This window comes from Anabas testudineus, chromosome 1 (assembly GCF_900324465.2).
Source record: "Anabas testudineus chromosome 1, fAnaTes1.2, whole genome shotgun sequence".
NCBI lineage: Eukaryota > Metazoa > Chordata > Actinopteri > Anabantiformes > Anabantidae > Anabas > Anabas testudineus.
Window position 1 is genome coordinate 15,245,575 of NC_046610.1, and position 119,916 is coordinate 15,365,490.

A 119,916-nucleotide genomic window follows, 5' to 3' on the forward strand; every position below is an offset into this window, starting at 1 on the left:
AGAACAACCACTGTTGAATCATTAAAATGAGAATTATATAAATTTTGATTTGGCCTCTGTAAAATATCCCCTGGGCTTGTATGAATGCACACATTTTTCACAAATATTACCAAAAATACAATAACATCATGTCATTTTATGGGTGTTATTTAAGGTTTTTTGGCACAAATTCATCACCTCAGTGAACAGTAAAATATCCTCCGCTGACAAGATGCTTGCAATCAAAATATCACTGTTCTAACCATAATCTACTGGCAGGATCAGTGGTAATTAATAATATTCAATGTACAAGCACAGACCACTTTAGCACTTCACTAGCAGGTTAAGTCCTTTGGCACCACGTACAGTGCAATAAGATCCAACATGCTGTATGAGTGCAGGCAACACGAAACAAACAAACACTGTCTAAACCTAAAAGATCATCACTGTTAAGACCTGCAACAAACCTCTGGAAGCCAACAGCTGGAAGGAAAGCTGAATTAAGCTGTTTACACTAAACACACACATAAATACGTATTCATAAATCAACTCTATATACTGTATGTGCTTCTCCTTAGAACAAAAACAAACAAATCAACTTTTATTTGGTTTACAGACAGAAAAAAAAAAAAGGAACAAAACAGCTGCATGGGACAACAGTTGCACAGATTCCTCCGCAACCCGCATCTATACAATAATATTAGAACATGGACGACAGCAATTAAAAACACAATAGTAAATGAGCAATGTAAAATGCAAGCTATGACTGTGTTACACAACATTGGCATTATATAGAAAGAGACGGGATGGTTTGGCAGAAAGGGGTTTTAAAAACATGATGGAAAAATTACAAGAGGACTCATTTTTCCAAAAGCTGCTCCACACTGCTTTTGCTTTTGTTTTTCATTTTGCAGTACGGAGGTGTCAACAGTATCTTCCATAAAACTATAAACCTAACCTAAATATCCCTACTTAACCCTAGTATCTATACAAATCTATACACCACAACACAACGCAGACCAGGCCAGTGGCACTAACAGGTTTTCCTGGTTTACGGCTAATCTAGTATGATCATTTGAAATGATGTTTCACTTTTCTTTCATCTGGATACAACATTTTCATTCATTTTGATCCAGACCGCCTATTGCTTCACTGTTAAGTCACTTCCACTTTGCTTGCATGGTTGCTGCACTCCACTAAAGAGTTGACAGACTGAATACATAGAAAAAGACCATAGTAGCCAAAAGCTGACTAATGAGACATGTACTGTATGCATTAATCTGACATCTTACATGGTGTACTGTAAACAATCCTGAATGTAAATGGCATCGGATAGTCCCACAGATGGAACAAGAAGAGGAGTTCTGTGCAATGTGTGAGTCGACAAACATGATTTTGGCTTCTAACTGTAATGATGGAAATAGACAAGAAAACAGCCCCCAGATGGAAAATGTTGGAATTTACACTGAGTCATGTGTCTTGTAAGTTCCTGATAATTTAAGCCTTGTGTTTAGGTAGTCCTTCTAGGTAGGAAAAATAGTCTTCACAGCATGAGTGTGTGTCTGTGTGCATGTGGGTATGTTCATGTAAACAGATATACATGTGTAAGTGTATGTTTTGTGCCTGGCTGTCTCCTGACATCAAAATTTGGCACCACACAGGACTCTCTACATCTCGTGGGACAGGGCTTCATGCTGGGCTGCCACCCCGTTGGCTTGTGGGGCGCCGGGCTGCTCCTCGGGCTGACCGTTGGTCTTTGACTGAAGGGCAAGATGGTCAGATGGGAGAGAGGCGAAATGGGCGTTGGATTCATTTAACCGGCGGACGCGATAAGTCTCGTAGTGGATGCTGCCTGCGATGTCCTTGATGTTCTGCATGTGTGTCCTGAAAGAAAGAAGGCAATATTACAACACTAGCAGCTTATCAAGTGCCTGCAAAAACATTTACTGAAGGAAAATATATATGGACTTTGATAACCACTGTTATCACTGAGCTTACAGTTGTGATATAGACTCAGACTCTTGTACTAACAAGCAACTTCAGTGTCAAAACACAGTGTAAAACCTGAGTATAGGATGTCTTTTGTCTAGGGAAGTGCTCAAACCTTTGAAAAGAATTTAATTTGTATTGATTTCAACGGTAGAGTGAAGCTCAATAGAGTCTGAGCACTGCTTTCAATTCATTTCACCAACTCCACAAGATAAAGTAGGTGGTTTCTCACCGAGTATGTGACTCAGTCCCTAACAGGGGTTTTAATAAGTCCAGATAAAATAAACTAAACTCTATAGTGCAAGGGAAACTCACCTGATGAGGAGGTCTCGCAGGTAGGCAAACTCACAGTGTGCAATATTCTCAACTGCACAGAGAAAGAAAAAAGGAAAAAGACATTATTTAAAGTGCATAACTTGACAAGACAGTCATCAAAAGAACATTACAGGGAAAGATACCTGGCAAAGATGTAAACTGTAACTAAATATCATGCCTCCAAAAACCTTTTGTTTCAGCTCACATGCTGTTCTTAAATGCACCACAAGATGGCAGTGTTGCCCATAAGTCAACTCAAGGGCATCCTCTAGCATGACATCTCCAGCAATTTACTTAAGCCGAGATAACAGAATCCTCCACTTTCCAGTAATTTAATACATCTCAGCTCTCTCCTATACCGGAGAACTCTAAGTGAGATGTTTCAACAAACTCCCCGTGACAAGCTGCTGGTGCCTTTAGTAGGTTTAACACATGTTTGAATTATAGATTATGTCAGAAGTGCAAATGAAAAGAAGAAAAAAAAAAAAAAGGAGGCCGCTATTTATGTAAAGCTTTGAAATCCTGGGGCAGGAAATTAAAATCTCTTTGAAAGGAGACGAGTGGAATAACTGCTGGTTCTGAGAGCGCTGATTAGTGGCATCAAGGGAACATGCCACTAACTGGTGAGGAGCTGCACTGCCGGTATCTTCACTCTCTACTTCTGGGGAAGCTCGAGTTCCATAAATAAAGCCGAATATATACATTTAAATGCATGTCTACTCTACCCGTTTTGCTCTCTCTGTCTTTAATTGTCCTCTTAACCCCTGAAAATAAACTGTTTCCTCTCTGCTTGTGAAATGCAAAGACTTCACTGCTGGCTTCTCCTCTGAGGCCTAATTTATGATGCTGGTGCCGACAAGTCCAGCAGCTCAGCAGCTTCCTCTCTCCTCCTTTTCCTTGTTCCCTCTCTCCTGCCACTTGGCTTTACTAGAATGGAGACATTGTTCTTTTAGCCGGACAAGATGCCATTTGTCCGGTAGTCTGTGTACTTCACTTCTCTCACCCTGCAGCTCTGTGGAGGTAATTTCATAAAGCTTGTTGAAAGGGTAACAGTTCAGACTCAAAAACTAAAAAGGTGCATGTTACTAGAAATGACATATTTAACAGTTAGAGTAACAGCCTTTCTACAATTTTCTAATTGTTGTTGAGTAATTGAGTTTTAGAAGCCCAATTAAACTCTGAGAAAAGTTTCAAAGCAGTGAGCACCTTGATATGTTTGCAGTCATAGTCGTGGGTCAGATAAGGACACTCGCTTGCTAAGAGTCTCCTTGGTACCGCAGGCCAACAAATGTAAACTGTATCAAACATACTGCGTGTGTGTGTGTGTGTGTGAGAGAGAGAGAGAGAGAGAGAGAGAGAGAGACGCAGACACAGGAAGTCCCTGTAAATGTCTTCCTCCCGTCTCATACGTCTCCCTAGTTACGGACTCAGAGAGACGTGTATAAACAAATGCCCTGTAGTCAAACAACAGACGGTTAAACCAGCTGGGCAGATTTTAAAGTTGCAGTTTGTAACTTTCCACATTACAAAATAGAGCATTGTCTGACGTTTTACTTCCCTGCTGCTGATCTCACTTTGTGCGATGCCATTAATTGAGCAAGTACCATGCGTGTGATTATATTATCCATCATTGTCCATCGTGTTTCATATGGACATTATAATCTATCATTAGGCTAATCAGTAATAACTCTAAAAAACAAGTGGAGTTCAGCTTTCACTAATGCTGGCAGAGGCAGCTACACATAAATGTGAGTGTGTAAGTGTGTTTTGTGTTTTATGGATTACCCTCTATGGTGCCCCATTTTGTTTTTCTTCCCAGAATCCTCTTCCCGTTCACCTGGTACTCCTGGTCACTGCCCACCACAGCAAAAGGGATCATCTCCTGTTGAGTGCACACGTGTGAATAAAAGGGTTATTTTCAGGTCACGCTTGATTGTTTGTAATTTGCAATCAATGTTTTTGTGGCAACTATTTCAACATATCTAACTGAGGTTTACATATGAAAATGCTAAATAATTGTGCTTTAAAACTTGAACCGACTGAACTTACCCTGATTTTGTCATTGATTATCCTATCGTCAGCGTCCTCGTCAAACTCTTTCTGAGGGTAAACATCAATCCCATTGGCTCGCAACTCTTCTCTGATCTGCACACAGCGATACACGATAACACACACGTGTCATTGAATGACATTGAATTAATGTATCTAAAAAAAACAAGTTATCAGACTTGCAGTACAACATTATATTTTCCCAGTCAACATGAATGTTTCCATAATGAGAACTGAGGAAGGGACTAAATAAAGGGTTTTCAGATTAGCTATTACAAACAGTCAGGTCTAAGTCATCCATCATGTCGCCAACCCAGCACTCAGGTCAACCAGGGACTTTAACACACAAATGCACTAAATGCCACATACAGATACTGTGTTTACGTTTGGGCCATATAATTTAATAGAAACTGATCTAATTCACTAGAGAACCCAAGTAAACAGTTAGATGTGTTATACTGGCTGCGGCTGACATTAAATGCTCCTAATATCCTTCACACGGAGGAGTTAACATGGAGGTTAACCACTCTAGGAAAAGACATTACATCCAGACAGAGGTATGGTTTATAAGCACAGCCACCCCAAGTCTATGTCTTTATAATGACTGAATCGCAGGCACAGATGCAGAAAAGCAGACGGACAAGATTCAGGGAGAAATGTCCTTTTAATGAATGACTGTTCACTCCCACAATTACTACTCTGACAATTTCCACTTGGTCCTTGATCAAACATTTCATTGTTTATCCTTGAAAGCTTTCTCAGGGTTACATTATAGCATGCAAACCATGTGAAATTCTGCAAAAAAGCCACATCAACAGATGGTTAGAGTAATGCCACCAGGCGCACACAGCTGGACACACTGAGGCCGAACATTTAATAAAAAAAAAAAAATCCTTCTTTTTCTGTTTGCATGTCAAGTTGTAGAAGGGGAATCGGGGAAAAAACATTTGGCACAAGAGGCTTCTTGTCAATAATCTTCAAGGTCATACGGAGCATGTGCAGCCAACCAAAACAATCCAGTTACAAGGCCCTGCAGCTTCCTTTCCCTGCCAGGACCAGGTCCTACCCTGCTTTGTTCCTATTGGACAGTGTTACAAGCATCAGGGGGGAAATGGTAGCCAAAAATTTCCCCTGTGCGTCCAACTCTCTAAAACGAATAAAGCAGCAGTTTCCATCTTCTTGGAAAGAGAAACGGAGACAGCAAACAGCGGAGAAAGACAGGTGGCTGTCTGCTCTCTGTGGACTGAGGAGTATCCAACAGAAACACACAGAACAAGAGGTGCACCAGACACCATTGGAGACTGTAGCCGGGTGGAGCAGGAATCTGTTGTAGCTGGGAAAGCCATGATAAGGAGGAGGCAGCTGTGAGGTAACAGTGGAGCATTATCAGCACGAGCAGTCTCATACTATGTTAGTTTGCAACAGTCACAAACCAAGTGAGAGCAAAAGAGATGGACCAGCAAGGGGCTGGAGGGGCCTACTGCTAAGAGAAATGTCCACCGTCTTAGTGTAGTGTGTTGGCATGCGAGCACTCCTTACAAACTACAGCTCAGGCTGATGAGAATTTCATAGTTTAAATGCATTTTTCCAACTCCTCCAACTCTGGTCTTTTTCCAATCGACGTTTTCTCGTGTGCTGCACAGTCGAGGCCTCGGAGGTCGCCACTGCGACTTCTACGGTCACCCAGCAATTCACTGGTAATGAAGGGCCACCCTGCTCAGCTGGCAACTGAGCAGAGGCTCCCCTTCTAAAAAAGAGCAAGGAGACCAGGAGTCGTGGAACGTTTCTCAGTAAATAATAGCTTCAAATAAACTGTTTTTAAATGTTTCCGTCTGGACAGAACACAACTGTTGCCGTTATGATGATGCAGTATTTCCCAGGATGGGTGCACTGTGGGTTTGAACAGGTGGCTTTTGTTTGTGGTGCCTGGCAGCTCCTCACATGTTACCAACCTGTGGGTCTGGATATGCATGTACTTGTGTTTGTGAGGGAAACCCACTGACAGTATTTAAAGCTTCCTCTAATTATCTGCTACAGGTTATTGCAGGTGTGGTGGCACGACAATGTAACCAAATATATGACAGATTAACCACAGTCACATGTAAAAAAAAAAAACTGTTCACGCACGCTCACACGATATTCTCGGACACGTGTAAAAACACACAGGTCCACAATTACACTCTCACACACTCCTCTCACCGTCTGTTTAAAGTAGTCCCTCTCCTCTAGGGTGAGCGTGTCGGCTTTGGCGATGACGGGCACGATGTTCACCACCTTACTGAGACGTCTCATGAACTCCACATCCAGAGGCCTCAAGCTGGATGAAAGACAGACAGAGTGCAACGTCAACACACGCATGTGTACCTGCTTAAAGTGTTTGTTGGATGCTTGAGTCTTGGGCTGCAGAAGGAGCTGCAATCACAAACAGGATTATTGCTGACACAGATACCAGGAAATAAACTCTCTTAATTCATGAGTTAAACAAAAACTGCACGGTGCTGCATCCTACTTGGACATATTATTTGCATTTTTTCTCTTTTGTCATTTCTTCTACACTAAGTCACAGCGTTGAATTCTTAAGACAGGTAATAAAAGACAACCACCAGCAGAGGGCAGTCATGGTCTTTTCCATCACCACCAGTCCACCCTGGTTTCTTGTACTGACATTTACAGTCACAACAGTATAATTTCTTTCTCATACTCACTTAAAGTATATGTTCCTGTTACCCCCACCTAGGTGTGATTTCAGTATACTGTGGAGCTTGCACATTAAATCAGTTTATATCTCCTCATTTGCTGCTACCATGGTGTTTTCAAGTAAGGTTTTCACTTTTCTTCTGTAACAGCCTCATGATTGCTCCAGGTAAAGCAATAATTACCACTGCTGCTGTACTGTACTGTCTCAACTTTGCCTCTAGTTGCTCCTTTACTTAGACTTCCCTCATGCTGTCTGCTCTGCCCTCCAATTAGACTCTGGTTCAAAGACACAGGGGCAGCTGGAGGAGAGGCCTGGCTCACTCTCTGCAGTGACTGACGGGCATAGCACCATGAGGATTGGATGAAACACTGGGGAGCATGTGTTATGCAGAATGACACAGAAAAAGCACCGTATTCCATGCATTCAACCAGAGATGGAGTGTAGTGTAATATGTTTATAGGTATTATTTAATGCTGAGGATGTAAAATATCAGTGCAGGAAGGAAGGATAGAAAAACACACTGAACAAAAGAGAAACAGACCAGAGGTTGATTATCTCTGTGTGACAGTCGATCAAATCCAGCATAAAGGGTGTAACTGCATACATAAACTGTATATGTACAGAAGCCAGAATGTACAAATAGCCACATGTGCTGCATCACATGCATTACTGAGCATACATTCACATGTCCATGTGTGCACATGTATTCTTGCACAATAACATGCATGTGCGCATGCATGCACAATTTATGTGCCTTATATGCCTACAAACACTCAGAGGCTGTCCTACTTATGTGGACGAAAAAAAAAAAAAAAAACAGCAGTCGTGTTTATATAAACTGGCAACAATAACCTCTGTGTGGAGTGAGCAACCTACCACAGTGTACAAAGCTTTGCCATCTTTCTTTTTGGTAATAGATCAGAGACCAGCCCGGAGTTGAGAGTCAAAATGAACCCTTCTTTTTCTCATGGAGATGTTAAATGAGCTAACACCAAGACTACCCAGAGGGAAAATAGTGCGGCTGACTCTGCCATTATCATAAATGGCTGCTGATGCAAAGGCTGCGTTCTGCTTTACTGAGCACTGTTCATCTATCTGAAACCACAGAAGCATCCTAAAAGCAATTTGCTGACATGCAAATTACATTAGAGTCTCCATAAATACAAACTGCTGTTTGAGATGCTCAAGAGAAAGAAAGAAAGAAAGAAAGAAAAACAGCGCATCTCAAATGAGAGAGGCCTTAAAGAGCTACTAGTGAAGTTCAGTCATCGTTTTCCTGCCTCATTCTTGGACTGTGGACACATGGCGGAGGAGGCGTCCAGAGGCTTTGGCACCATGTCTGTGTAATTGGTAACAGGCCCCAAGTTAAAACTGCAAATCTGTTACTGTGTTAAATAAAAAAAAGGCTAAATAAGCAAAAAAGAGAATAATAGAGTAGAGGTTTTAGATTTGTTCCAGCTCTTCCATGAACCAGGCTACTAGTTCAGCACAAACATGGCTTCTAAAATGTTGTTTTTTTTTTTGCATAGTAATGGGATCGACTGTAGGTCCGCATGTTGCCCTCAGTCTTGGTATGTGACCATATGCACACATGCATGCTTGCAAACGGTCCTTTTAACTATATTCATGTTCACGTCTGGTCACAATGTCAGCCCGGCAGATGTCCCCTTTGTTCTCCCGCTTACAGCTCTCTGGTTGGCTGTAAGGAAGACACCACTTCCTGACAGATGTTTGCATTGTTGTTCAAAATGAGTGTGTGTTTTCATGTTTCGCGTTTCATGTGCACATGAGTGTGTGTGTGTGTGTGTGCCTGTGTAGAGTGATACTTTAGGGACAATGCTTGAGGATATAGCTACTGAGAGAGAGAGAAGATTCGTAATGAAAGAAAGAGCCAAGTGGTTTGGGTGTTGTCGAACTGGCTGAACTGTGCAGCTGTATGCAAGATGATACACACATACATTCAGGACATCCACATAAGTGTAGCTGTTCAAGTATTAGCATGCCCACTGCCCACTTGAGTCCACTTCCTGCACTGCTTTACACGAACAGGGGTACACACACACACACACACACACACACACACACACACACACACACACACACAGACAGACATTCTCTATAGCAGCAGCTGTGGTGACATGAGCAGATGATGAGGGGGTCTGTCAAACAGCGGGAAACACAGAGACGCACATGTCATCCCTGACTCTTAGAGTTTAAGTGGCCAACTGTTGAGTTAGTGGTGCACAGCAATATGAAGCAGCCAGTGGATGGAGCTGTCACTGAGGTACAGCGTGTGGTCCGGTGGTTGGCGAATCAGTGTGTGTGTGTGTCTGTGTGTGTGTGTGCACTTTCATTCATTTGTGTGTAGTACGCCCCCCCCCCCCATGAAGAGGTCTCCATCAACCACACTGTTTGTCTGCATGCGTCCTCTTTGACCCTCAGTGCACACGAGGACACAGCACTCATGACAGTCAACAGTTAAATTGAACAAAGCATGGAGTCAGCTGGACAAAATGACCCCAGTCACTGACAAAACAGAGAGAAATGTGGTCTGTATTATTTTGGCATTAGTGAAGTGCAGCCAAAGCAAATTTCATGTGAGCGAAACAAACCGCTTACATTTAGTGATTTAGTCATTTGGCAGATGCCTTTATCCAAAGCGACTTCCACCTGGTGGTCTATAACAAAAGACGCATACTATGCCAACACACTGAGAGGACACTTTAGGCATTGTTTGGATTCTGTAAAGTATTTCTTAATTGAATTTCCCCCAGGCAAACCTTGCGCAAAATGACTGAACTGGTATTGTTGCAACATGAGCGACTGAGGTCTGGTAGCGTTACTAAGGCCAATGTTTTTCGGTTTGTGTTCTAGTCTCGCACTGGTACACGCGCTCATTCAAATTTGCTAGTTCCTCAACGATGTCATGTTAGATTGTACCGCAAATATCCACACGGATTCCCATCTAAAAAGTGGCAAACGTGTTCCAGATGGATAAGAAGATGTGCTCAGTCAATAAACACATCCAGAACGCTGAAGCAGCAGTTTTCCCTTATTCGATTTCATCAAACCGTTTAGATGAAGGAGTTGGTAAATTACAGCGTGTTAAACGTGCTGAGATCACATTTGTCATACATTGTAATGGTAACTATGGTCAGGGGGGTCATTGTGGGGGTGCATTAGTGCACACCGAGTGGACTTTAAAGTCCCTTTAATGCTGAAAATGTACACAGGTCTTGGAGCAACACATGCTGCCTTCCAGCCAACGCCTTTTTCAGGTAAGTGTTGCTGGCATCAAATTCAAAATGAGCAAATATTTTACAAAAAGCAAATGTCTACGTACTATTTCCATTTTTGCCTATAACTGGATTCTATTTTGTATATTTCCTACTCAAGCTAAGTCATCGTCTACATCCTGATAGGACTTTTCTGACTCTCTCACCGTCTCTCTGCTGTGAGAACTGTCGAGTCCAATTTCTTTGTGAAATCTGACTCTTCAACTGATACTTTAGTGTCTCTGAGGAGAGAATGAGTTCCACATGTGGTCACTATAGAGGGAGAGAGAGAAAAAAAAAGAGCTGGAGAAGGACGCGGTTAAAGAGCTGTGGAAAGACAATAGGTCAAGAGAAAGATTGCCAGAGGGCCTGATTCATCTCTGCAGCAGTGGGAGGAACCGATGGGATGGGGGAACAAAAAAAGTGGGGCACTTAGTCCCAAGGATGCACGTCTCTTTGATGTGTTATCTTACCAGTGGCCTGTAGGAGGTATGAAGTATATGCAGCAGTGCACCCTAGAGTCTGGGATCCTCTTCTTCCTGTTGATGTTGATTTCCTCCTGCAGGTAGACTTCATACTGGTCATTGATGAACTTCATAATGGGCTGCCAGCTGACAAACGAAACGAAATTCAGGCATGATACGGAAACTTAGCCATTAATCAAACTCTCAATCTGTCTAATGACAGATTATTTACATTAGGTTCAGTGGCCATGTTGTTAAAAAGCTGCTGAGTATTAAGAACATGAATTTCAACAGCATGAAAATTGAGAAAATGAAAATAAATGAAATTTAAAAAAGCAAACTTCCATGTTTTTGATGAAACCGACATTTGGCTTTGTTTATCTTGTGAAAATATTAACAGTAACTTCACTAACATCCCCCGAGGACTTGAGAATATGTGCTGTTTCTTCAGCTCACCAGTTTTCATTGTTGATCTGGTCCCCAAAGCCGGGAGTGTCGATTACAGTCAGCTTCATCCTCACTCCTTTCTCCTCAATATCTAGACAAAGAAAACTTATTTAATGTCAGTTTTATTTTTGGATACTCACACAGAGAGGGGAAAAACGAACGATCAGTAGTACAACACAGCGGCAGGAAACACATTTTGTATGTTAGTAATACTGTAACCGCTGAGGCTGTAGGCCACTGAATGAGAGCAGGGGTTACCGTGACTGATGGACTTGATCTCGATGGTCTTGGGGATCTTCTCCTCTGGGTTGGGCTGAACTGACTTACGGCTCACTTTGGATTTGAACAGGGTGTTCATGAGAGTGGACTTCCCTAGGCCACTTTGACCTGATCATAGAAAGACACACACGGCAGAAAAGGTACACAGTCACTACTGATTTCAACTTCAGTCACAAGGGCAAAGTTGAGTGTCCTTGTTACACAAAGCTTGAGATGAATGTGTTCTGGTTGCATATTTTCACTTCACACAAGCTTGTATTGTGGAGTGGAGAATCAGAGTAAATATAAATCCGACATTAAACATGATGTGGCCACAAGACAAGGACCTTATTCAGTTCAGTTTCTTTTAGAGTTTTCTCACCAAAAACAGTGAGACTGAATATGCACATGACATCATTGCTGATGTATGGACAGTGTAGTGAGTGAGCGAGTGTGTGTGTGTGTGTGGTGATAGATCATGCGCATAGCAAGACAGCTGCAGGGTCAGACGAGCAAGCTGAGGAGGCTAAGAGGACAGATGTATTGTACAGACCACACACACACAAGAAAAGTCTACTTCTGTGAACGAAATATTGAAAAGCATTCAACAATTTTATGATATATCACTGCTCCCAAAACCACCAGGGGGAAGAATTCCCTTGCACCACATATCTACATCGTGCTCTTACTGTAAATGGCTGCACATGTTTTTGAAAAACTGTAAAATGAACGTGGTGGAGAGAGGTGGTGAAGCGCCTCGGGTCCAGTTAAGTCATTTTTCTCCTTTGTTTCCGACAAAGCAGTTTCGACTAACGACACCCCAACTAACTAGGCTAGTTGGAACAGATATATGCGTTGTATTAGGTTGTTAGAACATTTTATATAATTATTATATGCGGAATATTATTTGTTATTTGATATTTCTTGCATGAATAGGTCGCACACACACATATATACATACACACACAGACACACACACACACGCAAACGCAACACCCACACCCTCTGTTCACAGTCCCTACGGTCGTCCACCGTGGCATGTGGAGTGTTGCCAAGCTGCCAGAGCTCAGGGCGACTTTTTCACCAGTCTTGCTCTATTTGCCATCTTCTCAGTCTCATGCATTCACCCACACTCACGCACAAAACTCCCTGGCTGTCCTCTGTGCATGGTGCAAATCAGAAAGGTCAGCTGGCTGAGGGCAGGGATTAGGCAAATGCATCTCATAGAGGAGGCAACAAGGGACAAGGCCAAGACCACACATGTTCTAACCTTTCACGTCTTCACTGGCCATCCAAGTGACAACTCCGATGGAAAGAAACTTTTTTCGAATGGCTTTCATTTTTCAAACTAAGCCAAAAAGCTTCGGACACTGCTCTCAGGATTTCAGGGATTAAGTGCAGGCGAGCACTGGTTTTACAGTCACATCAGATTTGACACCACCGAGGTGTTAGATAAATATTTAGCAACAAGAACTCGAGATGTTGTTACAGTGCAGTGTAGCAACTCCCCGAAATCAAAAATCACGTCATGCAGGTTCCCAACTCATCGCCGCTCTTCAGGGTTGTAAAACTTTTATTGTATTCACCGACAGCCTACACAGTGTGAGTGTTATTTCACAACAGAGTGTTATATATCATCTCACGTCAGGTTTCATTTATGCTCGAGGTGACGCAGCACTACAAGCGGATACATGTCGGCGTAAAACAGAATCGAGCACTTTGCCTGTAACAATAATGAAAACTGAGATGCACATCTGAGATTGGGATTGTTTCAGTGAAGCACTTTACTTTGTTTGTTCTCAGATAAACACTCACTGCGTCATACTGCACTGTCAGACTATTCTCAGTAAAACATGTAGAAATCTATCCGTCTTTCGATGGCCAGTATCAGCCCATATGAAACAAATCCACATTCATCATCATGGTGGGATTCCTCCTTTGAGCTGTCCTGACATGTCATCTACTGTGGGTACAAAACATGACCCTGCAGGGCTGAAATCAAGCTGACTGCCGTCTACAGTAGCGAGCAACACGCTAAGGCAAAACCAAAACATAAACACCAAGGTGTCTCAGTGTGTGGGGAATCACATTTTCTCTGTGCAAAACGTCTGTAGGTTTCTTACAATTATCAATGTGTCTGTCTGCATGCACGCATGGACACAGGTGCATTCACGGATTCGTTCGTGAGCATGTGTGTGTGTGTGTGTGTGTGCAGACAGACTTGATAGTGGCACCTAATTGGCAGTGAGCTGCAGCTCTCAGAGGAGGCGAGTGCTCCCTCTGGAGTGTGTGCTTCAGCTTGTCGGAGTAATCGCCATCATTATGCCACTTTCCCAGCCTGACAGCCTCCTTTTATCCACTCAAGGGCTTGTGCGTGTGTTTGTTTGTTACGTCGTGGACACACAAAGGAAAGCGCTTGTTGAGGAAGGCACCATGCCGGCTGACTCTTAACAAAACAACAACTGAAGGACAGCCGAACACATGCAGCGTTCTTCTTTGGTTTTCAGTGTCCAAGGACAGCCAATGAGAAGTTTGGGTTGTATACAGTGCAGCCATTCTTTTGTCGTGTTTCTGATGCCTAAACTGAAGATGTTTATAACTTATAACATCTGATCTTTTATTGCAGCGTTCTAAACTGAGAGTATTGAGTCAATGACTCATGTGAACATAGGACATCTGTAATCAATTACAGCCTCACGTCCTCGTGGTCACACGTGTGCCAGTTTAGATTTTAGGAGGAGTTTTACCTCTTTTTAGTGTGTTGACCACCTTTTCTCATAAGAATTATGTATGTGGCTAATGCAAAGTTTAGTATTGGCCATTTATGATTTTGGTGTGGTTTTAGACAGACAACATGAACTTTATGTCATCATGGTTTAAGTAACACCACAAATGCTTTCACTGCAGATGTTTGTATGTGTGTAAGAGACTCACCCACGACCATGATGTTGAACTCGAAGCCCTGCTTCATGGCCTTCCTCCTCATCTGCTCCAGGATGGCATCAATGCCCACATAGCTGAAGTCAGTGCCAGGGGTCTTCTCCCCCTTACCTTGAGGGTTTGGATGGTGGGGCTTTGTGGACTCAGACATGTTGCTGTGGCTCAGATTGACCTCTGACCCTGAAGGACAATTAAAATAGGAGAAGTTAGTTTAGTGTGATGTTCTTTGTATTACTTTCAGGTTCAAAATACATACACAAAAGCAAACGAGTCGAAGTCAAACTGAGAAACCGGTCAATATAATCGTAGAACAAATAAGGAAGTGACTTCTGCATGTGTCAGTAGTCAAATGCAGGTGAAAGCTTATTAACGGCAGACGACACCAAGTTCTGTGTGAAATTGAATTGAAAGTTCATAAGAAATGCAGATCGGAGCAGCTCATTTCCTGTGTGAAACAGGATACTGGACCACTCACATTGAAAGGTCACAATTTGTCATTTACACCTTCTGCCGAACAGCCAGCTTGTGCCATTAGAGAGACATGTGAACACAAGCAAGAAATGTAACAAGATAAACTTTACCCCAATCACCCGATAAATAATTATTCTTAATTTTTTCCAGCAATCCTCACTCCACTGTGCATAACCACTGCACTAGAAAACTAACCAGTAAATCACATTAAAAGGTTCACATCAGCTGTCGTGTATTAGCACAACAGTTAACAACACCTTCTGACTTCTCAGAAATAACTGATGTGGAAGTCGCAACCTAAGTGACAAAGTACACCGACAGCTCTAGGTTAATATTAGAAAATGGACAAACATTAATGAGTGAAGTTGCTGCCAACTAAAAATCACAACTTACCTCACTTTAAGGAGGGATAAACTGCTAGAAGGCAAAGAATGTGTGCAAAGGCACTGCAGCAACACCCATTAACAAACAGCTCAGCTCTGCTAGTGTGTGCGTGCAGCAGCTTCACAGTCTCAGTGTAGGAGGAGACAACATTTCCTGTGCTGTAACAGAAATCTATGGTAGTGTCTTGTGAGGTTAGCAGTCACAGACAACATGAACCACAGGCACACCTGAAGAGACAATCTTCCTGTTTTGATGTATCTGGGTGAGAAACTTGCAGATCGATACCATGTAATAGTCATAGTTAAGGTTTTTGTTTTTCTGAGTCTACATATTAAATGTGAGTATTCTCAATAGATGTTTTTTATAAAGTATTTGTAACACGTTTTTGCAATAGTGTGATTGTTGTGTTATATGAATATTCATGATGTCTACAAAGCAACAGAATATTTCCTGATATAAAGTCTTCCGCTCTGAATTGGATGATGGAAAACATCCTCTCTGGCTGTGCAACGGTTGTCCTCTGAATAGTGTCGCCTGTCTCTGTAGGCAGCTACACACACAAAACAGAAACACATGTAATATCTTTGAATTCGATTCCTTTTTCCCCTCTTCCATGTGAAACCAAATAGCTACAATTTTGGACAACATGTTTAAGGAAGAGCTGCACCACACCTTCAACAAAAGCATTAGTCTCCCCAACCTTCCAGTCCCAGTATTGATGATTGTACACGTATATATTTTATATATATATATATATATATATATAAAATATAATATAATATAATGGAGTTGTTAAGATTTAGCCAAGCCACGTGTACAATATATATATATATATATATATATATATATATATATATATATATATATATATATATATATATATATTTTATATATATTATTATTATTATGGGAAAAAAGGAAACACCTACCCCGACGTGGCAGTCATCATTGTGGAAAATGTTCAATATAGGTGGTTACATTCTTGCACCATATGTTATAAAAGTAAAACAAATATTGTAAAATTCACGAGGACAGCTCCTATAATGTGAACACTCTGCGAGTATCCACTTACCGCTGGCTAAAACTGATTTAATGCTGCACTGCTGCCCTAAAGAAACCCGACACAGAACTGCCGCATCATTGGAAGTAATATAATAATCCTAAGGTATTTGGATCAATTCATCTTCAGCATGTGAGACGTGTTTGCCAATGCTAGCATGCTGTCATAAAGCATCGTTTGACTAACCCGGCACTGAACCTCTGAGCCCGATTGCATCAGTGGCCCTTTGAATGACAGAATGCAGATTAGCTCTAATAACATATTCCAGGTTGGCAGCCAAACTGCCTACCGGGCAGCATGACCATGCCAGCCCTGGGCCATCTGCTCACTTACAAGGCTGCTCTCCAAGAATAGAACAGTCGCACTGTAGAAGAGGCAAATACACAGGCCCAGTAACAAGAACGGGCAAACGTGTGACGCGTGAACAAATGCAACAAAAACAAATAAAAAAAAGCAAGAACCAACACGAGAGCCAGGACAGTTGAGAACGTTTGCCATCCTGGCAGTCGCCGCTTCTCCTTCGCCGTGATGTTCCACAAAGAAAGCGTTAATAACACTTCTGGATGACTTATCTCCACACAAATGAAAAGAGACATGCAGCATGACTCAAATCACGGCTCAGTGGCTGCAGACGTTGAAACCACATCGTTCTCGAACAACACAGGCCCAACGGATGCATGAAAATAGAACAATTTATCACACATGTGATTCTTCACTAAAATAAAAATTCTTTGAAGGGCGGCGTTTTCTTTAACTGAAGCCAAACAAAGCCACTGCAAGATAGAGGTGGTGCACAGTTCATTCAAATGAAAAATATGTGAAACTGACCTTTGCAGGGCACGGAGCAGGTGCATCAATGAATCCAAACTGATCCTTCAGTGAGAAAACATATCAAAATATTTGGCCTGCCTCTTATCTCTCCCTCTATCAATGCATCAACTGCTTTTAATAAGCTACAACCAGATGTTCTGAGTGAAGGTAACTTGCAAAAGCAGCACTTAAAGATTGATTTGAAAGCTTTGGTTAATGAATGGAGATGAGCTCGGGCTTTCTGCTTGCATGAATGGACAGATCCCATCAAAGAGACGACTCTGGTATTTCATCTTCAAATGAGGGCACTTAGATGAAAGGGGATTGTTTCGAGTCAAGTAACTGGCATTTATATTTGCACATTTGTAGATGGTATTGTGCAGTAAATCGGACAAAAAAATACTTTATCTCAGTATGAGCATTTGCCCTTGGGTTCCTGCTGCATGTTTTATCAGCATTATGGAAGACGTTTGGCTTCCTGTTTGTTACAGAGGGCTTCACAGCAGACAAAACCACAGCGTTTGCATCCGCATTAGATCTTCTTGCAGCTTAAAGGGCTACTCCACCAACTTCAGAAATTTTAATTTATATACCTCTCAGCGTATGGTAACAATTGCATAATGACTCCGCATATTTCCTCTGGCGCTGAAAGGAGCCTTGTCATGTCTGAGGAAAGAACCTTGATTATGTCACAGTGGTGTCAGCAGGGTTACTAAGTGCAAACCAGGACTAAGGAGTTGGGAAGATATGGACATTTACCAGGCAGGGAGAGGATCACAAGAGAAATTCCAAGTTGCAGGACAAAGTGCAGGAACACTGTAGGAATCTTTTTGAAGAATAACCCACAATCTGGAAGAGTCAAGATACCTCTGATGGGTTTTGCTGCTTCAGTCAGAGGGCATTTTACAAGCTTGTGAATGCCTTCACAGTCTTTAAGTGAAAGCACTCAATAGATTTCTTGGAAAGCATTATGGTAGAATTTATTGTTGTTAATCCTGAGCGCCAGCGGAGCAGAGTGGAGACCAGAAAACACTAAACTGCTTTCAGGCAGCATGCTTGACAAAAGTCGTACATCATGTTGATATTTCAGAAGGCGTGCAACATGCAAACATATACCAGTAACCTTTGTCCTGCACCATCAAGACCACAGCCGATCCCATATTGTGACATGTAATCTGACCCTTGTGGAAAACTGACAAGCTGTTTCCTTTCGATCAGATACAATCCTAAGATTCACTGTAACAGAGAATCCCCTTCCCACTCTGCATTCACACATAACTCAACACTCCCCTCTCAAGCCTTTCATTAAAATCCCATCAGGGAGTCACATCCAACCCAACATTTAATATTTCCCAAGTGAAACTTGAATGTGCCAATGCCAGAAACAAAGCCTTCATTGTCTTTTTGAGAAGCATCCAAAAAAACCCAAAGACATTCTGTTTCCATCGATCCACAATTGCCACATCGCTGCTTTTCAATCCTGCTCTACATTATGTGAGAATGTAGATGTTTGTTTGGTTATTGTTTGACTCCAACCTGTGTCCTAACAATGTCAGTAAATCTCTTGCAGAAAGGGAAAGAAAACGGGGAGTAAAAGACACAAAGAAATCTGTAAAATAATTCTTGGCATGCATGAAAGCATGGCATCCCAAGGAGGGAATTTCTTAAATAGTGTGGTTCATGTCTGACCCCGTTCTTCAACAACTGCTCTATGTGGGATGTTTTTATAATTGACTATAATTTGTTTTCACTTCTAGATTTTCAACAGTGGATCTCACAGATTTTCCCACCATTAAAGTTGTAAGGTTTTAATATGCTTTCTAGACTCGTGCTGATTGTTCACCCCTATAATGTCTCAACACTCCTGCAGCTGTCCTGAGGATACAGTTGCAAAGGAATCATCAAGACATCAACAGTTAAAGCATCTTTCCTCAAGCTCTCGGCAGAAGACACATACAGTTTGTTTTACATATCAAATCATGAAGATTTGTGTTAATAGCTGATTTTGTGATTGTTATAAAGTTAACTTTTACTTTAATAATTTCTCCTCGATAAATGCAACTAGGTGTTAATGGCGGAAACAAGGCACTTGATTTTCCTGCTTCACTGACTTTAGTTTGTCTGAGCATAGGTTGAAAGCTGTGCAACACGTTCCTTAGGAAAATGCAGTGAAAAGAAGGTATCATATCTGTTCTTCTACTTACACACTGTGACTGACGGCTCTTAAACACCGTCTGCTCTTTGAAAGCACCACTGTGTTTTTGAATCTTAGTTCACATGAGTTGAAACCCCCTGGATCTCTGGATTTCTGTCCTGGTGCAGTTCATGTGCATTTATGTCTTTCCAGAGACCAGAGATTACATTTCCACTGGCCCTTTGTTGGCTCCCTCTAAAGAGGAAGGGATCATAAAGTTTTATGCTTTCTAGAAGAGGTAAATGATGAGTCCAGGAAGAAGAAGGCAGCGAGAGCTGACTGACAGTAATAAGTGTATGACATGAATAAAGGATTAACATATGTGCCATTTAATATCATCTCAAAATGTTATGGAACAATTTTAATAGTAGCCAAAATAATGTCAAATCTTGACATCTTAAAAACTGAAATCTGTCATTTATAAACATTTTAATTTCTCTTTCCCATGGAGTGGGACAAATTGTGGTCAGGCGCATTATGTTTTCTTTAACTATCCTTGTGTTGCATCAGTGGAAAATAATTGATTATAAAATTTTTAGAAAGGCACACAGGGATATATGCTGCTACTATTTATACTGCATGTACAAGTGAATGAAGCTAGTTTCAGGACCTCTGCAGGGGTGGGGGAATCTCCTGGTTCCCCAGTCAGGTCTTCTCCCTGTCCCTCAGGGACACTGGTGAAAAATGAAGGATGAATGCAGCCATACAGAGTAGAACACATACAACAAGTGACTAGGGTCACATTTCACCAAAGCATACAGCCAGGACCATGTTTGAGCTTCTACACTGTACTAAGCTTAAGGTGTGAGTATTAAAGTCTTCAAAAAGTAAAGGGGTCTCATTACTGGCAGTTGCAGCTACGGTATGTATGTTTTCAAAGAAACATGAGAAACTATTCAGTCATTCATGATAAAATGACCACAGCTCACTCGGCTGATGCTCGAGTTCTGTTGGAAAAATATAACTAGAAGACATGTTTGTGGTAGGCAGCGGCAGAGTGAGGTCCACACAGGGGAACTCAAGAAATAGAAATGCTTGTCATGTACATCCAAGCAGAAATCCCTCTTCTCAACCAGTCATCTGTACTTTGAAACCAGGAACCAAGGAACACGCGGATTAAAAGTCAGGATATTACAAATATCTGTCATAAGAGGATGAGGCTCGAAGATGGGCACAGTTGACACACAGGCATCAGCACTTCAGAGAAGATCTGAAGAATGCCGCTCACCCACTTCATCCATCAGTCTTGTCACTTGTGTCGGCCCACTGAGAATGTAACCCTTGGTCGAACAAGGAGTAAAGCAGATGGTGTTACGCTGTGTTGAAATACAACTGTCTGCATGGGAACTTCTGGTAGTCTAGTTAATGACCTGTCCCGAAACATCTCAATGACTGGAAGGAAGAGAAGAGACAGTGAGAAAGAGCTGAGCATAGAAGGTCAGGGAGGTAAAGAGCACAGACAGGAAGAGACGGGATGAGAGAGAAGCAACAAGCTGAAAAACACAACAAGAGTGGATATGGCTTGGATCAATAGCTATAATGAAAGATGAGAAAGCAAAGTCCAACACAGCAGGGATGTCATTGTGGTGCTGACTAGCATGGTGAGACTCTACTGTTCTGGGCAGGTCTCAGTTCTGTAGGCTAACTCACCACAGACGTAGCTCGAAGCCCAAACATTTCTGAGAAAGATGGAAGGAGAACTAGGAGGGTCCAGCCACAGACCCATCCACAGCTGCAGTAAGGGGAACTGGTACAGGGTTAGGGAACAGAGCTCATGATGCAGTAAATCACAACCACCAAGTATGAAGTGGAAAAGAAGACTGGCTGCTTTGAATATTTCAATGATAGATGTTGTGTAGTTCTTAATGAGAGGAAATGAGAGCTGACGTCTGCACTGAAGATGGTTCTTTATGAGTCACAGTTAGCTGCACATAATGTGCAGGTTACTGCAAATAAGGGTGTCTTATTAGATCGCCGTTTTACTTTTCTATACGTTTGGAGATGTATGATTATAATCACACCGAGGAGGATAAATATAGTTCAATTGTTCAAGTAGTAAGAATAAAATCAAAGTCTCTTTGTTACTTGTTAATTCTATACTAATCATAACAATAAATCCAAGTGTAAGAGTAAACAAACCAAACTGTTGCATATATGGAAGATGTTGATTTCTAATGACCTGTGCAAGATCATTTGTAGAGGTCACAAAGAGCGAATTCTGTTATTTTCTATTTATCCAATAGAAAGTCGTCGTATCCCATAATGCTTTGAGACATGTTGCTGCTATTGCGCTGTAGAAGAAATCACCTCAAACTGGTAAAATCCGCCCTCCACCACTCACTTGTTGGAAGGTCTACAACCTGTCACCTCTGACAGGACGTGGCATGCCTGACTTCCTCCAGTTAGTGACTTTCATGTAGAACAGAAAACATCCTCTCTGTTGGCAGACGGAGTGATGCACTGTGCAAGATGTCTCATAACCTACATACTGCACTTTACAAAAAAGACTGAAAACTATACAGTGCTGACGATGAAACCGCTGACGGAAATGAAATGATTTACTATTCACTTGTTAGAACAGGAAATGAAGGAGAAGACAGGAGTCCGTTTAAGACTCTACTGTATACACATGGTTACAACTATAAATAGGAGCTGTAATGTGGGAAAGAATAATTTCAGTCTGTTGGGTTGTTTACTGTAAAACATGTTCATGCCTCCTTTTGCTCTCAGCTCTGCGCCTTTAGGGCAAATTCTTTGGTCATAAAATAGGTCGGAAAGTTGAACATAATGGAAACAACACATTACATCTAGGGTTGAATTTACCTTTGAATGATGTTTGAATTATTTGCATGCACCTGCAACAATTTATCTCTTCCACAAAACTAGTTTTATGATATCAGGCATTTAATTACAGCAAGAAAGCCCTTCAGTAGGAATTTATTCCATGCTGCCGGCCCTAAACAAACCTAACGAAGTGTTAAACTCTGGTGATTGAATAACTTATTATCAACACGCTAATCTGATTAACAACATGCAAACAATGGATGAGTGGCTTTAACTGGTGCATATTGTATTAATGTTCTATGTAAATGAGATATGAGTTTACATTAAGTATTGTGTGTTAAGCTCCAGCAGATTGAACCAGCAAGCTAACAACTGTGATGAACAACTGTATGATTTCTTTTTTAATACTGCTCCGTTGGTATAGCAATGCTCCTACAGTGATTTAAAGACAGCACCCAACTTCCTTTTATTCATGCAGTCATTAACGTGCTAGGTCAAATGCATCACTTTTCTTATCAAATACAATGGCGGCTATGTGCAAACGAGGATATCAGATCATTTCTGATAAGGCCTCTACAGGACTAAACTGCAAATGAAGCAGAAAGTAACACCCACTGTGAAAATAGTGAGGAGAAATCTGCAACATCATGAGGTGTAACATCCAACAGAGTAACCATTCAAAGTAGTGCAAACATGGTAAAAGTCCACCATGTGACGCACTGAGAGGATAACTGATGAGGTTTTCTTGGCCTAGGGCACATAATTAAAAATAAATGACTAACTGCAATTTAATTTGTAGCCTCAATAGAGAGTAAGAAGAGTAAAGAGAGGTGTTTTTACTATTCCCTGCAGCAGAGCAAAAACTCGAGAATGAAAATAAGGTCTGCTCAACGTCAAAACACACATTGAAACTGGCAGCAAACTCTCTCCAGAGCAGACACAAGGGTTTGTCAAAGTTAAATAATGTCAAAGCAGCTTAGGTCCATCGGTGCTCGGTTAATCCACGGCACTGGATTGAAGTCAACCTGGAAAACCCGACGAGCGCAGAGGGCGAAAGAGCCAAACGTGACGAGAGAGAGACACCTCAGAAGTTCGAGTCAGAGTACTAACGGCTGTCCCAGTGGGGCAGCACTCTGTGCCATCCTGGCAGATTGATTAGCCATGCATACTGGAGAGCTGACACAATGGGAGGGAAAGGCAGAAAAAAGGACATGGGGAGGAGGAGAGTGTGTGAAGAAAGAGGGGGGGGGGAGTGGTAATGCTGACCCCCTCCAAACTCTCCCTGATGGCTGAACAATGGGAGTGGGAGAGGAGAGAAAAATAAAAGAAATTTAAAAAGTACAAGAGCTGCTCACTACATTCAGTTGGTGACTGATCTGCTGTTTGAAACATGCTCGCTCACTTCCCCACCTTCACAAACTGTATTTTCCCCACAGCACACACAAGACACATGGTAAACTAACTTTGACACCAACAGCCTCAAAGCACCACCACCTCCCCCCAACCCACTCTTTCTCTCTCTCTCTCTCTCTCTCTCTCTCTCTCTGTGTGTGTGTCTCTGTGTCTCTTGAACCTAACGCTGCCACTTTCCCTCTCCCCTCAAATCACTCACAGCCCCGGCAACACGACAGAAAAGCGCACGTACAAGTCGACGACTCACCGGACCCTTGCCTCTCCTTCTCTTCTCTCTCTTCCTCTCTCAATCACAGCTCCAGCTGGTGAGGGTGGGCTGCTCCTGCTGCCGCGGCCACGCCCCCATCACGGTCATGTGACCGCCATCCCAAGTGGCTGGGGAGGCATTTGACAGCCACACCCCTCATTCAGAGAAAGCGAATGCTGAACATAGTGGATGGGACAGGGGCCATCCCACACTGAAAAAGTTGTGTGTGTGTGTGTGTAGTTTCATTAGAATAAAAGACAGTAAAAATATTCCTTATGCCACTTTACTTTCCTCTGCTTGTGTGTTACTCTACATCAAATGAAAACACACAGTCGGCTTTAAGTGGTGCCCGATGGGTCGATTTTGCTCCAATGTCAGATTAGCTGCTTCCTCCTATTTCTAGACTTTGTACTAAAAATAAAAGCCCTAATATAAAGGCTGAGTGAATCAAGCTGCACTGAAGCCCGTTCTGGCTCAGAAACAGATGAAACTGGCTCCAAAACCCAAATGTTCTGTGGAAATCTGTGTCGCTGTGGTGTACTTCCTGTCTCTCAGTTCGCCCACAACAAAGAGATTCACGTTTAACTAGCTCGGTGCAAAATACGAATGCGGCCGACGTGAAGCAATGCGCAGCCAGTGCAGTGTGTTCTGCGAGAAGAGATCTTCTAAGATGAAAGGATTATAAAATGGATTCGAGTTTGACTGACTGGAACAAGAGGGAGGTGATTCATTTGTTCCTCCGTTGGCTCGACTTTTTCCATCAGCGTGAAGAGTGAAGGCCTGAGAGAGGTTTTCACAACATTCAGCACAAATGCTTCCTTCCAGTGAAAGCTGAATCACAGAATTGGCTGCGCTTTTGTTGCGAATGTAAATCTGCAGAAGCACAAATAGAGATCATCTGTGCTGCATGCTACTGGAACGTGATCATCGTAAAGGTTTCCTGCTGATGAGACACATTTTACTGTCACTTCACTTCCTCGGTTCGGTTCCTATCACTACTCAAAGTTGCCAGTATTTTATCAGCTGATATTTGAATTGACAGTATCATTGCACAGCAGTCAAGACTAGCTGGACTGTCTCTGTGCAAATTCTTTTCAAATTTTTGTGGTCAGAATCCTAAATATGTCACAAGTCTATTTGCCTGGGCAGAAATTCAGACACACTCCCCACATATATCTCATTTTATGAGAGAGACTCTTTTCCATATAGCTGTCACTAAACAATAAACAGCACGATCGGTCAGTATGAATCCCATGACCCAGCAATGTCAGACGTTGCCATTTCTTCCTGTGGGATCTAAAGATCAAAGTCTGCTGTATGAGCCTAATTTTATTAGTCCTGCAGAGAGCCTAAAAAAGCAGCTTCGAGCAAAACATTTATAAATCACATCAATTGGAATCCACTTGGTGATTAAGTGCCCAAAGATGTATGCAAAGATAATGTATGTTTGTGTGTGTGTAATGGACAATCCACCATACAGTTTCCTGTTTACATTTAATCTAGAATAATAGGCGCATTTTACAACAGAATAGCCTAAATGAAGGAGCTTTCCTTCATTATTCTATCTTCAGAAACACAGCGGCCATTCTGGCACAAAACACTCAAACAGCATCAAATCACGTCAGCTGGAGGAGTGAACTGAAGAATGACTGGGATGATGACTGGTCTGCAGTGAACCCCTTCGGGGAGCTATGCGATAGGCCCAGGGGTCAGGGCTTATTGCTGGAGGTCACCCAATCAGGGCAGAGCACATGTGGAGCTGGTTAAGAGAGTCACCTCCATGACTCAGCGGACCAAGTGACACATAGTGACACATCCTGCCTGAGAGAAGCTGGCATCTGAAGGACCTGAAGGCAGAGAGCAAACAGAAAGGAGAACGGGACAGAGGAGGCAAAGAGAAACGAGGCAATGAGGTAGAGGGGGGAGGGGCAGGGGTCGGGGGGGTGTGTTGGCTGAACGAGTCATGAGCAAGAGGGAGGATGGGAAAGAGGAAGAACATCTGGCTTGGCCTGGATATCTAGGGAAGATAGCAGAGTCTGCTGGAGACTTCCTGTTGTGTTTTTGTGCTGTGGTTACTCTGCTCCCCTGTGGTGCACACGGAGACAACATGTGTGACGAGTGAAGACGGTTTATCTCAACGCTCGAACTCAACCTCCCCCCTCTGAACATACATTAACAGTACAGATGGTTTGTCTGTTGATATATATCTGAGCTGTTTCACATGTTGACAGGAAAATACTTCTCTCCTCCTTCACTCCTTCATTGCTCAGGTTTTGGATTCTGTAACTCAGGCATATGTCTGACAGCAAAGTAAAAACTCTCTGGTGTTTTTTTTTTATACCGATGACCTCAAAGAAGATAAACTGAACAGATCTTGTGGTTTTAACATTTGTTCGTGAGCAAGTACCTTTCCAAATGGTGTCTTTCCCACCACCGCTTTTCCAGCTGGACTGCTTGATATTAAAAGCTATTGCCAAGGCCAAGGCAAAGGAGAGAAAGAGAAACATGTGCTCCAATGGATCCATTTTTTTATAAAGAGAACCACAACAACACATGAGCAAGAGGTTGTTTGTTCAACCCGTGAAAAAGAAACAAAAGTTGTAAATGAGGAATGAGGAGATAAAGAATCAAGCAGCATCTTGGGATGTTTCTGTGAAGCCGTTTTCCCACATCCCCATCTGAAGAGAGAGAATACATCATCGCTTCGAAGTGATTGGCCTTAATGGAAACCAGCCATCTTTCCTGCCTCTGCAGAACGGTGATCCTAAACAGCCGAGCTCTCCCACACACACAAAAGACAACTGAAGTGATACTCACAAAGGTTTTCCAGGCTGTGGTTGTATATCTCACTGCAAGTAGAAGCCATTTCTCAGTTTCTCCCCAAAAGGATTTTACAAGAAAAATCAACTCTGATGAGGCAATAGTTCTCAGCGTCTAAGGTTGCTCTATGTGGCCTCTGCTGTAACGAGATGAACACGAGCTCACTCTGCTTCCCGATGACCACACGCTCTCTGTATCCGTTCCGGACTCGAAGCCTTCCCTGTTGAACAATAAACACAGCAACTCCAGGGGATCGGCCTTCTGGGGAATCCCTGGCCCCCTCGCTGGATCTGCGGGGCTGAAGGATGACTCAACTCCAAAAATGAAGAGAGAGACGGAAGGAGCTCTGTGATTAAACTGTTTTTTGCGGCCTGCTGCATGTCTTCCAGAAACATCTAACCAAGTTATGATGCTAATTATCTATAATAGAAACCTTCCATGTGCAGAGACAAGGAGGCAAAGAGAGACGGAGTGGGAATTTCATGAACCATGTGGTGTCACATTGAAAATGTGAAAGACGCACTTCAGTTCACAGCTGAATAGAGTGAATTTAGTTTTGCCAGTGTGTTAACACAGAGCAATTCATCTGAAACAAATAGGCCTTTTCCCCCTAAATCTTCAGCCGTGTGCGCCTCAACCATCTGCCTTCCTCTCCTCCCGTCTGATGTTGACGTCTGCCGTCTGCTGCAGCATCACAAAGCACTTCACACCATCAAGGCTGGAGCTGAGAGTTCACCCAGAGCTCCTCCGAGCTCTGCTGCAAAGACATTTAACAGATGATACTGTGCTTTGAAGAAATTTGCCTGTAAACCACAAAGCTGTGTTTATATTCCGGTAATCCCTAAATCATCACTGCAAAGTTCACTTACGGCTTAAGAGCCAGTTCTAAATCACTACTGTTTTTCAGTCCTTTTAAAGTCTGTGCCAATTAGCAACGACTTGAATATCCTCAAAGGTTCACTAATAGCTGCATGTACATTTAAAACTAAGGCACCAATCACTTGCTTACAGTTACTCAGCAGCACATCTGCACAATCTGAAACATGAATTGAGCGTATAGAAGAGTTACTGTAAATGCTGTTTCCAGTAGCATGCAGTATGCGCACTGTGCTTAACCCCTCTACTGAAATAGAAATAAGGGTTTTATAAGTACAGTCTCACATGCACAGAAGTGACAGACAGGAAGCAGTGTAAATAAAAGCTACGGCACTTTATCACAGTCTAGTGAACCATTTAGTTTTTGGAACGTGTCCAAATTTTACATATGTCCACAGCCAGTTACATTTTACGAGCACGTTGGAGAGATTGTTGTGCATCCGTGGTTTTATTTTGTATTCACTGTTGGTACTGTACAAAGCAGACTATGTGTGTTTTCTGTATGCTGCAAGCTGGCAAAGAAGCTTTAATACAAAAAAGATTTATGATTAGCTTTTACTGCCGGACAGTTGCCACAGGCTTTATCTCTGTTTGTATAATAAGCCTGTAGCACGTCATTGATCTGTGACACAAGTCTAAATAACCTGGGAGAAAGAGAGGTAATGGAGGAAATGAAGGAATAATCGAGATGCTGTGACTGTACACCAGATTTATCAAAACGCTAAGTGGCACAAAACTGCTGCATCATCATAAAGTAGGACACACGCTCCACTGCATAAGCAGTTGTAGTTGGTGGAACGTCAGGGACGAGGCTGCAGCCTCTCATTGGCTATTTCCTACACATGCTGGCTTCAGACAGACACGCTACCACACACATGAATCCCTCTGCCCCCTCATTCTCTCTTATCTACTCATTTCAGCAGATGGCAGGACTGTGGCGCAAATGGCCACCTGTCTGTCCACGCACACACACACACACACACACACACACACACACACACACACACACACACACACACACACACACACACACAGAAGAAAGTATTGTTTTCTTTTTCAGTACATCCTCTATCAGCGCACAAGTGGGCCAAACATCATTAGCAGAGAATGTAGAAAAAAATAAAAAACACACTGTCCTCTCATGAACCTCTGTTCTTCATTAAAACCACTCTGCTGCCTTCCAGATGGTGCAATGGAGCAAGACACTTTCAACCAATGTAGACACCTGATTTTTAAAAAATGAACACATCAAAAGTCCACAGTGAACAAGAAGAAAGCTTCAGATGTAGGATTACAAGTCTATATGATGTAGCGATGATATGTGCGCTCCTCCCAGGTCAGCTATGTTTGAAAAGAGCATGACTCACACTGGCATGGGGGTTTTCTTTCCATTTCAAGGACATGCCTCTGGCTTTATTTCTGTATTTCCATGACCGAGATAAGAGAAATGATTTTTCCATCAGTTTCTTGGACAAAAGAACCGCAGCAGAGTCTCATATCTGGAGAAACAAGAGGGAGCATTCAGCCGGAGACGGAGCAAATTAATGAAAGATAATGTCAACTGCGACTAAACATTATCTTGGTTGGCTTCATCGCCCTCTGATGGACCGTATCCTACTATTTGTCATTTATCTAATTGCGATGATGGAAAAGGGTTGATAAGGGCAGTTTGTGTGTGTACTTAAAGTCAAGCCCTCTTGGTTATACTCCCTGTGGAGGACAGCGTGTGGCCAGAGGAAGTGGGAACATGTGTGTTGGAACACGTATGTGCGTTTACATGTGCGTAAAGTTGAAACATGTGAATCTGTGAGCCAGCTTGACAGTATACCGGAGAAAGTGATAGGAGAGCGGGCGTTTACTGCAGTTGTGGGATTTGGCAAGATGACTAAAAAGGACAAAGGTCTTCCTGCAGTGGTGGGAAACTTCTTTAACCCTTGACTTCCCCCAGATGCTCAATGTAAACTCCAACTTCCGAAAGCCTTATCTGGGGGAGAGGACAACCGTGTGTGTGTGTGTGTGTGTGTGTGTGTCCATTTATCTGGGGCAGGAGGGCTGTCCCTTTCCCCTTTCTCTCAGCTCCTCCTCCTTCCTTTTCCAATGTGAGATGTTCATTAAAAAAAGGAAATCCTTTTTTGTTGTCTTAGTGTCAGCTCACTTCAAAGAGCCGTGCACTGTTTTGAATGAGCATCTTCTGCTAGTGATATAGTGCAGCGCTAAAGATGTTCATCAGATGTGCACAGGAAACGGTCACGCCAATGTAGTCTAGGCGTCTGACCCTGGAGATGTGTGGAGATGTTTTATCAAGCTCAGTCCACAGGAAGATAACACATCTATATGTCATCATAGTTTATTTTTATTTTTAAGGTTTAATAAAGAGAGAATGCAGTTTTAATGGACCTACTAGAAAGTCTCCATGACTATCAAGATTTTACCTGTCACACACTGCCTCCTGGTGGCTTGTTAAGGCAGCACACACACACACACACACACACACACACACACACACACACACACACACACACACACACACACACACACACACAGTCTAAAAAATGTAATTACAATATTCAAACTAACGCAAAGTGACACTTGTCACTCTTATTACTGTGGGGCAGTTTGGAAAAAGACGGACGCAAAAGTCTAGAGGCTGACTGACTTCAAGTGAGCAGGACTTTACTTTATTTGACAGCAAAGACACTTAGATTAAAAAAAAAAAGCCATACATACAATTTTAGTTTAGTATTTCTAAGTGATAGAAGTTAAACTCTGTGTATCAATCACATCCTGTCCATTCTGGTAACATAGTTGTGAAATGCTCTTTGAGCAAGTTAAGTTCCACGTGATCTCGTGTATATTTAAGACCTAAAACAGAGAACAAGACTAGATGTTTTAGTTGAGATTATGATCTTAATACAATTAAGTAAATCACACAAAAGCGTTAAGTTTAAACCCAACTTCAAAGCTGAAGCTCAATAAATGTTATGACTACATTATTGAGAACAGAAAGTGTCCTAAATGATCGTAATCCTTTTATCATTTTTTTAAAATTGGGCAGACAAAAAAGGACAGAGCTAAAGATAAAAGTGATATTAAAGCCCTGCGTTCAAAACCTTATCACACTACAGTATGAATATTGCCCCCGCCGCACATGCAACTTCCCAGTGATGTTGTCAGCAGCAGTTCCTCGTCAAAAGCATGCAGCCAAGGTCTCCCTCTCTTTTTCGCTGGGTAATTAGCCGACAGGTCACACTGAGTAATGGTGTGGGATCAGTGTAGAGTAATTACACTGGGAGAGGACTGACCTCAGTTATGCCTTCTCCCTGAGGCTAAGTATGGCTGTGTTTGTGTGTCCGTGTGTGTGTGTGTTGATAGAATGGAGACAACAGAAGTCAAACAAAAATTTCAGATGAAGAAAATGTGTCGGTGTGTGTGTGTCCCTCGCTGACCTACAGACGTGCAGAGACAAATCACCTACTGCGCTTTACTGGCCCCTCCCCTCCACTTTCAGAGGTCAACCCAAATAAAAGACAAATGGTTCCACTTGCTAATGACTACACCTCAATTAGGTAAAACAAATGTATGACAAAATGATCTGTTTATTCAGGGGACGTAGGGATAAATTCTGCAAGTTCAGCACGCAGCATCTGCCAGCCGGAAATGAAGATATCTCTTTTGTTCTTAACCATAACAAGGGGAAGACAAATCACAATGGCCCCGCATGGAGTGGTTCCTCAGTAACACCCTCTAAATACACATTTCTGAACTGTGGCTGAAAGCAGCTCTATTTATACCATTGATTTCCTGTCCAATTTCTGCGTTCACCTGATTCAGTTCAGTTTCAGGACAAAACCATCTCACTTGTTTGAACATGGTTTTTCCTTTTTATCACAATAAAACACTAAAGGAGTCATTAAATGAGGTTCTTGGATGTGACCCCAGCGATAACCTACCAATTAGCATCGTCCCAGTGATAACGGCGCTATTTATTTTCAGCCTCTCTATCTAATGAACTCTCCAGAGTCTAGTTACTGCAAAAGTAAGGACGTCTATCTTTGGTGTTAAAATAAAAGCAATATCTCTGTGTCCACGCTCCAATATACCAATGTCACAAAGGACACAAGCCCATTATTTGTCCCTTGTCCCTACTAGATTTCTGCGAGTAACAGTGCTGACATAAAGTACGTTTTCTTAATTTAAAGACCACAGGTGGTCTCTACACTCTTCTGTGTAAAGACCCTGCAGATAGACAGAGCTCTTGCTGCAGTGTTTGATGGATTGATGAACAGCAGACCTGCCTGTCAAAGATAACGTTCCTCATCTGTCTGAGCACACAGAAGCAGTCCAGATATCAATCACAACGAGTCTAGTGTCCGTAGCCTGAAGTCAAGCTGGTGGTCAAGTTTTTCTTTAACATCGCTTAACACATTCATTGAATGTCAGAGCATGAAGCTTTTTTACTTGCTTCCAGTACGTGAAGCTGTATGAGACTTAAATTGAGTGAAATCTTAGATTTTTTAAAGCCTTTACATTATAGCAAATGGAAATTTGAAATGTCTTGTGCGTCATTTTATACATATTTCTCAGCAATTCATTTTGACATATTTATTATCTTTGGAAGTCTTGTGGCTCAACTTCAGGGGAATAAAGTGGAATAAATTTAGGAAGTGCTTGTCTATACCCTATGTTTATAATGATGGATATCTGAAAAGTATACGATTGATTTAAGGGGGGATTACACAGTGAGGTCACTGAGGGCTTCTCATGCTGTGAACAATGTGGACTGTTGAATGTAAATGTAAAAATAATGTGGCTGTGTGACCTCCACTGACGTCAGACACCCAAAAACGACCAACTGCTGACAAGCTGCACGTCGTGACAGTCTCTGAGTTTCCCACGTAACAACCCAGTGTACCTCACTCCCTGTGATGCTTAGATCAAAGTGCTGAAGGATACTGGCTAGGAAGCTGACTGACTCTGATCACATGACCTATGAGAGAGGAAGTGCACGGCAGTGAGGTCACACAGCAAGGGAAACAATCACCATGACAGAACACGGAAGGAACCAATGTGTGTGTGCGCAAAAACGATGTGTGCTGTCATTTCCTCCTGGAAAAAAAAAACAACAGGCAAGAAAGAACCTTCCGTTATAGACTGAAACACACAGAAGAACATTTTTACAAATCAGGCCTTGGATACGTTACATTAATCTCATATATGTGTCTGGTGTACTATTATAAGTGTTGTTCGGTCTTGGAGCAGATCTGGGTGGGCTCTCAGAAGAAGTCACCCTTCATTTAAACTCTATTAGGGCCTCTCCCTATGGACAAATAAATAATCTTCAATGATTATAATATTCTAAAAGTGAGTCATTTACAAATATAACACACAAACACAGACTAGAAAGTTAGACTCAAACGCAGCGGAAACATTATGGCTTTTCTAACACACACAGACGGACACTGGAGCAGTGTTTAAAAATACTGTTGCTAATGTAACTACGTCTGATGAATGACAAAATGCAGTGCAAACCAGGAACATGTCAAATCAAATGGCATAAACCAACAGGAAAACAGCCCTGTTGCGTTTCATCAAGGGCTAATCACAAATACCTGATGATGTGGTAGATCCCACTCACAGCTTTCTATTTTAACTGTGGTTTTGTGGCGATGCGAGCTAGTAGTCGTTTAATTTCTCGCTCATAGGGACGCCCTATATTCAGAAAGTTGTTGTTGCAGTTTTTAAATTTTATACATTGACCTAAAAAAAGCAACTGCACTAGTTACTGTGCTGGTAAAATGACAGCGACAACATACCTGGGAAACCTTAAAATATTACATTACGCTTTCTCCAGGAAATGAATGTCTGTCAGTTTAAAAACCTCCCACAGTGAGGAATGGTTTATCTCAGGCATTTCCTACAGTATATTACATTGCCTTAGTGAACACAAACACACTGTAACTCCAGTACAGTATGTTTCTTCACATAATGTCCCAAACTGCATCATAGCAACTCAACTGCATATGGTTTCACTGTGACTGTAACACTAATTACTATTTGACTGCCATAGTGCTGTTCTTGCGCTGCCAAGGTTAGGCTTTCATCACATAATCTTGGCTCCAATGGTGCATTAAGAGCAGACAAGGATCACCACAAACACAGACAGACAGTCTGCTCCTTCTCCTGACAGACAGGACTCCAAGGACATGGTTACTTGTATTACCGACAAACATACAGACAACACATGAATCAAACTATCTGGTCCTGTGACTGTTTCTCAGTAAGAGATCTGATACTTGGGTTAGTCTGTTAGCTCAGCATGAGTGTAGAGAGAGCAGGGAGATTAACGGGAGAAGAAAAAATGAGTTTAAGAGCCTATTAGACTTTCTTAAATCTCCTTCTTTCTGATAATAGTATGACACCAAACCAGCAAGTATATGTTAAAGCACACGCATGAGTTAAAGAGCTAAATCACAGCACAAAAGTTAAAACAGTAATTTACTGTATTCCCTGACTGAGGTTTTACACACAGTGTCCGTGAGTCAGAGTCTACGTGAGAACAAAAGGAAGCGTTGTATGAACAAATTAGAGCAGTTCCAACCGTGAGTATCTCAGAAAGTATGCAACTCGATAGCACTTGTAACAAACAAGGGTCGGTGTGGAGATCTTTGGTAGAAACGAACTAGAACTAGTGCATGTGTGCCCAAATAATGCTAAACTGCATTATGTTGCCTCGACAGTAACGGTAAATCATTATTTCTTGATCATTTCTCGTATTGGAACATTTTGTTTCTCTTTGATTTTTCATAAATAAACCAAACGCAGCTGTCAAGTGGACAAAATTCATATATGGGTTTATAAATGTGTATTTGGCATAATAACTGGTTTCGTTTTAACTACATTTGAACAGACTAACAATTAGCCTAAAGCACATTGTACCACTAATAATAGTGGTAATTCAATTAGATGTCAGTTTTTACAGAGATTTGTATTGAATATTCAATTAGTAGTTTTATTTTCTGAAGATGTTGTGTTGAAGAGACAGAGTAACAACTGGGTGGTGATGATTTCCAGCTTTATCCACCATGACTGAGCACACAAGTGAACCAACAAGAAATCATGTCACCAGAAAGGAAAACCGCTGATTACCACTTTAGGCTTCTCAGAAAAACATAGCATTTCACAATAGTTTTCCGTGTGTGTGAGTAGTGCGAGTGTCAGTGTCAGCAGGGGGGATGACTTATTAAAGTGGACTTACTGTCAGGGTTGGGAGATTTGCGTCCGGCATGGCTAGGCGAGGAGCAGCGAAAGGTGGTGACAATGGTGTTGTGGTGAGGGTTTGGATGGTGTGGGTGGTGCACTGCTGGGTGGTGGCCATTGTTCTCTGGAGGAGCTTTGGTGATGCTGATTTCCGGTTTACGCACGTCCCCAGGACTAGGGGGCTCAAACCTGCGTGTGTGATTCTGCTCAGGGATGCGGCTGGTCCCGTTGTTGTTACTACTGCCCTCGTTGCGGCGTATCAGCGGGGAGTCAGTAGGAGTCTTGGCAAAAGTGACCTCCCTCTTGTGGCTCATCTCGGGGGTCTTGGAGTGGCCCAGAACTTCAGGGCGCTTCAGGGCACTGTTTGCCACTAAGCGTGTGGAAGCAGGACTGGTGATGTTCTCCACCTGCTTGCTGGAAGAAGATGAGATGTCAATGGAAAGTTCGGAGCGGCGCGACACGGGCTCAGGGGTCCTGGAGCCTCCTCCACCCATGATGGAGCGGGGTTGGGTATAGTTGAGGTTGTTGTTGTTGGTGGCGGCAGCGGAGGCGGTGCCCAGATCACGGTAGTAGATGCTGGTAGGAGACATGGCGTTACGGTGGGGGGAGTTGGTTGTCCGGCGGGAACCAGGGGAAGAGTGAGATGAGGTGTCGACATCCTCCACCTCGAATGACCTCTTCAGAGCTGCATGAGGGGGACAAATACAACATCTCAGTCATATTACTGATTATTTAGTGAGTTTTTAGTTATTCTTCTGGGAAACTTTACAACATTTTCTGACATTTTCTTTTAAACATCAAAAATCTGTTAACTGAGAAAGTAATGAGACGGTGATGGTGGATCATCTCATAATGAACATCTTAAAAGACTAAACAGTGGTGGCAGAGGACCACCAGCAGTACAACTGTGCAAATGCATATTTAAATGTACCACTACCTGTACCAAGTATCATCAGCAAAATGTACATAAAATATTTAAAGTTGCAGTACTGGTTCTGCAAAATAATGAGAACTTATTAATTGATATTATAAATAAATGACACAATTAGGTTTTTGATCCTGCTGTATCAATACATATGTATTCTGCTTTTCACATCTCTCTGAAGCATTGAGTCTGTTTTCTATTTGGACCTTGAGAAGTTATTTAAATGAAACCTTCTGAGCCGTTCGAAGGTGCAATCAATCTTATGTTGAACTGCTAACAACTCACACATACTGTATCTCATTTGTGACTTTTGTTTGAGTGATCTCAAGCCAAAAAGGTTTGGAACCCCTGATTTAATCCATGACAGTGTAATGCATTTTTAGAAAAGTATAACATCATCCTGGGTTGTTTTATGGAAAATCTTAAAGTACAGTACCTGAGTACTTTCCCACACTACACTACATACTGAAAACACACTGACTTGCTGTTAAATTGTTTGACCAAAATGATTTGGTCCCAGACCATTTATAGTTCAAGATTACTGTTTATGGGAAGTAGGAACAATATCATAAAATACTCATCAAAAAGGTCATGCCAATTAATTGAGCAGTAAACAGTAAGTTAATTGTTTTTGTAAAACTAAAACAAATGTGAACAGCATCCAAGTATTGAAGTGCTTGAGGTTTGGCGGTAGAGTGGCTGCAGCAGCAATCATGGTGGCAACACAAAAGATGCATGCTACAGCTATTACATCATACCAATTAGAGCATCACCAGCAGTTTTTCACTGCGGTGTATATCATCTTTAAGGCAATTCATACATTGTTTTGTCATGACTTGAACTACAATATTAAATTTCCCTTGTTTTGCCTTTGAAAGGATGTTTCACTAAAATGCACACAATCAGCCGATAATCTTTGCCTGTTAAGCATTTAGGCAAAAAAGTCTCTGTGTTTTTAAACAACATTAGAAAAAGAAGAAAGAAAGAGGCACATCCTTCCCCTCGGTTAGTCTTGACGTGCTCAAATGGCTGCGCCGTCCAAGATGAAGATACTGAAGGACGGATTCACCCCCTGGGAAGAGTGCACTGGCTCAAAGTCAACTTGAATTGAACTTCTCTAATGGAGTTGCTGTGCCAAGCCAGTGGCCAGGAGCTGGTATCATAACGACACACTAGTTCAGACCAGTCCACTCACGCACACCCTTAAGAACATCCCCCGTTTCCAACAATCAAAAACTAATTTTCCCTATGTAGTTCTATTCAAAGTGCTTGTAAAAACACGAGAGCGTTCATTACGAGAATATATGTGTGTTTATTTTTAAGCCACTACACCAACACAGAGAATCGTGCCCCGGCCCCGCTGTTGTCTGTTTAAATCTAGAACTGTGTTTGGGGATGCAGAGCTCAGCACAATCACTTCAAAGCTTCAAAGTCTCCCCACACACATCAGACAGCGGCACTAATCTAATTTACAGCCACAAGCTGCTTCATTCCTACATTTGGGGCCATTTGATACAATTTACCCCCCCCTTAAAAAAAATCTCGGCTGCAGATGACCTCTCGTATTAGTCAGACACAACAGGGGTGATCTTGTTCACCACAGGTATAAATGGATTTGTACTCTAATCTACTGTCTTGGAGTTTGTGGTGATTTGTGTTTGACTCCATCTACACCGTTTCTCTAGACTTTAAAGCACAATTATCTTTCATTTCCGGCATTCTTGCACTGCAGAAGACTAGTTTTATAAATGTTGCAATTTTAGTGGCTCATTATGCATGAAAACCAAGAAAGACCAGTAAACCAATAAGCAGACAAAGGGTTTAATAAACCGCCACGTCAACAGTGATACTTTCTATGGTAAAGTTGGTGCACTCAGTAAGGCAGCATAAACAGCTTAAAATGTAATGTATGATAGATACACGTACAATATATATATTTATATATACTTGAGTTTTATGGTTGCTGAGAGGGAGTTCAATGCTGTGGCTACTTTAAAATCTGGCCAGAGAATAAGTTGGTGTGCCAAAATGGGACTTCAGACTTCACAAGGACTTTAAGATGGTGTTGTGAAGCGATTTGTCTTAACCTCCTCTGAGACCAGTATGGGAAACAATATACACTCTTGCCACTGGCCGTAGACTATTGTCACATTTTGGAAGAGCTGTAAATGTGAGAATTACAGCTGAACACGAGAGGATTCACAATCCATACTCAGATTTTGTCAAAATAAAAGAACTGGACCAAGATGCTGTTCTGCCAGTGACCTGTGAAGTAATCTTAAATAAGTATTTCTGTTCTTGGCTGCCTTGTGATTATACACCCTCAGGCACGAGACCAGGGCAGACGACTTGAGTGCTTTCCTCTCTAGCTGGTTGTATTTAGAGATTGTGCAGTCAAGCTTGCATAATGTAAAACCAGGAGTGAATTTAAATCTTCTTGTGCATTTGTGTTATCTGAAAATACAGAGAATGGAAAAATGCATTCAAGGCATTTTTCACTTAGATAACTCAGCTCTCATATATCACACTCCTCCCTACAGTCTCCCAGTGTTTTCTTTTTTATTGTTTGTGTGGTCAGTAGCTGTTAATTCTTGTTTTCTTGTTCAGCTAAAGCAAACGTGGACATACATGAAGGATCAGAGGATACTCCTTGAATATCATTAGTGCAGGATCATGGAGCAATAGGAGTGGTATTTGTGCAGTGTGGGACTGACAGATGGATGAAGCAGTATCGTTCCCACTGAAACAGCATTCCCAGACTATGAGCTGGAAATGAGAGGTCCAGTCTACCTCAGAGGAAGCTCATTAACAACAGCCAGGAGTCTCGTCTTCCCATGTCCCTCCACTACCTATCGCTGCCCAGCGTGCAGTATCTCATGGTGTCTGGCATGGAGAACTATATCTGGATTATTGGTGCAGCAAAAACAACGACGGAGGCGGCTGACCTTATTTTACTGGTCATATGAATTAATACAGGTATCAGTCCATGCTGCCTCTGTGTCATCACTTGCTCGTCAAGGACATCCCATCTCCAACTGATGAACGTAAACATTCAGTATCATCTCAGCCCAGTTGCACTAATAAGAGTTAGTCAGTTAAAGGGTGGAAAACAAACAAAGAGACTGAAATAAAAAGGAAGAAAAAGGTGGAAAAAGAAGCTGCAGCATGAGGAATGGTCACATTAAAACAGGTCAGGACAAGACAAAGATCATTCATGACCAATAGTAAGTGTATATCAGCTAGTTAATTAGTAAATAAACCTCAATACTAAATAACCTAACTCCTTTCAATATATAACACTTGCAGGAAAATGAAGGAATAGTGCATTCTGAACTCCCAGACTTTTAATTTTAAACAGATGGGATAAGTGTTTGTCTTAACAGAAAAATAACAGAGTAAATAAGAGCAGATCAGAAAACAGGACGTTTTCTAACTAGTAACACGGGAAGTTAAGAAAAAGAATAAAACAAAATACAGTAATGTACAACAATAAACTACACCAGCAATTTAAGAAATAAAGGATGTACTTTAGCGTGCATGGCCTTGAGCTACTTTATCAGCATTGTAATTCTAGTCTCAGGCAGTAAGTCAAGACAGTTACTCCCTGTCAGCTGCTGGTTATATAAAACCATTTTACACGTCTGATCTCAGTAGCCACAGAGTACAAGTCACTGTGGTCAGACCAGGAATAACGTGACCAAACCTCCTATCCGACAAGACAAGGCCAAACAACAAATGATACAATTTCAAACTATGGTATTTACTTGGTCAGATGAAACTTTAATGCTACACTGTCAAACACACACTTCCTCTTACTGCCCACCGATGGTGTCAGGTTTGCTAATACTGAGCAGCAGCAGCGAAGCTTACTGCTTCAAATTTACTGCGTGGTTCCCTTCTGGTCTGGCCAACACACTGTGTCCAGCACAAAGGAATTCTGGGAGTCGTATAGATGTTTGGTAAAGATGGAAGACACGATAGCTGAATGAAGTCGGTTTGTGCAATAATGGGGACGTTTGAAAAAGAGATCTGAACCCTAATCAAGCCGAACCAAGAGGCAATTTTACCTGTGACTAAACACACACACACACACACACACACACACACACACACACACACACACACTGGAAAGTCATTCAGGCCACTGATAAATTACTGGCCTAGGGCTTGCTTCAGGCTCCTCAGGCCTCAACTTTTCACAGGTAAAGTCTTGTTCTGTTCCTTTGATGAGCTGTTGGTTAATTTACATCAGTGGCTAGTGAAGGTATAAAGACGGTGGCTGCATACCACTTCACACCTCTAAACCTACGTTGTTTTGACTTTCAGTAAAGCCCTGAAAGAAAAGGAGAGAGTGGAGGCCCTTGTGGTTGGCAAAATGGACTGATACAAAAAAATAATAAGTAAATAACACATGCAACTAATTGGAGCTCAGTGACCTCAAGGAACAAACCTTTCAGACAGAGCACGTTTAACTGTATGAATCATGCACCCTGACACAACAACAACATTCAGCCAAAACTAAAATCATTAAAAACAAGGCAGGACTCTGAAACTGCCAGTAAATGAGTGAGCAGGGAACATAATGATGCAAAGAATGCGTCCGCAACCTCTGGGCACTTATTGTGTATGTGCACCTTTACTGTCTGTGTGGCCTCTCCCCTAAAAAACAAGTTTCTATATAACTCATTTACTACAGCAAATATGTTTATGTGGGGGTAAACTTTCAGTCAGATTATGTTTCATATAACCATAATGAGATTATAAAGTATGTAAAGGGCAAGTTGCAAATACATTTACATTGAACGTACAAATAAGACTTTCCCAGACGATGTGGTTTTTTTCTGCCAGAGTAACTTCAAGTTTGTTGTTTGTTGTTTGATTACAGTGTTATTAAATGATTTTATGGTTATGTTAAGACACTCGCAGCGCTTGGTTAAGGCTAAGGAAAGATTGTGGTCTGGCCTAATACAAAAAAAAAATTAACAGTGACTTCAGACACAAACGTGTTTATTTACTTTTAAACAAAACCATAATCTTTCCCTAACCTTAACCAAAGTGCTTCCCAAAAACCTGACCACATATATATTTGTGGTTGCACTTTAGTTTTAAAACAACCAACCTCATTTTTAGGCAATGAGGTCGATGTAGTTTACAATATGTGATGAAGGCACAATAAACAAAGACAGACTGACACGTCTAACAAATCATATAATCAAATGGCCTGTACGCATGACAATCATATACAGTACATACACATATCTAGTTGTTTTCATACTAGCAATTCCTTCCATGCTTTTTCTGACACCTGTGGTTTCATATAACTGTCTTAGAAAACAGGACCATGGAGAACTGTTAAGAAAGTGTTTTATTTTCTCCACTCAAACCAACTTAATAGCACACTGGTCTCTCTGCCAGGTTTACAAAATGGTACCACACACAAGCACTCTATCAATTTCAATGTTAATTTCCTCTCTGTGTCCACATGCCACGGAGCAACATGGTACCTTTAAGCATATAATCAGTCCAAATACCTTGGACTGAACACTAAGTTTAGGTTGGCAAACACAGCAAGAGTCTGCGTCCCACTCTACAAGACCTTACTGAATAATGAATAAGGGCAAATTGTCAGCTTATTCTCTGATCAGCCACTACATTAAACCCTACCTGGACTTCATAACACCCCTGTAAGGTGTCACCAGCATATCCCTAAAGTTCTGTAAGGTTTGAGGCACAGTCCCCAGGCATCAGATCTGGGGATTTTGGAGCCTAAGGCAACCATTTCTGAACATTTTGCACTGTGTCAGGGTGTATTATGCTGCTGAAAAAGCTCACTGCCATCGGGGAAGACTATTGTCACAAAGGGGTGTTCTTGGTGTGACAGTCCAGTCGTGTTTAGATAGGTATTATGTATCGCAGCAGAATGTTGCCCAGAGCATCACGCTGCCTTTGCCAGCTGGCCTTCTTTCCATTGAATATCTTATTGCCATATCATTCCTAGGTACACACACACCTGGGAACTAACATCATGCAAAAGAAAACATTATTTATCAGGCCAGGCCACCTTCTTCCATCGTTTCATCACTCAGTTCTTACACTCGCATGCCCATTATTGGTACTTTTGGGAATTCTGATAAGTCCGTGCCATAACAGCCCCATACTCAGTAAACTGTGGTAAACTATGACATTGGTGCTAAAGTAGCTTCGTTGTAGTCTTAGACTGTGGGATCTTTTTGTACATTTTCATCACTGCAAAAACCAGAAACATAATGCTGGACCTTGTCATCAAGCTGTCACGATTTGGCCGTTGTCAAAGTCGCTCAGATCTTTATGATTGCTCGCATTTTTCCTGCGTCCAACACATCAACTTCAAAAACTGTCTGTTCACCTGCCATTTAATATAGTCCACCCCTTGACAAATGTCATTGTAACAAAACAATAAATATCATTCACTTGTTAGTTGTTTAATGTTGTGGCTTATCAGTGTAGGGGACTTTTTCTAGAAAATATTGCTGTTTTTGTGTAAAGTCTCTGTAGTAGTTTCTACCATTCATTTTCCATAGTACATAGGCATTAGCACATCTTCAGTGTTCTCTCCACTTGACTTGCCTTTCCCTCCCTGTGCCTCCCCCTCAGCGTCACATACAGTGCACTGCAGTGGTGGAAATCATACTAATCTGGAGTGATTTAACTTACCCAGTCAAATCATCACCATGCATGTCTTTGTCAAGTTCTTCTCATGCTGGATGAAAACAACAATGAAACGTGGTATTGGCGTTACTAAAACTTTATTTTGGAGTTGATCAATTTGCATCCACACTATCTGAATTGGACCTAGATTACTTTTTTGCACACAGGCTGGGGAATGTTGAACTAGTTAGTATGTCTGAAGTCTGACCACATGTGGAGGCAGGAACTTGCAGTTATAGAGAGAGGTGATCTGCATATTTGATTGAGACGGGGATGATGGTGCACATGTAAGAAATGGAACTGGTGGTGTTAACATAAAATTCGCTCTTAAATTACATGTTATTTGCAGACTTAAGCAAGTATAAACTCACTTTGACCCAACTTCCACAGACAAAAAGGTAGAGAAATAAAACAGATCAACAGTAATAGTAAACATTTGTTTTAAAATCTTTCTGACTTTACATGAATGGACAGGTTTTCATAAATTCAGTACGTGTTCAATCCCATTTCTCTATGTTAGTGATTTCACATGATGTTAACAAAATAAAACCAGATTATCTGAGTAACTACTTTAAGACATGTCCAGTACAAGACATGCATAATTTAAACAATTGCTCTTAACTTGATTGAGGTAATGCTGCAGTTCAGACGGATGCCAGCTTTAACAATCTGATCGAATTTAAATGATTTGAATTTGAATAAATGGTCTAGAAATCAAGGTGATAATAAAGAAGCGAACTTATTCTGGCTTCTGATGTCAGCATCAGTCCGTGATATCTGTGAGTATCAGGTCAAAGAGCAGCTGGAGGACGAGGAACAGGAAGGGAGGGAGGAAGGAAGAAAGACAGAATGGTAGAGGAAAGGGGGACAAAGGGAATTAGTGCCAGCTCCACACTGGAAGACAAAAGGAGAAACACAGTTGTGAGTGTTGCATGAGAGGTTGGACAGATGTTAGCTCTTAGTGCTGAGGTTTCCACTGTCTCCCTCTAACTGTTTCAGCTGAAGGCTTTCCGGTGCTGAGACAGTGTGCTGCCACTGCTGTGTTTGTTTCTATTGTTGACGTAACTTTGGTATAATCAATAACAGACGACAGGCTACAGGGACTTTACTACCATATGCCCACCATCCTGTTCTAATACAATAACAAAGTGCACACACACACACACACACGCACACACACACACACACACACGCACAGTACCCACAGTAAATACATGTAAGGTAGTTCATAGGTAAGCACACACTGACAGTACACTGACACAAACAAAGCAACATATCTCCAACATAAACTCCCAGACTGAAAATCTAAGACTTTAATTAAAAGGAAAATAGAAAACCAATTACAAACCTTCAAAATCAGAAATAATCCCTTCCAAGTGTGGATTGACTCCAGAATCAGACATCTTTTCACTATAGAAATATCGCCTTGCCACTTTTCAGTGTCTCCCTGCTAATTCTGCACTACTTCCAAAATAGGTTCAATAAAAAAAAACTAGTCTAAAGCTACAACTCTCTTAAAGGAACAATTTCTTTTCTCTGACTTCCCACTAACTTTTCTATATCGCTGCTGCATTCAGGCTTCAGAAGGAGCGTAAAGACAAGCCTCCTCCCTTCTCCCTCCCTCCATGTAGCTACCCCCCCCTTTCTCGCTCATGTCCTGTGTGAGCGTGTGCATTTCCCCTGCCCCCATCACACTCACACATAGACGCGCAAGTAGTCTATGTGTGTCTATGTAGTTCATGTAGACAGCAGACCTTGTCATAGCCTTTTTCAGCCAAAGTGGCTCTCAGGTCTCATTTTCTCATTCAGCTTCTGAGCAGCGCTAAGAGTCAAAGTGGACAACATGTCACCCAGTCACTTTAATCAAGTTAACTTGCAATCACACAGGATCCCCAGGCCCTTCACAAGGGCTACTTTCTCTGTGGCATAGCTAAAGCGGGACTACAGTCAAAGTGAGAGTTTCACTTTGGAGTAAGCACCCTCTGCAAACTGACTGGCATGTTAATTAAAGTGTAGCTGCTTCTGTAGGAGCTGGTTTGCTGTGAAAGAAAACCTTAAAGACTTTCTGGAGAAAGTTGACATCATGGCGCCTCTGAGTTGGTCCGTGCACCCCCGACCCTGCCTTCTGTGACACTGTGATATCAGGGAAGAATATGGGAACATGAGCTTGGTGGATACATCTGATCAAGTCGTCTAGCGCTGCTGCACTTCTTTTTGGGGGGAACCTCGATGACAAGCTGGCTTTTTGATGCGGTGGGTATGATTACGCTACTCGTCCTTGAAGCTGTCGGTGCCAATTTAGAAGCTGTTCTTTGGCGCTACAGAAAAACACTGTTGAGAAAGTGTTGATAAAATAAGCTAATGACAACATATCAAAGTTGACCTTGTATTTACTTAACCACTTCCTTGACCGCCTGTGGGATGTGCTACAGTGTTTTATCCATGAATCTACCAGAGGAACAGAGCAATAGTGATGCTATAATTACCGATTGCTCATGAGTAAGTGGCTTTCCAACTTCCTTCGTCTGTGACCCTGCATCATTTTTGCCGTTTCAATATTAATGGTAAACTGAATGTACAGGCAGGTCACCAATCAATCCTCAAGCGTAATCAAAAACTAAACAAGGTTCGCAGGAAGCTGGGATTTCCACTTTTAGATAACAAAGAGATACTATCAGGATTTTGCAAATTACAAACAGTTTTATGCCGAGTGAAAAGCCAAAAGCCGCAAAACAGTGTCTGGCACTTTTATAGGCTGCAAGTAATAAGGAAATCCATTTGAATGAAAAGCTCTATTTTAAGGGGCAGTAATAGGATGCCAAGCCGATCCTGTGGCCCCTAACCCTAACACCTGAGAGGTTGATGGTAACACAGAACGACGCTGTGTGTTTAATTGTTCCGTCTGGTTATTTCTGCTACAAAGGTGTCTCAGGATAAAGAACAGAGTGTGGCATGTACGACGTACACACAGTGTCCTGTGTACTGATTCAGGATACAGAACGAATCGCTCAGGATCTTTGTTGGTGTAGAAAATGTCCCCAGAGGAAAGTGTTGTCATATATTGTGCAATTAACCATCTTGTAAGAAAGCACAGTACATGCATCATACATCCTGACAGCTGTGTAGGGGCTCTTGTAGTAAAGGAGTGTGTTTCTGTAACATGCATGTATGTTTATGACTAACGTGCACCATGACATGCATGTAAAAAAAGAATCTGCATGTCAATTAGTGTTCTTCCACTGCGTATTGCACATAGTCTAAACCTCTACTGTATGGTGTATGGCCCCTTTCTGCCCATGCAGACCCAAATGAGCTGCACCGTAAACCGTTTCCCACAATTCTTTGTAGTAATGTACTGCAGCAATGCAAAAAAGGCACATGCACGACGTGTGTGAAATACACACCTCCCTCAGCCAGTGTGTATTTATCTAAACATGGACATGGCTGTGGGGGGAAAAGCTGAGCGACAGAATGAGGGAAAGTTCCAAAACAACATCTGGAGAAGCGAGTGTGTGTGTGCCCAGTAAGTGATGCTATGTGAATACGTGCCCCTGCATACATGTGCTCATGTGGTTGCTCGACTGTGACTGTGGCTTCGGCTGTGTTTGTGTGTCTGTGTGTCTCAGTGTCCCTGAAATAGCACTGTAAACACAGAGGCTTTAGCACATAGAAGGATAAATCGCCCTAACCAACAGCACCCACATCTCTGTGGTGCTCAGCGACACTGCAGTTGTGCTTGTTGTGCACCTTGTTGAGATCAGTAGGTGTGTTTGTGGAAGTGTTTAATCTACTTATAGTGTTGTTTTCCAAGTGATCTAATGTGTGGATCAGTTTCGTTGTCCGATTTAACGATTCATTCCTAATTTGTATTTGTGCAGTTTGTTATTAGCTTCCCATATATTGCACCAACAATTAAATCATGTTGCTTTCTATGTTAATGTGTTTCTGCTGGAGACATTTATTATGTACCTGAGATCTCAGGCTCTGTTGTTTGATCCGTTTGAGATCAACAGGAAACAACATCAATTATTAGCAGGAAGTTGCTTAGTGTTATTTCTATGTACCCGCAAAGGCTAATGTGTGCTGTCTTACGTGTTTAGCCAAATGACACCTTTAACCTTCATGTCCAAGAAGCATGACAAAATAACTTGTTTGAACGCTAGCGGAATACATTCACTTACTGTAGCAGAAACTAAATAACATGCTGTCACTGCAGAAATATGGTGCAATTAAACATGGTAGTGAAACCGCTGCACAAATGCAGAGGAAAGGGGAAAGTACAAACAACAGGAGATTTCAAGTAAGAGCGAGACTAGAGGAAGTGGAGAGGTAGACAGAGTTCATTCAAAGTAGGTGACCATAGCACATAAAGCCTTGCTCCATCCCAGATCATACACTGCCACTACTCCCATACTATATGCGTGTTTTATTAATATGATGGTTCTATTGGAAGAGCGAGTATCCTTGAGTCTTTCATAGTAAGCTTTTAAATTGGCCAAGAAGCTGTGTAGACAATTTATACTGGCAGCAACAGGACTGCAGTGGTTTCAGACTTGGATGTTACTGCGTGTGCAAGGAATTGTTCTGCTGAGCACAAATTGCATTTGTAACATGGAGCTTGTGAATCTGTGAGGTCTCGGTGCAAGCAAACAACTATCACACCACGTTCGGTTGTTGACGAATTGCACGCCGCCAGATATATTTGTCACTGTGAAGATTAGAGGTTTCACATTTGGTTTCCTGTCGGGAATGTGACAGATGACAAATGTAAAGATGATGTTTTTAATTCTGTACATGCTGGCACCTATCTATACTATAAGTTAATGCTGTCATGGAAAGGATGTATTTATGGTGCCACATCCTGCAATCTGGGTGCAAAACAAGCATGTCACTAAATGCCAACGAAGACAAAATAGCAAATGTCACTCATCTAAATAATTTTATGCAAGGTAATAAGATGATCTTCATTGCTACTCTAGTCCAAACTAACTAACGCAATAATTATCCCCTTGCTGCAAAAGTAACACTTTGAGTATCGGCATGCATCAGCTCAGCTTCTATATTTACATTTTGACATTAAGTGATTTCCTCTTTGCGCTCAGCAGACCAGAGGTTGAACTGCTTGTAAACAATCACCTGAAAAAGCTTTCACTAAGGAGTTCATCTGTCTGTGCTATATCACCCTCGACTCAACCCGTGTTTCCATCATGTTGAATAATGTCACCTGTCAGAAATCCTCCCTGAGGGTGACTGAAGGTGGAGCTTCCCAGTCCGTTTCCTGTACTCCCTGCGCTGGCTGTTTTCACGGCTCCCTCACTTATCATTACTAAATAATAATCTGGAAAACAATATGAGGTGCTAGGAGGGCACTGGGAGGAGAACTGCAGGGCGTTCACTCATAGAGGATATCCTGTACACTTCTTTTATGGAACACGGTGAGCTGAGCGCTTTCCACGATTTACTTCAGCTCAGGGTTCATGTGCGTGTTAGGATGAGGGTATACAAGGGTCTGGGTGTATACGTGAGCACCTCTGAAGCTGCCGATTGATGTGAATGAACTGTGTGAAGACTTGGAATGGGACACAGAAGTTACAGGAGGAGGAAGAGACTACATAAGACAAATATTGGCCTTTAATATAAAGAAACAAAATGAGTTCTGCTAGTATGTGAAGTTAGGACACAGGCGGAAACTCAGTATGGGTCCTGGTCTTCAATCAACATATTTCCCTCAGGGAGTGTATCAATAGATCATTTAAAAGTAATGTCAAAAAGGGTTGTAACTGTGCTTTTTGCAATCCTAACTACTGATCACTGACTTTGTCATTGTGGTGCTAAACAGTAAGCACAAACGCTGCATTTAGTGTCATCTCAACAGACAGGACACTGCTTGTATCACTGTTTAATTGGCAGCACATAAAGCAACACGACACAACTACGTCTCCCATTTGCGGTCTGAATTCTTTGTTTTCCTTTCTCTTTGTTGTGTTTTAACATCAATTACAGCAACGTCAATGTGGTGACCATACGGAGCAGCCGCGGCAGACGACGTGTCACATTGAACCTTTTAGTCCCGAAAAGGCGAGAAAGACGACCATGATGGAGGTGTTTCAGTTAAAAAAGACATCACAGCCTCATCTCCTGTCAAAAGAAAAGTACCAGGGCAACACGGGGCGGGTGGGCTGTAGTCATGACAACATGCCCCAACAGAATGCAGCACCAGTTGCAAACCAGGAAGTAGTTCAGCCCATGCAATACTTCCTCAATTAAGAGGACTGAGGTTAGAAGTGGCTCCTGACAACTGACAACATGTCCTCACCCCCACTCGAGTCAGCATTCGCTAAATTCCTCCACCTCCCTTTGAAATCTCCTCCATCTGCAAAATATGAATCATCCACATGGCACATTTCACAGGAGATGGGGAAATGGTGGCGGCGTGAAGGAGGACAAAATGACACTACAACACTGCCACCAAGTGGTAATAACAATAGATGTGCGGCACGTCTGTGTGCATCATTTGCCTGGCTGAAGTCAGACACCTTATTAACGGTCGAATTAAAGGCTAATTTGCTGAGTGTCACTCAGCTTGATGTCTAACCTTAATCACTGTAAGCTGCTAGATTAGTCAGACTGAACACATATGGGCCTGAACAGAAGTTCCACCGAGTCTCCATTAGCACTAAACAAACCACACATTCAAATCAGCAAAATTTAATTAAAAGAAACAATAAAATTAGCCTCAACTAAAGCACCACACGGGCAGGACGGTATGTGAACTCTAGCGCTGCTGCATCGAAAACTCTGCTGTCTGTCACAAATGCAAATGACTCTGTTGTCACTTAAAATAAATTGAAGTCCGTCAGAATAGAGCTGACAGCTAGAATCGTCCAAGTCCAATCATGCGATGATGGCATAAAGATTTAACTTTAGCTGCCCATCCGCTGATGGATGGTGGTGTACAGTATGTGAATCAGCTGTAAATCAGTACCCAACCCCAGTCAGCCAATTATAGCAGAGCAGCCACTTTGCACTGGAAGATTATGTTTTCTCATTGTAGGAAGTCGTCGTTGACAACTTGTCACATGAGGTTTAGTCACTGTTCCTTCTAAAAAACGGTAGCTTTAGTCAGAAAGTGTGTGTGTGTGTGTGTGTATTTCACAGTTTGCTTAGTGGTTGCTGTTCATTCAATCAGAATTCACAAGAACTGCCTGCTGGGCAACTCTCTTCATCAGTCCGAAGCTCAGACAACATCTAAGAATCGGAGAGGTGACGTTGACATGTACGCACTTACAGGCTGACAGAGATCTCTAAACGCCTGCTTCCACAACTGACCACGCAAAGCAAACACAGCCAGGGTGGCTTCAAGCCGCCTGCTGCCACCGAGAATAACTCGCTTTGTGTAGCAGTGCAACAAAGGAAAGGAAAAAATAAAAGCCTCTCTCCTGAGGAAAGATTCCTCGCTGTTAAAGTACCAAACAAGTTGGAAAAAAGCCACAACTTACCGGCTATTCTGTCTCGCTCCATAACTCAACAGCCACCTCAAATAGCCACATGTAACCTCTCCTTTTTCACTCCTCTCCTTCCTTCCCTCCCTTTTTTCTGCAGTGGAGACTTCCCCTTTCTCCTGACTTAGTCACCCTGTCCCCCTCTCTTAACCCTCCCTCTCTCCTCCCTCCTTTTCTTCTCTCTGTCTCCCTCGCTCGTACTTCCTCCAAGTTTTAATGTGTTCAGTCTGTCAAGATAACAAATGAACGAAGCAGACGTCCGCAGCCATGTGCGAGTCATATGGAGTCCCTCTCACTTGCTTTCTTTGTTTTCTCTCTCATAACTCTCTCTTTCTCCTCTACACACATATGATGCAGTTCTTTATCCCAGAAACATATAATCTAACACTTGTGGTTTCCTGTTTTCACCATTTTCTTTTCCTAATATCATTCCCTCATTATTAAAAGTAGGCATTGTTTAATTTACCACCTTCCAAAGCTCCTCATCTAAATTTAAAAAAACTTATTACAGGAGAAATAAAGATTACTCACAGCAGCTAATAATCACCGTTACATGATCCTAGACAACTTGACCTCCTGCTCATCATGTAAAACTTGACTTGACACTCACAGTCACAGTCTGAATGCGCAATCATCAGTCTGTTGCGCAAAACCGGATTTAACACCCAAAAACACTAACACACACGCGTCATGTTTACTCTCTGACCCTCAACTTGCAGCTCTAAAAGGTCAAGGGCCACTTAGCAAACTTAGAAAGTCTAAAGACAATACAACAAATGCACACATCGTCTCTCACACGCCCATCTTTGTTTTTGTGTCAGAGAGAGAAGGAGAAGAAACAGATCAGCAGTTCACTTCCTCTTCCTCTTTCCTTAAGGAGACATCACTTCTCAACCCCTCACCTCCAGATTTACATACAACACTAACTTACATATGACCTATAACACACTGGGTGTCCCACACACACATACGTGTACTTGTAGCCAGAAGACAGAAACAAACACAGATTAAGCCAGTGTTCAGACAAAGCATGGCGACATGGCCGGTGCTTCTCCAAACACGCACTGATGACAAACGCCTCTCCCTGTCTGACCAAACCTGATGGAGGGAGACACGAGACTATACACTAAGATGCCCAAATGTTTGATTCTGGTTTGCCTGTGTGTATTTTAGTTCAATAAAGAACCTTTATATTATTTCACATTTTACAAAACAGAACATGCTGCACATACAATACATGCATGATTGACAGAGAATACAATTCACTATCTTGGTCTCTCTCGCACACGCATGCAATCCCCATTCCCCCTGCAGTCCTGGGGCCTTCTCTGACATTTATACACATCTAATATCCTCCACATAGAGAAACGAGGATAAGCAGTGCAGAGGTGGCACATTAGGGATGTACGTGTAAATGCACAGTGTGAATTTAGGCACATTCAGCTCCAGTAAGGTTTGAGCTAGGAGGACCTGGCTTCAAATGAGCTCATTCCACTTGTCTGGTCACTCCGCTCTGTGCATGTGATGGCCTCTTCTGCTATTTATTAGCAAATATGAATCGATATGCAGACTGTGATCAAAGTTCTGATCAACGTAAAGCAGAAATCTGGGAAAGACTAGAGATATCAGACCTTCGGTGATGCTGGATACTTACGGAAAGCCGGATGCTGATGTGTGGATTTAAAAATAGAGACATGTCTGTTTTGGCCGCTGTGCTTGTGCATTGTTGATTCACCCTCATATGCATCATTCAAAAACACATGGTGCGACATACACATAAACACGCACACGACTGAGGAGTGTTTGTGCAAACATGGAGCTCAGCTACTGTTGTACGATGTCTTTAAAACTCACACACGTACCCATACTCACACCTATACAGCCCCAATGACAGTCCACCCTGCAATGTGCTCCTCCTGTGGGCTTGTGAACAAGGAGCAGTGACCCGGGCTGAAACAGCGGCCTGCTCACCCACACCCCCACATACACGCAGGCGTATTCATGAAAACCTTTTTCTGTGTGTGCATAAAGCCTTTATTAAATTATTATTCATTGCCCTAATCATCTCACATACTGTAACCCACTTTAGGGAGGCAAAGTCATTCACGTGTTCCTGCATTCCAGCATTAGCTAAAGTGACACTGACCTTTGAGATTTATTTATTTAAATAGTTTTCATTAATCAGCAAGAGGAGAAATGAAACACAAAGAGTTCATAGCCTCAGCGCAGCTCATACAGACGAGCTTGTTTTGAGAATGATGTTGGTTTTGCAGCAACATATTAATCCACTGAGTAAGCATGAAAGATTTGACCGACCGCAATTGTTTAAGAATGCTTGAAATGTAGATTCAAAGCTGCTACATGTCCTTATAATAAACGAGGTCTGTTGTTTCTTTTTCTTTTTTTTTTGAGGAAATACCTACTTATAAAATCAGTACATGGATTTTCACTACTTTTTTTCCAAACACTTTATTTCAAACATTCCCTGGTGCAACGTTCCACTTCATTGCAGGCTACAGTAAGTGAGGTCGTTATTTTAAAATTCAGATACAAGGAAGACAGACGGAGAGGTCCTCCCTCACTCATACCTTTCATCACCCCCTCTCTCTATTAGCTCAGCCTGCTGGCGAGATACAGCCAGAGCCTTTCACCGCACGCACACACACACACACACACACACACACACACACACACACACACACACACACACACACACACACACACACACAATGTACATGAGCATTCATATACACATACAAACTCAGAAGGTTATCTAAGCAGATTCCTCTCACATGACAGCACTTACTCGAAATTCTACACGCAGTATCTCTCTTTCTTTGATTTACATGCATAGAACTAACGTGTAGCCTATATTTTCACCCGACAAGGCAGATGGTCATGAGGCGCAGATGGACACGTGCGCTTGTTCACTCATGCAAGACAAACCTAAACACACACAGACACAACCCCACTAAAAAAAAAAACGCACAGTGTGTTAAACATTGATTAAGAGTGGATGGTGAGGCTTGTGGTGCACATTAATGTAAGCTGTCCCTTCAGAGCATGACCTATGGACAAACGCGTGACTCAAACATGCTAAATTTAGTTATATAACAGTCGAGGCAAAAACTTCACCACCATGCCATAGAACACTAAAGGGATGCCTGCAGGGTAGCGGTGCACAATGAAGGAGAAAGAACAGTGGGAAGAGGAGAAAGGATAAAAGGCAAAGAGGAAGAGTGAGCAAGGGGGAAGTAGTGAAAGAGGTAAATGGAGGGGAAGAAGAATGGAAACAAGGTGAGGGGGGAGAGGAGAGAGAGAGAGAGAGAGAGGAGCAGGAGCTGCTCGTGCCTGCTTTAGGGGTGAAAAACACATGTAAAAGGGGTCAGCGTGCACATACACATGCATCCGCACGCTACATTTTCATCTTGTACATGGAAGAATACCCCACTTGCATACCACGAATAACACTGTAATGCATGTAACAGATTTTATGTGATCCTTAACTGGCACATACTATGTTAGATAACTCAGCTACAGTGTGTTTTTAATATTTTTATGGAGCTGTGATGTTGCCTACCATGTAGCTCGTCTTAACATGGAAGCTCCATTCATGCTGTAACTAATAAGGCGACAGTATACAAGTGGCTTGAAGAACACAGACATGCATCCATGAACACAGAGATACATGCAACATGTAAGAATTCACAAAACCAATGTAATTCTCCTAATGCCGACACACAGACGTGGACAACTACAGAACCTTCTTCCAAACACAACAACAGAGTTTCAAAAGTCTCATCTGCACATAGGAGATAGTAGAGAGCGAAAAGAGAGAACAGTGCGATGTGCTGCTGCTAGCCACAGTCTGATGACATCACCAGAGCGCTACGCGGCACTCATCTTCCCCCTGCCTTGTCTCCATCATACCCACACACATGCAGAGAGAGAGAGAGGGTTGCTGTCCTCCTTATTTGTATCCCCTGCTGCTGCCGCTGCTGCTGCTCCAGCCTACACATCCAACCTGGGGCATGTACAGGAACGACACAACTCTTCACATCACTCATCTACGCAAGCCAAATTTAGAACCAGATGCAATGTTCTCATGCAAACCATGAGCAAATACATTTTTTTGTAAACGGAGATCTCCCTTCGCTCGACCTAAAAGGATTTCAGTTTTCAAAACGTGACGTTATATTTTAAATCTGGAATTCATTTGTGACCAGTCATCGTCTTAAACGTGATGTACTATCCTGAATAATCCCGGGAGTTATTCAGACACGGTCAGACTGTAAATACACATTATTACAGCAATTAGGAAATAACAAGGTCTGACTCTATCTCTATTTTCCAGTCACACTTCCCACTGTGGCATGATGGCAGCCACATGGGCCCACAAACAAATTCCCACTGAATCTGACAAAGCGCATGGAAGAGACGCAGAAGAGCTGTTCTGTCACTGTAATCAGCATAAACTCAGTGACTTGATGTGCTTTACTTTATTTTACATTGAATAGATAAGTTCAAAACAAACGCACTTCAGGTGGGTGATTTGTCACTCAGTTTTCCTCCCATTCACCGATGTGGTATGTCCGTGCTAGGCTGCAGACTAAGAACTGCTGACCTACTGGGTTAAGTGCACCGAGTGAGCCTGGATTCAATAAAATGTATGAGTGACTGTCTGAGAATTGTACACATCATTTATATGCAATATACAAATCCTTGTCAGGAAACCCCCTTAGGGATTCCGGTGTGTTCATTTGACCTTTATAGCTTTCCAAACTACTTAAAAATGTTATTGGCACAGAAATAAATACATAAATAGGGAAATAAATAAATACTTGGTATAACTCAAAAGCTACGTCCACTTTCAATCATCTTCCTGTGGTCATTCATCATTCCCATAACGAAACACAATGCATTGTAATCACATAATACACTGAATGTCCTCCACAGACACGAGCAGCAGCTTACCTTTCTCATTGGCCACATGCAGGGGAAGTCCACTTGTCAAGCTGCAGTCTTGGACCTACTGGGGCGGCGGGACCGCCAACTTCCAAGCCTTCCAAATCCAGCAGTGAATGGCAAGCCTCCCACTTTTCCTGCTGCAACAGCAACCTGCTCACCACCACCCTGGCCTTGTCCAGTAAACACACCACATATCATCATCACTCCTCAAGAAGAATTCTTCTGAGACTGTGGATTGCTCCTTGGTTTTCAGGCTTCAGTCCTCGTCGTTCACTTCAGAACATTTCTGGATGGCCTACATCATTATCCACTTCTATAATAAAGGCTAAAGTCTGAGGTGCTCAGAGGACCTAGCACTCCCCTGTTTCTTGTGTGTGTGCTCATCAAAATATTATCATTCCCCTGATCCACATATGTGTTTTTGAAGTTGAATAGCATACAGACATTAATCCTATCCTGGGAACACTGTGTAGTATCTGTGCCTTTTCTCTCAGTCTCGTCATCCTGTCCTGTTCCTCTTCCCTTCTAAAAGCCGGGCTTTGACTGATGCAGTTTTTCATTCTCATCTGTGTCAGTGAAGAAAGTCAGCACAAGGTCTAATGATCTTTATATGCAAATGCTCCCGACCTCCACTTAGGGCTCCAGGATGAGGATCCAGGGTTCACAGCTTTGAAGAAGTTGATAGTCACGAGTTTTTTAGATGTCCTCTAGTTCATTAGTTGAACATACTCTGATTCCAACTGAGCAGCATAATATCTGAAGTCTCACAATGTCGCTTCGCGTTATGAAGGTTCTGATGTTGAACCTTTGTTGAAACTGTTTCAGCATAATCTTGCAGAATTAAAAAGAGACGGGGGTACTTTATCTTACACAGCGCACAAACACACTTTATAGAAACTGAACTGAAGCATTAAAAACTTTGTTGAATGTTTATCAGTCTGAAACAACAATAATGCCAGGACAGACTGTCGTATTGTACAGTAGTCAAAGTGGGTTTGGTCTGTTTACTTTGTCAGCTAACACTCCAAATCTGTGTTTCTCCTAAATACACGACCTTGACAGAGGTACTCAACAAGGCCTGAACCAACCGCCTCCTTCAGTATGGATCCTATGACTTCCTTAGAACCTCTGGACATATTCCACATTGATGACGATCACTGAATGAAGATGTGAGAGATACATGAAAACATATGGAAAAATCTGTTAAGAGTTCTCTGTACTAGAGTCAACTGCCAGCAAAACAACACTCATGTTTACAATTACTATTATAATATTATATCACCACATTTCTACCACTGAATATGTTTCACAGCTTAAAAACAGTCAAACCTCATCGCAAAAGCCTTTACTAAAGTTAACTTCCATTCAATGCAATAAACCAATCATCAGTGAGAACCAGATAAAAGCATGAGAAGAACCAATACATGACCCTGACATGTATGACATAAAAAAGGACACACACACACACACACACACAGGCATACTCACACACTTAGTCCAGTCAAATCTAGTTCACAGAAAACCCCATCCCTTCAAGCTATAACTCACAAATGCTCCTCTCTTCCAGTTCTCTGACAATTTAAATCCCACTTTCAGGTCATCTGGACTGTTGGAGGCTGTAAAAGTGCTAGAGGAGCAGTCTGCATGTCTGTCCGTCCCAGCATGGCTGTGGTTACACTGCCGGCTATTTCCTTCTCACCATAAGGTAATCATTAGACGTGAGAGAGAGAGAACTGGCAGTGAGCCATGTAAAATGGGATATCCTAATAGTTCCACATCCCTTGTAAGAGGAAGGCAGTAGTAATTGTATCAATTATTAAATCTGTGGACATGACGTGGATATAACAAATTGAGCAGAAGCCATTGTGGAAGTCCCGGCACCTTTCATCCATCTTGCAGGATTGTTCTAAGAACTAAATTTGTGGTTCAAACTGTCTTCAGTGGTCAAAGAGTCACTGAAGACAGAATAAAAGGAGCCTGAAATATTGCCTTCACAAATCAAATATTAGATTTGTTGAGCTGGAACAATAACAGTCTGTCACCAGTTGTCTGCAGATCATATTATACCTCACTGTGCTTTGCCTGGTTGAAATCTACATTGTTAAAATGAGAACTGGCTAATTGGGTAAAGGTAACCATGAATGGAAGATGGATGAGAGCAGGAAATCTACGTGATTTGACTGATTATCACAAGGCACAGAGACCAGTCACATCTGCCCCAGGGCCTGCTGCTTTCACCTCGATCTCTGCACGTTTGCCTGAAGTGATGGAGGGATGATGGAAAGCAAAAGGAGGGAGAAAGAGAAGAGAGTTCCTGTGGTTCTCTGTGGCTTCAGACCTCTGTAATCAGCATGCCAAGCTCCTGATGTCTAAATCCACAACTCGGACCCAGACAGTCTCTTAGTCACACATACACATATATGTGCAGACACATGTGCATGCAGACACACAGAGAGCAAGCTCCTGACACATGAGCCCTTTGGCAACTTGTGTTCATGTGGATTTTGGCAAAGGCAAACGTTGCAATAATGCAAAATGACTGTGAGTGAATTGCATACTGTATTTACTCAGTATTAGACTGAACCATTAGGCTATGAGCATGTATAATTCATTAGCATCTGAGTTTTCTAATAAGCTGATTAAATTTCTTCTAAGATTTCAAAATCTTGGTAGCCCAGAAGAAAATACCAGTGTTGTTAATGAAGAGTTTTCAAGTCAGATTTTTTGGATAAGGATGATTTAAATGTGCTAAAAGACTGTGACCCTGACAAAAGCTGGACATTTTCCAATCGAAAAACGAATTGATCAGTGCTCCCTAGTGGACAAAAGATGTAATGAAGGTATATTATGATAAACGTGGGAGCGACATTTAGCCAAAACTTGGCAATAAACATATATAATTGTTAAATCTGTCTTCTGACGGACTAAAGGAAACTTTGCGAGCTGAACAAACGTAAGAGGGAAACGCAAAGAGGCCAAGAAAAAAGATTAGTTTCTGGAAAAACAGTCGCTGTCTGCTGCATCTGTTATGTTTGATTAATTTGTGGAGTTGTAAAAGTACGAGTGGTTTCAATGTAATGGCTTGAAGAGAAAAGCTGTACACATCATTAGCTCTCCTTTCTTAACAGGAAAACCAGGCCTCGCAAAAAACAAAGCAACACGATGCTCTCATTGTGATCAGCCCATAATTTACTAATGGCATCTGTTAGAAACATCAGGTATTTCTTTAATGAGCAAACTGCTAAATCACTCACGACTGGCTGGCTGCTCATCACGATAAGCAGCAGTGACATGGCCTGTTTTCATCCTTATGTTATTCATGGGGGGGAGGCTTTGTTAAGATTAAACGTCATCATCGACCATGCCTATTTATAGCCCAACTCTGACACAGTGGCAGATGATGTCACACTTGCCTTTGTGTGCATGTGCACATACATGGGACTATTCGCCATTGAGAGGGGTCTACTTCATGTACGCGTGCATTGTTGAAGCATGGGTCAGCCTTTCAGAGCCCAAAGCTATGTTTAATCAGGTAGGAAATGCAGCTGTGAAGAGAGATAAACAGGGAGATAAAACCATGAGAGACAGTGCAAAAACCATGTGTCACTTCCTGCAGTGGGAGGGAAAGGATTATACTAATAGCTGAGGGAAAGTTTATCTAAGCGGAAAAAAGTTCAGACCTTTCAGTATGAGAAACCCCTGATGAACAACCGGTATCTACGACAGCCCACAGGAGCTAAGACAGTGAGCTTTTGTACTTCTCACGAAAGAAGACTGATAAAGGTAGTCCAATAATCATAGGGGCTTATAAGAAGAAGTCTTAATGTGTCAAGGATTATATGAACCTGAGAGCTTGGAGGCTTGACTCTTAGGCAGCGAATTAAAAAGACACTCAACATAGCAAAGTCTCCAAAGACAGCTTTATTATGACAGGGAGTAGCAGTGAATGTGGTGACGGTCCGAGCCAATATATGACTCAGACTGAAGGGAATCTAGCTCCACTGTCACTGAAGAGCCATTGTTAAGTAGAAATAAAGAGTTGTATTGACTTCCTTCATCTGCTGGTTCTCTAAGGGGCCTGGTGTGGTGTGGTTTAGTGGGAGGAAGGATGACTTGATAGATGCAGCAGGTTCAAGTGTCACAGCATTTTTAAGAAACCACTTAGACCCAACAGAGCTGTAAACAGCCCCCCCCCCCCCCAAAGTCATCCAGGCATGACAGTGCATAGGGCGAATGAATGACCGTGCTGATCTCTGACCAGTTTGACCTCGGCCTTGTTTTGTTTTAAGGTAGGATCGACATTATGAAAGTGGCTTATTGTAATGAGAAGTACATCTAAGTTTAGCACTGTAGCGTGTGGGTTATACAGTGTACATGTCACCCACTGTGTCTAATCCAGCTGACTAAATCCTGGCCATCACCCCCACTGGGATGCGCTGAGATGTTGACTCATTGTAATAATTTGTCATTTACTTGTCAGATGGGCAGAGATGAGAATGTCTCCCCAGGACATCCCGCATGTGGTAGTCAGCCTGTGTGCTATACACTATTTAACATGAGAACTTATTTTGAACATGTTGCTGGTTTTATTAATAAAAAAAAATGTTTATATAGGACCATATGAATTAGAATGATTTGCCCCCACTTCTGTCCGCGTCCACAAGTCAACATCAAAAATAGTGCGTTGAGGTTTTATTTACTCTACTATCAAAGTTGAAAAGTCTACATAACCAGCCCGCAGCAAATGTCCACCACAAAGGAGTCTATTCAAGCTGAGGACAAGTCTGTTTTCAAAAGTGAACCAACCACGAGCACATATAGCACAGCTCACTGGGACCTTTCATGCGTAGGAAGGTGGAAAGAAAAAAGACTGGAGTTAAAAACAGTGCTTTTACTCCACTGGGTCTCCGTGTTCATTCAGGGTCACATTACATCAAACTACAGAACAACATGGGCACTTCTAGTTCATTAAGCCCAACGAGCTCCGGGTCTCTCAGGAATTTTCTAACAGTGAACAAACATATTTTGTTGGTCATCTAGAAAGTGGCAACACAACGCTCACGCTTGGAGAGTCAAATTGAGCACAGGTGACTTGATTAAGCGCTCAAAGAGCTTTTAAGCTGATTGATTTTGATTGAGCTATTTTAAATTAATTCATAATAGTATGGTATTAAATTCAAATACAGGCTGCAGTGGGACATGAAATACGGAAACTGAAAATGATCGTATCATATTCAGATCCCCTTCACTTTTTTTTATTTTGCTATGCCACAGCTTGACACAATAATCACACTGGCAAAAGGAATGAGACTCTTTGAAATAACAGTTGAAATTTAACACAGGTGCCTCGCGTTTCTATTGGTAGTTGCTGAGATATTTCTACACCTTGATTGGAGTCCACCTGTGGTGAATTACATGAATTGGACATTACTTAGAGTGGCGCACACCTCTCTACTGAACGCATGCTGTATCAGAAACCAATAGCCATGGGGTCAAAGGAAGTGTTTGTTGCAAGACACATATGCACTTTGTCATTATGGGATAAAGAATGCAATGGATCTGAATACTTTTTAATTGCAGTATACAGTCCCCTGTACAAATTCACACATAACACTCTGAGACAGCCCGCACAAAGGAAGGACATTATTTTACAACTGCTAATTGGGATCTCTCTCAGTTCAGCCAAGAAATGCTCCAGCCTGGCAGATAATTACCTGACACTTTAGGGTCAGGATGCTGTAAAAAAAAAAAAACAGAATTAAATAAAAACTGCTGCAGCCTCTAAGAACTTGGAGCTGCCTGCTCTTACAGATTGTCTTTGCTTAGAGAGAGATACGAATGCCAGACACCATAATAATCTAATAAGACCTCAGAGTTAAAATACTCATTGATAGACAGAGGCTTCTCCAGCTTCTCCTCAATGGTACTTTGACATCCGAGTTTTCTTTGTTTTCTGGAGGAAAAACTATGACAAAACACCTGAAACATGTTATCACATACCTAAAGTGACAAACTCCACAGCAGTCCTGACCACCTACTAAGCTACAGAGCCATCACTGGCTAAAGACAACAGCGGACAGGCTGAGGGTGTTCATATGCTAGTAGTGTCAGCGCAGGTGTATGTGTGAGGATCTCCAGAGAGAGAAGCTGACAGTTAGTGATAAGACCCTTCAAACAGGCCAGTCTCTCCCTGCTAAGTATCAGCTTTCCCACATTTCACATTCTTGAAATGAGAGACTAGAGATGCTTGGACCTCAGTACAAGAGCGAGACAAAAAGTGTCTTCAAGCTCTAAATGTGTGTTTAATGTGTCCGGTGTTCAACTAAAGTCTCAGCAGCATCAGCTTGTGCCACACTTCTCTGCCTCTTTAATCCAGAGCACATTATGTTTTCCCCCCAAGAGCCCGTCCTGTTTGATCCTAAATGTTGAGAGAGGAGGGAACGCACAGATGGGTCCTGAGCAGAGGAAGAGACGTGCAACACACACACACACACACACACACACACACTAGAACGTACAGTGCACCATACACACTGAAATCATGAGCAATCAAACATCTAAAATGTTTGTTAAAGCCAAACGCACACACACACACACACACACACACACACACACACACAGCGCTATGGGAGCAGAGCGCTGAAGGGGCCAGTGCATCCACACAGAAGGTCAGATGATGATGATGATGATGCGTCAGCCTTTAATACACAGGGGACCCTGAGGTGCTCCCCTGGGTGCTGTTCACCGAGTCACAAAACAAACTGCCGCGAAACAGCAGAGCGAGAAAAGACTACGTGAAGCAGTTTGACAAGTTAGAAACATTAAAAACAACATTCAGCTTTTAGATTTCACACAGAGACAGAGTTCTCTCAGCTGTTAAATTACATATCCTATATATTTATTAGTGTTGTAGTATTACTTAGACATTATTTTAAAATTTCAACAACAAACATTTAAAAACTCTAAAGTACTTTTGGGGTCTGGGTCCAGTGGAGGACACATGTTAGAGTTGATGTGATATCTGAGAATATAAACTAGGAGGCTGTGATATGTTGTAAACAGTATTAAAGAGATGCTACAATTCAAATGTTCTACCTGTATTTTGTGTCTTCTTCATGCTCTGGGTTTGCTGGTGGTCCTCTTGACTCTGTGGTCAGTAAGAGCAGCGCGTCGCCCCCCCGGAGAGGAAAGGCTGTCCGTCTTACGCACCGAGGTGGTCCAAAAGCTGGAGTCGACTGTGCCTGGTCTCGGTTTCTCCTGCACTTGCTCCTGTTCTCGTGCAGCTCGCCCTCGGTGCCTGCACACAGTTCCTCTCTGAGCTCTGTGACGGTCAGATTTCAGAGTGATGCTGAGATTCTGCACGACCATCATAAAGAAACGTGAGCGCACGAGTGGGGGCGGGAGAGGAGCTCCGGTGACGCGCCCCTTCTCTTGGATTGGAAACTGCTTGTGTTTGTGGGATCTTCGCGACAGCTCTTACTCCTAATTGTTACTGATTCACACTGTTGACCAGCCTCAGAGCTGTACTGAAGTAAAATAGATGTGAGGGACAGATCAGTGGAACAAACGAGCCGTGATGCCATTCACCATGATCTCCCAGGCTGCATCAGTCAGATATTTTACATTGAACATGTGTATTGGGAATAATTGCTGACAGATAACTATTAATTACTCAACTTCAGTACTTTCTATTGTGACGTTGTGAAATAAATGAACAATCTGACAGACTGTGGAGGGATTGAATGAAGTGGGCCTAAAGAAAAATGATGGAAACTAAAACATGATCAACTTAATAACATAGCTAAGCAGACATGTGTCTCCTGTAGGTGGAGACCTACTGTACTAATGCTGTGGGACCTTTACCATCACTTTGCATTAGACACTAGCATTTCTAATAAGATAAAAACATAATGTTTACTACTGTTTGTGACAACTCTGCACACAGCACTGAAGTGTTTAATAATGATAAAGTTAATCTTTATATAGATCCCAAATGTGCACAGCTGTCATGTGACTATCATGTAATCAGGAACACGTGGTTGAAGCAGTTTGTGGATCATACAGCCTTTTTCTCTTGTGGAAAAAACAGCAGTAACCTCATTAAAAACCTCCTCTCCATATAGTAGCCTACATGAGTGCCCCCATGACATTGATTCTTCTCTGACAGGCAGCTGAGTAACTGCATGTGAAAAAGTAAGAGTCCAGTGTAAAGTGATGCCATGTTTCATGATGGCCATGAGCACTCCATCAGCTGTTGCAGCACAACAACTGTGCAATGATCCTCTCTAGTGGTCACACAGAGGACCGGCAGCGCTCACACGTTCACCTCAAAGAAGGAAATGGATTGTACCAAGTGAACATATATATACAAACAGCACAACATGTGAAGAACAGCGGGGAACTATACATGTCTCATTAGTTCCTGTGTAGTAAGTATGGTGTATTTGATCATATTACCTTTATTATGATCAGTTGTTATAGTTATAATGGAACAGCAAAGCTACCTGGAGTGTAAATATTTCACCAAATCAAAATGACTTATACATTTAAATGTTTGCGTCCATGCTTCACATTACAGTGGACATAATATTAATAATAATAAAGTATAATGCAATATGATGTTGTCTTATCAGGTGGTATTTTTCCTGTGATGTAACACGATTGACAGTTTTAAAAAGATTTTCATTATTTTATTTTGCCATTTGAAAACTCCATGTGTGTCTACATATTACACCATCATAAGACACATGCCAGGCATCCGTTAATGATATATACTATTACTTATATTGTACATGAATAATTTTTTTGCTAAATATATAAAATAAAAAAACAACAACAACAATCAAATAGACAAAAACAGTATCAGTACATTTCAGTATTTTTGACTGAATAAACAACAGTTTCTCAGACAAGACTTGACTGACTGTTCAAAACATCACACATCAACCTTAAAACAATTATTTTTCATCTATTTCAGAAATAATACTTGAGTATCTATACACATGTTGCACCGTTGGCTGGTGCTGTTCATATTTTTGTACATAAATACAGAGGAACGGGAATAAGAGTCAAATGTCTTTATATTTAAATGAGCTATAAGGACGCTCACACCAACATTTACCTCAGCTACCGATTTCAGCCTAGCTGTTTAGAGGCTATAGGAGGTGTGTGGTAGGATGCACATATATTAGCAGAACTACTATACAGTATGAAGCAGTACAGTCTAGCCCACAGAGAGTTTTCAGGAAGTATACACAGCTGCACTGTATTTCATCCAGCTGCAACAATCAGTCTGTCTTTCTTTATTTCCCATGCTAACAAACCCCACCATGCTATTTGTGTCTGTGTTTGACAAATCTACAGACAACATTGATTGGCATTATATTGAAAACTCCATAGAGTTCAGAGCATGTGCTTTCTATTTTAATAACTAAAGTATTAATTGTTCATTCTATTAAATTATTAAAGGGCAAACTCTGTGACACTCTGCGTACTTTCAAACTATTGAATTGTCTTATTATTTGTTCATTCTGAGTCTGTTCTGTACTTTGAAATGCCAGCAGTGTACCTTTCAGTCACTTCCTGCCTTCTACTGAAAGATTTGTTTGTTACCAAGTCGAAGAAACCAAACCACATCTCAAAACAGGCCTGTGGTGATGGTGGCACATTTGTTAGTTGGTAACAAGAACCAATACCTGAATTACGCTGTCCTTGTTTTGTCGAATATTTGCTTGCACAAGAGCCTGAATGTTTCCTCAAATCAAACATTGAGATACTTTCTTGTTATCTTAGGGTAGAATAGCCAGTAGCATTATTGGGCAAGGAAGAAAGGCCATAACATCAGATACAACTGTAAAATGAATATATATTAACGCATATCTGTTATTGACTTTCTAATAACACGATACCAACTATTAAGAACTGAACTGATTTGCAATAAGTATCTTGATCATTACATTTTTTTACTATTGAAACACCTTTATCTCATTTAATAACCCACCCTTTAGCTGTTAAATATGTGGGGCATTTCTCGTTCTTCTTCTGCTTCTAGCACAGTGTTTTACCTGTTGGTAGACAAATATTAGTCTTTGTGAGAGAATCGTATTATTATGATATCAGAAAATTATATTAGAGCACAAGTACATTATAAAACCTTAAAATAGTCTAAGGCTACACCTTACTGGTACATACATATCAGTAAATTGTCTTAATTAATATTAGGAAACACAATATTCCTGACAACAAGATGCATATTTATCTCTCTTTAAAAATTTTCAAGACAGCGGGAAACCACTGCTGAAGTTTTTAGAGTGTGATTACTTTAGTTTAGGAAGATAGAACTGTGCACAGAGTCCTGAACTCACCGTCGAGACGACCATCTTGATTAAGATCATGGCTATAAGCGTACCAGCGACAAAGGTGGCCATCATGAATAACACCGGGGGTGGACACTTCTCATCAGGAATTATTAAAGGCACCTGAGAAGGCACCTGAGAAGGCCCTGGAAAACGAAGAAGAGGTTTAAAACTTAATAGAACAGAGAATCTATGTAGCAAAAAGGTGTTTATGTAACACACAACCTACCAGTGGTGGGGTCTTCAGTATGAGATATTTCTGAAATAAGTAAAACAAAATACTTTTTACATATAGATTCTGCAAAGGTATTAAAATGTAAAAAAATCTATATGTAAAAATACTTTTTACATATAGATTCTGCAAAGGTATTAAAATCCTAAACTAAAATTTACATTATTTTATCTTATTTACAAGATATTCAGACCCTTAATTTAGAGCTTTGTGGAAGCCTATTAAGCCTATTTATTTACCTAATTGCAGCTTCAAATTAGTAACATTCGTACGCTTTCATTTTGAACAGTGTCTCCTTTTCTTTCTGGTGTGTTCTCTGAAGTTCAATCAGATAATGAGGGAATCTCAAAGCTTTAGAAATGCTTTTGTAGCGCTTTCCTGATTCATACATTTTGACAGTTGTATCTCTATCTGTCTACAGACAGTTCCTTGGACTTCACGGTCTGGTTTTTGTTGCATAGTGCAACTTGGGTCAGTTTTCTGCATTAATTTGTCATGAAATGTGATCTGATCTTCACCTAAGTCAAAAGTATTAACAAATATAATGTACCTAAAAAAAAGTCTAATATTTTATATCTTTAGTGAGAACAACCATGAAAACCTCATAGTGCTGGTTGACATGTTTCTTCCACAATATGCAGTGCACTTTTTATTCCAGATGTAGTGTTGTGTGTTTTTTTTTAAATAATTCAATCTTAATTCAATACTGGTGTGAACTGTCATTGTGCTCTTTAGCAAACTTCAGGCGTGCAGTAAAGTTTTTTTTAGTAAACAGTGGCTTCCGTGTCCTGCCATAGACACTCTGCTAGTTCAATGTTTTATCTACTGTAGATGCGTGAACACAGATGTTAGCCAGTTACTGTGTTGCTTCCAAATCTTTCGTTGTCACCTTGGGTTGTTTCTTTACCTAATTGATGAGTGTTTGTTGTGCTCTTGAGGTCATTTTGACCGCCCACTTCTTGGTAGAGTAGCCACAGTCCCAAAATGTTTCTATTTGCAGATTGTTTGTCTAACTTATGTATATTATCAATTCTTGATCATAGATCCTGTCAAAGCTCCATTTGGTGAGGCATGGTTTACATAAGCATTTTCTTCTTGTGCAGAGCAAATTCAAAAAGATAGTGTTTTTTGTCAGTCACAATAGCTGTAGTCCACACCTCCACTCCAAATAGCTTTTTTGAAGTCATTATTTACAGGGTTAACATACTTTTTTAACCATGACAACATTATGGTTGTTCTCAATAAAGACATGAAATATTCAAATTTTTGTGTTATTACTTTAGGCACATTATATTAATACTCTTGACTTAGATGAAGATCAGATCAGATTTTATAACAAATTAATAGAAATATCTTAAAATTCTAAAAGGTTAACATACTTTTACTTCTTGTCATTGTACAAAAGTGTGTGTTTTTGCAATTCAGTTTGCTATAGTTGGATAGCAAAGCTTGTGATACTGAAAATATTATTATAAACCCACCATATGTTTTTTACATAAAGCCTCAATCTGTCAGTATCTGTTTTTGTATTCCTCAATGAAATATACAGGAAGACTACTTAGAAATTGATAACTTGTAAACACTTGGGAAACTCTCCATTAATGTGTGTTTCTACCATAAAGAAGAAAAGAAGAAAGAAAAGAAAAACATACCTCTCACAACAAGTATGTAGATGTTGCATTTCATGTCTAAGTTCAACCGGTTTTTATAGACACAGCTGTAGACACCTGAGTCATCCAGGGTCAGATTGCTGATGGTGATAGTGTGGTTCTTCAGAGACCCTTCTTTCTGAACCCTATTTTTGTATCTTGGTCGTGGGGTGATTTGTTCAGGTTCGGGGTCCTGGTGATAGTAAAGCACCTCTTCCTTTTCCCTCAAAGAATGATACAGATACATCCCAACAAAACCGTCAATGCTGCCCGGGCATCCTGCAGAGGAACACTCCAAGGAAACGTCCTCACCGGTCACTCGACACAATGCAATGTCCTCTGTCATGAAAGAGACAAACCATTTGATTAGAGAGTCTAAATATATTGATACGACATCAATCTATTTTATTTTAACACTGCATTTACTAGACATTAATTTGACATACAATAATTGTGGAGTCTTAATCAGATCTAGTAAACTACTTTAAATGATTTAATGATTATTAACATGTGAAGCATACATTGTTTTAGCTACAGGACATTTTGTTAAAAAGAAAAATAAATTGATGTACCTGCATTGACGTGAAGACAGAGCAACAATATGAACCAACAGAGCAGCAGCATGTTGCAGCCGTGACTGTGGTTGTTTCTCATATAATATAAAACAGATGGTGTGAAAAAAACAAGCAGGGCTTCCTGTACTGTTTGATGTTGGCTAGTGGTATGTGCCAGACAGAAAGTTAGACTTTAGTCATATCCTTATGGTTACTGTGGTACTTAACTACACACATGTTTACCTGAAAAATGTGTGTGTGAAACGGATTAAAATGACACATCATGATACCCTTGTGATATGAAGACATATTGAGATTATTTAGTTGTCTATAACAATCACACTTTATATAGAGAGCTATGGGGCAAGGGTAACATCTAGTGAGGCTTAAACAAATAATAAATAAATTAATTGAAAAAAATCAATATACACTGGTACGTGAACCTTTTAGTATTTTCTGGATTAATTTATCATAAAACATGATCTGATCTTCATCTAAGTCAAGTCAATATTAACAAACATAATGTGCCTAAAATAATAGCATAAAATAATTCTGATCTTTCATCTCTCTTCAAATCAAGGAATTTTAACCCAGGGGTTTCATAGCATCTCCATTGGGTTGAGGTCTATGCTCTGACTTGGACACTCTAAAAGGTGGATTTTGTTTTTATGAAGCCGCTCTGTGTTTTGGCTCATTGTCCTGTTGCATCATCCAACTTCTACAGAGTTTCAGCTAATGTACAGACATTCTCACATTATCCTTAAGACTTTTTTGATACACTTTGGAATTCATCTTCCCCTTAATCACTGCAAGCTGACTAGGCACTGATGCAGCAAAGCAGGCCCAAATCATGATGTTTCCTCCACCATACTTACTTTAGATTGACATGATGATATGCAGTGACCTCTCCATTTGTAGATTGTTTAACTAACTGTAGACTGGTGAATTTTTTAAGTCTTTGACATCACTTTGTAACACTTTCCAGCTTTATGTAAATCACCAATTCTTGATCGAGACATGGCTCACATAACAGCATTCTTCTTGTGCGGTGCAAACTCAAAATGTTTTGGTGGTTTTTGTTCGTCAAAGTAGCTCTAGTCCACACCCTCAAAAAAATTTTTTTTCCACGTTTGCTAATGCCTGACTTCAATTAGCTTTTGGGAGGTTATTATCCCATGGGTTGACGTACTTTTACCACTAGCACTATAAGATATTATGTTTCTATGTCAGTCACTTGGTTATGGTGTACCATATACGCCCTGCCTGCTAGCATCTTGCATCCTGGTGTTATGTGCTTGATAGTCTCAGGGGCATCTTTGATCTTTGCAGAGCTTGCATCCAGGGTCTTACTTGGTGTGGTAGATGTCAGCCTTAATTGATCTTCTACTTAAAGCTTGTTCCTGTGCTGCCATGATTAGTGCCTCTGTGCTGTTTTTCAATCCAGCTTTGTGCAGCCACTGGTAGAGTTTTTCTTTTTATTTCAACCACTTCTTCTATGTGCTGGTGGTACATGCCAGCAGGGATTTCTCCATCCATAATTGTTCTTGTTCTTGCTCTTCTTCCTCCTTGGGTTTCTGCTGTCTGAGGTTTCACTATGTCATCACTTGAGGCCATCTTCCTGATGTGCTCATGGATCTTTGTTCAGTTATCCTGGATAGTGGCCCTTACACTCTCTGGGCATCTGCTGGCAACCTTTAAAATCACAGTAATTTGATCACAGCATACAACTGTAATTTCAATGTGGTTTATTGTCATAATAACTTACTGCGAAAGTCATGTAACCAGTGACAGGAATTTACTTTCAAATATTTTGCAGTGGACTCAGAAATACTTGATTCCCAGAGCAATTGCTCCAGTTGTCTCCAGCTGCAGCAATATTGGACGCTTTGAGCTTTGTAATTGGAATTTAAGCTCTTTGTATCTCCTGATATCTAACTTCCTTAGACACACAACCTTCTGTTTTCTCACCAAAGTCTAAAACAAATTTTGCCTTTTGATCATGTTGTCTGAGCCTCTCAGGAACTGCCACCTGGTTATGAAATTTTGCGGAAAACTCCTGCAAACCCACATCCCAGGAAAATCAGTGACACCTACAGCAGACAAAAGGTGGTGGCACCTACCTGGGGGGTGTTTTCCCCAGGTATAAAAACTGATTTCCCTTTGTTCAGGGTCTTTCTTCACTCTGACTGCTCGCGTGTTGATTGACCTTCTTTGCAACGAATAAAACCTTGTCGGCCGGCAGAAGTCTCTATTTCATTTTTCACCAGCAGATAAAAATTTCCACAACAGATTTCGCGGAAAGAACGTGGTCAGTGACAGGCCATCCTGGAGAAAAGAAAAGGTTTCCAGCCTCCAACCTCAAAACCTTCTGAGAAGGGAGGACTGACCGCAGTCGCCCCAGATCGTTGCCGCTGGGATTCCAAGAATGCAATTTAGCTAAACTCATCTGGTGAGCATTGAAATATTGACATTTGATTTTTCTTTCTTTTAAAATTTGGGGTTTAAATTTGGTGTAATATTTCCTTTCTCATGTTATCCACAATTGAGCAAGTTTTATTATTTGTACCTTAAAACGAAATAGAAGGTTTTACATTTACATTTAGTCATTTAGTAGACGCTTTTATCCAAAGTGACTTCTATCTGTTTCAAGAGATTACTTGTACCATAAAACGATAGAGAAGGTTTTAAATAGCTGGTTTTACATTTACATTTACTCATTTAGCAGACGAAGGGTTTTATTATTTGTACCTTAAACGAAATAACGGCTTTTATCACTTGAGCCTAACAAAGGGGTCTTTACAGAGACGTCTGTATCGTAAGAGTCGCGTGACCTCCACATTTAGAGTGGGGAGCAAGGTTTCTGTTGAGGTTGAACCTCCGGAGGGAAAGATTGTGGATGTTATGAGAAAGAAATATGTTTTTTTTTAATATTTTTAAAATGTTTAAATGTCTGGACAGCTGAGTTTGGATTCCCAATAGAGGGATCCCTCAGTCTAAAAAATATATATCACTATTAGAAGAAAAACTAAAAGGAAAGGAACAACAAATGAGAAGAAAAAATCAATGGAAATACAAAAAGAATGTTTACAGATGTGGAAAGGGGAATCAGAGACCCGAAATAGGAAAACAATGCAGAAACAACTACTGTTTTTCACGCGACAAAACTGAAACTCAAGAAAAGCAAAACTCACAGACACAAAGAACACCAGACTCGCAGATCTCCTCTTCTTTGTTTCTACAGTTGATGGCTTTGAAGCTGGATCCAGACCTCGACGGCAACCCATCCCTTCACCTTTCAGCTCCACCACCATACAACTCTACAATACTCAGAGGACAAGAAATAGATTCCACCACATCACAACAAGGAACAACTTCTGGAGCAGCTCATCCTAAAATACCTGGTCTAACTCTAGAACCACTCCATTTTCTCCAATGGCACATAGACTGCACCATCCCAATTAATATTAATATACATATCAACTCTTCTGAGTTTTTTACAGAAGCAAGGAGACTATCTTCAACAGCTGCAACAGATTTCGTGGCACCAGAGGATCTGTATTGCACCTCTCATGTGTCACCAGGACCTGATGAGCCAAATGAGAAAAGTTGGTTGAGGGAAAGCTCTGACAAACTCGCATTCACACACATCAGACAACTGGGAAGACCTGGGTCCATTTATGAAATCATGTCAGCGCGCAGCCGATTGGCAATTAACATCTGATCGATCTCTTTTATTTTCACCAAAACTGCAGTGCTATTCTAAAACTTTAACTTAAGTTTTATCTGTTGTGCACACAAAAAAACAAAAAACAAAAAACAAAAAAACAATCCAGCTGGTACCAAAAAAGCACTTCTAACATTTCTTTTTTCACTTCTAAATGTCTTCTTTTTCTTCTAAATCTTTTTCCTTTTTATGTCTGAATAACAACCTACCTAACTAACTACAAACTAACCCAACTATTACAGCCCTACAGGAAGTCCTTTAGACACTGTTGGCTGTCGGTAAAATATGATGTTGGCCTCATCAAAGATTGTGAACCGGTTGTCATCAGTCCAATTTCAGACTTTAGACCTTGCAAGACTCAATATCAACTTAAACAGGAAGCCATCGATGGTATAACACCAGTCTTTGAGTCTCTTAAAGCAGCAGAGGTAATTGTTCCCTGTGATGATTCACCAGTACGTACACCTTTGTTCCCTGTCAAGAAAATCAGAGATAAAGACAACAACCATCTACACGGACTCTAGATATGCATTTTGTGTTGTACATGATTTCAGTACTTTATGTAAACACAGACAATTCTTGAAATCTGGTGGAACACCCATTAACCACCAGAACAAGATTGTGGCTCTTGTAGATGCCATACTACTCCCAAAATCAATTGGTGTTTGTAAATGCCTTGCTCACACTAACAACTCAGACTCTGTCTCTCTAGGAAATGCAAAAGCTGATGCCGCTGCAAAAAGAGCTGCTCTCCAACCTTTCTTCTCCAATCCTGTATTTGTTTTAACCTCAATCTCTCTGCCCACCTCTCTTTCAGCAATACAGTCCTTTGCCCTAACCCTAACCCTGACACATGGGCTGGACCATGTGTCAAAAGGGGAAATGTTGGACGCCATAACTCAACACTGGTTGACCAAAGGCTTTTCAGTTCACGCTCAGAAGTTCTGTCAATAATGCATGGTTTGTGCTACACAAAATGCAGTCTCTCAACAGGTGAAGTCAGCCCTTCCACAATCAGCTTCCACATCACTCCATGACTTCCAACCGGGTGACTGGGTGGTGACAAAGGACCTGACAAGAAAACGCTGGCACTCCAAACGCTGGCGAGGCCCATTCCAGGTGCTCCTGACTCCTGACGCATACTGTACTGAGATCAGAACAAATTCTGATCTCTCAGTCAGTTCCAGTCTGAGGTGCCTTTGGCTCTGATATGTAACTAAAGGAGTCCTTATAGACTATATATACAGTGTTACAAAGTAGTAGTTAAACATTTAAACTGCACACCATCCATAAGTTGTGTAAACCTGAACCAACCTGACACACCTAAAGCTAATTGCTGCCCTCCACTGGTGAATTGTAGATTTCACCACATTACCAAATTTTCCCAGAGTTTGGCAGTGGGAGGAAAATCTATCATTTGCCACAGCTCTGGCTGATTTCCAAACCTGAGTGGAATGAATTTACAGACTAATCTACTGTTGTGACTTGAAGTTTAGTTAGAACAGTGAATTAAAGCATGAATCACAGTTTCTGTTTCTCTACAGCTACATTTTACAACTAAAGCAAAAAACTGCAACGTTATAGTCTTCAAAAGGATTTTAGAAAGGAAATTAATGTTGATTGTCATATGTATTTTTTTTATTTTGTTAAAATTATTATGTTTAGGCTACTACTTGCTTATGGGAGATGTTTGCCAAAATATTTACGCAGCTACCGATGGTCATACTTTTTATGATTCTGGACATCTCTAAAACATCTTAATGATATATTCATCTGTCCACGTTTACATATCCTTTCACTGAAACAAAATATACTAATCTGTATAAAAACAGCTTTTGTGCAACAGCGTACAGTTCCTTTGATGAATCACAGTTATACATAATCCTGGTTTTATGGTTTACTATAGGAAAAGTACAGTGACAAAGAGGAGTTTCTCAAACAAGGAAGTGCTGATTTCAGATGTTGGTATGTTATAAGAATCATGTGACATGCAGGGCCTCCTGCAGAGAGAGAGAAAAAGAGAAACAATGACATTTAGATATCCAGTACTAACCATTTTATTGTCCATCCAGACATTACAAAATACAGCGCTTGTTAGGTTCGAGCATTCCAAATTACCTCAGACCTGCTTGGCTTAGCATTTTTATCCATCACCTGATATACACCTGGAAAAAGATTTAGGAGGATGAATATGATCTCACAGAGTGCACATAAAGGTCATTACTTCAATATGGTCTTATACCAATATATGTGTACTGTTGTTTAGACGTACCTTCCTCAACATCATTTATAGAAACCTCTTGATGTTCATCTGGAACAAATCAAAGATTTTACTATGACTTTACTATTTACTATCACCACATTTCAAAAGTCAGTGACATGCAAGTCTAGACAGATTCCCCGTGTCTGAAACATGAGTCAGATAATGTTGTAATGAAAATTCTGTTGATTAGTAGCCAAGCCCAGTTTTTTAAGTCAGTGAAAATTACAAATCTTTGTCCAGAGTAGCACATACAGTACATGTCTGTATTTCTCAGGATGTAGAGGTAGACTCAGGGCAAAGACAGTGGAGTGACAGAAAAGCTTCTTGATCAGTGATGAACACGTGTTCTGACTGAATATGTCAATTAAATTTAAAGTTACTGCTTGAAAAACAAAGCGACCAAAAGCGTGACTGTGGAGAGTGAGTTAGGTTTCACATTGTCCCAAAATGCTGTAGACCAGGAGGCCCCTGAAACATTTAACTACAATTACCATTAAAAAATAGCTTTAATAGACACTTACTATTACTTTTTGTCAAGTAAATTCAAATGTGCCAGCAGGTCTGTAGCAGATATTAAGTGTTAAAAAATAGCAGATAGATAGTAAAAGGCAACAGATAGAGCCTCTAAGCCAGCCTCAGAAGTCACCCCAAAAGTTCCTGCTAATTTATAGAGGGACAAAACCAGCAGTAAAAGTATGTCCAAAATTACTCATACCCATAAGGGGGGCTGTGGCTAGGAGCAGGGCCGAAAACAGGCTGAGAGCAAGCAGGTTGGGAGCAAGCAGGTTTTAGCAGGCAGGGGAATGATCTGACGATCTGAAAAGGGGAGATGACTGAGGAGAGTTTTTGTAGAGACAGGGGAACACAGGTAGAGCCAATATGCAATCAGTGACTGAGAGCAGAGGGAGAGAAGTGGCTGGTGGATGGAGTCCAGGGGGAGAGGAAGAAGGGGAGAATCCAAAGCTGGCTGGGTGCCAGGCCGAAACGGTGACAGAAAATCCCTGGCAAGGGCCGGATCCTCCTCGCCTTCCTGGCCCAAAAAGAAACCAGGAAGGCGAGGAGGAGGAGGCCCGGAACAGGGCCCAGACGCAGTGGACTAAAACTGGAACTGGAGCCTTGACTGAAACTGGAGCAGTAGCCGGGACAGGAACTGGAGCGTCTACGATGACTGGAGCGGGGTCGATCACAGTGGCCGGAACCGGAACTGGAGCTGAGAGAGGAGTGGCTGGGTTGGCTGGTACCAGAGCTGGAGCAGAGACAGGAACTAGAGCCGAGACAGGAGCGACTGGATCGGCCGGAACCGGAGCAGCTATGACAGGAACTGGAGCTGGAGTGGCCGTAGCAACCAGAACCGGAACAGGAGCCAGAGCCGAAGCGGCCTTAGCCGTGTGTCGACCGGAACTGGAGCCGAAGCTCTATTGTAAGTAAAATAGATGTGATGGACAGATCAATGGAACAAACGAGCCGTGACGCCATTCACCATGATCTCCCAGGCTGCATCAGTCAGATATTTATATTGGGAATAATTGCTGACAGATAACTATTAATTACTCAACTTCAGCACTTTTTATTGTGACGTTGTGAAATAAATGAACAATCTGACAGACTGTGGAGTGATTGAATGAAGTGGGCCTAAAGAAAAATGATGGAAACTAAAACATGATCAACTTAATAACATAGCTAAGCAGACATGTGTCTCCTGTAGGTGGAGACCTACTGTACTAATGCTGTGGGACCATCACTTTGCATTAGACACTAGCATTTCTAATAAGATAAAAACATAATGTTTACTATAGTTTGTGACAACTCTGCACACAGCACTGAAGTATTTAATAATAATAAAGTTAATCTTTATATAGATCCCAAATGTGCACAGCTGTCATGTGACTATCATGTAATCAGGAACACGTGGTTGAAGCAGTTTGTGGATCATACAACCTTTTTCTCTTGTGGAAAAACAGCAGTAACCTCATTAAAAACCTCCTCTCCATATAGTAGCCTACATGAGTGCCCCCATGACATTGATTCTTCTCTGACAGGCAGCTGAGTAACTGCATGTGAAAAAGTAAGAGTCCAGTGTAAAGTGGTGCCATGTTTCATGATGGCCATGAGCACTCCATCAGCTGTTGCAGCACAACAACTGTGCAATGATACTCTCTAGTGGTCACACAGAGGATCGGCAGCGCTCACACATTCACCTCAAAGAAGGAAATGGATTGTACCAAGTGAACATATATATACAAACAGCACAACATGTGAAGAACAGCGGGGAACTATACATGTCTCATTAGTTCCTGTGTAGTAAGTATGGTTAATTTGATCATATTACCTTTATTATGATCAGTTGTTATAGTTATAATGTAAAAGCAAAGCAACATTATACCTTTAACACCTGGAATGTAAATATTTCACCAAAGCAAAATGACTTATACATTTAAATGTTTGCGTCCATGCTTCACATTACAGTGGACATAATATTAATAATAATAAAGTATAATGCAATATGAAGTTGTCTTATCAGGAGGTATTTTTCCTGTGATGTAACACGATTGACAGTTTTAAAATGATTTTTATTATTTTATTTTGCACCTTTTGTGTCATTTGAAAACTCCATGTGTGTCTACATATAAGACCATCATAAGACACATGCCAGGCATCCATTAATGATATATACTATTACTTATATTGTACATGAATATTTTTTTTGTTTTATATAAAATAAAAAAACAACAACAACAATCAAATAGACAAAAACAGTATCAGTACATTTCAGTAGTTTTGACTGAATAAACAACAGTTTCTCAGACAAGACTTGACTGACTGTTCAAAACATCACACATCAACCTTAAAACAATTATTTTTCATTCTATTTCAGAAATAATACTTGAGTATCTATGCACATGTTGCGCCGTTGGCTGGTGCTGTTCATATTTTTGTACATAAATACAGAGGAACGGGAATAAGAGTCAAATGTCTTTATATTTAAATGAGCTATAAGGACGCTCACACCAACATTTACCTCAGCTACTGACTTCAGCCTAGCTGTTTAGAGGCTATAGGAGGTGTGTGGTAGGATGCACATATATTAGCAGAACTACTATACAGTATGAAGCAGTACAGTCTAGCCCACAGAGAGTTTTCAGGAAGTATACACAGCTGCACTGTATTTCATCCAGCTGCGAAAATCAGTCTGTCTTTCTTTATTTCCCATGCTAACAAACCCCACCATGCTATTTGTGTCTGTGTTTGACAAATCTACAGACAACACTGATTGGCATTATATTAAAAACTCCATAAAGTTCAGAGCATGTGCTTTCTATTTTAATAACTAAAGTATTAATTGTTCATTCTATTAAATTATTAAAGGGCAAACACGGTGACACTCTGCATACTTTCAAACTATTGAATTGTCTTATTATTTGTTCATTCTGAGTCTGTTCTGTACTTTGAAATGCCAGCAGTGTACCTTTCAGTCACTTCCTGCCTTCTACTGAAAGATTTGTTTGTTACCAAGTCGAAGAAACCAAACCACATCTCAAAACAGGCCTGTGGTGATGGTGGCACATTTGTTAGTTGGTAACAAGAACCAATACCTGAATTACGCTGTCCTTGTTTTGTCGAATATTTGCTTGCACAAGAGCCTGAATGTTTCCTCAAATCAAACATTGAGATACTTTCTTGTTATCTTAGGGTAGAATAGCCAGTAGCATTATTGGGCAAGGAAGAAAGGCCATAACATCAGATATGACTGTAAAATGAATATATATTATTAACACATATCTGTTATTGACTTTCTAATAACACGATACCAACTATTAAGAACTGAACTGATTTGCAATAAGATCATCATTAAATGTTTTTACTATTGAAGAACCTTTAGCCCGTTTAATAACCCACTCTTTAGTTGTTAAATATTGCTTCACATTTGATGTTGCACATGTTGATTTAAATCAACTGACAGTAGAAAAAAAGCTAAGTAAATGACCTCTCATGACGAAGATCCCCAATCTAGTAATATCTTTGCTAAGCAAAATTATATGGGCTTGGTTATGGCTGCTCTGAAGCTGCTGAAGGGCGAAGGCCGTTCTTATTCATAACCTCATACACACAATCATTGGGTGCTGGCAGTGGGGCATGTCTCATTTTTCTTCTGCTTCTAGCACAGTGTTTCACCTGTTGGTAAACAAATATTAGTCTTTGTGAGAGAATCGTATTATTATGATATTAGAAAACTACATTGCAGCACAAGTACATTATAAGACCTTAAAATAGTCTATGGCTACACCTTACTGGTACATACACATTAGTAAAGTATCTCAATTAATATTAGGAAATATAATATTCCTGACAACAAGATGCATATTTATCTCTCTTTATATTTTTTCGAGAGTTTGCAGTGTGTCATTACTTTAGTTTAGGAAGATAGAAGTGTGCAGAGAGCTCTGAACTCACCCCCGGGACGACCATCTTGATTAAGATCATGGCTACCAGCATACCAGCGACAAAGGCGCCAATCATGAATAACACCGGGTATGGAAACTTCTCATCAGGAATTATCGAAGGCACTGGACAACAAGGAGAGGTTTAAAACTTAATAGAGCAGAGAATCTATGTAGCAAAAAGATGTTTATGTAACCACCTACCAGTGGAGGAGTCTTCAGTATGAGATATTAAGTTATATTAAGTTAAACAAAATACTTAAGGACATTAGACCTCCATGGAGGTTTGCTGTATATTTGTATATTTTTGCATATAGATTCTGCAAAGGTATTAAAATTGTAAACTAAAATGTACATTATTTTATCTTATTTACAAGATATTCAGACCCTTAATTTAGAGCTTTGTGGAAGTCTATTTGGCAACAATTGCAGCTTCAATTTGGTAACATTTGTACGCTTTCATTTTGAACAGTGTCTCCTTTTCTTTCTGGTGTGTTCTCTGAAGTTCAATCAGATAATGAGGGAATCATTAGCGCCCTGCTCTCAGGTTGCGTAAGCTTTCTCTCTCTCTCTCTCTATTTTGTTCTGCATTCATCCTTCTCTATCTTCTGACCTGTCTACCTCCATTGCACGATGCTGCCACCACGATGTCTAACAAACTCCAAGTCAGCTGTCATATTCAGAAAGAGTCCAGACTTCTCCCATTTCTACAAGTATGGATGCCACTGTGCATCTGGGGCCCCCCAAAGCTTTAGAAATGCCTTTGTAGCGCTTTCTTGATTCACGCATTTTGACAGTTGTATCTCTATCTGTCTACAGACAGTTCCTTGGACTTCACGGTCTGGTTTTTGTTGCATAGTGCAACTTGGGTCAGTTTTCTGCATTAATTTGTCATAAAATATTAACAAATATAATGTACCTAAAAAAAAGTCTAATATTTTATATCTTTAGTGAGAACAACCATGAAAACCTCATAGTGCTGGTTGACATGTTTCTTCCATCATATGCAGTGCACTTTTTATTCCAGATGTAGTGTTGTGTGTGTGTGTGTGTGTGTGTTTTTTTTTTTTCTTTCAAATAATTCAATCTTAGTTTCATCAGTCCACAAAACACGTCATTGTGCTCTTTGGCCAACTTCAGGCGTGCAGTAAAGTTTTTTTTTAGTAAGCAGCGGCTTCCTTTGTGGTGTCCTGCCATAAACACCCTGCTTGTTCAGTGTTTTACCTACTGTAGACGCCTGAACACAGATGTTAGCCAGTTCAAATGATGCCTTCAAATCTTTGGCTGTTACTCTGTGTTGTTTCTTTACCTCATTGATGAGTGGTAGTTCTGCTCTTGAGGTCATTTTGACTGGTCGCCCACATCTTGGTAGAGTAGCCACAAACCCAAAGTGTCTCCATTTGTAAATTGTTTGTCTAACTGTAGACTGGTAAATTTCTTTAAGTCTTTGAAACCTTTCCAGCTTCATGTAAATCAATTATTGATTGTAGATCCTCTGAAACCTCCTTTTGGCGAGGCACGGATCACATCTTCTTCAAGCTTATTCTTCTTGTGAAGAGCAAACTCAAAAAGATAGTGATTTTTATCAGTCACAGTAGCTGTAATCCACACGTCCAAACGAATTTTCCTAACTTATGCTAACACCTCCACTCCAAATAGCTTTTTTTGAAGTCATTATTTACAGGGTACTTCTTTAACCATGAGGTTTTATGTTTGTTCTCAATAAAGACATGAAATATACACATTTTTGTGTTATAATGTTAGGTACATTATATTAATACTCTTGACTTAGATGATGATCAGATCAGATTTTAGGACAAATTAATGAAGAAAACATGACATTCTAAAAGGTTCACATACTTTTTCTTGCCACGGTACAAAAGTGTGTGTTTTTGCAATTCAGTTTGCTATAGTTGGATAGCAAAGACTGTGATACTGTAAATATTATTATAAACCCACCATAAGTTTTGTACATAAAACCTCAATCTGCCAGTATCTGTTTTTGTATTCCTCAATGAAATATACAGGAAGACTACTTAGAAATTGATAACTTGTACATTTGTACACTTGTACATAACACTTTGGAAACTCTCCACTAGTGTGTTTCTACCATAAAGAAGAAAAGAAGAAAGAAAAGAAAAACATACCTCTCACAACAAGTATGTAGATGTTGCATTTCATGTCTAAGTTCAACCGGTTTTTATAGACACAGCTGTAGACACCTGAGTCATCCAGGGTCAAATTGCTGATGGTGATAGTGTGGTTCTTCAGAGACCCTTCTTTCTGAATCCTATTTTGGTATCTTTGTCGTGGGGTGATTTGTTCAGGTTCGGGGTCCTGGTGATAGTAAAGCACCTCTTCCTTTTCCCTCAAAAAATGATACAGGTACATCCCAACAAAACCGTCAATGCTGCCCGGGCATCCTGCAGAGGAACACTCCAAGGAAACGTCCTCACCTAGTTCTCGACACAATGCAATGTCCTCTGTCATGAAATAGACAAACTGTTTGATTAGAGAGTCTAAATATATTGATACGCCATCAATCTATTTTATTTTAACACTGCATTTACTAAACATTAATTTGACATACAGTAATTATGGAGTCTTATTCAGATCTAGAGAACTACTTTAAAAGATTTAATAATTATTAACATATGAAGCATACATTGTTTTAGCTACAGTATGTTTTGGTAAAAAGTAAAATAAATTTATGTACCTGCATTGACATGAAGACACAGCAACGGTATGAACCAACAGAGCAGCAGCATGTTGCAGCCGTGACATCTACTGTGGTTGTTTCTCATGTTATTCAAGCAGATGGTGTGAAAAAAACAAGCAGGGCTTCCTGTACTGTTTGATGTTGGCTAGTGGTATGTGCCAGACAGAAAGTTAGACTTTAGTCATATCCTTATGGTTACTGTGGTACTTAACTACACACATGTTTACCTGAAAAATGTGTGAAAGCGTTAAAACGTTGTGAAAATTAATGAAACGGATTAAAATGACACATCATGATACCCTTGTGATATGAAGACATATTGAGATTATTTAGTTGTCTTTAAAAATCACACTTTATATAGAGAGCTATGGGGCAAGGGCAACATCTAGTGAGGCTTAAACAAATAATAAATAAATTAATTGAAAAATCTATATACAGTGTGATGTGAACCTTTTAGAATTTTGTGCATTCATCTATCATAAAACATCATCTAATATTCATCTAATTCAAGAGTATTAACAAAATAATGGGTCTAAAAAAATAGCACAAAAACATTTTTGATCTTTCATCTCTTTATTGAGAACAAGTATAAAAAGCTCAACCCCCCCAACCCCCACCAGATTGTAAGGGCCTACAGCGGGTAGTGAGGACAGCTGAGAAGAGCCTCTTTTTGGAATCTCTCTCTCCCCTCCGTCACGGACATTTACGCCACACGCTGCATCCGCAAAGCTACCTGCATTGTGGACGACCCCACCCACCCCTCACATCCAATCTTCACACTTCTGCCATCAGGGAAGAGGTTCCTGAGCATTCGGGCCCTCACAACCAGACTGTTGAACAGTTTCTTCACTCAATCCATCAGACACACACAAACAACAAACTGAACTGAGCACACACACACACACACACACACACACACACTCACACACACACACATACACACTGGAATTGATGCTGCCTGTTTACAAACTGTTTACAATGTTGACATGTTGTTGTTCTTGCACATAATTTCCACCATCGTTTTTACAGTACATCAGATGTACATTGTACATTTCAGCTGACTGGTCGCTGCTGTTTTGTGTTTTTGTGTTTTGTTTTTTGTCTTCAGACGTCTGTCTGCACTTTCTCTTTGTGTTCTTGCACTGTTTGCACTAGGTTGCACAGGATGCACTTTATGTGGCTAGGACAACTTAGCAGTCCTCGGCTCCCTGTTCTGTCTTGTTACTGTCTTATGTAGCGCCATAGTTCTGGAGAAACGTTGTCTCATTTCACTATGAACTGCTTCAGCTATATGTGGTTGGAATGACTATAAAGCTTCTTCTTGACTTGACTCTTGCTCTTCTTCCTCCTCGGGTTTCTGCTGTCTGAGGTTTCACTAAGCATGTCAACAGTTGAGGCCATCTTCCTGATGCGCTCATGGATCTTTGTTCGTTTATCCTGGATAGTGGCCCTTACACTCTCTGGGCATCTGCTGGCAACCTTAACTTACTGCTAAAGTCATGTAACCGGTGATGGCAAAGTACTGTCAAACATTTTACAGTGTACTCAGAAATATTTGATTCCCAGAGAAATTGCTCCAGTTGTCTCCAGCTGCAGCACTAATGGACACTTTGAGCTTTGATATTCCCACAGGCTGCACAGATAAAATATTCAGTGGAAATGATTTAGTATCCACAAAGCAGAAACATAGGACTTGTTTTTAATAAATTCGATATCTCTCAGTCAGTTCCAGTCTGAGACCTGGTAGCAGGTCGAGTTGATAAACGATACTTCATTTAATATTCCCTCAGATTTCAAGTGCCTTTAGCTCTGATATGTAAATAAAGGAGTCCTTATAGGCTGTATATACATTGTTACAAAGTAGTAGTTATACATTTTAAACTGCACACCATCCATTAGTTGTGTAAACCTGAACCAACCTGACACAGTTAAAGCTAATTGCTGCCCTCCACTGGTGAATTGTAGATTTCACCACATTGCCAAATTTTCCCAGAGTCTGGCAGTGGGTGGAAAATCATCATTTCATCATTTACCACAGCTTTGGCTGATTTCCAAACCTGAGTGGAATGAATTTACAGAGTAATCTACTGTTTCTACTTGCAGTTTAGTTAGAACAGTGAATTAAAACATGAGTCACAGTTTCTGTTTCTCTACAGCTACATTTTACAGCTACAGCAAGAAACTATCCATGTGTCCATGTGGTCGCTTTTTCCAAATTAAGTCTTTATATGAATTTGATCCAACTGTGTGATCTGTTCTGTTAGAGACCAGCTGTCTTTTAACCAGCACACAGACTGATTCCCGAGAGCATCAACAGGTCAGCATTGACGCAGGCCTGATCCTCCTAATGGCACAGCTTCTCTGGCTCGTTTATTTACAAAAGCAATTTAAATTCCTTAATTTCTTCATCACAACAGCAGCTTATCAAATGTTTACAGACTGGATTTAATTCAAGCACCAACAATGAGAACAGTCTTTTTTTTTTTTTTCAAATAACTCCAGGGAGAATGATTAATCTGGACTGTAAATGTTTCACTGGTGACACCAGACAACATGTTGGTGCTTGTATTTAATTTCCTCTATGTAATGTACAAGACATTCAAACGCAAAACGAATGGATCTGGTGAAAGAGACTGGAATCTACTGAACACTGCAACGTTATGATCTTCAAAAGGATAATAGAAATGAATGTTGATTGTCATAGTGTATTTTTTTTATGTTGTTAAAATGATCTCATCTGACGTTTTAGGCTACTACTTGCTTATGGGAGAGGTTTGGCAAAATGTGATGATTCTGAGCATCTCTAAAACATCTTAATGATATATATATATTCAACTGTCCACGTTCACATATCCTTAAAACAAAACATACAAATCTGTGTAAAAACAGCTTTCGTGCAACTTACCAGTATCGTTAACATTATGTTGAAATGGGTTTTGTCCATTAGATGTCAGGATTGAGAATTATTTAAGGAAGCACGATCAATATTCTTCAGTGTTCATCTTGAATCTGTGTCAAATGGATGATATCTTCTAATTGCTGATATAAAAGACAATTACTTGTTTACTAATGTTACAAAAACATGATGAACTTCTCACGATCATACAAACAGATGATTTTATTTTTTCTCATTATGTCTTTATAGTAGAAATCCACACACATACACACAGAATTTAAATTGTCACAGATTTAGAAAACTATACACAAAGAATACACGTACACAAAATTAAAAAACATTTCAAAATTCATACTCATGTCCCCAAGATCAATGATTACCACATCCAGTTACAATAACAAAATGAATCATAAACTTTTAAGGATGTTGATAAGCATTCTTGATGTACACTCCTTCGTTTGGTTTGGTGATGTCACAACAACACCTGGAGTGCGGAATATTTTATTGTGACCTGCTCCATTACCACAATGACTCTGATCAAAAGTCATGTCTGTACAAAAGCTAAAAACATGGGCACCCATCATAAGAACCAATAACCAATATCTGAGATGGTGATAAGTGCTGATTTCACAACAGAGCGGTACACTGGTACCAAAGGTTATATCATAAGCTCAGTCAAACCAACCACAGGTCAAGCAACACAAATGCAAATGTTATTAGCTTTTTTTTTCTTACAAACAAACTTGCAATATCTGCAAGTGACAAGTGACATGTGATACATGGAAGTAAAACCAGAAACTATCCACTGAACTTTGTTGGTGGTTATTAAAGGGATATGAAAGTTATTTGGGGTAAACATTCTAGGAAGTGGCCAGGTAAGAGCTCTAAAACCATGGGAAACATTTTTTGTCAACAAATCTTGTGAAAAGACAAAAAGCAACCACGAATCGATCCTACTAACAGTTATATGAGTCTATGGTCAAATACTTATATAATCTTCTTCCTCTTTGCCATAGCCTCTTTGAGACTGTGACAACACCTTTTCTGACAGTAGTAGAGGTGCCCTTAAACTTTAAAAAAAAAAAAAAATATATATATATATATACACACATTCTTTTCAACATTTTAAATAATTTACAAAGTGCACGGGCCTTACTTTGAGATGATGGCCATGGTAGGAAAGTCAAATCCATTGGTACTTTTGGTCTTTTTAATGAGACTCACTTTAAGCAATAAAAATATAGTGCAACATCAGTGTTATCCCCTTTAAAATGCTGGGGCCAAATTTATTGTGATATGTGGTTTGTAAAATGACCTAAAATAAAAATCTGGAGCATGAGAGCAACAAGCTACATCAGTTTCATACACACATAAAGCTCCCTGTCCCATCCTGAGATTATTGACATGAGAGAAAGAAGTGAGATAGAAGGCAAATCCTGGCACGCTGTCAAAGACCACAGCCGCTAACTAAACAAAGGCAGCAAATCTTTGTAAACCAACTTTTTCCTCCACCATTTCGCAGAATATCAGAACTTCAGTGCTATCCAAAAACTACCTCCTGTCCCATTATAGTTAGACTTGAACATGTTTAGTTACAAAAAGAATGTAAATGAACAGCGGACAGTTCCTTTGATGATTCACAGTTATATATAATCCTGGTTATATGGTTTACTATAGGAAAAGTACAGTGACAAAGAGGAGTTTCTCAAACAAGGAAGTGCTGATTTCAGATGTTGGTAAGTTATAAGAATCATGTGACATGCAGGGCCTCCTGCAGAGAGAGAGAAAAAGAGAAACAATGACATTTAGATATCCAGTACTAACCATTTTATTGCCCATCTAGACATTACAAAATACAGTGCTTGTTAGGTTGGAGTATTACAAATTACCTGAGGCCTGCTTGGCTTAGCATTTTTTATTCATCTCCTCATCTTGACCTGGAAAAAGATTTAGGATCAGAGGATGAATATGATTAGCTGATGAAGGTATGATGAAGGTTATTACTTCAATATAGTTTTATACCAATATATGTGTACTGTTGTTTAGACGTACCTTCCTCAGCATCGTTTATAGAAACCTCTTGATGTTCATCTGGAACAAATCAAAGATTTTATTATGATTTTACTATTTACTATCACAACATTTCAAAAGTCAGTGACATGCAAGTCTAGACAGATTCCCCGTGTCTGAAACACGAGTCAGATTATGTTGTAATGAATATTCGGTTGATTAGTAGCCAAGCCCAGTTTTTTAAGTCAGTGAAAATTACAAATCTTTGTCCAGAGTAGCACATACAGTACATGTCTGTATTTCTCAGGATGTAGAGGTAGACTCAGGGCAAAGACAGTGGATTGACAGAAAAGCTTCTTGATCAGTGATGAACACGTGTTCTGACTGAATATGTCAATTAAATTTAAAGTTACTGCTTGAAAAAGAAAGTGACCAAAAGCGTGACTGCGGAGAGTGAGTTAGGTTTCAGCTTGTCACAAAATGCTGTAGACCAGGAGGCCCCTGAAACATTTAACTACAATTACCATTAAAAAATAGCTTTAATAGACACTTACTATTACTTTTTGTCAAGTAAATTCAAATGTGCCAGCAGGTCTGTAGCAGATATTGAGTGTTAAAAAATAGCAGATAGATGGTAAAAGGCAACAGATAGAACCTCTAAGCCAGCCTCAGAAGTCACCCCAAAAGTTCCTGCTAATTTATAGAGGGACAAAACCAGCAGTAAAAGTATGTCCAAAATTACTCGTACCCATAAGGGGGGCTGTCGACTGCCTCCGGGCCGCTGCCAAGATATGATGAACATGACAGTGAGCGCACTGTATGTGTCTATGTGTCCCTAACCAACCCTCTGTCGGACATTTTGTAGGAAACTGTTTGATGATTACGTGTTTTTTACAGTTTGCAGTAGCTCCACTGCTTAATCCATCAACAATTTGACAAAGGGTGACCGTACTTTCCCGTGTTGAAAAACACCTGGCTGTCTGCCAGGTGTTCTTCAGGTTTATCCACCTTCAAATATTTTGGTTTCAACCTTTACCTACCTATAGCTATTTCCTTTTAGCTCTTTACTGTTTACAGAAAGCCAGTGATAAAATCCCATGCAACATTTAAGAATGTTTTCATTCAAGTATCACATTCAAAGATCACATTTAAAATGATAGTGTAATCCAATACCACAGCAGTGTAGACAATACTGCTGCCAAAGACTACCCACAGCCAGTTTACACAGAGATTTTTCACCATAAAATCATGAAAACTGTGAGAACACTCTAAGCAAACCAGGAACTCCTGTGCAACAGTTGTGTTTAGTGCTTTTATTATTTCTTTATTTGGTAAAAAAGGCTGCTGTGGAGTGTTAGAACAACAACACGAAACAGCAATTACTGCACATGTATTATACCGTGTGATTGGTAAAATAAAAATACACTCAATGATTCTGCTCGAACACAAACACGGGCCTGTGTGGGTACTCACTTTTAGCTCGCCTTTTCATGATCACCAGCAGCAACAGCAATCCTACGATGAGCGAGCCGATGACCACCACAGGGGCAACTATTTTGGAAGGGTTTTTACCCATTTGCCCCACCTTTTCTGGACTTGGATCTAAATCAAATAGAATATGAAATAAAAGAGGTTTAATGCACTGATACTTCAATGCATGACAAAACAGCTGTGAAATGAGACTTGCAATGGTGGGAAGTCCCCCTGTACTGTAGCAATGTACATTCACTTTCTAGTTTACACCGGGGGGCTTCTTAGTTTTGACATTAGCTCTGTGTGAACATAGCAGATACAGTAGAAAATAAACAAGAGACTGGCTTGTTAATAATATTTGATATATGCTGATGTGGCAACAACTAAGGGTGCTGATCAGCTGATTAAAAATTACATGTATTGTATTTGGCAGCTGTGAGAACGTAGATAAGAGCTCAGACAGGGTGACTGTCAGGGTCATCAGTGGAAATGAACAAATGGAAAAAACATGTAAATGCACAACACAAGAAGTATCATCAAGTCTAATCAAGTCTAGACCATCGCACATGGTGCTCTTTTCTAAGTTTGGAGCACTGTTTTGAGCTTTAGAGGAAGATGTCAGGTCAGATTTAGAGACATGTCACAGCCTGGATTTTCTGTTAGGTGTGTTTCAAAACAACTTCAGCACAGCTGATGCTCGTGTTTAGTTAGGACTAAACAAACACAAGCTATAGCATGATGGACCTAACTGTTGGCAGAGACCAAAGCAACTTCGGGTTTTGTTTTTTGGAATGTATTTGTGTGGAGGTGCTGCTTTTTTCTGGTTCCAAGTTTGTAAAATATGTCTGATAAGAAAATCCAGTTCCCTATGACCGCCCACAGCTCCAACAATCATTGCACGACAGTTAGCTTGTGGTTTACATGCCTTCAAGATGTGCAATGTGTTTATGTACCAACAATGAGAGTGAGTTGCTTCAAACATAAGGCAAAACATTATCTTGCATGCTTCTGTGACTGAAATGACTATTTATTATTATTATTATTTATTTTTATTGTATGCATCAGGATCCAAATTTGATAAAGTGTGGTGCTCAACAGCACGTACCTCCACTTCTTGGTTCTGACGTCTCGAATGTGGCTTCACTTTCTTTGCCTCCACTGGAGTTAAAGACTACGCAGATGTACTTGTTCAACTTGGATCCTGGATACACTATCAGCCTGCTAGACAGGTGAAACAGATCATTTTTGCTCTTGTAAGCCTCCATTTTAGAGCTTTTCGTCCAATCCGTGTTGTACTCATCAAACCAGCGAAGTCGAACCTGTGGGTAGCCACCATCACAGTTACAAATCAGGGCACTCTCTGCACCTACAGGGAGTTTCTCAGAGAGTGGGTGTATAGTTGGTACTGTGTACTTTGCTGCAAATGGAAAAATTAAAAAGCAAACAGGATTACAATGAGCATTGTACCATGACATCAATCAAATTTTATTAATCACAGAATTACTTGTTGACCATGATATTTGACAGACACAACAGATGAGAAACAATGGAGACACTGCTTATACAACTGGTTTTTCTGGATGTGATTATTCATCATGAAACTGAAAGTAAGTAAAGACACAGAGAAACAAAAATCTCACGTAAGTCCCTCGATCTCCCATCAGTCTACATTCTATTTAGGCTACAAATACAAAAAATCAATTCCCTGTGTGTAACCAGAATCCAGAAATGTTCACAGAAACTGTTAAGAAGAAATCAGGCACTGGTTCTGAACACATCTTGTCTCAGAATGGTCACCTGTACCAAACAGCATACATGTTTCAGGAGTCAGCCACTGGCAGAGAGTCTTACCTGTGACTTTCAGTTTGGTTTTTCCTGTGGCATCACCACTGTCTGTAAACACCATACATTCGTAATCTCCTTCGTGCTTCACATCGGTGTTAGTAATGAGCAGGGATATGTTCATATTCTTTTTCCAGGAGGGTTCAGCAAATGTATAGCCTTTTTTATCTTCAAGACCCTCATGATTAAAAATCAGTACGGGTTCCGCTCCCACTTTCTTCCAAGCGACAATTCGGATTTCAGGGTTTGATACTTCTGCTGTAAAGTGGATAACACAGTCCAGTAGTGACTGCTGGCCATACTGCCCTATGTTTTCAGCCTTGCAGTGCACATTTACAAAACCTGTAGAAGAAAGAAATAGGAGTGAGAAATGGCATCAGTAGCAACCATCCTGTGACACTTGAAATACTCATATGATATTTGGATTTACCTGAATTTGCACGCCCAACACTGACACAGGTGAGGACAAGAATGAAGAAGAGGATACTGATGGAGGCCATGTTCAGTTACCTGAAATAAAAATAATAATAATGATGAGATGAACTTAACAGAAATAATTCTAATGTGACAAAGAGTTAAAATGCAACAAACACAGATTTGAACTCACACTGATCCGTTTTTAATCGACATGCAGTGTGCAAAGGACAGTCCAGTATGCACTTTGTTATTTCAGCTCCACGTTTCTATGCATGTGTACTGGTTAATGTAAGTACTATACAAACAAGAAAACGGTTGACCTTGTCTGAACTATTTACAGTATATTTACCAGCAGCAGAGTTTAAAAGTTGTGTTTTGATGTTGGCCTGTTCATCTGAAACACAGACCACCTTCTAGTAACACACTACACACTAAGACACTGTTATTTTTATTAATCACATGGTGTGCAGTACCGGGTTTCTCCCCAGGATGCTCAGTATAGCATATCTCTATATCAGTTTATAAATAGACGGAGAAAAAGCACCAAATTTACTTGAACATATTAGTTTACCACCTCTGCAGTGTTGGTGTTAACGTATAGGTCATCATTTACAAAATGATGACTGAAATCAAGAGGAAAACAAGCTCTTATGAGTGTTTGGCCTGAAGGACTCATTTCCACTGAATCTGAATCAATGACATTAAATAGTAACTGAATAAATGACTTGTTGCTCAGCCTCCGGCATTAAAACGAGTTGGTTTTGTCTAAGCCAGCAGGAAGTGTTTTCTTTTAAAATCTAAAAAGCTTTTACATTGACTGCTCACTACATAATTTATGGGGAAGAACTTCATTCTTAAACCAACTCACAAATTACATTAAGGTATGCGTTGCCAGAAATCAGTGTTATGATCTGAGTTTGTTACTGCATTATCTGTAGATTAGCTTGTGCTGACTACCAGGACATTGTGTTTCCTCATAGCTCTACAGCAAATGGAAAACATTGTCCTAATCACAACCTCTATCTCAAAATATCTGTTTTCGCCTTCTTGTAACTCAACTCGATTTCGCCTCGAGGGGGAGAACCATGCACGCAGATACCTTACATTTCTGCAAAAGCTTTTTGTTCTAGAGAGATGAAGTTACCTTTACCTGCTGACATAAAGTAGAGGAACAAATGAAAGCTGAAGTCATGTCTTATGCAATATGTGCCTGGACCACATACTAATTCATTGTTTTTTTCATTCAATGAATTTAAATTTTTCAGAAAAGACAATTTTTAAGAAACAGGGTGGAATTTAGAACTACTTTCTCTGAAAAGGAAGTATTTCTGCCCTTTCATTTTTGTACCCCTTACAGATTCTGCTGTGGGAAGTCCCTGAAGGCTAAGTTCAAAGAGAAGTGGAAACTGGACATATTGACATGTTAGTTTAAAATATGACTCCTAAAGAAGGACTCTTACTATGTGAAAGGGCTAATCAGAACGGAAAGTTTGGTCCACAGAGAATACTGTACACTGCTCAGTGGGAGTGTGTGTGTGTGTGTGTGTGTGTGTGCTTCTGTGTGGACACATTTTCTCAATACCATTTCTGTGAAGACATTTTGGTCTTGTAAGGACATTTTAGCAGGACCTTACAACTTCTGCATTCCTATTGCAATGTTGCCCATTGTTTCTGCAAGATTTTCTTATTGCATGTGGCGGTCAGAAACCTGTTTGACCTGCCCCAACTTGTTTACTTTGCCCCACGCATTAAATGGGCAGTCATACTGAAAGAGAAAGTCCAGTCAAAAGCTTGTTTGGTACTACTTAAAGTGCTTTCTACTTTCTCACAGAATCAAATGTTAGTTAAAGTGGTGTACTGTAATTAAAACGGGATTCACCTAGCTTTGTAGTGAGCCCTTTACAGCTCAATGTGTGTTCCTACTATTGTGATGGCATCTTGCTGAATTTGTTTTTTGTATTTGCATGCATCTCCGGTTTCGACCTTTTCATGTACGCCTGAACCTTGATTTAGGTAATGGTTCAGACAGTAAAATGTTTGAATCACCATTAGAAATGGTCACTATTAGGTCAGTGCAAAAGAGCAGGGAGTATCGCCCTATTCCCGGGTGACTTGTGGCTTGTGGAAGATATGGGAAATTCCTAGAATACTATCCTAAATTGTCAAGTTCCCCTGCAAGCTTTAATCACCCTTAAACTTAAGCACATACCATACTGCTGAACTTCTCTAATACAATAAATAAACCACTGCAAAACTGTCCCAACCTCTTGGAACGCATTAGTCGCACATCTGGTCTCCCCACACACTACACCACACCAGGATTTAATCCATGTTCTCTTCTGACTGGAACACACTGAACATACACATCCTGCTCAGAGACCCACTGAGGCTACAGAGGAACTCAACCCCAGAGATAGTGAAGTCATTCAGTGGGTTCTGTTCTAGTAGTTGATCCAGGGACCAGATTACACACAACACAGCCTTGTTCTAACACATCTGCAGCTGACAGACCATCCCAGTCGTTTGTGGGCTTTAATTCGCGACCCCACCGAAAAACTCACTGATTGCTCATTATCAACATTATATCGTTGTGCAGCTTTCACACAAAGTCAAACATCCCTGTTGTGGTGATTCAGAAGCCTCTGCGCCCCTCCATCACACATGCGTCACACATTTAACTCATCCGGTGGAAGTTTCAAGCACAAAGTCTCCTTTCAGTCCGGACATCCACTGACATCTTCACTTAGTTAAAGTGGTGGGCAGAGTGGGTGACGGACATTAACAAACGGCATATGTGGACTTTGACACCTGTACTTTTCCATATGTGCTCTTTCATCATGCTGATGTCCATCCCTGTCAGAAACACTGCAATTATAGCAGAAGACAAGTCTGGCTTTTACTGAAACATTTTATTTAGTGCCTGGCACCCTACAATCTATATTCTTTGTGTGTAAACAGCCCACAGTTGTAGAGGAAAACAACATCTCTGCATTTGCATATTGTGGACTAACCATAGCCCACATGTTAAAGAGGGCTGAAATATGTTGCTTTGTTTTTGTGATTTGTTTTTTTCCATCCTTACATTATGAAATAGATGAAATCTAATAGTGTGATGTGGTAGGATTGTTGGTTGCATGCTTGCAACACCGGCTATAATGTAATGTAGTTATTATTTCAGAATAGTTCACCTCCTTCAAAAGAGAGAACAGAAAGTAAATCAGTCAGCACAGTGTGTTAATGCCACACAGACTTTGTTGAATCCAGGCTGTTTCTTTCTTTCTGTTGCTGCATTTGCATGTGACTACTCTCGGTCATGCTATGAGGAAACTGCTAAAAACCTCATGTTCATGTTAATGTTTTAAAATCTCCCAACAAAGCAGCAGCAGCAGCTCCTTCCTCGTCGAGCTAACGCTGGTTTACATTAGCAGTTTATTAGCTTCTTCCTCCACACCGCTACACTGTTGTTCGTGTTTGCTGTTTATGAGGATTTAACAAGATTCGTGTTTTAGGGTTATAGGTTATTCTGTTTTTATGGTCTAAAAGAGGAAGCTCCATCAAAACCTGACAAGAAAAGCCTGAAACACGTCCTGACTACCATACAATGAATAATAATAAAAAAAAGGTTTAGCGTAGAAGTTGTGTGTAAGCTAATGTCTCTTACAACATGATACAGTATTAATTTGTACAGTGAACACGTAGCTCTACAGCACAGACACGTCCACTAGGTCACTGTTCAGCACCTGAACGCAACACCCGTCGACAAACCTCTCCAGTTTACATGAGACACTTCACCAATACAGTCACATACGAACAAAGCAAACCCACCTTACACGCTCCTATACAGCCGATGTAAATGAAATGTGAACAGAGTTCAGCGTCCGTCGAAGTCCTTCTTACTTTCACTTTCAGTATGAGTCAATGCGTCCGTAGCCTGAGGGCGGGGGGGGGCGGTGTTGTTGTGGCGCTGTCGTTTAAGGTCAAGCAGCTTTATCTACTTGGTCTCAAAGTCAACATGCGTTATGCTGTTTGACTTGCAAAATCTCTGTTAAAACACTGGCCTGGCAGTCATATGAATCTTAAATCAGTGTTAGCTTGATAGGATCCTTCACAGCGACCATTAAAGGTTTGCTTGTGTGCGATCACTGAATCACTGGATGGTAAGTCATTAGGGACATGTTTATTTTCGAGCTAACATGGAGCTTCAGCAATCTAACAGAATCAAATCCAGTCGATAGCCTCCTGTCTTTAGCAAAAAAAAAAAAGTCCTTCGTTTCCTCCATGAGCTGGAATGAAATCATCTTTACCACTGTAGTATAATTAGCACTGCAGCTAGTCATCATTTCCTCCACTGACAGACAAAAAGCGCCACATTTTCTACAATAACAGTTCACTACCTTAAAAATAGGCAGCTTATTGTATAACAAAGCATTTTTGCTGATTAAATTTCTAAAATGATTGATCAATATCCTAAATAGTTGATATGTTTTCTGCAGATCAAATAATGTCATAATTTAATTTCCACATATAATCACTCAATAAGTGAATACAGCAGATACATCCCGTACTGTATGGTCAAAACTGAATTTTAATGGTCATTTTCCACTTGTGCCATTTCTTGAATTCAAACTTTTGCAGTGACTTACATCCAGCAACAAGAAATGGTATAGGATGCATGTATTGCATCATAACACACATTAAAAACAGACACCACAGGAAAAACATTTCATGTATTTGAAATGTACTTGCTTTTCGGCATGAAAGCTGGCTGAAACAGCAGTCAGACCTGACTGAAAAAGACAGAAGCAGGAAGGAGTTTGATGTTTGGCCGGAATAATGTGAAATGTACAGAGAGACTGCTTAAGGGTAAAACGTAGAAAAAAGGCTGAGCTGTCATAAGGTCACTTGTCAAATCTAGGATGGGTTTACCAGTTACACTCTCCTGTCAGTCAGGACCAACAACATTCCACTGACTAGCAATGGAAAAGTAAATTTGTACTTGGTGATACTGGTTTAGATTAGATTAGGAGAAACCCAACCTTATTTGATGTTTGAACCATAACACACAAACAGGCACACTTTATTTTAGAGTAGATTTTGCCTATAAAAACAAGTGTCACTGAAAAACGGCACTGGGGTTACAATAATCCAAGGTTAGTGACTACAGTATAAAAAAGGCTTACTCCAATTCTGTTACCTGACAGGGGACCTACAGTACGCAACTGTTTGCATCCTTCAGATGGCAATGACAATAATTTGTGTGGCTCCTACTGTGGATAATACTACTATAACCAGTACAAGGATTTCAACTTCATGCAACAACAATACTACAATTATTCCACCAAAAATAAACAAAACAAACAAACAAACAAACAAAAACAAAACAAAAAAGTAAAAAAGAAATTTTCACAGTTATGTTTCTCCTCACATTCATACATTACAGATCAGACGTGCATGCAAGATGGGTGAAAAGTGAACACAGTGTGCTTGTGTTCTAGAAACTGCATGTATGATCACCTACAGCTTGTGCTGTTGCAATAAAGTAAGGGTAGGCGCATCATTGGTTGATATGATAAATGTAATCTTTATACCCTTTCTGAGCAGATCTAATGCACTGCAGGGACAAAGGCGGACTTTGAACCATACACATACAAATACGTAAAGTGCTCCTGTCAAAATAAATAAACAATAAAAACAGTACAAAACTGCTTCCAAAAAAGAGGTATCAAAACAATGCACTTGGGGATGTGGAGGAGAATTGTGTCTGTTGAACATCAAGATTCCTGTGGTATAGACATATGAGCAGGATTCCTTGTTTTGGCAGGGGAAAAAAAAAGATGAGTTCAGAGATGAGTGGAGGTAAAGAGGGGTGGTTGGCTGGGATTCAACCCAGGATGAGACTGGACTTGCCCCCAGGTGGATTTCTGCGACCAGATGGTTGTCCTGCAGCCGGCTCCTCGGCTGCAGGGACCTCCTCTGGAACGACTTCAGGCTCAGCAACACTGTTATCTATACACAAGGAGGAAACCAAGGAACACATTACATTAGGATACATTACCAAAGAAACAGCCAGAGTTTGCCTGCTTTAACCAAATCATTCTCTTAAATGGACATACTGCCATGACAGAACTCTCTCCACTTACAGCTTCTGACTGGCTCAATACACCTGATCCAGGTAATTAGCAGTGGGTAGGTCAGGGATAGTTGGAGAACAAGCAGGACAGTGGCCCTCGAGGACCAGGATTAGAAACCCATCTTAAAGTATGAGTACAGTATAGCAAAGTATAGTCTATGATTAAAATTAAGTTAATATTTTGTTTAAAATTTTCCTCTCTTTGTCTAGAATGTACAGTATGCAGCCGTAACTTTGTAAATGGAAAGAAATGTGATTCTTTTTGTTGCTCAAGCACAAAACCATTGTGGACTTTCTGATTGTAGAGACACCTTAGAGACTAGTACTGTAAAACATGAAGTCAGATGTTGCGCCAAGGCTGCATACAAACACAGCAGTTTCTAATTTACAGAGCCACAACTGTATACAACACAGTGCACAGTGGGCATTTGGCAGCAAAGGGGGAGAGTACATCCACCTCACAACAAGCTAGAGGTACCACTCTGAGAGCTGGCTGTGGCTTTTTGTTCTTTGTGGATTTTGCATGCATGTTTGAATGGTTCAGAATACTAGAAAATAATCCAGGTGTGCCTTTACTGTATATGCCTATATGCACATTTACATATACATAACATTATATATGTGTATGTATGCAGGTGCAGTGCCTATTGTAATAACAAGGAAAAGATCCTTTAAAACACTGGCAAAAACTTATCCAAGTTCTGTGAAGTGCTTACCATTATCACGTACAGAAATTTCTCCATCCTACAAAACAAACAAACAAACAAACACAAAAAAACAAAACAAAACAAAACAGAAAAGTCAATATTTTAACAATTTCATAGAAAAAATTAGTTTCTGCAATGCATTAAAATGCAAATGTACTTCATAATGAAACCTTACTACTTTTGGCAATGTGTCCTATTCCTTTGTTATTGATACCACAAAAACATTCCTTTGTGAAACATTAAGGGAAGATGAAGGATACCGACACCAGTTTGTTCTTTAGTTGCTTCCCCCTTATGTTTGTCTGCCCTCAAGTTTCACTTAACTTTTCTCTCCACAACTCATGATCTGAAGTATGATCTTACCATGGTGGGGGCATCTGCGGAGTGGTTGGTGCCGGGGTTCCCCCCTCTCCTCAGAGGGGCCGATGGCTCACCACACAGTACACCTGTGGGTTTTCCACCTGGAAAAACAAGGAAACGTAATGGGTCAGATAAGTCTAATTGTGAAACAGGATGTCGGTCTGTAAACTGGATGATGTTTAAAATGAACAGCCGTCTTAGCCTGTAGGCCTGACTGACAAAACAAACAAACCTTAACCAGACAGAATCTTCTCATTTTTCCCACCACACATAATTTCTTCATGGACAGCTTTCTAATGTTGTAATAAACACAACCATCCGTCATCAGGTTAATCATTCAGTCATCTGAGCTACAATACAATACAATCTCCAGGTAGAAATCGTCTACAGTTTGATAACATACACTTACTGCTCAAAACCGGGGCCTTTAAAACATAATTACAACATGGATAAGGTTTTTTAATAACACAAATCTAAAACAGAAAGCAGATGAATGCAGATGCCAATGATTAGCAAGTGAAAGAGTAAAGTTGTTGCTATGATATGTGTTCATATGCATCAAGTGTCTGAAGAACATTCATGACTTTTCAGAAGACAGGATGGCTCATTCTCACTGTAAACAAATGTTTACATTGATTTACAGTTAATGCAAATATAATTCCCAAAATAATTTATTAGAAGTACATAAATATTTATGCTTTATCTCCATCAACATGGTGACATTTCTGATATCTGATTTCAGATGTAAACAGACTTATAAGCTTATCTATTCGCACACCGAGACAATCTTTGTAGTTAAAGCGGACACAGAACATCCAACTTCACCCCACTACGACACACTGATGCAAAAGTATTATGTCAGAGTTCAAAAGTTGTGCGGAATTTCCAACAAATAATTTGTGGAACTTGTGCCTTATAACAGAGGAATTGGGAGACAATGAAGGGAAATGTCCCACATGAGAAACAACCCTAACAGCTACAATTCTGCTCTCAGAGGCTGAACTATCATCCATTATGCCAAACTCTTGTTTGTAGACGCAACTCCCACATATTTCCTTGACAAGTTTCCTTTTGTGGTTTGGGGAAATTTCAGACTTTTAGTTTCACTTCCATACCAAATATCTTCTCTTCTACATTAACGTTTTTCATAGTTGTGTTAATTTCTAATAGGAATATACAGTAAGGTCCTGTTGTGTGCCCCTTTTCCCCTCTGACAACAGGCTGCATTTTCTGCTGTTTCAAAAAGCCTCATTGTTACTACATCGGCATGTGAGTGGGACACACTTGACATTTTTATAATCATTTGGGAATGCTGATTCTACTCATAAACTTCATCACACAGCAAAAATGGGTATCTTGAGAGCCAGAGAAGAATGCATGTGCCAATTTAACACAACACACCACCAAGTTTCTAATTATATTAATCTACATCAATTAAATGTCTAGTGCCAGCAGTTTTATACAGTTCCATTTTTTATATTGAAATTATATTATTCTGAATTACATTATGCAAGAAAACACTGTTCAAAGAAGTTTACCATTCTGACTCTGTTTAAGATTCAAAATGTTGTCAACCTATAAACTCATCTCGTTAAAGGAGGAAGTGAAAAATGCAAATCTATTGTATGAAAATATACAGTACACCTGACTCCTCTTTCAGGGTTCGCAACACTTTTTCCACTAGCACTATGAGGTTTTTATGGTTGTTCTCAATAAAGACATATACAAAAATCTGAATTCAACACTTAGCATAGTTTAGCGCACTTAGCGCATAGTTTTTCTTTCTACTGTAGATGGACTGAAGGAAAAGTCCATAACAGCAAAAAGCTTTATTGTTCAATGTTAACGATTATCTATCTATCTATCTATCTATCTATCTATCTATCTATCTATCTATCTATCTATCTATATATATAAATAATCAGAGTATTCATATTGAAATGCAAAACAATCATTAAGACTAACAGGCAACTGTCATACATTGTAAACAACCTTAACCTAACTGCATTGGCAGCAAGCCTCTCCAAAGTCTGCAGGTAGTGGGACAACAAGCTAACAGGAAAAGAAGCTATGTCCTAACAAACTACATGGGTCTACAATCAGCTTTTTTAACACGATATCCATGGAAAGTGTTGAGGGAGAGTGTGTTTGTACAAGAGTTGGTATTAAAGTTTGTACTAATTTAGTGAAGTATGCACACTGCCAATCACACATTTGTCCCATCGTTATTTTAAATTGAGGATTTAAAGTTCGTTAGTGACAGCTGATGTGACTCGCCGCTGACATTTAAAGTAGCAAACAAGTCACCCACAGGCACAATAGAGTGCAGGGAAAGAGGCATCTAATTTAGTTGATCACTGATGGCATTATTCTCTCACATGAATAGTAAAGTAAAATTTGTGGCTAAATATACTTCAGTCATTGAAATACTTCAAAGTCTAAGTGTAGGAAACACTGTACTTTGTATTTTTCACTGCAACTTTGCTTGAAAATGTAGGGAATCATTGTATTTACTTTGAACAGTGACAGTAAAACTGCATGTAACATACTGATGGTTAAATTTGGCAATTAATCCATGGTTCACATGTGTGCCCAACCAAAAAGAATGGATTAAGGATCAACTGCGGTCCATTACACCATTAATGGGAGGTAACGAGGGAGAGTGAATCCACAGCCTGGGCATCTGGGAGACTACAAGTAACTTTGGTTGATGCTGGTAGTAGTAGTAGTACCAACCAAAGCCCTTGACTTATCTGCAAAAACTACCTTTGAGAACTTATTATATGTTCTGTACTGTATAGAATTAATGATTCATCAGCTGCTTATTATAGTACAGACACATAACATGAATCTTTATCACTCCAAAATTTTATTTTGCTAATAAATAGATACAAGAATGGAAATGACAGTTTTCAGTCAGTGTTACTGACCCACCATGGCACTTAAAAGTCTGAGACCAGATCTCACTTCTCTAACAGTATAATGCTCTGCATTATAAAAACTCAGTGCTTAAAGGGCATTTGTTTGTCTTGTGTATGAGTTCTGCAGGCAGTAAAAGATTGGTATAGAAAATTGGGAACTGCTGCCCTATCTTTGTAAGAAATGCACACTAGCATCACTTTTGCTTCCCATTATGTTTAATTTCCTGTTTTAGTTTATGTGTGGCTATATTTTGAGAGGGACTTTTCAGAAAACCATCCACTTGAGCAAGAATTACCAGTAACATTGTTAAGAACTAAGAACTATGTAAGATGTTTTAACTGTAAATTAAAATGACTGTAACAGAGAAATTGTGTATTCCTCTTTTAAATTCCACAGTAAACCATGTGATCTAACAAGGACTTGAGACACCTGAAGTATACATGAATATATCAAATGTCTGAGAAACACCAATCACTAAATATCTAATAACTGGAAAAATAAATCAATTTACAGTTGCAAGTAAAAAGTATGTGAACCCTTTGGGATTACGTGGAGTTTTGCATGAATTGGTCATAAAATGTGCTCTGATCTTCATCTAAGTCACAACAATAGAAAAACACAGTCGGCTTAAAGTAAAACTACACAAACATTATATGTTTTCATGTTTTTATTGAACTTAACGTGTAAACATTCACAGTGCAGGGTGGAAAAAGTATTTGAACCTTTGGACTTAATAACTGGTTGACCCTCCTTTGGCAGCAATAACCTCTATCGTTTCCTGTAGTTGCAGATCAGACCTGCACAACGATCTGGAGTAATCCCTGCCAAGAGGCAGCAAAGCAGCCCCAAACCATGATGCTCTCTCCGCCATGTTTTACAGTGGGGATGAAGTTTTGATGTTGGTGTGCTGTGCCTTTTTTATCCACACATAGTGTTGCGTGTTTTTTCCAAACAACTCAATTTTGGTTTCATTTGTCCACAGAAGATTTTGCCAGTAGTGCTGTGGAACATCAAGGTGCTCTTCTGCAAACTTGCTGCAATATTTCTTTTGGACAGCAATGGCTTCCTCCATGGTGTCCTTCCATGTACTCTATTCTTGTTTAATGTTGTCCTTATTGTAGATGTGTCAACAAAAATATTAGCATGTGCCAGAGATTTCTGTAAGTCTTTAGCTGGCACTCTAGGATTCTTCTTTACCTCATTAAGCATTCTGCACTGTGCTCTTGCAGTCATCTTTACAGGACAGCTTTCAGCAACACACCCAATATCATCACAATGATTGGACTCAAAGTTGGCTCACTCTTGGCTCCAATTAGCTCTTGGAGAAGTCATTAGGCTAGGGTTCAAATACTTTTTCCACCATGCACTGTGAATGTTTACACGTTATGTTCAATAAAAACATGAACACATATAATGTTTGTGTACTATTATTTTAAGCAGACTGTGTTTTCCATTGTTGTGACTTAGATGAAGAACAGAGGACATTTTATGACCAATTCAAGCAAAACTCCACGTAATCCCAAATACATAAACACATACTTTTTCTTGCAACTGTATCATTTGGGCCCCTAAAGCCATCATCTGGTTGTGTTTAAAAGCAACACTGAAAACAAAAATGTCATTCTTATATATTTAACTCTCTGAGATTTTGAGTAGGCTGGGAAGGCAGAGGAGCAGTTTAGTCTAGCAGTAATCTTCAAAACACCAGATACAAAAGTCCCAAACTTGTCCTTCCTCCCCTTGGATTTTTGCTCTGCTTTTGATTTTAAGTAACAAAATTTAGTCATATTTAGTCATATATTGACAAAAACTCTCAAAATGGATTTGAGAAACTTGTGTACCTGGTGGGTTGTTCCTTCTATTAGCATAGGGATCCTCTGGTTCAGCGAAAACACTGGAGGCCATCTTGTTTTTCCGAACAGGAGGTTTCTCTTCATCTGCACCAAAGGAAATGTTGGAGCCACCACCAGGAGGGCGCAAAACCCTGGAAAGAATGATCATGTCAACACTGTTACTGTATGCTGGACCATATTTGCTGATTTTTCTTTCCATTCCAATATATATATATATATATATATATATATATATATATATATATATATATATATATATATATATATATATATATATATATATATAAAGCTGTGTAAAGCTTTATAAAAATAAAAATAATAACAATAATTGACGCATTCATGAGGAAACATCTCTGTTGGACCTCGTAAAGGTATATAAGATGATTTGAACAATTTTCTATACTGAATTGTGATTAACCCACAATAAAACATCAGCATTTAACTGATTTATCTTTTACATTAATAATATGCATCAGCAAGTTTACTACAAATAAATGTGGTACAGTAAAAAGTACAATACATCTGCATTGTATTTGTGTGAAATAGAAATATTATGATCATAGATCCTGTCAAAGCTTTTGGCGAGGAATGACTCACATGGGCATATTCTGCTTATGCTGAGAAAGTCAAAAAGTTTAGGTCCACTAGCACTGTGAGGTTCATACAGTTGTTCTCAATAAAGTCAAATGATAGAGATTCTTTAGTGTTATTATTTTAGCCACATTATATTTGTTAATACTCTTGACTCAGATATAGATCAGATAACGTTTTATGACAAATTAATGCAGAAAATCATTAAATTCAGAAAGGTTTACATACCTTTTCTTGTAACTGTATCTATCAACATGTATAGTGAATCCACTAAAATCTGAGATACATACCCCTACACCCAATCCAGGCATATTTTCATAAAATTCCTAACTTATTTGCTGAAATGAACAGATCTTTTGACTTTGGTATATTTTTAAACATCTGTTATATTTACAAACTGAATGAATACTAAATTAAAAAGGAAACACTAGATAATGCTTGCATACTGTGGTAACTGTTGTACTAATGTACTTTGCAACGCTCACTTTGTTATTATTATTTATCTATTGTATAGATTTTAAATACGCATCATTGCTGATTTAATAAGGTTAACATCCCTATGATGAAAAAATAGTAGCTTGGGTTAATGACAGGTGTGGCCAGCTGTATAATAGCCCTCGGCCGCCTGAATGAGGCCATATGCAGGGGAGGCTAGAAGATGTGTTTTATTGTACCTCAGTGATCATCTAGATAACTGTTCTGAGAGACACTGAGGCCCCACCCAAGCAGAAGGATAGATCTGATGAGTATGTCGTCTTCAGACAATAAATACGAAAAATGAATCATATAACACGGGTATGGGGCCGTCTAGTGTGGAGCTGCTTGCTAGCTCTGCAGCTTCTCTACAAAAGGGAGGGTACTAGTCTAGCTAGCTAGCTAAAGAGGAAAAAATGGGAAGGTGTGGTGTTGGGCTTTATCCTAGCTTAGCATCGTCGTCCACTGCCTCGTTTCCTGTCATTTCGAGGCAGTTAAGCAGCATTTACAGACAGTGGTCAGAACAAACGTGCAATGTTGTTTAATTTGGCGTTAACCCTAAATATCGTCGAAGTTAACATTAACGTCAAATGACGCTGGACTTGTTGGCATCATGGTGGCTAACGGGTTACGGAACGGTCTGAACGACGCTTTTTACCTGGAACTGCTTTTAGCACCGGGCTCCATCCCTTGAAATGTCGTGGTCGTCGTCATTTTCGCACAAGTCGCAAAATAGTAATAAATCTAACAGGATACAGTCAAATTACACCGTATTTATCAGCACTTCACCGCTTCATAATTGTCTAACCTGCTGTTTCCTAGTCTTAACCTGCCTCCGGTCTGACTGGACCAGTGTCAAACTAGCACAAAGGGGATAGTTCACTTCCGGTCATTTTTCAAAATAAAATACAATAACCTGACAAAAAGTGCGGCGTTTTTTACATTAAATCAAAGGTAGAGGGGCAGTTAAATCAAAGATACCTAAATTATTTCATTGCGGCTTATACGTCCTGCAGTTAAGGGTTGGTTCTTCATTAACGCATACTAAAATATAAGCGTATGGCGTAAAATATAGAGGTGAAAACACCTTATGTCCGGCAGTTCGCTGCTTGTGTGGTGTTTCTGGCTAACTTGACCACAGCGGTACCGTTGTAGTACCGCTGGACAGCTCCTTTGATTGGATCCAGGCGCTTTCATCAAGCCTGTCCTTAGGTAATTTACTTGTATGATATGAACTACAATAATGTGATATTCAAGGTAGCTATTGTTCTTTTTAAAATAAATTGATACTATGAAGAAAAACGTTTCATAAAGCAGCTTGAGGCAAAATCCATCTTTGGGGTAATAATGTTCAGAGGGTCAACCTGCAGTTTTATTGAGACCCTAGAAGAGTCTTTTTCAGAGGAGAACCTCTGATAATGTCAACACAACATGAGACCAATATTTAGCCAATAAAAAATAAAACCAAAATACAAACATTTTACAACAATATATTTAAATTTAAAGCTAAATGAACTAAATTGACAGATTCATCCTTTTTATCTGTTTTATACATCTCCAAACTGTTTACATGTGCAGATATTCAGTTGCACAATTCTTGTATTTACCTGGTGCTTCATATCTGCTAGTTTAAACTCAAATATCGATAAATCAAATGACAGAAACAGACTTAAAAAAAAAACTCAATTTATTTCAACAATACATTTTCATAACAGCAAGAGATGTCAGTGAATGTAAAATGCAGGCTTACTTGACAACAATAACAAAATTCCATTTCAATCAAAACCTCAATGGCATAACAATTAAAACAAAAACAAAGGACCAAGGATTTTTTCTAAAACTAAATTGAAAAAAAAAAAGAAAGAAAAATGGGGGGGGGGAAATTTTAATGTCTTCGGCACATTAGACTTACGGCAGCCTACAAGTTGTTTACACTGCACAGTTCAGACTTTTAATATATGAAAAACTGCGTGACAAAATCTTTTTACACCAGCTGCTGGTGCTGCAGACCTTCAAACATTCTGTAAAATCATTCCTGTGGATGGTATCAACACTGGTCATGAGCATTTGAGTACATAACAAATACGTTCAGGGACGTAATGGGGAGGTAGGGATGTTTGTAGGAAACAGTCTTTAAAGAAAAGAGCCTCCGGTTTGCTGTTGGAACACATCAATTGTATCTTCATCCTCCATTTCTAGCTGCAAGAAAAAAAAATTAGGAGTCAGTGAAGTAGTTTTCTAAAAGAACTTAACTAAACTCTTTCGGGTGGGGAGGGGAGACACTGAGGTGTTGACACTGACACATTAGTTAATGCAAAGGTTTGTTAAAAAGTCTAAAAGTAAAAATAGGTTCAGCTGTTTTTGTTTTAACGTTTAAAAGAAGTTAGCCAGCAATATGGACAGAGGCCAAATGTATTTTACTACTTCTGACAAAAGCAGGATTAAGAAAAGTAGGTCAGAAAACAGATACTGCAGGTGTGATATAGCCAAAACAAAAGCAAGCTCTTAAGGTGGTTTGTTGAGAAGGTTTGTATTACGCTACTCCCAAATTGAAAATAACTAAGTCCTTCTTCTTCGTGTACCTGTTCTGTGGACACAACTGCTCTGTGTCATTTCTAAAGTCTGTGCTTTATTGATACACAAAAATTGTATTGTAATGCAATGAAAATAGTACACAAAGCTGATATGACAGCATGTGTATTCACAGATATAAAATGAAAGAGAAGCTTCAGCAGGTGTGAAAGATGTACTGGTTGTATGCATAACTTAAGTCTATATAAGATGTTCTCTTGTTGAGTAGTACATCTATTAAGCTTATTAAATGTACTGTTTTGGATTCCAGAAGATACAATAACTAAACTTTTGTACAGCATGTTGGCTCACTCCTCATGCTTTCTTAAAATACCTGATCAGGCCATAGCACAAATATTGACAATCAAACATAACATCACAGTCATGCACCAAGTTAACAACATTGCAATGCTAGCATTCAATGTCGACAATAGCCCATAATGACAAAAAGTGATTCTGCAAATGCTTATATGTAGGCTGAAGAAGAGTTTAAAACATTACCTGCGATGGCGTGTCTGTTTCATTGATGGGCTGGCCATCGAATCGAAATCGTATTTGCCTCATTGACAGACCCTGTGTAGCCAGAAAAGGAAGTATTATGTTTAACTTGGCGGCAACCAACATTATGTAACAACCTGGCCATCAAGAGGTGAATGACCTTTTATAATTTACAGTAACAGTACTATCGCAACAATAAAACATTGAAAAACATTAACAATGCCAACAATTTATCTTTCTTTATTTTGTCTTTTTGTCAAATGTGTTACACTGAAAATATGAGAGTAAGGAGATGGTGGGAGAGTCAGTAACCACAACCAGACCTCATGATCAGTGTGGAGACGGAGCGAGTGGAGACTGGGAGGATTTTGGGGACAGAGCGCAGAGCATCCGCATACTCTCCTAAGAGTATGTGGGTGCGGTTTGATTGGGGCAGGATGAAATTTGAGTTGAGCGCTGAGCGATAATGAGCAGTGCGGCTTGAAACGGGGGAGTGGAGTGGGCGAACAGATCGGTGTGTGTGAAGAGCGGAAGTTCTCACCGCTCCACTCTGCTCACTTCCTCTGACCACAACTGTATACAAAAATAACAATGGACGGTGAAAGTACAGTCAAACTAACAGATAAACAAACTGCATCTTCTTCATTTATCTGTTTCATGGCACGTGGGAACTCGGGTTAATGTGTAATACTGCCATAAACTATGTTAGGGTGTTAACCAGTTGAATTTTTCACCACGACATCTAAATATCACAGTTCCAGCAAATACCTGTTTATCTTGACACTCCCAATACAAACATGTTGACATAAGCAATTGTGTATAGGAGTTCCTTATTTGGCTAGGTCACCCATTCTGACCAGCATAAAAAAGAGAAAAGATTAAACTAAGATGACTTCTTTGGAATAGCACGCTCACCTGCCGTTCACAATAAGCTTTCATCAGTTTGCTGAGAGGAGTGTGCCTTTTGATCTTGAACTGCACCACTGAGCCATCCTGCCCTGCCACCTTCAGGTTGATGTGCTCATTGTTCTCCATCTTCACTCCCTCCTAAGAGAAAAACATTTAACAAGTAGTAAAATCACGGTGATGTAAAGAAGAAGACGATGTTTGTTCAAACGTGGCTCTCTTCCTTGAGTATACGTATTCCTGCAACCACAAAAGGCCATCCATTTAGATTCATGGAGTCTACAATATGTAGCTACCTCAGTGACTTACAGCAAAAGCCACAAAGAACAGAAATTCTTACATACACATGCAAAAAAAAAAAAATATGCATGTGAACCTAGTTTCCCTATCGTTAAACTTCTGTCTGGCAGCAACCAGTTTGCACAGACTTGAAATACGAGGTTACTGAGAACATAAAAAGAAGCAAGGACACAACTTTAACGTTACGCTTAACTTAGCATTTAGCAAGTCCATTGACAATGGCCTACAGCTACAGCGGCCTAGCAGGGTGGATATTAACAACTTAAAGTATCAACGAGCCCGTTTTTCCCCCCACACAGCTGACTATGAGCTGGTGATGAGCATAAATAAACTACATCATGTGGGACTCTTTAACGTTTTTCCTCAAATAATTAACTTCGGCCTGTTGCTCTTGCACATTATCGTTACGGTAGCCGTTATGTCTCTACTGTTCCAGTTGCTAACTTTTCTTTAGTTCTCTCTACCTACATGTGCTATAACTATCTCTGTTACATGGTAAATGTGCGGCACTAATAGAAATCGGCAACTGAATTTGCCGATGAACTTAATATGTATTTAGACCAGATATCTAAATTTCTTTATTTCCGCCGGGGTACGTTAGCCACATTAGCCTATTATGCTAACATCACCCACTAAACTGCTAACGCGGTCGCTCTAAGCTGTGCTGTTAGCTTTCCGTATTACTCTGTGATCGCAAACGACTTGGACGCACAGATCACATTTTGCTGTAACATGTCTACAATTCCAATACAGAGATAAGGATACATGCTACAAATGAAGCACCGTACATGAAGCGCTGCTCACCTTGGGTTTTTCGTCTGCCATGGTTGCTGTCTGCGCCAGCTCTACTGCGGCTGCGCAAACTGGCGCGCCACTTTGCATGGGCAGCGGCGGAGCGACGCAGCTGGGAGCTGTGCGGTGGTTGTTCTGCAGCCACTCACCCTTCCACAGTTCACACATCAATACATACACTGTTAAGTGTATTTCAAGTAATGCAATATATAAATTGATTACCTCATTACCACCCACACAGTAAAAGAATACATATTCTGTTTACATGTTAATGCAACAATACCACTCCAGTATTATACTGTATATTACCTGGATAATTCCACTGCCTGAGCAGTGTTACTTTTGATACTGCTACTGAGTTATATGCATGACGTTTATAAGTATTTTTACACAGGTACCGTTTTTAACTGAAGCAAAGATTCTGATCCACAGTCTCATTAAAATACTCAGTGATGTTAATATGCTGCTGCATTTATAGTTTTTTTTTTAACACTGACAAATGAGAGATGTGAAAACTGTAATACAAATATATCCATCTCAAACTTTATTTTTCCATGCACAGAAATTGCTTTTCAAAAATATGCAATAACAAGTTTGTTTAATATCTAATACATATAAATAATTTAATAAGAAATATATAGCCCCAGATAGACAAACATAAAGTCACAGTTACTGTTACACATCATAAACCTGATGTTCTGAATCAACCACCAAGTTTTTATTACTAATGTGTTTTCCCAAGACTTACTCAAGAAGATATTGTCCTAGTTTTTTTATAGGAAACTCCCACACAAGCTTAACATTTAAAGTTGACTTATGTAAAATAACACACACCCCTTTAGCTTGCTTTCTACAACGTGGTGCAACAAAGATGAAAGGACAAAGGTCATTTAATTAATTTCCAAAATATTCCTGTCTGCCTCCCAGGGATAACTTTGTGTACAGCATACAGTTGCTAACTGCCTTAATAGTTTATATTGTACATGTCAAGACTACAGTGCTGTTTTATGTTGCAGGAATTCGATTTACATTTGAAAAATGAGCTCACGCCACTGTTGTTATATAATGTAACATATTATATTATTAACCATCTGTCTCAATATTTGGTAACATTAAAGCCTTTTACACAAACCTTCATTACTGCAGTACTGAAAGTGTCCATCATAAGAAGTGTATTTAGAAGAAATACAGTTGTCGACTGCACCATGACACAGAAAACTAAACAGTCTGATACCTTCCTCCCTAAACTAAAATAAATAATACATTCATGACATCAAATACTGAATGACTAAAATACAATACAGAAAAAGTCTGAGTGAATGAATTAGTATAGGACAAAATTGTTCAGCTGTAACAGTGAGCTATACTGGAAGAAATCAACTGGGTGTAATTGATTCTTAATAAAATGATTTGCCAGTGCATTTTACATAGCAACAAAGGAGCTCTTATTTGCTCCTGCAGTGTCTTCAGTGTCAGAAGGAAATCATGTGAAATGCAATGGTCATGTGATGCTGGAATCATAACCCCTTCAACAAGTGTTTCAGCTCTACATTAAGACTGCCTGACATTGTTCAATTAGTGGGAAAGAAATAAATGTCAACATTTAAGTATAAGCAAAAAGGGTACAATAATAGTAACAACTCAATCATTACCCATGTCCGAGCAGTCCACACTTCTTGCTACTGCATCACACTGATAAAGTGTTGGATGTACGCTACTTCAGTGGACCATCTCAAGCATAAAAATTCAATTAGAGTTTAAGACCTCTAAGCTGCACAGACCAATTAAATTGTTTAGTAAGCGCTGTAGTGTCTGGTCCTCCTCAAGGGGTAGGTAGGGCTATAGCGCCCCCCATTTGTCAGCAGGTGGGAATTCATTCACCTCCCCCATTTCTGTGAGTGTCTGCTCTCCCAGCGTAAATGTCAGTTTGTATCTCATCCGAACCTTCTCCTGCCAAACACACACAGACACACATGCATTCAGTTTGACACTAAATCTCAAACATTAGTAAAACCCCAAGTGATCTATCTAAACTGCTGAATGTATTAATTAAGTATAATAACGTCTAAAAACATCCAGGCTGAGCTCTACCTTCAGGGGATTGGCAAGCAACATGACCTGAGTGATGGCAGAGGGGGGAAGGATTGGGTTAAAAGGAGCCAACTCTGTGCCCGAAGGTGGCTGTAGTCTCACTTTCATCGTCTGAAAAATTGGCAGAACAGATCACCTTAAATAGAAGCAGCTACCAAAATAAATTTTAGGCAGACATTTAATTTCATGAGTTGAACATCTTACCAATGAATTCAAATATAAGTATTTATACATACACATTGCTGCTTCTCATGCGGGTAACAGTGATATCACAGACACACACTAGGTTTTACCTTGGGTACAGCAGCCTGCAGATTAATGTTCCTGACTGGCAGTGGAGCTGTGTTAAGCATGGATGCCACCATCACCAGCACATCAGGCCTTCCTGGTGGACAATCAATAGCAAAATGCAGCAGAACACGGACGCCGTTCCTATCATACGCTGTCACAGGACACACTTTACCTAAAATACAGCACACAAAGGGGAAAAAGGAAAATGAAATTATCACACAGCCAGATGAGACAGCTACTATTTAGTTTGTACCTTTCACGGAAATAAAACTTTGTATTGCTCAAAATTTTTGATGCCGTTCCTTCGTTTTGTGCATGATGTGATTATTGCTTTCAGACCACAAAAATTATGTAATTGTTGTTATTGGGGAAATATCACCAACCACTTTTTCCAGTTGTATTAAAGTTGACTATCACCACTGAGTGGCTCTAAACTCAAACCACTCACACCTCTCAGGCTCTAATAAGGAAAAAGCTGTTATTTCTGTTTTTTTCTAACTAGAAAACCTTTTCCCAAGCAGTCTCTCCTGGTATTTAAATTGCTTCAGTCATTATCTCTACAGGCTGCTGTTCAATGTTAAGAGATCAGGCAAACAGTTTTGAACCAACCGATTTTTAGAAACACAGTACTTGACAAAGGAACAACATCACATTTCTTAATGCCTAAATTCTGAAAATGTGTTTTGTATAACTGTACATAATTACTCAGCAGACTAATCCATTAACTGAAAGAAAATCTGCCACTATTTATTTATTCAAATAACTGTTTTGAGTAATAATGTCAGAAAGATGTTATTTTTACCTAACTGGACATGGAAAAATTTATGTTGTGTAATTAGCATCACACGGTCATCAGTCATTTAGCCTGTATAAATGAAGAAAAGTAGTCACTTTATCATTGTGTGCACCACAATATGCATGAACCAGGAAGAGTGAGAAAGAGCTAACCCAGGAAATCAGAAAGATGTTATAGGTGAAGGCTACAAGACTATTTCCAAGCAGCTTGATGTCCTTTTGACTACAGTTGAAAATATTTTTAAGTTTAAGGTCCGTGGGGCTATAATCACTCAACACAGAAGGAGATTTGAACAGAAGAACAGTCTGAATAATGGACAAAGAGCCTAGAACAACCCACTGTCACGTAGGCCAAGTAAATCTACTCTGTTTCAATTTGTAATTTTTTTCACATGTACTGCCTTACCCTAACCATCACAACTAACTGGCTCACCCTAAACTTTACCCTAACCAAAACCTAATTCTAACCCTAACTGACAATTTCCCCAAGGGAAACAACAAAGTATTCATTATTATTATTATTATTATTATTATTAAAACCCAGTCTTAACCCCTAAATAAAATAATATAAAACACCCTTTAAATGGTGTCCTTACTTTGAAAAAATGTCCTTAGTCCAATGGTTAAAATACATGCTGGCCCTCACAATGATAGCTATACAAACACACACATACACACAAACACACACATATATGCACATGTCAAGATGATTTTCTGGATTTTCTGGAACTCACTTGGCTTTATGGCATCCAAAGGGACATAGACATTGGCCAGGGACACTTCCTGTCCAGTACCTGTACTAGTCTGGCTCAGAGGGAAGACAGGGGACAGAGAGCGTAAAAGAGGGCTGTCATCTGCCCGACTCTTCACCGGTGGAGGGGTGGACCCTCCTTGCATCCCTCCAGTGAGGAGGGAGGTGGAGGTGGTAGAAAAAACACCAAGACTGGAAGACGGGGTAGGAGAAGGGTGGAGATCCTCTGTCTTGACCAGCAAGCTGCCAAAGTCTATTTCACAGGCTGTACTGTGTGGATAATTAAAAAATGTTAGTGTCTTAAAAACATGATAGGGTCAACAAACTTTAATAACAAAGCTAGTCTATGATGACAACAAGCTGACAGAGGCAGGATAAAGTGAATTTACATCAGAAATTTCAAAACCAACAAGGTGCTGTTAGTAATCATCTGTGGAATGCAACATCACTTGACTTCACATTAGCACAAAACTTACTCTTAGCCATTTCTGAATAAGTGGCAGCAAGACACTTAACACAGCCACAGTTTTGGCATTTTGATTAAACTAAGATAAAGTGTTCATATGTTTTTGGAAGTATCATTCAAATGTATCATTCAATCATCGGTTTTTATGCTCTGATACATGTTGCTTAGTTACAGCATTCAAAACAGTGCTCATCTGCCAAAAGAAAACTAGTGGTTGAGATCCACTTGAAATTTCACAGTACATAGTACACTTCATAGTGCAACCAAGAAATTACTTAAGCACTGCACTGGTGACTTTAAAGTGAGGCCAATCATTTCAAAGCTTAAAAACAAACAAACAAACAATGGAATAGAACAAGAGCATGTATCACTTACTTATGCTTTACTTATAGGTAAGATCACAATCTCTTCCCAGTTTTACTTCATGGCACACATACTACTCACTTTTGAGGACTGCCTAGATCCAGTAAGGCAAGGTCTTGCACATTATGACTGAGAGTAGCTGTAGGAGAGTGCGATGCTCCGTGTGAAGTGGAAACCTGCTGTGGAGTGACAAGTGTGGCTGAGGGAGCGGGAGAAGTCGTGCTGAATGACTGAGAAAGAGCATCTGGTGTCGAGGAGGTCAATAATGAACTGGAAGGCTGTGGGAATATGACTGATTGTGTTGAGACAGATTCCATAGAAACCGCAGATGTGGAGAAGACAGAGTCAGAAAAGATCAAGGAAGATGCTGTTGTGGAGGACTTGGCAGTTGTAACTGGGGCTATTGTGGCAGAGAGGGCATCTGGAAAAAGCGACGATGTAGAAAGTGTAGGACCAGAACATGAAGTAGTGTCAAAAAGATGCAAATCCTGACTGGAGTCCTGGAAAACATGGCAATAAAAAGGCACTGTGATTACCAATGAGATCACACTTGACATTAATATAAACAATTGCAGTTCATTTAAATACCTGTAATGATGACAGCTGATTGCTCAGCTCTACATGTGTTGTTACAGCTGATGTAGCTAGAACAGAAACAGGTTCACTGAGGCCTGTAAATTAGCACAAACGTGTCAAATCGTGTTATGTCTACACATAAACAGGATGTTCTTATATAGCAGTCTACTACATTACCTAAAGATAGTAGCTCTTCATCCAGCAGAGAGAGTGCCACAGAGGATGCGCTGGGGCGTGGCGGCGGAGGGTCAACAGCAGCAGACCCAGACAGCAGGTCAGCAGGAAAAGGCAGAGAAGAGGGTGGGGGCTGCTGCTCTGGTGGAGAGGGGCTCTGGATGTCCAGGCCAACCAGGTCAATCAGAATCTCTGATTGGTTTGTGCTGCCAGTGCCTGTCACACGGGGAAAAGACATCAGCAGTTTGAAAGCAAAGATGTATTTATTATCAGTTAGGTAACACTGTCTGCATCTATCCATCTGCCAAATGAAGCTTAAAGGTGTTAGCTTACCTTTTTAGATGTGTCTGTTTATACTGTATATACAGATATGATCTTACTAAATTATTTGCTTACATAAAATGTAATTATCAAATTCATTGTCACAATACTAGGGAAGAACATCATCTGTATCATCCAATGTATAGGAGTACACACAAATAAAATTTAAATAACTCAAAAAAGTGTTGATCGTTGTTTCCAGAAACAACGGTCCTCTATCAGCATAATCAGTTGTAGCAGTCATCAAAATGATTTCAAATCCAACCGTTTCAAATATGTATAAGTTGTTATAAGAAGCCTTTCTGTCTTGTCTAATAAGGAAATCTGCAATTTGCTATTTTGTTTCAAAAAATGTAACCTGATACAGAATAATTTGCAAAAATGAAAACAATCTGTTTATAATGATACATTTTAAGGGGAAAAGTTTTGTAATTTTACTCTCAGCAAAAGGCTTGTTCTGACTTGTGATGTCTTGTTCTGATCTTTGGGTATGACATCAATAGAGACAGATTTCTTAAAATAAATCATTATTATTTTATCAGATTGTTACTTTATTACCTTCAGGGGGCGACTGAGATCTATGGTTTTCTCTTAAGAAGAGCAGGATCTAGCAGCAAAAGTTGCTAGATCCTGCAAAAGACTAACTTCACTTAGCTTCCCTTTTGCACTTATATATCTGTACAGAATAATTCTGTTTGTTGTAATTGCAGTGCAGATGTATTGTATTAACATAAAAAGACATCCAGAAGCTGTATCACTCCAACGATCTTACAGCATAACAGTGTCAGTATAATCAGAAATCTTACATTATTGTTGCAATCAATTTATGAAACATTCAGGCTGTTTTCATAACGTATAGGTTAGCTGGTTAACTACCTTAAAGTCTTTTAAACTAGTAATTTACTGGAAGGTAATTAGCTACAATGATTTTGCAATACACACAATAATCAAAGCTTATATAAAACATGTGACTTTATGGGAAATTAAAAAAAAAAAAGTCAAACTGTAAGGCCAAAAATGTAAGAATCATCCCTGTTTTCTCATAACTTGTACAGTCACAACTGTTCAAATTTACCTCTTCTGGCTGAGGCCTGTGTTAGTTGTGCTTTTTCAGTCTCTCCATTGATGGCCTGTCCTTCCACAATCTTCTTATAGGAATTCATGACATGCGAGAGGTCATCGCTGGCCTGCAGGATGTCTCCTGTTAAGTATATTTTTACAAAGTTACTCTGGACTGACATCTTTGCTAGGAAAGTTCACAGGAGCTGTTTTCATTATTCAAGTGGGCATTCTAGTCTCACATCAACATATGGCTCGTGAGCCTTTTAATAATGATTTAGTATAGCAATATCATCAAGGTCGACAAGGTTTTTTACCCAAATTGGTGTCATTATCTTCAGTCTCTGTAGCGAGTTGAAACACAGTCTGCCTAAGTTTGTCACAATCACCATACAACTCCTAGAAAAACAAACACAAAAAAAAGGATTAACATCTTTTTCAGAAAATGCTCATGACTAGATACATAAAGAAACTGACATGAAAATATAATATGAAAGATGGTATTCCCACATACCTGGAAAGATTATGGATTGGATGCATTGGAGTACATTACAGGACTTAGTAAAGAACTCACTGCATTGTCTCAAAATAAGTCTCTTTGTTTCCTGCATAGTTAATTGAGGTGCAAAAGGAACAAAATACTAATAAATTTTTGATTCTGGGTGGTATCTAATGGACAACGCACCCTAATTAGTTCTTTGTCTCCCTCCGTAGAGTCTTCTGGACTGAAGTGAGCCAGCATCTCGTTAAGAAGTTTAACACTGTTGCTTACTGCCTCCAGGGTGTTTTTTTGCTTCAAGGCTTTCTCTGCCCTTGCTTCGTCCTGAGAGGAAAAAAGCAAGAGGGATTTGTTGATCAAACTCCTAAACTGTTAATTTGCTTCCAGTGGTGGCTTTGTTCTATTTCTAGAAAAGAGGCCACCAGGCACAATTTCTTTTTGAAAGACACACCTCCTTCACCATGTTCTTGATGAGCCGATTAGCCTCTTGCAGATCTTCGGGTTTTTTGCTCTTCAGCAGATCTGCTAATCTCTGCAAAGAGAAGACAGAACCATCAGAAAGTAAATACTGTAGTTTAGCCCATTCCCACAAATCTCCCAGAGAGGCAGTACAGCCTCACCAGCTCCCAGACTCAGAAAAAACAAACTCCATCCACTGATCAACTGCAGTCAACGCAAAGTAAACATGCAATCATGACTTGTTTTGGATTCCTGGAATCCAGCGGAGTGAAGAAGGAACAAGATAAATTTCAGTGACGTAAATTCACATTAAATATGACTTTTAAAAATGATCCTTTTTTCTGTAGAATGGTATCATGCAAATGCTTTGCAAGTGATGCAAGAGGGAGAGAATGGGATGAAAGAAGGCAAAAAAGACACTCTTTTCTTTAAATACATTACAGCGTTTGATGCTTCAGTGTGTAATGAGAAAATCCCAAAGTCAAGGAAAAAAATGAAAGCATACTGCAATGGAATACTACACTGCCTGCCCCCAAAAAAAAAAGTCACCACCTTGATTTAACTAAGCAAATAGGTAAGAGCCTGCTACTGGATAATTACTGCACGCATGATTGTTTTTCAGCGGACAACGAAGTTATTTAACCCAAACTGATGCGGTGAGTAGCTTCTCATTTCTTAAACAACCATGTCAGAAGACACATCCTGTGAACGTGGAAAAGATGTTAATCTGTTTCAGAAGGGTCAAATTATTGACATGAATCACGCAAAGAAAACATCTAAGGAGTTTGATGAAACTACTACAACTTGTTTAAAATCTTTCATGTGACTTACTGATGCGCACATTTTAAACAGACTTCAAGTCGGTGTGCACTGTACATAACAGGACAACATGTTAATGATTCTGGTAACAGATTCAGTTTCCTTTGAACAATTTGTGCAATAAAATGTACACTGGAAAAGAAACAGGGGCACTCGAGGGCTGCTACAGTATGCATCTCCAGATTAGATAGAGCGAACTGGTTAGGGTTCAGATAAGGTTAAGTCCAGTTAAAAATCATAGCACACTGGTTAGATTAGGAACAAAGGAGGGGTAATAATGACCCCCTCATCCTTTGAACCCTTCATATTGAAGTAAAAAAACATCAAGCGCATCTAAAAATCACTAATGCCGTTGTTAAATTTAATTTGTTTATTCCACACAAAAAACATGACAAGTTGGGACTATTTCTTGGTGGCCGTCATTTACTTTATGGACCTATAGCTAGCCACGTCAGACGAGAGTGGTCTCAATCGTCTCATTTACCACTCAGTTACAAAGTGAAAAAGGGTAATTCCAAAACTGTCAAACTATTCCTTTAATATGTTGACAATAGATGGTCTAAGTATGGTGGCTAAAGATGCTGGCATGCCCTGATTACAGAGGTACCAAATGTCCCGTGCACTGAAACACAAGCACACTGTATTTCATCTGAAGACACAGAGAACAGGAATTTTCTGGCACTTCACAGTTTCACACGCTCACAAGTAAATAGATGTAAAAAATCCAGCAGTGTTTAAGCAAACACATTTTAGCTTGTGTCCTTCATCAGGGTCAAACGCATAAGGGTAGACACTACAACAGTACAACAGATACATTGTCCTAAATGCTGAGTACAATGTATGTTATTCAAAAAATCTGTAATAGTCTGTAACAGCAATAGAGTTATTTACAGCGAGTGATCCCAAAATAATGCATCCTACCTTACTCTTCTTGTCATCATCAAACACAGGATTCTTGGGTCGAGGAGAAGGTGACGGCATTAACGTAGCATCAAGAGGGATTTCTGGGTCAACTAAAACAATACCTAAAATAAAGATCACAAGAAAGAGCGATTGCAGTCTGGATTACATTACAACAAACGCATTAAAAAGACTGAAATGATTATTTTTGGATGCCACTGTTGTGCATTTATATCATTTTACTGTGTTATTATCTTATCAGCATTGCAGCTCTTTTGAAGCAGTTGTCTCACCTTGTGATTTCAGCATCTGATATGCTTCACAGATCTTTGCTTCGGGTAGAGACACCGTCCAGCTATACAGCATCTCGATCACTTTTGTCTTCACCTTTTCTGATACTTTGTCTCCTAGGTACTTAATAGTAATAAATGTACAATTAGAATTACACCAAATATCAAATAAAGCAATCATATCCTCATCAGAGGGATGCTAAACATTTATATTACTTACTTTGGGTGAAACCACCTTAATTAATTCATTTAAAAACCTAAATTTTCCAACTTCGTTGTGAAACCTGTGCCCACAGTTCTTCATACACGCCTCCAGAGTCTGCACAAGGTAAACAAGCTTCGATAAGTACATTTTATTTGTGCATGGTTATGCTTAAATACATCAAAATTAGAAACAATACACTACAGACCATTAACGCTTGCATCGCCTCCCATTCCTGAGGGGACTGAATCTTGTGCGCCAACAGCCTAACAGATATTTGTGGGCTGAAAAACATACGAGAAAGAAACAATCCGATAAAAAGTTGACGACAAAAGCAACACAGAGTATGGGTTATAATGGGCTTTTCAAAAAGCTCGACACAATGAGCATACATATCGGCTAAATTAGAAGGGCGTGATTCAGTGTTATGGGAGACACTGAGTTGATTGAATGAATGTGACCATACCCTTCCAGCTCCTTATTGATTTGGTCACAAAACCCCATTATGTACTCCCAGTCTTCCTGTCTGTTGGAGGGGTTGGTGGCTTTGTCTGAAAAAGAGGACAGGACAGTTTCTCATCACATCACCTACAAATCTGGCTAGAGGACACACCTGTGGCACACATGCCTGTCAATGAAATGCTAACAGAGGCTAGATGTTTGTCATTCACCGGCTTACATTTTGGGATTTAAGTCAATCCTCCGGTCTCAAGCTCTGTCCCATGAGAGACCAGCTTACAAGCAACACCGGTCACTTGCTATCCAACATTTCCAGCTAATCTTAGCTTATACATTTCCTCTTTTATAGTCTCCAGACACTCCACTGATCCAGCTTGTTGCTGCTGTTTGAACGTGGATAAGTTGACGCCTGGAGGTGTTTACATTTCTGCCTCCCTTCACTCCAAGGAGCGGACGGGAAAGTGGGTCACCAGGAAACATAGGACTGCGACGTTTGTTGTTTTGTTTACAAGAATGTCAACATAAACGCTATAAGTTCAAGACGAGCGAAAAGCAAACAGCACAGCTGACTGTGTCTGGCCGCATCCATCAGCTGTCAGCAGCTGTCTGTGAGGGACTGACTCTTTCGCACACAGAAACTATCACACTTCTGGGACACAGTCAAGCCGTGTGTCTGTGTGGAGACACCTCCGGTTATGCAGCATATAAGTCTACACCTCTGTGTCAATAAACGACACGAGAAAAGAAGCGTCAGTATGTACTTACTAAGCCAGGACTCCAACGACTCTCCATCGTCCGCCATGTTGGCACTCTGAGAGAAACAACGCGTCACCGCTGCCGCCTTCACGTACTGTCCGACACTTGAGAGTTGCTGGTTACTACTTCAATTACGAGTGGGGAAGTCTGGATTTTTATTTTTTTGTTGTTGTTGTTTGTTTGTTTCATCGTTGATTTGTGGCGAATGAAGCATATCTGTGTGAGGGCTTGCTTGATAGTCAACCCACAGCAGCTTAGAGAGCAGTATCACGACCTTATCATATCCTCAGCAAATGCGGTGGCTCCAGCACAGATGGCATCAAATGCCTCAGCTGATGGGCTAGGTTATAAAGGAGGTGAAGCCCCTTCAGTGCTCTGCAGTTCACAGAGGTCCTGAGAGACCTGCAGCATCAAGGTTTCCCACAGCCGCCACCACACTTCATCTATGCATGTGTGCATTTTCCTCAATTGCAGTTTCTGTTCCCAAATCTACAAAGCTCGTACTTTTTTCTTCCAAGGCAAAAGTCAAGGAGTGTGCCAATAAGGCAGTGAGATGTTAAAATGAAAGTTACATGTTAGTCTTTATGTTTCTTTTTTATCCTCAGTGAGCACCAGTGGTTGCGTCACATACATGTTTGAAATTCCTTTTCTTCGTGATACAGGAGACGTTTAGTCAGAGGTTCAGGGCTTCATCTATTACAGCTGTTAGAGTTCGTACTTCAGACATAGACCTTGTTGACTGCATGACTCAGTGTGCAGGAGTGATGGGGTTTGCAGGATTTGAGCTTTTATGTCAATCTCTCTGTTTTCAGACTTTATTCAACTCTTACACCTTTGATAAAAAGCACTCTGCATTGTTGACTTGTCCTTCTGTATGACACCAGGGTTTTCACTGTGTCTTCAACTGTGACCATTAGGAACAGGCACACACTTTTTTTCCTAGTTTCACATTTTACCTAATTCTATCTATCTATCTCAAGCCTTTTTTTCTTATTGTTGTTGTCTATAAAGCTGTCAAGGTGTGCACAATATTTGTCTCGTGGCATTTTCACTGGAAGTCACTTTGAGTCTATAGAATAAACTCTCCAATCACAGATTTATTTTATATGTGTTGAGCATTTGAGTCTATGATGATTCCATGTTTGGTTATCTGAAT

The 119,916-nt window shown here is 40.3% G+C and overlaps 7 protein-coding genes across 15 annotated transcripts; all 7 read right to left on the reverse strand.

Annotated features, from left to right (window-relative positions):
• Positions 1-544: 544 nt before the first annotated feature.
• On the reverse strand, positions 545-49,939 carry sept9b (septin 9b). Of its 5 annotated transcripts, none has more exons than XM_026360677.1 (11): positions 49,842-49,939; positions 34,729-35,415; positions 14,409-14,594; positions 11,475-11,603; positions 11,226-11,307; positions 10,779-10,916; positions 6,532-6,649; positions 4,333-4,428; positions 4,069-4,165; positions 2,284-2,335; positions 545-1,863 (listed from the first exon to the last, which is right to left on the reverse strand). In XM_026360677.1, the coding sequence occupies exons 1-11, from the start codon at positions 49,861-49,863 to the stop codon at positions 1,647-1,649; spliced, it is 1,824 nt and encodes a 607-aa protein (XP_026216462.1). In that variant the 5' UTR covers positions 49,864-49,939; the 3' UTR covers positions 545-1,646. The 5 variants fall into 5 exon arrangements, with proteins under 5 accessions (XP_026216462.1, XP_026216461.1, XP_026216465.1 ...); XM_026360676.1 differs by lacking the exon at positions 49,842-49,939 and adding an exon at positions 43,691-43,901; XM_026360680.1 differs by lacking the exons at positions 34,729-35,415; positions 49,842-49,939 and adding an exon at positions 23,778-23,873.
• Positions 49,940-63,955: 14,016 nt separating this feature from the next.
• LOC113162518 lies at positions 63,956-67,680 on the reverse strand. Its single transcript, XM_026360688.1, has 5 exons — positions 67,621-67,680; positions 67,052-67,387; positions 65,397-65,426; positions 65,177-65,313; positions 63,956-64,876 (listed from the first exon to the last, which is right to left on the reverse strand). The coding sequence occupies exons 1-5, from the start codon at positions 67,670-67,672 to the stop codon at positions 64,823-64,825; spliced, it is 609 nt and encodes a 202-aa protein (XP_026216473.1). The 5' UTR covers positions 67,673-67,680; the 3' UTR covers positions 63,956-64,822.
• Positions 67,681-74,239: 6,559 nt separating this feature from the next.
• On the reverse strand, positions 74,240-93,349 carry zgc:174863 (uncharacterized protein LOC100136852 homolog). Of its 4 annotated transcripts, none has more exons than XM_026360684.1 (8): positions 93,211-93,349; positions 89,399-89,478; positions 88,978-89,310; positions 88,232-88,543; positions 87,127-87,255; positions 86,402-86,431; positions 85,533-85,734; positions 83,848-85,414 (listed from the first exon to the last, which is right to left on the reverse strand). In XM_026360684.1, the coding sequence occupies exons 2-7, from the start codon at positions 89,466-89,468 to the stop codon at positions 85,649-85,651; spliced, it is 960 nt and encodes a 319-aa protein (XP_026216469.1). In that variant the 5' UTR covers positions 89,469-89,478; positions 93,211-93,349; the 3' UTR covers positions 83,848-85,414; positions 85,533-85,648. The 4 variants fall into 4 exon arrangements, with proteins under 4 accessions (XP_026216471.1, XP_026216469.1, XP_026216468.1 ...); XM_026360683.1 differs by having other exon boundaries at positions 86,402-86,434; XM_026360686.1 differs by lacking the exons at positions 83,848-85,414; positions 85,533-85,734 and adding an exon at positions 74,240-74,271 and having other exon boundaries at positions 86,369-86,434; positions 93,211-93,348.
• si:ch211-188c18.1 lies at positions 76,139-80,833 on the reverse strand. The gene is made up of 4 exons (XM_026360687.2): positions 80,745-80,833; positions 80,176-80,511; positions 78,042-78,154; positions 76,139-77,762 (listed from the first exon to the last, which is right to left on the reverse strand). The coding sequence occupies exons 1-4, from the start codon at positions 80,830-80,832 to the stop codon at positions 77,637-77,639; spliced, it is 663 nt and encodes a 220-aa protein (XP_026216472.1). The 5' UTR covers position 80,833; the 3' UTR covers positions 76,139-77,636.
• A 593-nt stretch (positions 93,350-93,942) lies between the features above and the next one.
• jpt1a (Jupiter microtubule associated homolog 1a) lies at positions 93,943-103,277 on the reverse strand. Its single transcript, XM_026360689.1, has 5 exons — positions 103,081-103,277; positions 101,346-101,488; positions 96,586-96,683; positions 96,232-96,259; positions 93,943-95,391 (listed from the first exon to the last, which is right to left on the reverse strand). Exons 1-5 carry the CDS (start codon positions 103,134-103,136, stop codon positions 95,267-95,269), a joined length of 450 nt encoding a protein of 149 aa, XP_026216474.1. The 5' UTR covers positions 103,137-103,277; the 3' UTR covers positions 93,943-95,266.
• Positions 103,278-104,091: 814 nt separating this feature from the next.
• Positions 104,092-107,620, reverse strand: sumo2a (small ubiquitin like modifier 2a). The gene is made up of 4 exons (XM_026360690.1): positions 107,502-107,620; positions 106,407-106,538; positions 105,495-105,566; positions 104,092-104,621 (listed from the first exon to the last, which is right to left on the reverse strand). The coding sequence occupies exons 1-4, from the start codon at positions 107,577-107,579 to the stop codon at positions 104,556-104,558; spliced, it is 348 nt and encodes a 115-aa protein (XP_026216475.1). The 5' UTR covers positions 107,580-107,620; the 3' UTR covers positions 104,092-104,555.
• A 406-nt stretch (positions 107,621-108,026) lies between these two features.
• Positions 108,027-118,832, reverse strand: gga3a (golgi associated, gamma adaptin ear containing, ARF binding protein 3a). Of its 2 annotated transcripts, none has more exons than XM_026360675.1 (17): positions 118,770-118,832; positions 118,012-118,096; positions 117,754-117,829; positions 117,564-117,662; positions 117,347-117,467; positions 117,075-117,178; positions 115,327-115,407; positions 115,062-115,199; positions 114,694-114,775; positions 114,393-114,518; positions 113,000-113,212; positions 112,835-112,890; positions 112,328-112,746; positions 111,401-111,687; positions 109,874-110,043; positions 109,581-109,691; positions 108,027-109,439 (listed from the first exon to the last, which is right to left on the reverse strand). In XM_026360675.1, exons 1-17 carry the CDS (start codon positions 118,804-118,806, stop codon positions 109,329-109,331), a joined length of 2,316 nt encoding a protein of 771 aa, XP_026216460.1. In that variant the 5' UTR covers positions 118,807-118,832; the 3' UTR covers positions 108,027-109,328. The 2 variants fall into 2 exon arrangements, with proteins under 2 accessions (XP_026216460.1, XP_026216459.1); XM_026360674.1 differs by having other exon boundaries at positions 112,835-112,917.
• Between the last annotated feature and the right edge of the window lie 1,084 nt (positions 118,833-119,916).

What these genes read in the sequence shown, in the direction of transcription:
- sept9b (XM_026360676.1), bottom strand. Translation starts at nt 43,745, where the DNA reads ATGTCTGATTCTGGAGTCAATCCACACTTGGAAGGGATTATTTCTGAT. An exon ending in GATTATTTCTGATTTTGAAG is followed by an intron (nt 35,416 to 43,690) that starts GTTTGTAATTGG and finishes CCCCTCATGCAG; the next exon opens with CTCTGAAGAGGTCATTCGAG. An exon ending in CAAATCTCCCAACCCTGACA is followed by an intron (nt 14,595 to 34,728) that starts GTAAGTCCACTT and finishes ATTGTCCTTCAG; the next exon opens with GGTCAGAGGTCAATCTGAGC.
- LOC113162518 (XM_026360688.1), bottom strand. Translation starts at nt 67,672, where the DNA reads ATGCTGCTGCTCTGTTGGTTCATATTGTTGCTCTGTCTTCACGTCAAT. An exon ending in CTGTCTTCACGTCAATGCAG is followed by an intron (nt 67,388 to 67,620) that starts GTACATCAATTT and finishes CTTTCATGACAG; the next exon opens with AGGACATTGCATTGTGTCGA. An exon ending in TACTGAAGACCCCACCACTG is followed by an intron (nt 65,314 to 65,396) that starts GTAGGTTGTGTG and finishes TTCGTTTTCCAG; the next exon opens with GGCCTTCTCAGGTGCCTTCT.
- si:ch211-188c18.1 (XM_026360687.2), bottom strand. Translation starts at nt 80,832, where the DNA reads ATGAGAAACAACCACAGTAGATGTCACGGCTGCAACATGCTGCTGCTC. An exon ending in GTGTCTTCATGTCAATGCAG is followed by an intron (nt 80,512 to 80,744) that starts GTACATAAATTT and finishes ATTTCATGACAG; the next exon opens with AGGACATTGCATTGTGTCGA. An exon ending in TCAAGATGGTCGTCCCGGGG is followed by an intron (nt 77,763 to 78,041) that starts GTGAGTTCAGAG and finishes GTTTACCAACAG; the next exon opens with GTGAAACACTGTGCTAGAAG.
- zgc:174863 (XM_026360683.1), bottom strand. Translation starts at nt 89,468, where the DNA reads ATGGCCTCCATCAGTATCCTCTTCTTCATTCTTGTCCTCACCTGTGTC. An exon ending in GTCAGAACCAAGAAGTGGAG is followed by an intron (nt 87,256 to 88,231) that starts GTACGTGCTGTT and finishes TATTTGATTTAG; the next exon opens with ATCCAAGTCCAGAAAAGGTG. An exon ending in GTCGACAGCCCCCCTTATGG is followed by an intron (nt 85,735 to 86,401) that starts GTACGAGTAATT and finishes GATTTGTTCCAG; the next exon opens with ATGAACATCAAGAGGTTTCT.
- jpt1a (XM_026360689.1), bottom strand. Translation starts at nt 103,136, where the DNA reads ATGACGACGACCACGACATTTCAAGGGATGGAGCCCGGTGCTAAAAGC. An exon ending in TAGAAGGAACAACCCACCAG is followed by an intron (nt 96,684 to 101,345) that starts GTACACAAGTTT and finishes TTGTTTTTCCAG; the next exon opens with GTGGAAAACCCACAGGTGTA. An exon ending in AATTTCTGTACGTGATAATG is followed by an intron (nt 95,392 to 96,231) that starts GTAAGCACTTCA and finishes CCTTGTGTATAG; the next exon opens with ATAACAGTGTTGCTGAGCCT.
- sumo2a (XM_026360690.1), bottom strand. Translation starts at nt 107,579, where the DNA reads ATGCAAAGTGGCGCGCCAGTTTGCGCAGCCGCAGTAGAGCTGGCGCAG. An exon ending in TGGCAGACGAAAAACCCAAG is followed by an intron (nt 106,539 to 107,501) that starts GTGAGCAGCGCT and finishes TTTTTCTCTTAG; the next exon opens with GAGGGAGTGAAGATGGAGAA. An exon ending in AAGCTTATTGTGAACGGCAG is followed by an intron (nt 105,567 to 106,406) that starts GTGAGCGTGCTA and finishes CTGGCTACACAG; the next exon opens with GGTCTGTCAATGAGGCAAAT.
- gga3a (XM_026360674.1), bottom strand. Translation starts at nt 118,806, where the DNA reads ATGGCGGACGATGGAGAGTCGTTGGAGTCCTGGCTTA. An exon ending in ATCAGCTGTCATCATTACAG is followed by an intron (nt 112,747 to 112,834) that starts GTATTTAAATGA and finishes CATGTTTTCCAG; the next exon opens with GACTCCAGTCAGGATTTGCA. An exon ending in GATCTAGGCAGTCCTCAAAA is followed by an intron (nt 111,688 to 112,327) that starts GTGAGTAGTATG and finishes TTATCCACACAG; the next exon opens with TACAGCCTGTGAAATAGACT.